We start from the raw sequence: 119,282 nt of genomic DNA, 5'->3' as shown, positions 1-119,282 counted from the left end.
TTTGTTGACAGGAAGGACTGACCTTCCAGGAGAAGATGTTACTGAGGAAAGAGAGGAAGCCAAGTGTCTTCTCTTTGGAGTACATGGATGTCCCCCTCCTGAGTGCACTTGTGACCCTCACAACTGTCTCCCCTACTGTTTGCTCTGTCTGCTTCTTTCTCTTTCTTCTTTTCCTCTCTCCCCAACCACACCCACTATTTAACCATTTAGATATAAAAATAAAAAATAAGAAAACCATCCAACCCACTAGACAGAGGGTTTGCTAAAGAAGGGTAATTTTAAAAGCAAGTCTTTGAGGTCAGTGTGTAATTGTACCATTGGGACTATGTGATCTGAGACAAAAATAATCCACTGAGTATCTGGTCAAGAAGGAGAGGATGGCAGCCTGCAGTGAGGGAAGAGTGACTTATATGCAATTGACCAGGCAGCAAAAGACCAGGCAAAACTACTTGCTGGCACCAGAATTCATATTTGTGTAGAATACTGCAAAATATTCTGTCTGTGATGGGATCATTACAGCTGTTGCTCAGGTCACAACCTCCCTTGGTATGTGCCAGGAAGCATTGGGTACTTCCTGGAAATTTAATGGTCTTCCACAGAAATAAAGATATGATGTGAAGTGTATTTATATATTAACTTGCTCATGAGGAACATTTCTGGTTTGATGTGGACTTTAGGGTGCTGAGGTTTTTTTTTAACAGTTCTCCAATTTCAAACCCCTGTTTATGAAAACCTTTATGAAGGTTTATGAAAACCTGAATTCTGCAAAGGGTTCATAGGACTGTAAGCCATGCTCTCAGAATAAAGAAAGGTGTTTTCACCCCTATAAATATCAGTTCCATTCTTTGCAGTTCCTTCTCAGTTATAAGTGACAGCAGTAAGTTATGTGGGCCATTCATATAATGTATTTTACCAGTACTTCCTTTAGTGCATTTTAAAGGAAGAAGTGAACCTGCTAAGTGCCCAAATATCTCTGCTGTCTGCTAGTCCTGAGAGCGCAATACAGGGGGTGAGAGGACCACACCACAGTGCTTTGTTTTGTTTATTGTTCTGGCAGAGACAGTGGCAGCCCCCATCACTTGGAAATAATGATGCCAATTCCCATACTGGGGCAAAACACTAACTGTTTACAGAGAATCATGATTTTCCTGGCTTCAGAGGTGGCTCGGTGACACCAAGCAGACTTTCATCTCTCTTGTTCCTGAGTTACTTTCACACTATCTCAGATAAAAGCACCATAAAAATCAGTTTTATTGTGAAAGAAGCTAAATTTGAGAGATGGGAATATTCTTGTACATTAATGCCAGTGGCTGGGGGTATAGAGCTCTACCTGAATTGATGCTACTGGTGTTTCTACTCCAAGGTGTCCAGCCATGAACTCTCCAAGATTTCACTGCAGTTCAATATTTTCCTTTCTCAAACCACTGTCTGTGCATGAAAGGATTTATTTTCAATCAGAGGCCAGTGCTGGTTGCAGGGGTCTTTACTTTGTGACCTTCAAGTCTGTTTCTAGGAGGAGACAGTGGGTTTTAGTACCTTCTTGCTGTGGCTGTTTCTGGGCAAGCCCTTCCCAGAACAGATGCCACTGATTCAGGAGGTCCTGCTGCCTCCCCTTTATTTAAGTGCTGGTTACACAGCTCCGCCAGGATCCATTGCTGCTGTAAACCACGTTCAAGGGATAAGCAATTTAGGGTTTGGAGTCATTGTAGACCAGCCCTGGAGACCTCATGCAATTGTTTTTCATCCTTCTTGCACCCACAGTTCTGCTAGATTAGAGTTACTGCACATTCCAGACACTCTCTGACTTGAATTTGAGTTGGGAAAGACACACACAAAAAAAGAAATTTGTATTGTAAATTAGATTTCTCAGATTTCAGTGATTTGTCATGGTAATGTGGCTCAATCTATGCAGTCATAGAAACATTTCACAAGTTCAAACTCTTCGATGCTATTAACTTCCCCAGTGTAGCAGGGTGCAGCGATTGTAGGAGGTAAAGGTTCATTTCAAATCAGCTGTGGTAGAAAAAAGACATGGCACCCCACATGGGAAAGCATTAAACCTACAAAATGAGGATTAAGCTAGAAAGCATTCCCCAGCCCTAGAGATCTATTTGGGAAGACTGGATTCTTGGCTCAATTGTTTTGTGCCCCTTCCTGCCCCTGTACAAGTCCAACAGGGTATATGCTGCCTCTTGGTGCAGCTCAGGTCAGTGGGACAGCACTCAAACACTTTACTGTGTGCATTGTGCTTGCCCACAAGCCAAACCAAAAACTGTAATTCAGAACTCACTCAATGGGGTGATCTAAAAATAATAGGATTAAAACCAGTAAATGATGGTTTCCTGGATTCCCTTGCCTATGTTGGAGCCAGCAGGGTGCATTTTCAGCCAGTTCCCTGCAACTGTCAGAAGTCACCTAAGAGCAGCGAAGGCAAGAAGTTTCCACGTTTCCAGGACTTCAGGTGCCCAGGCTTTGAGAAATCTGCTAAATGTTCTGAGATACTTGGAGAAAGGAAGATCTGGCAACTCCACTAGCCCTGTTTGCCACACAAACCAGAATGTCTCATTTCTCTAGTACCTCTTTTCCTAGACAAACTGGCTGCTCACGACCTGCATGGGTGGTCTCTTCAATGGGTCAAAAACTGGCTGCATGTCCAGAGCCAGAGAATTGTGGTGAATAGAGCTAAATCCATTTGGCAGCTGGTTGCTAGCGGTGCTCCCCAGGGCTCAGTTTTGGGATTGGTCCTGTTTAACATCTTTATTGATGACTTGGACATTGGGATTGATGGCACCCTCAGTAAATTTGCAGATGACACTAAGTTGTGTGGGAGTGTTGATCTGATTTGAGGGTAGGAAGTCTCTGCAGAGGGATCTGGACAGGCTCAATCAATAGACTGAGGACAACTGCATGAGGTTCAGTAAGGAAAAGTGCTGGGTCCTGCACTTGGGTCACAACAACCCCAAGCAGCACTACAGGCTCGGGGAAGAGTGGCTGTAAAAATGCCCAGCAGAAAACGACCTGGGAGTGCTGGTCAACAGAGGCTGAACATGATCCAGTGTGTGTCCAAGTGGCCAAGAATGGCATCCTTATGTGTCTAAGGATGTGCCTAATGCCAATGTGTCTATAATAGTGCAGCCAGCAGGACCAGGGCAGTGATCTCCCCTCTGTACTCAGTACTGCTGAGGCCACAGCTCAAGTGCTGCATCCAGTTTTGGGCCCCTCACTTTAAAAAGGACATTGAGGTGCTGTCCCGGTAGAGACTGATTTCTTCTACCATGCCTGCAGTGAAAGAACCAGAGGGAATGGCCTTGAGTTGATACAGGGGAAATTCAGTATTAGTATAATAAGTATTAGAAAAAGATTTTTCATTGTTAGAGTAGTCAGACATTGCAATAGATTGCCCAGGGAAGTGGTGAAATCACCATCCTTGAAGGTGTTTAAGAGGCATCTGGATCTGTTCTGGGTGATATGGTTTAGTGGTTTAAGGGTTACCCTGATACTGCTGGGTGGATGTTAGGACTTGGTTATCCTAAAGTTCTCATCCAGCTTTGATGGTTGTATAATCAGTGGATGTTAGAGATGCACAGGTGCAGAGCCACAAGCAGGGAGTTCTTGAGCACTTCAAAGAGCTTCTTTCTTAGCAATGCTGCCTTTGGCCATGTTTCACGCTTCATGTTTTAGGCTGCTGGTACACTCAAGTTCTTGATGAATCAAAAGCTGTACAGGAAATGGCAGCATCAAAGGGACCTGCTCAGTATGCCAAGGAGACACAGGTACTTGGGGAGGACCCAGGGACTCTATTGCCTTGCCTTGCCTTGCCTTGCCTTGCCTAACCTATCCACCCCACAATCAGCTGCAGAAACCACATCTCTCCCCACTTCTGTTTCTTTGCTGGGCATCTCTCTAGCAATCATGAGGGATTTGTCAGTGGATCTTAACAGAGGGCAGCTGATAATTTTTATTTCTTTATTTCAGATCTCAGTCCATGCACGAAGAGCATGCCACACTTGGCAGCAGCTGTATGAGACTTTTTGATCCAGGTAGTCCCTCCCCTCGTTTTCGCAAATTGAGAAGGTCACACTAGGGGCAACTTCATTCACCAGGGCTTCCCCCAAAGGAGTTCTTGCTGTGCAAGAGGGCAGTTGGCTGGCCCAGGTGAGCTCTCCTGAGGCTGGGAGAGCAGCAAGGCCAGTTCTCAGGAACAGCTGCATGCCCAAGTGGCATGGACAGTGCCAGCCTCACCTGGCTTTCCTGCATCCCACCCCAGCCCCATGCACTGCTTGGGCAGACAGAGGAGGGCAGGGGAGTTGGCTGCCAAGAGTGACACGTCTGTGTGTGCCTGACAGCATCTGTTGCCATGGCAATGCATATTTGAGTCTGAGCCATGTTGCATCTTCCCTGAAGTTGTGAATTGAGCTTAGGTTTATTTATTTAAAACCAACCATAACAAGTGTAAGAAAGACAAGAGATACATTACAAATCCCCTTGCACAGGACGTAGCCAAATGAGTCAGAGGCACTGCAGGCTTTAATCAGCCCACCTGACGTCAAACCTCTCCATCAGAGGAAAGTGCCGCCTGGAAATGTCAACATGCCCAAATGGAAAGGCCAGAAGGTAAATCTTTTCCTGTGCTCACTCAGTGAGTAGGAAAGAACAATTAAAATTCAGCCAGTTCCCTAGACACATCTTAATAGCAGTCTGATTGAACGTTTTTCTCCTCCTGGTCCTCTCCCATCCCTGCTGTTAGCTGCCTGGGGACAAGGCCTATTGGTTTGAAGGATCTTTCTAATGTAGCATCATACCCCGATCCTGCAAGAACAAGGTGCTACCACCAGCAACAAAAAAGGGCTCTGTAGGAAAATTTTGTCACTGAAGTGACCTCTCCCACAAACACTGAGTTTACTGTGCCATGACAGTGGTTCTCAGTTTCACACATGTGAAGGCCCAGGGGTAAAAAGAGCAACTTAGCTTGGACCTATGCCATTTGTCAACAGAAAGTTGGAATGAGGAAGAAAAGCAGCAGGAATTAGACCATTTTTTTGCCAGAGATGTCAGTTACGTGAGGGAAGCCTGACAGATGCACCACAGCAATAGGAAATGATCGTGGTCTGTAACAGATGCATGACCTACTGGGAAGAAAAACCCTCTTGCATCATTTGTCACAAAACTCAGACTTTGGGCCCCTGTAATATACACAAGGTAAGAAGGAGCCCCCAGCTTTGAGTACAAGAAGCCTGTTCTTGAGTGTATATCTTAAGCTAGGTGTACAAAAGGGAGAGGGGTCAGCCAAGGACACCTACAGCTTTATGTGCCCCTTTGACTAACATCCAGCTAGGAAGCCTAGGAAAACTATCCATTCCCAGCCCACTGGTGTTTGCCAGGGGTGACAAAGGGACACATGCAGACATCAGGGAAAACAAGCACCCAGAGAAGGAGGAAGGAAGGAAGAATGTAAATGCAAACCGCACCACTTAAAAGCAGGGCAGCATTCCAGTTCCTCCAAAGTGCTCCCCACACCCAGCACTGTACTGCAGCCAATCTGGTGGGCTTCTGATCTTCCCAAAGCACTTAACACTTCTCCCCCTTTTATTTTTGTCCTAAATGTGTTTTGCTTTGGTGGCTGATCCTGGCTATGTGCCTGAGACTTTACACTGGGGTTGCTTTTCTCTAGGAGATGTCTGTAATGAAGGTTTCTTCCACCGTGTTCTCTTCCCCTGTAGTGAAAGTCTGTAATTACCACTGAGGGGTGAGGCAGACAGCACTGAAACAATGTCATTTGAACGGGGGTGAGACATGCCTGAATTGCCGGGTTGTGCTTTTCTCCTCACAGGATTTCTTGTGGATCTGGACCTTGCTTTTAACCCTTGGCAGTACAGGGAACATCATCATCCCACTCCCCTGACCAACCTGTGTGTGCTGTATCTACTTTGTTCTGACCAGGGCAGATTCTGTTGGATGTAGCCAAGATGTGAATGTCCAACTTCTCTACCATGCTTGAGGGGTCAAGTGGCACAAATTTGCATGGATTGCCTTCTAGTCTTTCATGTGGGTAACTGGGAGTTTGGAGCTGACTCTATATGGCACATATAGTGTGTCAAAGCAGAGTTGCTGCCATCCCTTGCCCTGACTCATCCAGTCCAATTCCAGCAGCTCTTCAGCTGCCTCCTGTACCAAAGCCATTTGCTTCCCACTGCTTGATGCAAGGTAAAATTCAGAGTGTGCAGCTCGTCATCCTTCCTAGGGAAAGATTTTAGTTGTAGGAAATGGTTTGGAGAAAAAAGGTGATATATTCCCCCAAGAGTTACTCTTCAGGTTGTCTCCAGCCCTATGAAGTCTGCCTGGATCCTTTCTGCAAGCACGTCTTGCAACTATGAAGGCTAAAAATCCTAGTAAATAAAAAGTAGTGCATAGAAAGCAGAGGCGGCCACCCTCTTCTGCTGTCCTGCAGCTTCCCATTCAAATACTGTCTTCAAATGGTAACAAACTGCTGGAAGGAAATGCCCTCATATTGAAGTTACTCTGCACCCAGTCAGCCTGAAAGTTGTCTGATTCCCAGGGAGATTGCCAGCTTATGCTCTTTCTGAGGTGTAGAGCAGGAAGGGGAGACTGTGTGTGACAAGGCAAAGGAGCAGTCTTAGCTTGCCATGAAGAAATGAAGGAATTACAAAGAGATTTTTCCTCATATATCAGTTACTTCCAAAGTGGTGAGTTTTCATTTCTCATATTTTGTTACAGTACCCATTTACTATGTGGGGGCTTTGCTTTCTGTCATACTGGCAGAAAGACATGCAGCCACAGGCAGCTCAGCTACATTCCCAGGAGCATAGAGGGGTTCTGTGAAGGGATATTCCTAGGGTCTGGTGTCTTGTACTCAAAGCTTTCCTTTTCCTAGGCCTTTCCTCCTTCCTTGTCTGTCACTTGCTCCTTGTTTGCAAGGCTGACTTAAATTTATCCAAGGGCCCCAGGTGTACCCCAGAAAGAATAATAATTGTAGTGCTGAGCTCTGTGGCTTCCCTTTCATTCCCCACATAGCATTAGGGTGCTCATTGAAACCACAGCATTCATGGATCCTTGCCATATGCAAACATGCAATTAATATGCTCTTCACTTTCCCCTCTACTTCCTAAGCAATATGGGGGAGAAAAAAGCACACAAAAGTTGTGGTGCACATTTCCTTATGACACACACGTGTCTGCACTTCTCTGCAGTGCTTCAGCATGGCTCACACCTACCTGGATTTGGTGGTCATTAAAGAAGTGTGTCTGCTTGCAGGCAGACATTTAATTTGATGTCCTGTGTAGCTGCACACAAAGCAATATGCAGAACATAATTCATTCCCTCTTTCAGTTGTGTCAGCAGATCTATGAGCATTCTTTTCCAACAGGTGTTATCGTCTTCTCTGTTTCTAGCAGGGAGCTGCAGTGGGTGTGATCTCTGCACTGGCTCCCCTCCCTGTCCCACTGCTGCTTGCTGGTGGTGAGAACAGGTGTGCTGGGTACCTGGATGGGAGTGCACACAGCAGGAAGAAGGAAATGAAAAGTAGCTGATGCTGGCTGGAGAGAGGTGTGCAAGAGAGTTTAAACCAGCCGCTGGAAGGAAATCCAAAGGGAGACACATTTCCTGGATGAGGCAGGGCTGTGGATCAGAGGGCAAAGAAAGGCTCCAGTGATTGCAAGTCCTTCTTCAAAAGTTACCTTTTGCTAGAGAATGTTTTGCTGTATAACTATCCCAACTTTTTCCTGGGTTTTTAATTGCCCCCATAAAAACCTAAATGAAGCAATCACAGCCAAAGGGTTGGATATGTAAGTACTTGTGCCATCACACATGACCTGACTCCTAAGAGCTCGTCTGGGGACTGTAGTACCTCTTCTCTGAACTAGGCTGAAAGTTCCATTTCCATTCTCACCTTGTTCTCAGTGGGCCTTCAGGAGCAGAGGGGACCTATAATGTAGCAGTTGCTCCCTCTGTCTGTGGTGCACAAAACAGAGAGCAAAACCCCACCAAAGCAATGTATGGAGAAGAAATCAAATCCAGAGAAAAGACAAAGTGCAATGAAGGCAAGACTGTTGCAAAGAGCTACTGAAGAGCCAAAGTGTGGAGTCCTCATGACTCCAGAAAACCTTCATGGCTAGGAAGACAGGCTGTGGCAAAAACTGTATATTCCATCCATATGAACACTAACGCTGGAAAAATAAACGGGACAAATGGTGTCTTTCACAGACTTGAAGTAAAAGCTTTTCTTTGGTGGCAGTCCTAAAGAGCCAGCCTGACATCCAAAGCAAAGCAGTTCTAACAGCATGAATCATTTCCATACCAGCTGTCCAGGCTGCAAACACTACACAGATGACCCCTCCTGTAACAACAGAGCCTGCATGCAGCAGACCAAAAATCACCGACATTTCACCCTACATTCCTCAAGAAACACTCATCCTTGAAGAGTCTGTGAAACCTCCTGGCACAGTCCTGGGTGGGGGAACCAAAAGCTTAAGCTTGGCTTGTAGCCGCATGGCCTGGATTGCTGTCCACGTGTTCAAGCCCAGGGCTTGCTTACCTTGTCTTGTGTGTCCTGCTCACAACAATGCAGGGTGAAGGCAAAGCAAATGCAAAGTGGTACGATGAGAGACTTGCAGTTCTCACTCTATGGACATAAAGTCAAGCAGTGGAAGCAGGACCAGGCAGGATGGAGCACAGGAGAGCAGGATCCCTTTCTTCTGAGAAATTGACTGATGATTCACTTCTCAGCAGTGATAAAATTAGCTTGGTTGGTCATACACTTGTATTTGCAGTGCCAAATATTGTGAGGCCAGGAAGACTTACCTGTTGTCAGTTTGACTTGTTCAGCCTGAACATACTTGATTGCTATTTCAATCTCCTGCTATAATCAGATTGCAAGTAAGTCTAAGTATAAAATCAGAGAAAACTGGGCTGAAGGAATTTGAATAATCATGTGATTCATCCCCTGCCCCAAGGTTGCTTCCTGCTCTGCTGTATCTATGTCCCAAGAGATAGCTGCAGAACTTGGTTTTAAAGATGCTCTAGTAAGAGTGATGCACCATTCAAGTGTAGCAAGCATTGCAGTCCCCAGGCCTCTGCTTCAGCAGTGCCACTCAGCCTGTCCTTTTCCCCCTTTGCTGCAGGCACCCATGCCCAGCTGCAGCAGCACGTCTGAGTTTTTCTACCTGTCTCCAGGTCTCTTCTGGAGCACAAAACTGCTTGCCTGCAGAAATAACTCTCCTTTTTGTCTCCAGAGGGTCAGTAGCAACACCCTCTGACGACCTAGATGACATTTCCATTGCCTTTAGTGAATTGCAGTCATGCATGACGTAAGCAAAGCGTCCATTTCAAAGCTCTACACAAATGCTGGGATGGGGGCTCCCATCAGAGCTCTCCAAGATGGGACAGAGCAGCTTTCCTGTTCAACATCAAAATGGGGTATTTGTTATGATTCTTCCTTGTCTGCAAAGGTGCAACAGTGATATGCAGAGAAGCTGCATCTGGGCAGTTACACTCAGTACTAAAAGCACTGAATAGAAGTAGAGTTTCAGACCAGGCAATTTTTTTTTTTTTTTTTTTTTGAGATATTTTAATCTCCAGAATGGATTTCACAGCTCCTATCTGACTGTGCCAAAGCATTTTCCCTTCAGAGCACAGACAAACAAGTGAGGTTTACATTGCTTGACCTTTTCTGATGACACTGCCACCCATGCTGTGCAAACCAGAGCTGACACCATCTGAGCTTCCTCGGCCTGAGGATAAATACAGTGTGTGTCCTGAGAAGAGGCTTCCTTGTGTTAGCTTGGGCGAGGCACTGAACCAGAAGCTCTTGGTTTCACCAGTGAGTCTCCATAGTTAGGGAAGTGATATCCGTGTTTGGTTAGTGGCAGGAGGGGAAGCTGCCCCTGCTGTGGCTCTGTCCGTGCTCTGTGACCCTGGCTGTCACTCCATTGCTATGGCAGGATTCGGTCTGTCTATTCCTTGCAGCTGAGAACCTTGCTGACTGGGATGTTAAAGAAAAGACATCTTCCCACTTACTTGGAGACAGTTTTACTTCTTGCTGAAGGGTCTGGACATATTTCTTCTTCCCATCTTAGAGTGGCAAAGTTTTTTGTGTTTCCCCCTTTAAACCCACTGGCCATCCACATTAACAAAGAGGTTTCTTTACCATTTAGGTAGTAAGAACAGCATTATTTTCTCAGCACAACTCCATCCTGGTTGAATTTATGTATCTGACCTTTTACCCAAAGGCTCTTTACACTTGACTGAAACATAAGGTAAAAGTAAATGTAACTGAAAGAGCTCATTGTGTGTGTAAGTATAAAGGCTTTTGTGTGCAGGATGTGGCTGCTTGTGCAACCAGTAGCCAAGGAGCACCTTAGGTTGTGCTATTAGTTCTGACTGCCATGGAGAATGTGGAGCAAGAGCCTGGATGGATGGAAACCCCATGTCCAATTCAAGCACTGGCTCCAGCCACCTTCAAATCAGCACTTCTTTGCCAGAACCCTCACAGCTGGCAACTTCTGGCCAGGCTTCCCGCAGGAGAGATGCAGTGCTATCTTTGGGGTTTTTTTCTGCAGATGCCTGTGACCAAGAAAGCCCCCTCCTTGGAGCTGGGAGTCCATTCTGTTCTCTGTGGAGCCATGGAAATAGGGACAGATTAATAAAACATCAAGGCTTCTTCAACGGGATTATTATAAGTGGTTTTCTTGAGTGTTGGTTGGAGTAATGATCAGAGAGGACAGGGATCCATAATCCTATTTATCTGAAACCATATAATCTTCCTGAAGCTCTTTAATAGTGCCAGCTCTTTAATTACAGAGAAGCCACATGTGCTGCTGCAGCCAGGCCTACCTGCAAGCCCTCTGCGGGGAGCGGGGGCAAGGAGACCTCCCTGCCGGTTGCCCTTCAGGCTCCGACCCCGCGCTTTCCCGGCGCTGCTCCCCGAGGGATGCAGAGGAGCTACCAAAGCCGGCCGGCTGCTGAAAGGAGAGTTTGTTTGGTTCGTCAAACTGACACGGCTCTGCCGGGGACCAGCAGCGCCCTCGGCTCCCTGCGCAGCGCCGGCAGGAGCACGGGGGCCCCGGGCAGCCGTCGGCCTCGCCCCGCCCGGCGGTGAGGGGCTGCCCGGGAGGCGGGGGCGCTGCCTGAGGGGGTGTCTGCGCGGGAAGTCCCGCCCCGGCGGCTCCCGGAGAGCGGCGGGGGCGTGCCGCGGCCGCCCGCCGGCCCCTCGGCAGCGGGGCGCTGACAGCCGCCCTGAGCGGCACCGGCGCGGCGCTCCGCTCCCGTGCCCGCCCGGCCGTCGCTGCCGCCCCGCCGCCCATGGACCGCCGCCGCCGGGGGGCGGGCGGGAGCGCGCGGCCGCATTGAGCCCGACCGGCGAGCGCGGGGGACGGCCGAGCCCCGGCGCCGCGGGCACCATGGACAGTATCCTGGAGCCCTTCCCCGCCGAGCGGCTCTTCCCCGCCGCCGGCACCGGCTTTCTCGATTTCGGCGACTTCAGTGAGGCCGACTTTCTCAGCAATGTGGTAAGGGACCGTCGGCAGCACCCCCGCTGCCGGGGCCGGCAGCGGCGACGGGACCCGGCGGCGGGCTCTCCTCAGTCCCCGCCCTGCCCCGGGGTGCCCCGGAGATGCAGGTAGCCGGGTGCCCACTGTCGCACACGGCCAGCTCCCCGCTGGACTGGCGCGGCCGCTGTTACCCTGAGGAGACCCCGCCGGGGAATCTCAGGGCTGTTGTACACTATGGTTTTATGAGCCTGATGGCTGGGGAGAAGTGTGAGGTGCCAGGCGGGGAATGTCCGACCTGCCGTGTGTGAGCTCGGGCGGCACCGAGGCACGGCCGGTTGCCGTCAGGAGAGCTTTGGGCTCAGCGCCTCTTCTCTCCTTTGCCTGTAACTTTTCCTCAGAGTGGCATTTGGGAGATGAAGCGTCTACCGCTTGGCGCTTTGGCTGGACTGATTTACTTTGGAGAGAAGGGTGAGGGGGAAGAGTGACTAGGGAGGAAAATGTGTTGCCAGTCTCAGGGAACCAAAGGGGCATTGTTCACCTCTAGGGAAACTGCCCAGTTTCTCCCAGGAGTCAGGCGAGTTCTCAGTCCAGCAGCTCTCCCTGAGAACACGCGCAGACTCTGCTGTAGAGCCCGAGCTCTCCATGGGAGTTTCCATGGGATCCTGCAGCCCCTCTGCCCGGCAGGACTAGCCCTGAGGCAGAAATGGGAAGGTTCCCACCCCAGAGGTGCTTTGGAGAGAGGGTATCCGGCGCTGGGCAGCAGAGCACTGCCCGGACGCGAGCTCCGCCAGCCTCAGAGCGGCTGCAGCCGTGGGACAGTGTGCCTGCCCCGGCCAGAGATCTGAGCAATGGCAGCTGGCCTTTCACAGTGCTGGCACCTCCCGTGTTCCCGGTGTAGCACTGGGAGCGTCCCTGAGGGCTACCCTTGCAGTGCGAGCAGGGAACAGGGAGAGGGCGAATCCTCTGATGAATCCACTTCTGCTTTGCTACACAAAAGATATTTGAAGCCTTTTATGTTGCCCTGCTTTGTGAGAGAGACGGTAGAGATGCGGAATTTGCATAAATATTAAATGCACTGCACCAAGCAGAGGCGCACAGGGTCTGGGAAAGAGATTATGGAGGCAGCCCCATCCCTCAGAGATCTCGCCAGCTCCTAATTTCCAAGATTGCACTGTGCCTCGAGGACTGATTCCAGTGTGCTCTACCGGAGGCAGCAGAGTCCGCAGTGCTCAGGCAGACCTTCCAATGGCACATCACCCCAAGACTGAGCGCTTGCCTCCCCTGCTCATGTCTGAGAGATCTGTTGTTAGGAGTTTTCTGCTTTCCCTAATTCTGTACACATCCAGTGTGGATGAAGCTATGCTGATAGGAAGTGCTTTATGCAAAGACCATTAATTCCTTTACCAAAATGAAAATAGTATGTATTAGCACCAGCCCTTTTACCAGGTGCAACATGGGCTGTGGTCAGAAGTCAGGGAACCCCTAACTAATATAGGTGGTGTCTTTTTATAGTTAAATTCAACTTCTGCCTTCTCAAGCAGACCCTGTGAAAAAGAAGCTTTTGTAAGACTGCCATCTGGTGCCACCTGCCAGGACAGTGTGTTTAGTGTGTGTGGTGGCTGTGGGCAGGCTGGCTGTCCTGCCTCATTTAAATGGCTTTTCTGCTTGGAGAGCTGCTTCTGGAAGCAGCTTGCTGTTGTCTTCTCATTTAACTATGTTGCTGTGACTCAGGCATCGTTGTGCTCAGCTGACAGCAGAAAGGCGCTTTTTTAAAGGCTTTTTTTTCCCTATGGATTTTTTCCCAACTGCCAGCACCACAAACTTCTGCTGGAGTGAGAGAGTCAAGCTGAAACCTTCTCTTGCTGCAGATGATACATATAAGAGATTCTGTAGCCACTTCTCACCTACCAAATCTGTTGGTGATACAAGAGCCAGAACATAATACATCAGCCTCTTTGTTCTCACTCTGCACAACAATGGGAAGGATGGAAGAAATACACTTGGATTTTCTTACTAAATCCAGAAAATCTCCTGGGATCTTGCAATGTGTGGAGAAGTTCTTTTGACAAAGAACTGTGCAAAACATCACCGTGCACAATAGGCATAAAGTTGCCAGTGCCTTTGCTTCAGAGATGGGCAAACTTTTCCAGATATTGTTCAGCAGGCATTTTTCTTAAAACAGGCCAGGAATTTCAGCCATAAAATGCCAGTATGAAATTTTCATGAATATGATTTCCTTTTTTGAGAAAGGAAGCAGAAAAAAAGATGGATGAACCTTACTGCAGAGTCTGTGCTCCTTTGGGGCAAGAATTGCATGTGTCTAAACTACTCTCTTTTCCACAACCTTGGCAGTCCTAATGAGTCATATTGGTCTTGAAAAAAATGTTCAGATGAACATTTCTGTATTGTTCATCTGAAGCTGTGACCAATAATTAATTAAGGCACATCTGTAAATGCATCTTCAGAAAGATCTGTGTGCTTGCAACAGAAAAAAAAAATTGAATGTGTAGGAACTGCCTTTCAGAGACATCTGCCCAGGTTGTAGGAATAGGTTGACAGAAACCTCATTAAATTCAGCAAGAACAAATCCCAACTCCTGCCCCTGGAGTGGATGGATGGATGGATGGATGGATGGATGGATGGATGGATGGACGGACTGACCCACCAGGGGTCATGGAGCACCGGTGTGGCCCCAGTAGCAAAGGCAGCTAGGAGCAGGAGTGACCTGATAGATATACACAGAGAAGTGATTATTCCCTTTTTCTTGAAAATCATAAAACTGTGTCTCAAATACAGTGTCCAGTTTTGGGCTGCCTGATAGCAGAAAGACATGGATAAATCTGAGTGCATCAAGGGGGTTGTCACCAAGGTAACTGGGAGATGGAGAATTTCTCCTGTGAGCAGTAGCTGAGGGAGTTGGACTTCCTTAGCTGGAGAAGAGACAGCTCCAGGAGGACCTAGCAGAAGCCTACCTGCACAGCTGAGGAAGTTACTGAGAAGATGGAGCCAGGATCTTTCATACCTGCATGGGAGGAGGATGAGTGGTCATAAACTGGAACAGGGAAGGTTTAGACTGGGTTTAAGGAACTGATTTATCACTGTGAGGATTTTGGGGTTTTTTTTGAAAATCGTATGGAGAGTGGTGTCTGCTTAATTGGAGAGGAAATCTCCAAAGGACACAAAATGCCTCTCTTCACTTAACTTTTGCTAACCAGACTTACACAGGATGGCTGCTAACAGCACTGTCAGTCTCCTTTTGCTCTAGAGGCCACATACTGCTCTTGAACTTAGGCAACTTTGCTCTTCTTTTTCTCCCAGAAGGACCTATCATATATAAAGCTAATCCTTCATGCAGTGCCTGTTTATCAGTTTCACCCATTTGTGTCCTGCCCAGCCCAGCATATCTGATCATTTCTGCAAGCAACCATCTATTTGCTAAAGGTCTATTACAACTGCACTCAGAGAACTCTTACTTTCTCATCCAGCTCTTATCAGTGCTGTGAAACTCTTCAATAGACTTATATCTTGAGTCAGATTCACCACTGTGCTTCACTAGGTTTGTGACACTTGTGTCAGAAGGAAACCAGAATAAACCAACCAAACAAGAATCATGTGCTTCCTTCTAGCCCAGTGCCCTAGTGGGTTTGTTTCTTACCTCTGCTTCTGTGTTTTATAGCGCAAAAAAACACCTTCAAAGATGACTGTGGATATTTATGTAAACACAGCTTTATTTTGACTCTATGTTTTTCAAAGCATATACTTTACCTCCTTCAAGAGACATGAAGGCAAGAAAATAGCCTGCATGCTCCCTTGGGTCTCCACAGTTAGAAGCTGCAGAATGGCTGTTCAGGCTGTCTCAGGAGTGCTAACCCAGCTCCTCTGGGGAATGTACAGCAATGCACTCTTTCACTGTGTGATCCTGTATGCCCAGGCAATGTCACAAATGGCATTTTCTGGAGCCTACAATGGAACAGCAGAATGGGAGAAGAGCTGCCTGTGTGGGGTTGCTCCTTGAGTGCAAACTGGATGTTTGGCTTACTGTGTGCTCTTTCCTTTAATATTGTCCTGGCCTCCAGGAGGAGGAGAGTGGCAGGACTGTACATAGTGAGTATGCTGAGAGTGATGCTTGTGCAACTCACAGAGGAAGCTTCCCCTGAAGATGAAGGGAGGCTATTCACCATGGATGACTGTCACTCTCACAGGAAGCCTGTACCCACTTTTATTCCTCTTATGCCTACTACAGGGACATAAATAGCACTTAATTGCTGCTTAGGTGTTGGACTGACCTTTGGTCTGAGCGAGTTTCATGGTCTGTAAACTCCTTCTCACCGTCTCAGTGCACAGTGAGGATGGAGAGCACAGGCAGATTTGGTCACCCACTTTGTATCCCTTACAGTTGCTAAACAGGGGAGCTCTGCTGTAATAGGAGGCTGGGTATCCAGGAGTGATGGAGACTAATCTCTTGTGGGGACACATGCAGCAAACATTTTGGCCCTGTAGTTCTGTACCTGGTAAAATTTGGTCAGTAACACATTTATGATTAGTCTGCCAAGTACTGGATATGGAAAGGCTATTTTCTTTAAATTTTTCTTGGAACTCACCAGCCAGATTCTTGTAGGATCTGGAGCACAGATACAGAGACCTGATGGGGGCTGATGGAAATTAATCCAAAGATAATAGTTCCTATATCTTTCTATTTCATTAGTCTCTTTGGATCCATCTCATGGTTTCTACACTTCATGGCCCTGCTGCTCCTTACTATCTCATGATGAGACTTGCAAAAGTGCTAGCAGCAGGATGAAACCAGAGCTGAATATGGGTCCATGGATCTCTGAGTCTGGGTGTCTGAGCATCACCACTGTAGAGTCACCACCAGGAAAAATGTTTCCCTCTTCCCATAAAGAAGAGGGGAAGAGACTTGAACTTCATGAATTTGGAAGACTCTCGGTAAATACTTAATCCAGAGACTGGATCATTTGTGTGTCCTATCTGCCAGGAAATTGATAAACATTTGGGATACTCTTCCTAAATAAGCACATTCATTTGTTGGACAACTGCCTGCATGTTCTGGGAACCCATTGTCCTAAATTATCATCTCAGCCAAAGTGGGAGAACCCATTAACTGCTCTTGGGCCAGAACTAGGCGAGAGGCTGCAACTTAGAGCAGGAGTGAAGGAAGACATATGTCCAAAACAGGGTTAAACAGTGGAGACAGAGCCATCATTTGGTGGGGAGAAGCAGGAAGGTCTTCATGGAAGTGCTTGTAGAGTAAACAAAGGGAGGGTTTGGCAGGAGTTGGAAGTACATCTGTGCACACAGTCCACTCCCACCAAGGGATCAGCACCAGCTGGGAGATGCTGGAGTTGTGTACTGCTCAGTCCATGTCTGCCAGGTGATCCTCATCCCCTGTGCATAAGGCAGCCATTCAATGCCAGCACCACCACTTTCAGAGAGGGACAAACCTGAGGTCTCATTCAGACTGTGGAAAACCTCTAAGACTGGCCCACTGTACCTTCTCTTGGTACCAGTACAAGCGGACAAGCTTGTAATGTATGATGGCTTCAGAAGCCACCATAGTGTGTGCTAGCTTCTGAATTTAATGAAATGTGTCGTGCTCGTTGATGCTAAATGTCTTCTGCTGCTCAGCTTGTCCTATTTATGCTGCTCTGGTCTCATCCATGACTGCTGCTGTGCTGGTCCCATTCGTGCTGCACTGTTCTTGCTGAAGCCTGGAATGGAGCTGTCTCTGGTAGAGCAGGGATTAGGAAAGAAGAGCATTTTCTGAATCAACCCCTTGAAGGGGAATTTAGAACTAGGGATTTCATAGCCACAGTTGTAGCTGCACTATTTAAAATATGGCCAGGCTGACACCTCTGTGACTTACTGCTGTGTTTCCTCAGAGAAAAGTTATTCCTCTGCTTGCTCCCTTTTTTTCTTCAGCATTTCTCCATAGGTTTTAAGGTAGTATTTAATTAGCATTTAATAATTACTTATTTACTATTTAAAGAATTTTCAGTGTTAAAGGAAGCAAATGAAAATGCTTAACTCCCTGGAGTTGTCTTTGGGATGGCCTCATGGCAGATCTGCTGCACAAAACCAAAGGCAGGATTGTGTTCTTGATACAGCAATTTGATTCTCAAGACTCACTTGTTCCAGTGCATTTCAAGGAAGGGATGAGTCAACCCACTAAAGCTTATGCATCCTTGTCCTGTTGTGGACAGTCCACTGTAAGAAACCGGATGGCTCACAGAAGCCTGTTGGTGACTCTCCTTGCTGCAGAGTTACAGGAAAACAGGTAGGGCACCAGCAAAGAAGCGAACTGTTATAGCTCTCCTAAGAAATGCCCAAAACCTGTTTCTTGGCCTGATTGGCTGAGAGATTTCCCTGGGAAATTCCAGGTCTGTGCATCAAGGTACAATGCAGTCACCCATGCTTCGCAGGCAGCCTTGTGGTGAGCATTGTTCTTCTTCAGGAGACATGTCTGCTGGAGGAGCCAAGTGTGTTAGGTTCTCCATCCCAAGCCAGTCTTAGTCCTGGGATTACTATATCCTACCAATCCCAGCTTTCTGCCAGGGACTGTATTTTCACATCTGAACTGCTGGGACTTCATGTCTCCACATGGGAGATGAGAAGTAAGAACAAAGGTGGAACCAAAGCCATCTTTCTTGGCTGACTCCCCATGCTGGCACCATCTTTTTCCTGCTGCAGCAGGTGACTTCTGTGTGAGTGACCTCAGTGTAGTTTGGTATCCCTGACTGAAATCATTGATCCAGAGTTCAGCCTGGCACTAGGACAGAGTGGGTGCTTACATGGAGTTTGTCTCTTACTTTTTCCCTGTATCTGGAGCTCAACTTGTGTTGTAAGTTGTTAGGTGTTTCCTTGGGTTGGTGTCTGCATGCTTTGCAATGTTCCTCAGAGCAGAAATAGCTGAAAGGTTGTCAAGAGCCAAAGGTTTCATGGCCACAGTGGCAAGGGACTGCAAGTAGCATGCTGAAAGGCAGGCTGTGTCTTTCAACCCAGTTGTTCCCCATGTCTGCCATGCAGTGTTTACATCTATCCAACTTATTTCCAGCTGCTCAAGAAAGCAAATTTTACTTCTGCTTTCCTGTATGGTTACATCATTCAAAGTTTTCCTTTCCTGTAGTTTCCTGAACTGACCCAAACACTGCAGCCTTATCCTCTCAACCACCCCTTTCTGACTTCTTTATCCACGTTCTTTTCTTTCTTTGTATCTCTCCTTTCACTGTTATTTTCTTAAACCTTTGAAATCACATGGTGGTGCTCTGATCTGGTCTGTATCCAAGTGATAGATGCTTTACACTTACCTTGACACATTGATCAGCCAGAACAAGGTATCATGAAAGTTAGAAGTGCACATATCCACATACTCTTTCACTCCTTTCTTTCTTGTCCTGTTTTATCTTCTCACTTTCTAAGACTGGAGAAATTCCCTGTAGAGCACTGAGCAAGGCTATTCTCCCTGAAACTACTACGTAATCTAAACAAGCACTGAAGTAATTAGTACCATCTTTAGAGCTCAAAGGTGATGCCTCCTGTGAGGTAATTTATTACAATCACTGTCCAGACTGTTCCAGGGGAAACTCACCCCTGACTACCTCAGCAAAGTTGCTTTTGGCTTTTTTACACTGTGACTTTGTCTTGATTAGGAAAAATGTTCATTTAGGTCATTCTGGCTGACCCGATTAGCAAAGCCTGCTCAAAATGCAGTTAGCATTTTTCCTAGAATAGATGCAAAACATAATGCTTTCAGCTGAGCAAATTGTGCCAGGAGTTCCCCTGCAACAGGAATGTCAGGGCTCCCTTGAGAGAAACCTGGCAGCTAAGGCTGGAGGAGTACTACAACTGGGGCCTGACATCGGCTGTGTTACACAAGAGGGAACTGGATGCTACATTGGTTGTGGACATTCCTATTGGATTGTCAGCAGGTGAGCTTTGTTAGCTCAAAGCTCAAACAACATCCTCCATGCTGGCTCCCCACCACAGTGTCATGGGGTCACTGGCATCTCCTTTCGATGGCATGGCACATCCAGGGGGAGCATTGCAGCTCAAGAATAATCCATCTCTGCTGTTCAAGACTCAGGGGCTCTATCTACCACGAGAACCTGCTCTGGCTCTGCAATATTTGCAGACCTCTCACTACTTGGAGGAGAGCTTTCCCCTCTAGAAGGGGAAGAAGGTAGAGGGAGACCAGGATGAAGAGGAGGACGCAGTTCCAGAGCCTCAGAAGTTAATTGCTGCATGTCAGAGCAGCTTGATGTTAAATGAGTCTGCTAAATTCATGACAGTTGAAGGAAGGAGCTGGGCAGGTGCTTTTGGCTAAGTTCACTGCTGTCCCGGGGGGGAGGGACTGCGAGCCAGGCAGCTCAGGGAGGAGGAAACCAGCTCTGACATTTGTAAAAACTGTTGATGGAAGGTTTCTTTCAAAGACTTTTCAGTCTCTCAGTCTGAGAGCTCTTTGCCCAGGGAATTCTGGAAATGTGGCTCTTCTTTCCAAGCAAATGTGGCAGACGCTCACAGTTGATGAGGTGCTGTTGAGCCACAAATACTGAATTGCCAATTGAATGATATTGGGTTTGTTTTTGTTGTGTTTTTCTATCTTTATGGACAGCGCTGCAGTGCGTTGTTGGGAATGGGACAACTGTATGTCAGTCCTGGCTCTGCCAGTTCCTTAGTGTGTGATCTTCAGGGTGTCACTTGCAGTGAGGCAGCTTTTGATCCCTATAAAAAAAGTGGACATCCTTATTCTTACTGAAAAGGAGCACTGTCACCAATGGGTGAAGCAGATTAACAAAAATTAAGACTGGAGTGAGGTTTTGCTAGTAAGTATCTGCCAGGAAAGATCCATAGGAGCTATTACTTTGCTTCCCTAGTTGGACTCTTTTTCAATGACTTTGCAGCTACACATGATATTTGCCACATTTTCAGTTTGGCTGATCTATTCTCCACTGATATCCCAGCTATCCTTCACCCCTCTCCTGTTCCTTATCCCTGTAGATTGCACGTGTCTCTATCTGACCTCAGATACTTCAAGCTAATCCAGAGTAATCTTTCTGTGTCAGTATGAATGACTGCATTGGTCAGCATCAGGATTTAAACTAAAGTACTTTTGTCCCATGCTGTTACTGGCCTGACCATTCTGGGCCTTACTGAAAACCAAACAATTTGTGCTTTATAAATCCAGTGAACGGGCTATACTCATACCTCATCCTCCACTGTACAACCAGATTCTGGCTCAGGCACAAAACTTAGGTTCTCTCTCAGTTTGGTGCAACTTGCTGAGAGCACCCTGTTTTATTTTTGCCCCAAGCTGCTGCATGGTCAGTGCTGGGCTGAGTTCTCAGGCTCCCAAACTATTTCTCTGCTGGTTTGTAAATGAGAAGGAGGTAACAAGCTCCTTCTCATAAAATACCAGAATGTCATGGCTTTGTCAGTCCCTAGCATGATATTCAAGACCCATGTCAGTCCCTCCTGCTGCTCAGCACATGTTTTTGCACTTTCCCTTTCTTTGGAAGTGCCTTTTCTTCACAGTAACTCTGTCTGGCCTGTTGTAAAGTTAGGATCACCATCATCCATTGGGAGGAGTGATGCAGAGGTTGCTTTTCTATCCTCTGATCCTTCTCCTGCTCTTCAGGTTTTGTCAAATATAGTTGGCAGTGGTTCAGCAGCTGGATTAGCAGTAATTAATGAGCAAATGGCCTGCAGCCCTTTTTCAGACCTGGCAAAGCACATACCTTTCACTTTTTTCTTACAGAGTTTTCAGCTCTTTTTTATCATGCTGGGAGAGAGCGGAGTAGCAGCAGATGCTGCTCTGGTCAATACTGGGGAGTGAACAGAGGCTGCTGTGCTTTTCTTTGCTGCTAATCAGTACCAGGGTGATCAGTAGGGGCTGCTAGCTAGGACAGCAAAACTGTTTTCTCCCTCCCATTGTAGCTGCAGCCACAGTGAGCAGTCAGGGGCAGCTGTAAGCAGCTGGGGTGAGCTGCAGCAGAGCAGGAGTAATGCTGATTTCTTAATTTTCCTGCATGCTTCAGACTCCAGGCAAACAGCCCTTAGAACCTCCTCCTTTGTGACCTGGAGGTGAAGTCCCAGGTGAGGTGAAGGCATACATTACTGTGTCAAGTCTAGGAGCCACACAGTGTGGTGAGGTCACCCAGCACCTTTGATACCTACAAAGTGCCATGTCCAGAACAGTTGCCCACCCGCTGGTCTCAGATGCCCCCTGATATTTGATGAAATCGAATTACACAGAGTTGTCAGAGGATTTATTTACTTATTCTGGTAAAGAGTGAAGAACGCCAGAAGGGTTGGAAAACAGGGAAAGAAAGAGGGACAAAAAAGCAAAGATGAGAGAGGTAGCTATGCAGTTAGCATTCCTGAGCCATCTGGACCTGTTGGCATGGCCCCATCTGGATGGGCTCACGTGTTCATCCACAGCATGATGTAATCTCCATTGTCCAGCATTTGATTTTTCTCCTTGTGCTGGATGGCCTCATATCTAGTGCACGTCTGGAGCGGGCATTTTGATTTCCTGTTGCTATTTGTGGACTTTTCCTGGCCGATCCTCAAGCTCAGCTCAGGCGGTTTGCATTCCTCAAGCAGAGGCAGCAATGCCACCCTGCCAGCAGGAGCGGAGGCCGGCTGCAGCCAGCCTGCCAGCCCGGGAGAAGCAGCCCTGCACGTGGAACCAGCTGTGCTTTGCACCATGCTGCAGCTGGAGAGAGAGTGACACCTCTGCCTGGTGCTTGGACCACGGCGGCTGAGCTCTGGAGTTGGCTCAGCTTCAACACCAGCACAGAGAGAGACCCCTGTTCCCAGATGCTCCCGGGCTTTCCTGCCCTGCTGGATCTTGCAGCAGAACAGGAGCAAGGAGAGTTTTACTTGACTCAAGACCTATTCCTCCTCTCTTCAGTAGATGTGAGTAAAAAGCAACTGATGATCTGTCCCTCTTCTTTACAAATACCTGCACCGGGGAACACCAGGGCTTTTGACTGCCCTGTGAAGCAGGTGGGCTTCCCAGCACATAGGAAGGAAGGCTGGAAAGGGTCTGGTCTGACATTGCCAAGTACCTGCTCTTGATAGTGGAAGGCCTGTCATCCCCTTCCCTCCATCACTCAGTGCCATTTGCAGGAGGCAGTGCTGTCCACTCAGAAGGATTCACTCAGGTTGCCACCATGTTCTGTGGGAGACTGCCATGCCTCACCAAGACCAGCCATCTCTTTTTTTCTTGTATCCTTCCTAGCACAGGAAATGAAGATTTATGAAATGAAATAAGAGCACAGTTTGAAGGTCTGTAAGTCATAGAAGCCACACAGGAACAAAACAGCCTTCTTCACTGCCTAAACTGAATGTGTAGAGGGACAAACAGTCAAGCCATAGATGGTCATCCCCTCCTGCTTTTAGAATCAGAGCAATTCCCACCCTCCTGCATGGTTGGGGAATCTGAGACTCTCAGAGGAAGAAGATTGGGATTTCTCTATCATGTACCACTGCTGCAGGCAAACCTCAGACCCAGCAATACGAGGGCCTGCTTCAGATTATGCCATTCTCCACTCTGACTCAAGATGTGGGTAGTTGTGTGGTGATACATTAGGCAACAGTTTGACCTGAGCATCCAGTACTCCCTCCCTTACAATGCCTCATCCTGCCCACATGCCTCCCTTAGCTTTGTTTCCTCCAGGAGCTTGGGAATGAGAAAAATAAGTGCAGTGACCCCCAGGGAATGAAATTATTTTCAGTGGAGAATCCTACTGCCTCGTTCAGAAGTCATCCTGTTTGCATGTGAAGAGAGCAGGGCTTTGCTTTCATAATAACCCAGGGACAGCCTGTCCACCAGAGATGGACTCCCTGGAACCACAGAGCTGAGCTTTTCCACACAGCTCAGCTCTGTTGAGTGAGAGAGTAGCTCTGGAAAATGATTGCCTCTTTTTAAACCAATTGGCAAAACTCTTGCATCTCTCCTGGGAACAGGCCAGGGATTCTGAGTCACTGCTTGAGTGGGTTGTGGCCAAGGTAGTCGTACCCAAGATATTAAGTGAGAGAGGAGAGATCCACCCAGGAGTGCCAGCAGAAAGAGAAATAGTTATGACCATAATGAATAATAATATAATGATGAAAAGATTCAGAAATGCTCTGCCCACTCCAAAAATAAAGTTTGAGGACGACTCAAATGTTGTAAAGAAAAGGGAGGAAAGAGTCGAGAAAGACCGCCAAAGCCTGCATGTCAGCTGCAATGCAAGAGTCCCGTCCAGCTGGCCTGGGTTCAAAGAGCTCCTATTGTCCAACAGCATTTCCAAGACACCATTCAAAACTTTCAGAAAATAAACCCAAGATGCAGGGTGAGATTTATCACACAATAAAGGCAAGCCAGATGTGTGCACCCTTTCAGAGAGAGACAGGAGGAAGATGAAGGAGGAGTGAAGCAGGGGGGTATCGAGCAGCAGAGGCATGAGGGAAGAGGTTGGCATGAAAGGCCAGATGCTGTGAGGATCCAGGCAGGAGCAGGGGACTGGGTCTTTGCTGGGACACATATTGGGCACTTGTGAAAAGTTTCCTGTTTATTGAGACCACTATACTTGGGAAAATTCACCTAGCATCAAGGTTAAGGAACAAAGAGGGAAGACCTCACTGATGCTTTTTTTCTTTTGTTGCACATAAAACCATGATGGATACTGAAAGGTTGCTTCTTGTACTGAATTGTATATCTGCAAAATAAGGCGCTGTCTGAAAGAATATCCAGAAGCCAAATCACTGTAGCTTTTGTCTTGATTTTCTGAGGCTCACACAGTCTTCATTGTTGCTTTGCAGCACTGGCCACCATGGCAGGGATGTAACTTCTTCTGCCACAGGAATCACTCACTTCCACCTGTGATTAAATTATGTTAAAGTCTATTTAACATAATCAAATAATAATAAAAGCAATTAATTACACAGAAAGATAATTTAATCTTTGAATATGCTGGTAACATGGAGTTACATGTCTACAACTACATAACTCCTCAAGTTCTCCCTGCATCCAGAACAACCTGGCAAGGTGGCCATGCCATACCACACAGATGAAAGGTGACTTGGATTTATTTGTTCTCAGGAAAATCTATGGTGGTAAGGACTCGTTTATCTAAGAGTAAAAAGCCTGAGGAAACATTTTGGAGGCTTAAGCTAGAGAATCCCTCTTTGCAGTGACTTCTTTGTTTGGTAACTGTATTTCTTTTCTACAACAGCTGTTGTTTTTTTATGTTGTGTTTTGGGATGGAGTTTTTTTGGGCTTTTTTTGGTTTTTGGTTTTGGGTGTTTTTTTTTTTTTTTTGAAAGGTCTGGATGTATCTGGAGCCTTTAAACTGAGCTCAGTTGCAGATGATGAATTTGGAGCAGGACACACTCAGCTCTGTAAGAAGTCATATTTGATTACCAGAGTGGTTCCTCGAAGCCCTAAAACCCATGAGGTTATCCATCATTTCCCTTGTCCAGGGATGTCCAGAAAATGGATTCCAAAATCCACCAGCTTCTGCAGAGACCATTCCAATGCTGTGGTGCAGATGTCTGCTTGATCTCAGATGCAGGAGCTTTCACAGCAGGAGTTCAGGGCATAATAGGTTTCCTGGCTTTAAATGAACGTGGGATCTTTTCTTCTCAGAAGCTTCTCACATTGCTTGAGTACATGATACCATGTATCTCCATATTTCAACTTCTTTTCACCAGCTACAGGGTCCTTGGCTGCTGGGCCTTGATGTGGAGAAGTGCAGCTTGAAGAAGGGATAGCTGGAGAGCCAGGTGTTGAAAAGGGGTTTTCATTGGCTTCCTTTTATCCTTCAGCTATGATTTTCATCCCATGGTTGAAGTGAGTGCCTGATGTCTGACCAGTCAGATATCCACCCTTATCTTTGGAAATGCAGGGCTTTTACCCCTGGTTCACCAGCATCACATCTTCATTCTACCCCAGGATGGAGTTAATTCAGGTTACCCCAGTAGTGACAAATGGTCTGAGAGGCCTTACTGCTCTTTGTGGCCTAGGAAGGATTTCCCTACTCTCCAGAGACTCTGGTTTTTGCAGCTACACTGCTGAGGTGAAAATGGTACCCTCAGCATTGGAGCTGAAGATTAACTTCCTATCTGCTGCTTAGGGCACAGATTTTCCACTGAGATGTTGGCAGAAGGTCAGAAATCTGCATTCCAAGTTGAATTGCTTTGAAAACTGTCCTGGTGCAGAACCCTGTTCAGTCTGCTGCTTGCAAAACCCAACTTTTGCCCAGCCTGGCCACTGGAGAGAGTCCCAGCTCTTGCTCTCTCAAGATTTTATGTGAAAATCCTTCACATCCTTGAGTCACAAATCAGCTGGCCCAGACTTCGTTGCTCTGTTAAGTGCCCTTTACAAAGGCCCAAGGAATGAAAGCCACCAGTAATGTTTGGTATTAGCTGCATGCCTCAGCTTTTGGACATGAACAGAGTACAGCTCTTCCTCTTTCAAGGCCTGCTTTTCTTTATGGGTCTCCAGAGACCTGCCAGGGGACAAAATGTGAATTATCTCTGATTTTGGTCTCTGAGCTAAAGAGAAACAGTTTCAATGAGACAAATGAAGATGATTGTAAAGATAATTCAGACCTTTCCTTGTCCTCCTCTGGTTATCTCCCAGAGCAGATTTCCTCTATCTACCAACGTGTCTTTCTTGATGCTTTCTTGCAAGATGCAGGAAAAAAAGGCCCATAATGGCATGGGCCTTACAAGCTGTGTAAGAGCAGAGATCTGCCAACTCTGGCAGCTTCAACTCCTTACTGGCCAGGGCCAGAAGCTTCCAAAAAAGATAGAAGAAATGGTGGAGCGGCATTTATTCCAATTTGTTTTGGTTATTGAATAAACATTGCCATCCCACTGACTGGTGAATGGCTTGAGCAGCAGCACCTCTCTAATTTATTTTAATTGTATTGAACTTTCATGTCTATTGCATTTCATGTCTTTTGGTGATAATGTGAAATGGTTTCACATCAGCATGGCAGTATAGTCACACAAGTCACATAGAATAAACTATTATTTCCTTTCACTTGCCCTGCCTGCTGTCACACTGTGCATCCCTCACCATTAAGCAGAATTTTTCTCTAAATTGCCCAGGCAGACATGCTGCACACAATTAAATCCATGTAGGGTTTTCCAGCGTAGATTCACCTCTGGATTTGCAGGGCTGGGCTGGGGATGCATCCCTGGGGTGTGCAGACATGGCTATGGACACCCAGTTGTGTTCTGGCTGTGTGCCTGGGTGGGGAAGGAGAAAGGGTGGATGGGCTCTGCAAGGGCACACCTGGGTCGGGGTGGATCAGGCTAACATAGCAGATAGGGCCTTCCCAAAAATGATGGATTATATTTTCACACATAAGGACACTAAGTTCACATGAGGTCCCACTCCCAGATGCTACAGCAGCTGAAAGCCCCATCATGGTGTGGAGTTAGGGTGTCAGTGGGAGCCTGATGCAAACGCAGCTGAGGCTGCCATGTTCACACAAACAGGAAAAGCACTAATTCAGCCAAGACAGCAGAGATCTGGGGACGGAGATGACAATACAGCTTCTCTCTCTAAGGGCTACTGCTCGTGTGAAGTCTCTGCCTGGAGACTGACCTTGGCTTGGGAAGGAATGAAGAAGAGGAAGAGATCCCCGCCAGCTTGCCCAGGGATACCTGCATTCCCACGGAGAACAGCGCCTACACATCTCTGTTTGAACACAACCCAGCTGCCACCACAATGGCTTGGAAATAACGCTGGCTTTGTTTTGTAGCAAGCAAGTTTTGTCTTCAGTTCTCCAAGCTCAAAAAAAGCCTAGCAGGACAAGCTTTTTATTTACCTTTCACAAACTCCTAGATATTTGCCCCAAATCTTCTACCAAATGAGGGTTGCAGCCAATCCAAACGTTTCATCCTGAGAGAGTTGTGTCCTGTTCTGCGTATGGTTTAAGTCCTGCTCTAATTTTTTTTTTATCAGAGTCAGCTGCAAGGCAGTTGTAAGCCAAAGGAAATTTGGGACATTCATTGTATATGTAGCATACACACAGCAAAAGCATGCTGAAAAGCAGAGGCATTCCTTTTTATCTTCCAGGGTGCCACTGCTGGGAGGAGAGGTGCTCCTATCTCTCCAGATTCAGCTGCCATAGGCAGACCTGTACTGTAGCTGCTCTTCACCCTAGGCCAGCAGAGCCTGTTTTGCCCAAGGAGAGGCTGCTATTTCCCCTCTCCTCCCTAGCACATGCATACCTGCTCTGAACCTGGCACCCACCTACCAGGTGGTAGGAGAGCACACAAATGGCCACACTGCTGTGGCCACGCTGCAATGCCACTTGTCTTGTGAATCCCCTCAGCCTGGGTTCTGTACTGCCTGTGGTGCTGTGTGCCAGCTGCTAATCCCATTTAGCTGAACACACTGGTGCCAGGTATGGAGACATCAGTGTCCATGACTTTAGCAGCACTCAAACCCCTCCGTTGGGGCCACTGGGAAACCCAGTCACAGGCTAGCAGATTTCAACTTTCCACATACCTTTTACTCCCTTTTCATTCTTTCAGGGGCATAAGCTTTTAAGTTAAAGACTTAAGTCGCCGTATTCCCCCGTGCCTGGTGCCTCCCAAGATTCTCCCCAATGAACTGCGGGTGTGTGAACTCTGAGCTGGTATTACACTTCTGCAGTCTCGGCCACGAAACTTCCATGCGGTCTGTGTCGTGCACGTTTTTAACACCATCACCGGCTCCGTCAGCTTTGTCCCCCCTGCCTGGGTTGTAGGGCAGGAGGGGGTGACTCCAGGAAGCCTTCCTGCCTGCCAGGGAGGTTTCGGCGAGCCGCGGGAGCCGCGTGTGCGGCGATGTGCCGGGCGCTCCCCGTGCCTGCGTGCCGGGCTGAGCGGGGCCGGCCCGCGCCGCTCCGTCCTAACCCTGCACTCCTCCCGCGCGCCGCGCCGCGCCGCTGCCAGCCGCCTCCCATTGGCCGCCTCCCGGCGCCGCCGGCCAATGGGCGGTCGCGGCTGCGGGCCGTTGGAAGCGCGCCGCGGCGACCGTTAAACCGCCGCCGCCGTGCCCGCGCGGCCGGGCTGTCCTGAGGGGCTGCGGCTCCTCGGCCGTGGCTGCCCCGCCGCTGCTGCGCCCGGCTGGGCGCCGCGCCCGCCACCGCCCTCCCCCGGCCGTGCCTTGAGCCGCCGACGGTCCCTCCTAGCTCCTGTGGCGCCTAGCGCTGGAAATTGTAAATCCAGGCCCTTGGCACGGATGCGCGGTGCAAGGAGGTTTCCACAGCGAGTTGTGCCTGTGCCTTGCAGGGACAAGAGCAGGCTCAGGGGAGAACTTATCACTCTCTACAACTCCCTGGAAGGAGTTTGTGGCCAGGTGGAGGTCTGACTCTTCTCCCAGGCAACTAGAGACAGGATGAGAGGATGTAGTCTTAAACTGCAGGTTTAGGTTGAACATTAGCAAGAATTTATACAGAAAAAGGGTGATTAGACGTTGGAATGGACTGTCCAGAGAGGTAGTGGAGTCACCATCCCTGGAAGTGTTTAAGGAAGGACTGGCTGTGGCATTTGTTGCTATGTTCCAGTTGACATGGTGTTCAGTCATAGCTTAGATTCAGTGATTTCAGAGGTCTTTTCCCACCTAAGTGGTTCTGTGATTCTATGATTCTACAGACAGCAGCAAATTCTGGGTCTAGTTCCAGATCAGTCGAACCCTGCCACCCTGCGGTGTCTGGTATGTTTGGTCCACCATACGTGCCAAGGTTGTGGTGCTGAAAGTAGTCACAGGTGACTTGGGCATTGATGCAGTGCCTAGGAAAGACAGAGTGCTGCCGCTCAGGATGTGGTCCTGCTGCTGGAGGGGAATGACAGTGGCATTCACAGGCAGTTTGGCCTTTGGGGCTTTGGCCATGCCACACAGAGAAGCAGCAACAGCAAGGGGGTAGCAGGTCAGTGGCAAGCTGCTCAGGCACACCAGGGGCCTGGGTGGACCAGGCATGGATCAGCAGGGACCTGTGATTTGTGAGGTACAAGAGCAATATGCGTTCAGGATAGAGAAGCAGCAGAGTGGTGGCAGCCAAGGGGTGGTTGGATGATCACTTGTGCCCCTTGGGGTGCACATGCACTATCTGGCTGTGTGGAGAAGTGTGCATAGCATTTGTCTCTCCTGTCTGAATCTTATTAACGCAGTTGAGAACTTCACTTTCATAAGGTCTAAAATTCTCTGCATTTTAAAGAGAGCAGAAGGACTGTCTGGAGTGTATGGGCTCTTCTTTCCTGGAATGTAAAGAAAACCTCGGCTGTGCAGCTGGAGTGCAGGGGGCTTCATTCCTTAGTGAAAGCAGAGAAGGGAAATGCAGATGTCACAGCTGGGATGGGAGATTTATCTTGGCAAGCAAAGAGGAAAAAATTTTCAAAAGAAAAGAGAAAACTCAGAAGAATCCCCTCCCCATTTTAACTGCTTGCCAGCATGAGCAGAACCTCCAACCTGCAAAGGCCTTTCGTCTCCTGGGCCTGGGCTGCTGCCCAGCTGGATTTAGCCCCTCGGTGCTTTCTCTTTGGAGCGAGACTGTTGTGGTGGGATGAGAGAGGCTGTGAGAACCAGGCTGATCCTGAAGGAAGATTGTGTCCAAACAACTCAGCTGGAGGTGGGAAGGGGAAAGTCACAGTCAAAGAATGGAAACATGAAAGGGAAAAGAAGGGACAGATGCAGCCAGGATGAGTCCAGAGAAGTGGATCCAGGGGGAGGAAGTCATCACCTCCTCAGCCATACATGGTGCCGCTGGGCTACAAGAGTGCTACCTTAAGTCATCTCATGTGCAACTGGTCATGGGAGAAGGCTTTGTGCCTCAGTCTCTCCTTGAGGCCTCCAGAGTTCTAACACCATCTCTGGGTGGGGGTATATGTAGAGCTTGCATTTGGATGTCTGGATGCCTTGCATTAGCTCCCAAGATAACTGTTGTACAACAGGAAAGGGTGTTTGAATGAGAAGTGCACGCACGCACATACAGTGTGCTATTTAGACAACCCTAAGCATGAGGTCAGGATGAAAACATGTGGTGGAAATATGTTTGGAAGAGTCAGTGCCTGTGTCGATCACCGGGAGTGGGAGGGAGCAGAAGCCAGGAGCTGACAGATTCTCACTCTCTCCCCATGCCTGAGGTGGCCTCAGCTGAGCAGATTCTACTGTGGCACCAGGGTAAGGCACTCTGTAGGGCCTAGAGATGCAATGCTTGTTGCCTCCCCATACCTGTACGCACTGGCTCATCCTCTTTGGGCGCTGCCTCCCTGTCCTCCTAGAGTTTGAGGGGGACAGGCAGCCAGAAATTGGGCTTGGATCAGGAAATTCAGCACATCCCCGCCATTGCATTTCTGTCCCTTGGCTGCCCCCTCCCTGACCGCTCACTGGTAATACAGCTTTGGAAACACATCTCGTGCTATTTCTTGGCTTTGGAGCATACTTAGAAGAAGAAGGAAGGAGAGTGTGAAAGGGAGGGGAAGATAACAGGAGCGAATAATGCAAAATGAGACTGTGCTGTGAGCTTTGTATCCCATCTGGAAACTGTTTTCCCTCAGTACACTGCACACCCACTCCCTCTAGGCCAGGATGGTAAGGGTCAAGTTTCCCAGTTGACTGGTCCCCCTTGCTAAAGCCCGACCCATCTGCATGAAAGCTACTTGAAATGTCTGAAAGGAGACTCTCAGCAGTTGCTGAGCCCTTCATTGTCACAATTAGAAACTCTTGGCCATTCTTCTGAGGAGCAGGAGCTGGCTGATCTCAGGCTGGTTGGAAGGCACTCTCAAGGAGCTTTGGTCTTGAAGAAGCTGTGAGAGGACGAGGCTGCTATGCTTATGAATCTCTGTCTATCCCATCTTCATTCACACCCAAGTTCCATGGACTCTTTCTGGAACCTTCCCTGGTCCGCTGAGATCTTCACTGCCATTGCATTGGCAAAAGTCTCCCCAAAGCCCAGCCTAGTCTTGTCATTTCATGGCAGCACATGAAGACCTTTAGCTGTGCTGGCCCCAACCTGGGTGGGAACGGAGGGCTAGTGACCAGCCAGCGCCTTCCATTCCAGCCAGCAAGGATAAAGCTGCTATCCATTTGGTCAGGCGATAAACCTGCTTCTATTCATTGCTCAGAAGCTGGGAGCATTGACCCTGCCATGTGCTAGTGTGATGTACACAGCCCTCAGTCACCATTTCCCAGTTCCCTGAACCCTCTCTCACACATGCGAAGGAGAAGTACAGCTGAAGCTTTCTCTAAGTTTTGCCAGATAAGTGCACTTCCCAGAATTAGGCTGGGTGGGACAAAATTTGCATATTCTGCATTAACAGGCTCAAGCTAAACTAATTAGTAGTGGTTTTGATGCCATCTAGCCAAAATAAACTCTGGGTTGCTCCTCACTGTGTCCATCACAGTTGGATCTTGACAAGAGGACACTCTTTCTTCTTACCATGTGGTTGCATGCACCGCTGTCTTATACAAATTAGAAGTCTAAAATTAACAATACCTGTTGACTTCAGAAGAGAAACAGTCAACCCAAGAGCCCCAGTAGTTTTCCTGGGATGTGGTGACAGCTTCCTGCTGGTCCCATAGTTTCCATTATGGGTATAGCCAGCTACAAACCCATGTTATTATTTTTGTTTGCTTTACTCTTCCTTCTGCTGTTTTCCTCTGCCTCTTGCCACCTTCTTTGAGTAAAACAACAATCTCCAGCTCTGTGTCAGCTCTAGGTGCTCTCCCTCCTTGAGGGTTTTGGATCCTTGGTGCCCCCTTTGATAAAAACTATATTTATGGCCAATCTCATGGGCTAGCTCCCTTCTCTCCATCAACTGTGTTTGGAGATGTTGGACTGGTATATGTGTGAGTGGTGAGAGCTGAAACGGGCTGCTTTGATGAGAAGGCTTTGCCAGTATTTAGGAGGATAAGACCCAGTAGCCCAGAGTGGGGTAGATTCCACAACATTTCTGGATTCCCAGAGAGGGGTGCAAGTTTCATTCTCTGCCCATCACTCATGTTTTTCCTGTACTGTGCAGTAGGTCTCTGTCTCTTGGGAGAGAATGGTCTCTTGGGGACTTGAACTCCTGCACCTCTGGGAGAACAGTGTTGCCTTCATCCTCATTTCCAAACAGTGAGGTCTTCCACGAGCAAGTCTGCTGTGTGGTGTCTAAAATAACGAGAAACCTGAAATTACTCTTGCCAATGTTGGTGCCTGTGTTAAGGCTCTGATACTCAGTCCCTTGCACTCATTACTCATCTCTCACCCCTCAGCAGCTGCTGGGGTGATTTTTTTTTTGTTTCGGAATAGAGCCAGAGGCGCATCTCCGCCTCTTTCCTCTAGGTAGGTTTGTCCAACAATAGAGAGATTGTTGACTGACCAAGGGATCATTATTCTAAATGTGGGTGGGATGCTGCGAAAAGATAATCTGTGTAACTACTGCATAGATGCATTTTCTTGACTGTCTTCAATCCCACCTCTGCCTTTGTTAATGCACAGTTGTGAAAGAAATTGGAAGCACATGGCAGTGTCACAGACAGCTCTCCCCACAGTTGTCCATCTAGCTCTGCTTCTCTTCCATGGCTACACAGTGGTTCTAGTTTTCAGAGTTACAACATGAAATATGATTTGAGCCCAGCTCTGCTGTGTTGTGGTGCATTAGCAGCCAGCACTCTGAATCTCTTCACTTTTCTGTGGTTCTCGCCCTTACCATAAGGCTATCGTGTTCACATCCTGTGTTTGCTTGTGTTGTTTAGAGAGCACAAGACAAAGAACAGCTGTTACATGAGCAGGCGCTCTCTGGGGTTAATGCTCAGGACTCCAAACTCTATCTTTCTAAGCTGTAGGATGGGACAAAACCTGGTTTTCCAGTGCATTTTAGATAACTACCTAACCCAGTTCCATCTGCTGACTCAGCTCCCTCTGAAGTTACATTCCCCACAGATGGTAGGTGTTTTCTGTTACTTGATTCAAGTGCAAAAATGCTCCTAGGCAACTTAGAAATGGCTGGGTGGATTTTACCAAATTACCCCACCAACTCTGCTTCTGCTGTGGGAACAAGTGGAGAAAACTTTAGCCCAGACATTGCAGGGAGGGCCTCAACACTAGGATTTAGTATGAGTGTGCCTTCTCCACCCTACTTGCACATGCAGTGTCTGGTCTCCAGGGAAGCCTTGGATGGGGCTGTCACCCCAGGCAGTCAGAGGACAGGTGGGAAGGAAGTAAATGGAGAGAAACCTCATGTCAGGCAGAATGCAGGTGGCAGGGACTCCACCCCCACTTCCAGCATGCTGTGTAAGCATCTGAGGTTTTAAATGGAGCAGCTGAAGGATGATGTTGGAGGGTGAAAGACACTGACATGTTGGAGATTGCTGGCCCTTACCATTTACCTCCCCCACTTGGTGGGAAGTGTGGGTCTGTTCATCTAGAGCCTGCTTCACTCCCCAGCCTCACTCCAAAGCTCTGCCAGCCAGTGGAATGTTGACAGAGTGGTACTGTGCTGAGGTAAAACAAATATACCTTCCAGTAGGAGCAGGAACCTACAGACTCCAGCATCCGGGGTCCTCTGGCCACCTCCTGCCTCAGTCCTAGCACTGGGGAAAGAAAGGACTGCACACACCCTGTGCTCCTCTAGAAGCCAGGCTCTCTGCTGAGCTGAGCTCTCACTCTGGAATTCATTTGCATTCATGTCTCCACTCCAGGACCTACGTGGTCTCTCCCACTCTCATTCATACCCTGTGGCTCTTGGTATTTCAGTATACTGCTTTCAATGCCTTTCTGCCCACCGAGATGCTTTTCCAGGCAGGGGGTGGGGGGACAGACCCAGTCTGACTCTACTGAGCTATCTCCAGTTCATTTAAGTTACACAGTTCTGTCTGTGTAATATAGTCACTTGAATCTATCTGTCTTTTCTTTCCTCTCCCTGAGCCAGAAGCCTCAATCTGCCAACAAATAGGATAATTTTTCAGCTGGTGTTTGGCAGCCATCATTTTTCTCCCTGCCCAACCAATGCTTTGTTGTAGCAAATGGAAAAGTTAGTGATTTGACTTCTGAATAGGAGGATATGCCTCAAAGGAAGAAGGTTCCCTGTAGCATCAGGAACTCAGCTCTGCAGCAGCACTGGCCAGATTTACTGACTGTTACTGGAATGATTAGTGGAATGATTGTTTGTTGTTAACAGCCCATCTGTAGTGTTTAAACTTCATCGGGGAGCTGAATTTCACAGGCATTATCTGGCTGAAGTACAGCCTCATATGGTCTACAGAGGGGCTGTTAAATCCCAGAGGAAATTAAATACAACAGGGGGCCTTCCCTGTTATGTTGATCCAACTGATCTTTTTTCTCTGATAGAAATCAGCAGCTGGATTGATATCCTCTGGGGCATCAATGTGCCTATTGCTGTTTGCAGAGAACATGAAAAAGTGTCTGTCACTAAGGACAGGTGCTGAAGACCATGACTTTGTGCCACACTTACATTTTATCATCACAGGAATCTCTTTCTTGTATTCTATTCATTTTGTTGTCACAGTGAGATGATGTTTATAAGACACATAGAGATACTCACAAAGGAATGGGAAGATAAGATGATGTAGAAAAGTTTCATGCGTGTTTGTGGCATAGATAAACATGCAGTGATGTACAGCACAACATCCCTTTCTATCTTATTTCGAGGTGTTTAGTCAGACTGATGGAGGTGAGGAATAGGAATTGATGCTGAGGTTTGACTCTCAGTGTGGAGGAAGGCTCTCAGATCCCTCTTGGAGTTGACACTAATGCTCTTTCTCCCTTTGTCTTTCCTTAGCATTTCTCAGAGAACCTGGATCACTTCTCTGACAACATGGAGGATTTCTCCAATGACCTCTTCAGCAGTTTCTTCGATGACCCGGTACTGGCTGAGAAGAACCCTCTGCTGGACATGGACCTGGATCCACCCACTCCAGGCATCCAGGCAGAGCACAGCTATTCCCTCAGTGGAGACTCTGCTCCCCAGAGCCCCCTTGTGCCTGTCAAGACTGAAGATAATGCTAACGGTGAGCGTGAGATGTGCACACTGCTCAGCTTTGGGTGCGTCTCTTAGCAGAGGCTCTGGCTGGCTTTCATATGTAAGGACAAACTGGCTGTTCCTTGGGCTTGCACATGTCCAATACAGGGAAGAATTTGATTTGCTGTTGTCAAATACAGCCACATTTTTCCCTTCCATTTGTACTGTGATAGTCACATTACTCCTTTGCTGGGCTTACTGCTATTTACAAGGATGGTAATTGGCTGTGGCTTAGTGTGCTGCCAGCTTCTGGCAAGCAACAGGCAATGTCTTTTTAGGACCCTGCAAACTTGGGTGTGGATGCCCTAGATCCAGCTCCGTTTTGGCATCAGGAAGCAGGGTTTTGGCTTGCACATAGGAAGCATGAGTCTCTGGCTGAAACCAGCGCTGGTACATGTGGAAAGCTAAGTGCCTTCTTTACCAGCAGATCTTTTAGCAGGAGACAGAGGGGAACAGTCATTTCAAAACTTATTTTTAAAACAATTCATTTCAGGATAATTTATGATGGCTGGGTATTTTTAGAGCTGTCCTTGCAGAGAGTCCTGTAATTTGTGGGATTGTGTGGGTGTCCCAACAGCTGATGGACACCAGGCTGCCTGAAAAAGCAGTGGCACAGGCTCAGTATACACAGAAGACAGCTATTCCTTTGAGCAACAGTGAGACCTGGGACAGAGGCTTCCTCTCATGACTAGGAGTGATCCCAGCTTTCTGGTACAAACGCCAAGGCAGAAGGAGAGAAGGCTGGCCTCTGCTACATCTTTGGTCCTTGAAAAGGCACAACCATCTGCCACATTCCTTAGGGGCATCTCAGAGAGATGCTGGGAGAGAGGTTTATGGCAATCCAAGCAACTCTGCTTTAGTACCAAAAAAGCTTTCAATTTGCATTTCTTTTTCCTTAGTTTCAACCCTGGTACAGTCTTGGAGGGGGCAACTAACAAAAAAAACCCCAAACCATCATGAACAAAAAACCACAGCTTTCTTTTGCCCCTGAAAATGAATGGGAGGAGATGAGAATGAGAGAAGCCAAAAGAATGCGTTTGTAGAAAGCAGTGAGATGAAGACTGCCAGCATGAAGCTATCTCAAGAGCTCCTTTCTGAGACACTCAGCACCACTTCTCCTTCTCTCCACTGTGTCTGCACGTGCCCTTCCTTCAGCTGTTATGTCTCAAAGGCAAGATCATGACTCTCTTGAATGGAGTGTCACACTGACCCTTGAGCAGAGGCCAGCATAGGGTATCCAGTGCATAAACCAGAAGAGTTTGAGATGGGCCTGGCACTTCTCTCTGAGTGTGCAGATCAGTTTTATAAGGGAGTAAGGCCTGGCATTACAATGGCAGGCATAGGATCCATGCACCCAGTCCTGCAGCTGGATAATTCAGCTCATCTTTCCAGGGCTTTTTTGGCTCATAATTGCATGTGAGTCATATTCTAGTGAAACCCTGAGTCAGGTCCAGTATTTGCAACACTGTGCAGTCCTTTTGGCACAGCTCCATCCAGTCTCAATCCTTTTAGACATTCAGTTCCAATTAATTACCCAGAAATGTTTTTTCTTTAACATTAAGCAAGCTCTGCTCATTCTACAGAGCTCCTCAGGAATGCCCCTGCTCTGTCTAGGCTTGGAGCTGGCTGAAGCTTGCTTTTTATCAGCTTTCTCGCAGCTTTTCTGCAGATCTCCAAAACTCTTCCAAATCCTGCCCCTTCCCACATGGTTCCCACTAACACAGACTAACACAGGCCAGCTAGGGCAAGCCACTGGGTGCATTGTGGCCCTGCTTATCAGTGGAGTCTGCTTTCCAGATGGCTTGTGCATACTGATTGGCTGCTTCATCCCTCAGTACCAGCCCTGAGTTTTGCAGGGTGTGATTTGATGCCAGGAGCAGGGAGAGCCAGGGTTGTGCAGAACTGTGAGCACTGGACCAGCCTCAGGTTAGTGCCTGCCCTCCTGTACAGGTCCTGCTTTCTCACTGCTCTTTGCCTCCTGAACCCTGGGCAGCTACAGATATCTCTCAGCCACATTTCTTCCCAGTAGGTACAGAGCATCTACAGAATATCTAGAGCAGAGTATGAGTGTCTTGGCATGCCTCATCCACCAACTTAGAGTGAAATCTGCAGTGTTACAGTGTTACCTCTGAAATATCCTCACAGGCAGCGGAACCTAGATGCCTCTACAAAAGATGCCTACTCCTCAGTCCCTCATTGACCCTCTGATGGCTTATTTGTCTCTGATTCTGTAACCCAATCACTCCCCAGAAGAATCTCCGAGGGTGGGAAAGAGACCAGGGTCAGAATGTAGACAGGAAATGGGAGGACGGCACATACTTATTTGGGTGTCTGCTCCTTGGCCTGTCTGGACTGACAGCACTGGAGGCTACTCTCTCACTGAGTCAAGTCTGGTCAGGGAGAGCCCTTGGTGGTCTGCTCTCCCTTGTCTGGTAACTTGCTTCAGCAGCAGCCCTCACAGAAAGATACCCCACACATCTGAGCAAAAGAGAAATGCAGATCTTTGCAACAAAAAGGATGAGGAGGAAAAGGCTTCAAATGACAGTAAGGAACTACAGAGTAGTCAGCAGGCAAAATGTTCCCACGGTGGGCATTACAAAACCACAGAAGAGTTTAAATGGAGGATGCTGTGAACTCTTCAGCACTTTTCAAAGGGGTAGGTTCAAGTGAATCATCTATCAGGATTGACATAGGTTTAGTTGAACTTGCCTAGAGCAGTAGGATAGACTGAAAGATCTCTCAAGGTCCCTCATTTCTGTGAAAGGCAGAAGTCAGTCCAAATTTTCTGGATACAAACACTGGTGGCTGTGTGACACTTTGCCTCCTTCCATCAGAAGGGTTTGTCTGCATACCAGGGTAACTAGGACTTCACTACTTGCTTTGGGTTCAGTGTCCTTAGCAGGACACAGAAAACACAATCCACTCTGTGTCTGCTCAGTAGGCTCTGTGTTGTCTCAGCTGTACAGTGCACGCCTGCCTGAGATGCTGCCTGATGACATTAGCCCTGCTGCATTGTGGGAAGCTCTAGAAAGCAATCCAGCAGCACTGAGAGCAGCACTCACAGCTGAGACACACACGCAGCAGCCACAGGATCTGCCTCTGTGCTTGACAACGTCCAGTCACAGAGGCAGCTGGAAGGAATGAACATCTGCTAGAGAGACTTGCTGGGCAGAAATAAGAGGTGCTAGACCAAAGACAGGAAAACAACATATTCCATTGGCAAGGCCAACACTGTGTTATCATATAGAATTCTTGTCTGGGCTTTAACACCACTCTGTCCAAGCAAAGGCCAGAGGCAGGATTCTGCCCTGGCCTCTCCTGAAAACAGAGGCCGAGTAGGGCAAAGACAATGTTAACATATGTTTAAGTTAGATCAGATGGCAGCTCCCATGTCAACAGCTGCTTGTTTGTACTCTTCTTTGTGCAGGCTTTTCTGGAGCAGAGAAAGACCTTTCTCCCTCTCTCCTCTTGCCAAGACATCTTCTGGACTGAGGCCTGCACTACAGAACTGCTCTGGGCAGCAGACAGCTAGGCAACATCCCTGGGCCTGACTGAGAGTGTTGCATGCAGAGAGCAGTGCAGAGAGGTTAGAGAGTGAGTCAGACTGTGGCCTTGTGGAGGCAACTGGAGCTCTCTCTGGTGACACACTTAGCAATAGTCTGTCCTATGTCAAGCCAAATGTATTTTTACTTGTCAGATAAAAAGGGAAAGGGAATGGATGAGGATTAGGAAGGAGGGTGTAAGGCTGCAGGCCAGCTGGGAGTAGCCTTTTGGCAGGCTGAAGTATTTGAAGAGCAAAGACCGAAAGTTTAGAGCAGAGCCCAGGCAGCTCTACTGCCTAGCAGTCCTTTTCCCATCTGCATGGGAAGTAGAGATCCCAGATGGGCAAGCCAGGCTCACACCACAGATGTGCATGGGACAGAGCAGGCAGGAGGCAAGGGGAGCATGTCCCCACGGCTCCATTCATTTCTCTTTAGACATTCCCTTTCCCTCACTGGTGCTTCTTGTCCCTGCCAGCAATGGCAGCAGGGTACAGCTGTGGACAGCAGTCCCCTGAGCAGCTCAGGGTAGAGAAGAGAGTCTCAGAGGTGAGACTGAGGGGAGCAGCTGTGGAAGCAGCCTCACAAGCAGGTGCAGCAGTGGGCTTCCTTCCACAGAAATAGACCTCCTTCCTCTTCTGTCATGCAGCAAAGCCCTGGTACTTGGCACAACATCATCAGGTGGCCAAAGCAGCATTGCCAGCCTTTCACTGTCATCATGCTTGCTCTCTCACCAGCTCACCAGCACAGAGATGGTGCTATTCTTGGTAAATCACCTGGCAGATCTGTGATGCTGGCCATGCTGCCTATGGAGCAACAGCCCAGCATCCTCCTCTCACTGAACCCTAAATATAAATAAGCTCCAGAGGATGAGACCTAGACATTACTGGGGGGAGAAACCCTGCAACTGTCCTCCAGAGCTTGGGCTGTACAGTCAGAGCCCAGCAGAGACACAATTCCTCTATCTCTGTCCTGTCTGCTCCCCACACATTGGGGAGCACACACTGGGGGTTCATTCCCTTTTGTACTCTGTGTTGTGTACACAGTCACCACACATGCTTGTGTGGTGACAGTGCTGAACTTGGAGAGGCAGCCTCCTCAGTCAGAGGAAGCTGTCTGCATGGCTTCTTTTCTCCTTGCCCTCCTCTTGCTGGAGTTTGACTCTCACGTTGTGCATGTTTCAGAGCTGGAGAATGGAGTGTGGTCACTGGGGCCCAAACTATGCTCCATCATGGTGAAACAGGAACAGAACCTGCCTCTAGACCTGCCTGAGTCCCAGCTACCTGCCAGCTCCATACCAGTGCTGAACCTCAACCCTCTGCAGAGACTGCCACTCCCTGAGGAGGTGAGCCCATCTAAGATGTGTCGGGAACCTGGGCTCTCGCACAGCGGCACCCCTGGTGGTGCAGATGCAAACATGAGACTGCAGGGTCCTGCAAGGTGATTTAGCTACTGAACAGACAGAAGAAGATGTTACAAAGCCCAGACACTCTATTATTTGTCATTCTCCTCTTGAAATGGCAGCCCAGAAGGCTTTACAATCTTGGTTAAATATAAGCATGTTTCCTTGGCACAAAAGCCAAAAGCTCTAAGCTTGCACCTACTGGAGATCTGCCCCCTCCAATATGCCAGTATCTCTGTAGCCACTCTTGGCTTATTTTCATTTTTCAGAGAACACTGTCAATTAATGCGATGCCAGTGACCTCACTATTCCTCCATATAGGCCCCTGCTCTGCCACTGTCTTTTTCATGCCTTTGGACTTGTCACATGGCCTCTCACTCTTTGGAGCTGCTCACTGGAAATGTTGGTCCCACTCTAGGTCCTGCTTGCCTTTTCCTATGAAGCAGCAGGATTTATTATTTCTGTGTAACAAGGGGCCAACTCTTTTGGTCATATCTAGGTTCTTTAAGAAGTCTGTTTGTCTGAAGGAGGTTCACTTATGCCACTGGTATGTGGGTGTAAGTTGAGGGCTTAGTTCAGCTGGCCTTGACTCCAGCTGTGTTGGATGAGAAGGTCTGACCAGTCTCCCACAGACCTTGCCTATCTTGTAGCAGCTCAGTAGATAACAGTAGAACATCTCTGGGATTCAGTTCCTTTTTTCACTCATGTTGAACATCTTCCTATTTAAACAACCATCCAAAACAAATGGGTTCTTCCAGCCAAAACTGTGCACAAACTTCCTCTATTATTTATACAGCTTGAACTTGCTGTGCCCTCCAATCTCTGCTGTGTATGCTTAGCAGCCATACCATGGTGCTCTCTCAGCTGTGTTTACAGTCTGGAGGAGTTTGCAATGTGTCTGTTTAGTGTAAAAACTCCACCCTATGGTGGGCTGGGGGCTGGCAAGCCAGGAGACTGAGGGGCAGCATAACACAGATGGGAGTAAATCTACTCTTTATTCAGCTCTCAGTCCCCTCCAATTGAAAACAGTTGCCCAGTGTCCCTGGTGAAAGTCACATGAACAGGGCAGCATGGTTGTTCTGTTTCTGTACAACCTCTATACTCCCATTTATAATGAAGGCAGATCAAAGAAGGACTTCCCATGGTAATACAGGGGTTGGTTTAAATTACACTGTCTGGGTCTATCAAAGGAAGAATTGCCAAGAATAAAAGTTGTCTCCCTTTTGGAGATACTCAGCTCAGTGCATTGCTTGGCAGCACATCCATCTTCCAGTGCCACTTCCTCTGTAAATGTGTTTGCACTCTGTGTGCCCAGCAACTGAGACTTCAGGGGCTTATGTTTGAAGTCTTGGTTTCCTCCGTGGTGAGAGGCTCCTCTGGGGCAGAGCTGTGAGATGGGGCAGGACAGGCAGCAGTTGGCCAGTGGCTATGGGCAGAACTGGTGGGAGCCTTCTGGGCAGGGGATGTGGCAGTGGCCAAGAGCTCTTTGTGCTTCTCTTCCACAGGTTCCTATAGAAATGACTCCAGCACCTGTGATCAAAGCTGAACCCAAAGAGGTGAACCAGTTTCTAAATGTACCTACAGGTAAGAAGATAGAATTTCCTGGTCAACTATATTACTCAGCTATAGATTGTTATATACAGGGCAGAAAGACAACACCTAAAGGCAGAGCTGTGCATATAAGGTAGCACTGGGGCAGAGAACACCAGAAGAGTGGGCACTGTTCTAACTCAGATCAGTGTCTGCATCAGGAGCCACAAACAAAATTGTTCAGACAGGAACTCCCAGGCAAAACAGGCTACTTCAGAGTTGGAAATATGCAAGAGTGCCTTTAAAATCCTCAGAGAGACTGTAGAGCTATCCAAAAATAACCATCTGAAAGTCAGGAAATTCAGGATCTAGTTTAATTTGAAAGAAACCCAAGCATCTGAAAATCTGCCGATGCACAAATGAAAGCACTATGGGAACTCCCACTGCCGCAGAGAGACATTCCTTAGGCATATTCCCACCTCCATTAAGGCCCCTAGGGCTCTCCAGTACAAAGTGGGGACAGTTTTCAAGTGCTTGGAAACCAACTGAGTGACCGGAGCTCTGTTGGATCAAGTGTGCTGGCAAGTGTGTGAGCCCTGCAGTGCTTTTGGAAGAGCTCTGCTCTCACAGAGCTTCCTGTACTTGTGAACAGGCTATGGAGCAAAACATCACAGGCTTTTTACTTCTTTCTGGTTGACACTGGAGCACCTTATTGCTTTGTAAATACCTTCAGTTCCGTGGCAAAACCCTGCCAGCTCCTCTGCAGTTCCTAGTTTAGCACATTTGAGGTCAGTCTAACCTCTGTCTTGGGCAGTGCTCAGTCAAGCCTTTTTCTCAGGCTCACCCCATCTTCTGAAATTCATCATCCTCTCCTTTCAGCCCTGTGTTATGGCAGGGGGCATAACCCTATGCCTGTACCAACAGGCTGACATGAAAGCCATTGACTTGATCTCCTTATTCCTCAGTAGATGACCTGGTGCAGATGCCTCCAACTCCACCTAGCAGCCATGGCAGTGACAGTGACGGATCTCAGAGCCCTCGGTCCCTGCCTCCCTCCAGCCCAGCCCGGCCTGCTGCTCGCTCTTCTACTGCCATCTCCTCCTCACCTCTCCTCACAGCACCACATGTAAGGAGGCAACAGGGCTGGGACACAGGCTTCCTTGCTGCTCAGAGGGGTTTGTAGGATTTCCAGGGCTTATGTGGAGGTTCCTGCCCTTGCTAAGGTCTCCAAGCTGAAATGCTCTGTCAAGGCAATGCGATGTCTTAGCACAAGGGTAAATGCTTACAGGAGTGAGAAGATGCACAACCAATCTTGCATATCTACCAGCATCTACTTTGTTTTAGCAGGTGCTGTCTTTCATCCATACTTTGGGAAGTGGCCTATGCACTAACAGGACTTTCTGAGAAGGCTAATGAGAGAGGAATTACTGAGAATTCCAGTAACCAGACCATTTTAACTGTTGCCCAGAAGTTTGTTGGCAGGTGTGCGAGTGTGTAGCCAGCCTCTCTATGAAGGAACAGATGCCCTCCCAAGTAAAAGAGGAAAGAAGTTGCTTGCTGAGTTGTGCCCCCAGATCAGGTTGAGAGTAGGAAAGAGCACTGCCCTGCACCTGTTTGGTGTCAGTGGGCAGCAGTGTATGTGGGCACCACTCTGATGTGTACAGCCTCTGGCTGCTCTGCAAGGCCTTAAGGAGGATCACTGGGGTAGAACTCCTTGCTGACACTGATGAATGCTCTCTGTGTGTTTCAGAAGTTACAAGGAACCTCTGGCCCACTGCTCTTGACTGAAGAAGAGAAGCGTACCTTGATTGCAGAGGGTTACCCCATTCCTACCAAGCTGCCCCTCACCAAAGCAGAGGAGAAAGCACTGAAGAGGGTCAGGAGGAAAATCAAGAACAAGGTGACTGCAAAAAATGAATCATTCATTTCCCATGATTCCAGAGCATCTTAGGCTGCCCAGTGCTGTAGTTACCCTCACCTCCTCAGTGCCACTGCAGCTCAGAAAAGGTGGGATCGTGCCTTTGGTACACTAGCATGAGCCTCCCAACCCACAAAAAGGTGCCAAAGGGCATCTCTGCTTGCATGCTTTGCATACAGCCAGACCTTGGAAGTGTGGCTTCCAGTACAGCTCCTGGGAGGATGTGGTGTGGGATAGGGTCCACAGATCAGACAAACTGGTCAGGTCAGGCCTTGTTGCTAGGACAGGGAAACCAAAGCCATTGCATGGTGCGGGATAGGTGATGCAGAGTGTTCACTAACCAGGCAGAGGCTGTGATACTTTAGACTGGGATTAGAAAGCATCCTGTGGGAGAAATGGTGAGACTGAACTAATCACCCAGTGACTCAGAAGTGGCCTGGAGCAGAATCAGCCCAAATGGCCACAGCACATACCCATGTGAGTCAGTGGAGTGGAATGCAACCCTGAAGATGCTTTTGGCAGGGCAGCGAAGGGCATAATGCAACAAATGGTTGCAGGTTACAAGCCAAGAAGAGCTGCATACCTACAGCATCAATCCCCCCCAGTTTTGGCCTAGAGATCAGCAGGAAGGCAACTCCCCATTTGCCTTTAGGATGCTGTGTGCGCAGGAGACAGACAAGATGCATGAGCCACAAAAAAACATCCAGAGACTTATGATACTGACTCCCCTCTGCCCCCCTCACAGATCTCTGCTCAGGAGAGCCGCAGAAAGAAGAAAGAGTATGTGGAATGTCTAGAGAAAAAGTAAGTTTCTTCTTCTCAGTCTTACTTTGAAAAAAGGAATCCTGACCACGCACAGACCGCCTTTCTAGTATTTTGTCTCTGAATTGCTCAAAAAATACAATTCCTTGCAAGGCTGGCTGCCCAGGAGTTTGGTTTGGGATCTTGCCCCTACTCTCCTCCCTCCTAGAAATCCTCTTGCGGGATAAAGATTGGGCAAGAAAATTTGTGTTTCCATTTGGCTGGTCCCCTGCAAAAGACAGACTGTTTTGGCTGCCAACAAGGTGGGATTTTGGGTTTCCCCATGAGAGGTTGCCTCTATTTTGTCTGTCCCATAAGTGGCAAGCTGTTGGAGGGCACTGATCATGGCTTTTTCCCCCTCTGTTCCCATGAAGTCAGACACATAAACACTTGACAGCAAGAAAAACCTTGCATTGCAGTTGTTCCCCACTCTCCCCCACTTCCACTCTCTGCATTAGGTTTGTTTTTCTCCTTGCAACCTTGTTTTTCTCCTATGTATGGCGGGCCTAACCCAGTCACATGACACTGACTGGGTAGAAAACTCCTATGCTAGCAACCCCTAATGCACATTCCCAGGCAAAGAAGAATGCTGCAATCCAGGCACAAATTCATGTTTCTGTATAATTACTATCTTCTTCCCAGTTACTAACACCATCTGAGATCAGCAAATGGAAAAAAACAGCCCCCAAACCCAACTTCAATTAACTCTTCTCCCGGATGTATTTATCTTCTCTAGTTGCACAGAAATGCTCAATTAAAGCAGATGATTCAAGGGGCCTCAGTGTGCATGGATATGTCCAGGCACCAGAGCACATCACCTCCAGCTAGTGTCCCATATGTCCCTTCAAGTCAGGGCTGGGGAGCTGGCTGACCTCGCTCAAAGGGCAGGTCCAGGGCGTTTGGTGCTGGGGCCTCCTCCCCAGATGTGGCTGTGGTGCCTCTATGTACTAAGCAGTTTGTTACGCTAGAGCATTGCTATGACAGATGGCTTTCAAACAATGCCAGGTTTAAATGTGAACCAAAAGCAGCATTCAGTGATTTTTTTTTTTTTTAATAGAACATGTCTTTGGTCAGCTTGGCTTACTAAAAAGTGGTTTGTCAAAGCCTGTACTTGGGCCCTTCCCCATTCAATTTGACACTTCTGCTGGAAGCCCAGTTTTTGCACGGAACGCCTGGTTCAAAGGCTGTGCTGCAAACCTCCAGCAGGATCAGGCTGCGTCTCTATCTGGCTTGCTTTTCTCCCGACCTGGAGGCACTCCCCTTCCCTTTTCCCAGCTGCAGCCCAACCACTTTCCCGTCGGAAGCCGTGAGAAGGAGCCTGCAGGTTCTCTGCTGCCCTCAAGTGCCTGCAGTCGGAGCTGGCCAAGCGTTTGCACAGAGCGGCCTGGATTTCACAGCCAGGGCGCAGAGCCCAGGGCAGTTTCTCAGGGAGGGGTTTGACTTTGTTCCCCTCCTCCTTTTTCATGCTTCTTAGAGGGGTTTGGAAGTGATGGAAATGCCTGCATAACTTTGAGTCTGTCCTGACTTGACCTGCCTGTAACCAGGTGCTACTGTCTCTCCCAACCCTCAGAAGATGCTGAACTGGGAACTGTCACATGTAACTGTCAACCTGCAGTCTCATCCCTGCTCCATTGGGGCTGGCAGCAGCAAGGTGGGCCAAGTAACATTTGATTTCAGGGTCATATCTGCAGGTGACAGATTAAGCCACTGAGCCTCCATACCCCATGAAAAGCAAGGACTGCATTGTCTAAATCTCTCTGGCCTTTGTGACTAACTGGCTGTGGGTTTTATTCCCATAGGGTAGAGACATACACAACAGAAAACAATGAACTCTGGAAAAAAGTGGAGACCTTAGAAAATGCAAACAGGTAAGAGGAGCTAGACTTGGCCCCCTGTGGGTAGGGCAGGGTGGGTAGGAATGGAAGTCAGGAGTGCTGGAGCGGGGGCACAAGGAGAGAAAAGCAGGCTGCTCCAGCTCCTGCACGGTGCTGCTTGGCCAGGCGCTGCTTTTGAGCCCAGGACGGCGAGGAGGCAGCTGGGTTTGGTTAGCGAGCTGGAATGTTTGTGTTGGGATGCCAGGACACTCCACAGCAAGGGGGGGGAGGGAAGGCGTTTCCCATGTCACTTTGTCCTTCTCCCTGCAATCCTTTGGGCTCATGCTGCCTTCTCTATTCCCCTCCAGGGCTCCGTCTGTGTCCAGGGCAGATGCATTAAGGGAGGCCCCAGCAGCCTCTCAGACCCACTGTTTCTGCTTTTGGGCCCTTCAGAGAAATAAAATGCCCTGGGCATAGTGTGGCTGTTTCAGGTTTCTCTTGAGAAAGCTGAACAGGCTCGGTGAATACAGGGAAAGCCCATTCTTCTAATAAAAGCAGAGATCCCAACTCCCACCAAATTCAGGGCAATTTGTTGTGCATGTGGTATTCCAGCCCTTTCTCAGCCTCTTTTGGGCAAAGCAAGACCAAAGAATCTCTGTCTCGTCTGCTGCTACTGCTCACCTGAAAGGAGCAAGCTGGCTCCCACAGCCCCAAAGTTCTCTCACCCAAGGCTCTGGGTTTCCTCACTCAAAGCTCTGGTGAGCACTTGTGCTTTTTATATGCAGAGCTGGCCCATCAATTACCAGGGGAATTTGCTTCCTTAGAAGCAAATAATGAAGATTTCCACCCTGCAGTGGGGAAGGGCAGCCAGAGCTAGAGGAGAGCCCAGCTCTGCTCCCTCTTACTGGGCACAACAGGTGTGAGCAAGGGCAGGGTAAACTGCAGAGGATGCTTGTCTCTATAGCTCCATTTTTTATCAGCTCAGTTTGCAGGGGAGAGCCACAGCCAGAGAGCCAGTTCCTCACCCACTCCTCAGCTGCCATGTCAGCTCATGGAGGACTCCTAGGGGCTTCACTGCACACCTTTTTCCCATCCACCACACGAGTGCAGTGGCCTTGGCTTCCAGGCCTGACACTGGAGCTGGGACTGGGGCTTGCCAGGCATGGTCTGGCTGAGGTGTGTGAGAGCCAGAGGTTTCCTGTCTGCCAGAGATACAGCTGCTTAGCTGCTCTCATGCATGGGGCACATCTTACCCCCTGGCCTCTCTGGGAGTGTGGGCAGTTCTCCTGCTGAAAAAGTGTGAGCCCCACCCTGAAAAATGAGGAAACTGTCCTAAAAGCCAAGAGATTTTAATTTTTCCCCTAAAATACACATTGTGTTCCTTCTAATTTGGTTTGGTTTTTGAGCACTGCCAGTGGGACACTCTGTGCTTCTCTCCCTCCACATGTACAGGGAGCAAAACAGGATTTGGAAAGGGATAAAGCTGGGAATCTCCTGCAATCTCCTGGTTCCAGGACCTGGCATTTTATGAAAGCTCAAACATATTTGTGTAAAACAGTCAGTGCTCCCAGAGGGAAAGTCAGCAATAGCCTCCATTTCAATAGTATGCAACTCTTGGGAACTGTGCACTCTGTAATCTCCCTCATCCCAGATTCCTTTACCAGCTCAGTGAAGGGCTCTTGGTAACACCTACCACTGTTTTGTATTATGTGTGCAGATGCCCATGAACAGTTAAATGGGGCAGAGAGACCTTAGCATGTGTTCCAGCCAGAGCAGTCAGAGAATTAATTAATTGCTAAACTCAAGATTTGGCTTTGCCTACATTCCTCTGCAGAATTTGCCAAGACTGAAGAAGCTCAAGGGGATCACAACTGTTTCTTACTTCTCTCTCCACCACAGTTTGGGGCACAAGTCGAGCTTCAGAGTACGTGTCTCTGAATGAAGTGGGAGCAGGCAAGCCTGTGCTAAAGGTCTGACCTGTCTACAAAGTTCAGCCTCCATGCCAGAGCTTGGTTTTCATGGTATGCTGGCTCTCCACTGCTCTGGGAATTCACTGGCTGGGCTTTCAGGCACCCAGGAGCCCTAAATAATAGTCATTCATAATAGTGGGTAGGTGCAGTGAAGGTGGTGGTGGATCCACTGATAAGACCCTTTTTTGTTTCTTGTTTCCCAAGCCTGTTTGTCAGAGAACTTAAGCAATATACAGCAAACGGGAGATACTTGTTTTCACAAGAAGGGAAAATCAAGGTACAATGTGAAGCAGGTAGTGGTATTCTTGGCTCACTTACTGGCTTCTACCTCCTTATTAAGTTTTGATATGCATTGTTTCCTCTCACAGGACTCTGCTCCAGCAGTTACAGAAGCTTCAGGCTCTGGTAGCTGGGAAAGTCTCCAGACCTTATAAAATGGCTTCCACGCAGACTGGGACCTGTCTAATGGTATAAGCTTCATTTCCATCTTCCTTATTGGCCATGCTTCTCCAGACAGCTTTGTTGATTGCCTGTCTCTGCCCTCTTTCCTGTCCAGCTCTGTTGTCAGTTACATCTGCTCTTTCCTTTTGTGTTATATTTACCAGAGCTGGGCCCTGTGTCATACATACATCAGTTGTTTATGCAACAACATTAGAATAATTCCTGCATTTTCACTGCCTTCTTCTTTGGGCAAAAAAGCACTTTGTTTGCTTTTCATTAGCTATTAGCCATTCAGCAAAAATCTTCAATGAGTTTCCATTGTAATGGGCAGAGTTTTCTTTTGCTGAGCTGGTAATGCTTAATGTTCAACTCAGCAGGGCAGATGAACACTCCAAGTATTCATCCCAGTGGGCATTACCTTGTGTTTATCAGCAAGAAATGGCATCTGTTCTTGCTATGCCTCCACATAGGCTTTGTTAAATCCAGCTGGAATTCTCTTTGTCCTTTTGACTAACCATAATCATTCGGGGTTGTCTGTTGTTTTGGTAATCCCTGTTTGCCTCATAGTGGAGGATCATGGTTAATAAATATTGGCATCATTGAGGAGTTTCAGAGCAGGCCAGCGTGTAGCCGTAAATAGAACAAATTGCTTAATCTTCATCTCTCTTTTTTTTCTGGGGGAAATTTATGATCCATAGTAAAATATAATCTTCACCCCTGTGATGTCTTTGCAGGATTGTCATAGTAGCTGCTCGTGACAAATTTGTCAGTTAGTTATCTATATCTGGTTATCACTTCTGTACTGTTAGCAGTCACAAAATGCAAACAGATGGTGAGGTACTTGCCCCACTTTCTCAGCACCCTCAGTGTCCTGAGGGATTGCTTTTTGGTCCTGGTTCAATGAGTTTTCTTGGTTCCAGAGCCCCGCTCTGTAATTTCAAGCACTTTCTCCTTTCAAAGTCTGCTCAACCTTTTGCTGCTCTTTGCTGCCCCCATGTCAGACCAGATTTTAATGACTGTCTTTTCTTGTCCCTGCTCTCTGTCTTCATTCCCAAGTTCTTTTCACATTTTTGGGTGTGACCCAGCTGAGCCCAGTGACTCATTGCTCCTTAATGCAGCAGCTCATCAGAGCACACCTGGCTCCAACAATTCTTCAATGCTACAACCTGGAATAAGCAATTTTAGAAGAGGTACCTTGCAGACAACCCCTGTGCTAAAGGCTGATATAATATCTAATTTAGCTTCCCAACAATGTCCTATGTCTCCTTGCTGTTCCCTTTGTTGCAGGCATCCCAGCCCACACACCCACTCTCTGACTTCCTAGCTTTGAAGCATTCCAAGAATTTGTAATTTGCTTTTCTATCTTTGACTAGTTCCTTTCATAAGCCTCTGAGTTCTCATTTTCCATTTTCAAATACAGCATTCCTTATCATGACAGATATATAGAATCATTGTGTCTTGCAGCATGGGTGTGGAGCAGGCTACCCTTCTTCTTTAGCTCCTGAATGTTTGTACTGCCACTTCTTGAAGGCTCCAGTGGTGAGCAGTCCTCAGCCTCCTCAAGCAAACCATTCCAGTGCTATGTTATCTTTCCCAGATAAAGCTTTCTTGCTATCCCATCTCAATCTCCCTTGCAGCAGCTTAAGCCTATTAGAACTTCTTCTGCCCATTGTAAGCAAGATCTGTTTATCCTCCCTTTGGGCAGCTGCATTTTACATATTTGAAAATTCTTGGTTTTGAGCAACTCCCTTTAACAGTCTGGTCTGTTAAATCACCATGATTTCTTCAGTTTTCCCTCAAAGGCTGAGTTACTGAATCACTGATTGTTCCCAGAGCTGCATTCCAGATTTTCTCCAATGGCCCTGCATCTTCTTGGAAGTATAGGGTCCAAAGCTGGGCATAGTGTTCCACCTGAAGGCCAGTACAAATCCAGCCAGAAAGCCTGTTCATAATGCTTGGGCTGAGATTTGCCCTTTGCAAAGTAACACTGACCTTAACTCCCAGAGCGTCTTCTGTAGGACAGCTGAAACACATGGCTACTGATGTATTTCCTCTGTTAATCACTCCTGCCACCTCAGAGCTCTCAGCAGGTCCCCACATTTGTCTGTATATATCTTCCCAGTGTTCTCTTGGACCATTTCTTCCCATGGTCAAGATCATTCTAAATTTGAATACTGACCAAAAGCCAGTCTGCTTGTAGTCTCTGCCATCTGCAGATTTGATACAGTCCATCATTTAAGTCAAGCTTAAAAACACTGAATCTTGCCAGATCTGTAACAGATCTCTCTGCTACTCCATCTGCTACTTCCTCACAGTTTGACAGTGAACCTTTGATAAATACACTCTCAGTATGTCTTTTATTTTATTATTAATTTTGCCTCCACCTTTCCAAATGGTTTTGCAGTAGTCTTCTCTAGGTTAATTTTCCTCAATTTTAAGAGGTCAAATAATAAGATGGTCAAAAGCTGTGACATAAATGTTACTCCGAATCAATCCAAGAGTTACTGTTATGAAGTGTTGTAGAGTTTGAACTAGAGTTTGAATCAAAGCATCAGAGTTAACCTGAAACAAAACAGTAAAAACAGTGCTGTTTTGCAAAACCCCAGCTGAAAGCTATGTTAAAGCAAGATGTTAAGTATACTGCTCTTTCTCAGCCCAAAAAGCCTGGTTTTCTTTAGAAGGAAAGAACAGACTTTACAGGGCTGGCTCCCTTTTCTCCAAGTTGTGTGTTTGGCTGTGATAATTCCAAGCAACATCCATTTAGAATTTATTTTTTCCTCTGTTTTTGTTGAATAAGGATTCTAAATTCTTCATGTGCCTGATATGACACATTTCCACAGCATCTATGCTGCCTTCATTTAACGTCCTTACTTTAAAACCAGACATGAAGAGTCTGGATAATTAAAATTCTTCTTTATATAACACAGTATCCCCATGTTACTATTTCATCTTCCACATCTCCTGAAATCCACTGGTGGTCAAAATTAACTTGATGTACCAGCTTCTGTGCATTACTTAGGCACAGGTATTCTAAAATAGGTGACTTCTGAAAATCAGTCAAGCAATTGCTGGCTGTCCCCACAGGCATCCACCAAGATCAAATTTGCTAGTTTATACATAGGTAGTAGAAATCACCAACAGATGCATTGCCTCTTTGGCTGCTCAGTTTGAGCACTGAGCTGGCAGCAGGTAGTTACAGACCATGCATGGTGCATGAGTGTTCAGTAATTTGGCTTTGTACCATTTCCCATGTGTGCCTTCTTGCTCTGTACTGGCAGTTCCCTAAGCTCTGTAGAGTCCCTTATGATCAGCACTGGCATTTCACTCTGAAGCTTTACTGTTATGGCAGAATTTCCAGATAGCTCCAAACCTACCTGAGGGATTTCAGGGGAGATTTCATGTACCTTTCTCCTGTTGTCACTGCCTAGTAGCTCTGACTGCTCTGCTTGATAGCAGAAGGCACTGACACATGGTCCTGCATACCTACCCATCAAGCATAAATTTAACCTTTCCTAAAATTCTGCATCTTTACTATCAGGTATTAGGCAACAGCAGTTTTCCTGTCATTTCTGTCCTTGCATGGATAGTAGATTCACTTTGCTCTGTGTGTAGTACCTCACAGATTTCTCCCAGTGGACTTGTTTTCTTTACAGCCCACAACAGCTCCTGCGAAGCCAATGGTCAGGTTCCATTTGGTCCAGGCAGAGTTTGTCCCTTCTGTTGAGTCTCCCTTTTTTCAGCTTGTTTCTCAGCTATGCCTTCCACTATCTCTCCTCAATAGGACATGCACGTTCTCACAATTGAACCAGAAATACTCCAAATAAAGCAACAAGAGGAAGTTTCTGGCTTCCCTTCTTGAATTTGCAGCAGAGATTAGCACAGCAAGCCCCTTCCCTGTCTGGGGAACCACAGGTACCCAGTTGTCAGTCTGACCAGATCTTCATGTGGTTGTGCTGTGGGGGAGTTTTCTTCATGGCTAGTGGCACTGACTCTGTGCTGATCTCCTTTCTAGGTGCTGGCACTCTGCTTCGTTCTGATCCTGGGATCCCTGATGCCCTGTCTCCCTGAATTCTCTTCAGCATCACAGACAGTGAAAGCAACACCAGCACCAGATATTTACACAACTAGTAAGAGTGAGTCTAATGTGTTCCTCCATTTCAACTTGTCAAACCATTTCCAGGTCTTCTCTCAACACTCCCTGATCAGGTATAGCATCCACACCTCTGTGCCTTCCCCATATGCTGGGACTGTGGCAAGGGAATTCTCCTAATCTGTTTGTGGTACAAACTCCATAACAGCTCCTTGTGGGGCCTGTTGTCATTTTATGCTAACCATTGTCCCAAAACATGGCAAGTGTCAAAGGAAGGAACATGAGGCAAAAGTCCCAGGGCAGACTGGTTGTCTTCTGAAGAGGCTGTGTGTCCAGGGGGGCATTTGCTTCATGAAGCCAGGGGGAGGAGGGTATCTTGCACAGCTCCACATGGATAAGACTGGGTGAGCATGTGCTGAAACCACCATCATGACCCACACCCATTGCAAGAGATCTTGCCCTCATTGTTAACCAATGCTCTCATTTTTTTCCAGTTCAGTCACGGAGCCTCCTTTTCTATGATGAGGGTGCTGGCTCCTTAGAAGAGAGCTATAGCTCCTTCCTAACCATGGACCATCCTGAGGGGTGGGAAGCCAAAAAAAGTCAGTCTGAAGAAGGAAGGCCTCATCTGGCCAGGACACATGAGACAGCTAAATATCTGAGCAAAACCCAGGGGGGTCCTGACCAGAACCAAACTGACCCAACTCTCAGCCACCTCAAAGAGCAGTTCCGTGAGAGGTAAGCTGGTGGGGCCACCTTCTGAGACCAAAGCACAGCACAGTGTCTGGGGGGAAGCAGCAGGCACGTCTGTCCCTTCTGCTGCAAGCCAAGGACAGCTGAGCCACCCAGGACAGGCAGTCAGCTAATAGCCATGGCTGGAGGAGGCCAGTGCTGGCAGGGAGCATAAGAACAAGTTCAACAAGTTCATTTTCTAGAGCAAAAGTTTGTCCATTAAGCAGTGTCCCACTTGCATAAAGATGTGGAGGGCTGGATGACTCATATGGTCCCAGGTTTGTGTTCCATTTAGTGCCCTGGAGAAGGAGTTCATCCTGGTCAGAGCAAACTAGCTGGGCACACAGAGAGGTGGATTTGCATAGGAGGCTGCAATGAACCTTGACTGATGTCTTGTCTTTTCTTTTCCTCAGGGAGACAAGTTCCAGTGAGACAACTGAATTCTTGTAGCAGCTGCTGGACCTCAAGGCCTCATCTGTCTGATTGCAGGATTCCCTCCTCACCAAGCAACTGAGGGGACTTGGCAGGAGAGGACACTGCATTTAGACACTCCTAAACTGGCCTTGGGTTCAGCTCCTCCCCTTCCCCATCATCTCCATTAGTGCTGATCTCTCTGAGGGGAGTCACAGGACTGCCAGAACCAGCAATAACTGTCTGGAGAAGCCCTGAGACTCCCTTTTCTCTGGCCTTACCTCCTGCTTAAATGAGCACTACCCTATGGATGTGGGCTCACCTTGGAGAGGAGGGAGATCAGGGGAAGCCCATAAACTATTCAGCTCGCTCCCCAAAGCCTCCAGACCAAGGGGGCTGTCCCCACATGTGTGGCTCTTGGCTACATCAGATGCACCTGAAGGAGAGAGAAAGTGCTTCTGCCCGAGGGTTTTAGGAGTGGGTGATGCTGGTGCTGGAGAGATGGCTCTGGAGAGTTTGAGCTCATTCCTTGCCCTCCATATGTTAGTATATTTCTGCTTCCATTGAGAGAAAACCTAGTTCTTCCTTGCTCTAGTTTTCTTTTGATGGACATGCCTACATAACTTCAACACCAACTATCTGCAAAGATCTGCACAAAAACGGAGTAGGGGAGAGAGATCCCAGACAGATAAATCGCCATAAAAATTAGCCAGCAGCTTCTGGGTAACCAGAGCTCTGAAAGAGAGAACAATTTTCCCTCATAATCCACTTCTCCCCACCCTTAGCACCCCTGTTTTGGCAGGGGTGGTATTTTTCTTTCTGTTCCCAGCTTGGGCCTCACAGTGCAGTGCTAGCCAGGTCAGTGGTCTTCTCACTTTCCATTCTGCAAGCCTTCCCCTTTGAGAGTGAGTGAGAAAAACACATTCCCATAACCCAATCCCTATCCCAGCTCTCCATCCCTGAATCTGCTTCATGCCTAATTGGGGTCTTCTTAGGAACCACCAAGGAGAGCTCTACAACCCATTGGAGGGCTGTCAGATTAGCCATCATTCCCCTCACATCCTCTGTGTGCACAATAGTGTTGTGAAAGCCACTGAGGACATACTGGCATTTCTGGAGACAGGTACATCTGTCAGGAAAGAGGTGGTATGTTGGAATTGGCCAGGGTCACCAAAGACATTTTTAGACCTCTTCTTTTTAAATGCTGACAGCAAAGATAGCAAACTCTTGCCATACCACCTCTCAGGCCAGCCTTGCCAAGTTTGGTGTTGAAGTGACATCATCTCAAGCCTATGCCATTCTCTTTAGCACCCAGGCACCCATTTCTGACCCTTCTTCCTCTCCAGCAGAAGTCCTGCAAAAAGGCAGAAGTGTCTCCTCGCTCCATTTCCTCAGCTGCCATTTGATGGAAGGACAATGTGGGACATGAGTGTCGGAGATCTGGGATGTGGCAGGTTGCCCCATGTGCACTCTGCCAGGTCTCACAGCAGGCTCCTCTTCTGCTTGTTTCTCATCAAGCACCCTCCACTCACTCTGCACTGCCCCAGCCTCTCCTCTTCCCCCCAGACTGGGAGTGGAGAAGGCTTCCTTTAGAGGAAGGATGGGATGGCTCTTGTTCAAGGACTTAGAGGTGAGGGAAGAGCCCTCACATCCTTCTTTTCTCCCTATTGAAAATTGGTTTTGCCCCTCCAAGTCATTTAGGAAAATTTGGACACAGCTGGCTGCAATTGTGCATGCGTGGCCAGTGGGGTGAGGAAGAGGAAGGCTTTCAGCATTGCTCTGCTCTCCCCACAGGACCCACTGGTCATCAGATACCACTGCATTCCCCATTCTGCACCTCCACCCCAGCACAAAGAACCACTGCCGGGTCCAAGCATACCCTCCCCACCCTAACACTTCCACTGAGCATGTCCCCATGCCTCCCACTCCCACTGTTGTACAGAGATCAAGAGCAGAACTCGTTTGTACATAATGAAACTTATTTTGTATTATTGCCGATCCCTTAAGATATTGTATTTTGGAGACTCTGAGATCCTATTTTCAGTATTGTATTTTATTAAGAATTAGTGCGGGCTTGGCATCTATGAACTTCTTTCTTGTAGCAGCTCACTTTCCACTTATACTCCAGCAGCTGCTTCTTCCCTCTTAGTTTTTTTGTGGTTTTTGTTTTGTTTTGTTTTCAAGCCACCCTTTTTCCTCCTTCTATCACTTGCTCTGCATTTGCTTTATGAAGCAAAATAAAAATAAAATAAAAAGATGCAGCATCAGCCCTGGGTTGACAGGTGCTTTCATTAAAGCATGGTTGTCACACCAGCCCACATCACAGCTCTTCACCTCCTGCTCCCTCTCCTGTTCCCTAGCCATGTGCAAAATTGGTTCAGTACTGGAACTTCATGCTCCATGTCAGGGGCTAGAAACAAACTTGCATGTTTTATTTCCAGCAGCACTGTCATTGTCATTTCTTCTGCAGTTCTGAACAAGTCAGAACTCTTCTGCCTCAGTTTCTTTCCCCTCCTTGAAATACCACTATCATCTTCTTGGAAGGAGAAAGATCATGGAAGAAAGTACATGAGAAGCAAAGAGCTACTTCAATGAAGAGGCTGTGCAGGGGCCTGTACAACAAAGACATAGCTCATAGCATGATGTCCTATCCTGTCTGAAAAAATACCTAAATCTTTTCATTAACTGTAAAAGCAGAGCAACTGCACTCAAATGGGAAATTACCTGGGTCCTGGCTGTCAGCCTGTACCTCTGACAGTCCATTTATACTTGCAAAAATTGATAGATTTTGTCCTGATTTTGTGTGAAACACAAAGTAACTGAGGGTCTAGAAAACAAATTTTTATTTTCTAGCAAGCTTCAAGTGGGTTCATTAGAATTTGGTCATTGAAGCAACTCCTTGGATTCAGCCCTCCATGTCTGGAAGGCAGCCTAAGCAGGAGTGACTTTGAAAGATGCTATAAGGTGTCTTTATCTCCCACCTCTGGCTGGGCAGGTACAGCAGGACTGTGCCACAGAAGAATGTAGGGCTTGGGGCTTACATAGGTCTCTTTCTGCAGATTATAATTTCTTTGTGGAGAGGAGTAAAGCTATTGCCTTGCTGTTTTGACCAAGCTGGCCATTGAACAGCGTCTGGGAGAGATAGGAGCTCTCTTTTCTGAGCCAGGTCTGTACTGCCAAGAGGGAGTTTGATGTGTGATCCATGGCAAGTTAGTTTGACATGGGTTTGCAGACCCATGCAGAGCTCCCTTCCCTCTGCCCACCCACCAATGCAGGGAAATGCCTGATCTTGCCCTGCAGTTTCTTCCTGGGCCAGAACTAGTTGTGAGTTGAGAATCTGATGTTTTCCCTGCAGCACCTCATCCAAAAGCAGCCTCCTAACCCTGTGTCAGTATGATGCACCTTCCCCCACCATGGGGTGGGGCTGCTCCCTGCACTCATCAGATTTCATCCAGAGGAAGGGCTCAGCCCTGTGAAACTTCACACAGCTCTTTGGGAATTGCCTTCCAGGGAGATTTTGGCCAGCACCCTTCATAGACACTCCAAAACAGGTGCAAGAGGGAAGCTCTTAAAAGGATGAGTTCTCAGGCTTTGGCTCCTTTAACACAGCCAGACCAATCAGAACCCTTCCATCAGGAGAAAATTTCCCTTCATTTTGACAAATCCTCCTAATTCTGCAGTCTACCAGAAATCTCTGAGCTGCTCAAAGCAGACACATTAGGATCTTTTGATCCCTGCTATGCCTCCCAAAATGCACCAGTCAATCACACCTACCAATTTGACTACAGCAACTAATTAGAGCAGATTGAGAGAATTAGCAGAGCAAGAGTCACCTTCTTTACAAGTCACCTTCAGCCTCACTCAGTTGTGTTTGGTCTGCTCCAAGTGCCCCAGCTGAGCTCTGCCACAGCAAGCTGGGCTTCTGCCCACTCAGGGTCACATTTCTCAGAAGCCTCTGCACTGTCAATTCATACAAGCCCTGAACAAAAAAATGCTAACAGAACATGGACTTTGTTTTTCAGAGACAAATTATTCCCAATTGTTCTGTTACCAGGACAATTAAAAACAACAAAAAAAAGATAAAATACTAAGGTTTTTTTGCTTGCTGCTGCCAAAAGGGTTACTGGCAGTGCATGGCAGCAGCCTGGTGGTATATTTTGTTTGTTTCAGAAGACACGGGCATTTAGGGCTCTCAGGAGAGTATCCATGCTCTCTAAGCCTGGCATGATCCCTCTTGCTGTTCCCTCTTGGGAGTTGTGCTAGCAGTTCTCATATATCCATCAAGGGATAAACATGCTTTGGTCCTGCTACCAGGCAAGAAGCCCGGGCTTTTGGACACCTTCTGGGGAAAATGGGGCAGTTGCACCCCCTCACATCCCCCAGGTGCTTATGGGCTTGTTAACAGTGATAGCACTTGGATGGACACTGACCTGGCCTGCCTCAACAAATCTGTGTTGATTTTCTGATCTGGTGGGTGAAATGGGGCTTTAGAGGTGAGCAGGGTAGAGGTTTTTCTTGTGCCCAGGGAAGGTGACTGTACCTTCACAGAGCTTTACTCACTAGAAATGCTGCTTCCTAGAAAGCTCACGTTCTGCCTATGCCTGCAAAAACAAGGATGGGGTCTGTATGGTAAATACCAATACGCCTTTGCACTGTCCCACATGCCCACGCAGAAGAGACACACTCCTGTGTGTCCCCCAGGTATGTGGGTAAGCACCAGGTAAGCAGGTGACTTGGCTCAGCTGAAGGATGCCAGGAGGACAGGACTGACCCAATCCTACTGTCCAGTCCCATCGTCCTCAGGCAGCATCTGCCTGCTCTTCCCAAGTCTTCAGGGAGCTCCAAGTGAAGGGTGACCCCATTCATGAGAGAAGCAGAGTCAGGTGGGCAGAGAGAGATGCAGATGCCTGTGCAATCCATTACGTCACCTCATGCAGGCATATCCTGGGATGTCTCCTCCAGACAAACACAATCTGTCCTGCCCTGCCTGTGTGACAGCTATATAACCTGGCATGTGGGTAGAAAGTTAGAAATCCCCTGTTGGCAGCTTCTCCCCACAGAGAGGGTTTCTGTGGAGCAAGATCAGGCCCCTTGGGAATGCAAGAAGCACTTACTGTCCAGGCCTTTACTCGGACTTGACCAAAGGTGCTGTTAGTTCAGGGCTCTGCTCTGCCTGGCTCAGGGGTCTCCTGTTCCTGCAATAAGGGCCTCTGCTTCCCACCCTAAGCTCCTTTCCTATGGCATTGACACAAACACCAGTGAGAAATGCTCTGCCTTCCTTCCTACCTGGAAGTGTCGACCCTGCTCTCACCCAACTTCCTATTTGTCTCCATCCCTGACTGGTCATCCACTTCCTCAGCCTGGTGGCCACAAACTTCTTTAACCATAAAGGACAAGACAGATGTTTCCCAAAATTCCCTGGGAGCAAGAGGGAACCGGCATTTTGCATCCCCTGTATCTCGTCTGGGTAGCCCATCTTTGTCCTGGCCTGACAGCTCAGCTGGCACAGATGAAGGTGGCTTCCATAGTCCATGGCAACAGAGGCTCCCTAGGCCAGGAAGAGCCCAGGGCAGAAGAGAAACATCTCACTGTGGGTGGTGAGAAGAACAGGTGTCACTGGGCACCTGCTGCTTCTCCCTTTCCACAGCCTGCTCCCAGCCTCTGTGGGCAACAGGAGGACATGGAGCAGGGCCATGCATCCATGCAGGGAGTGCTGGCAAGCTCCCAAGTAGGTCTGTGTCCCCACAAGGGAGGATGAAGCTGCTTCCCCAGGGCCAGCTGTGCTGCTTGTGCAGTGCTGCTGGGGGAGGGCTCACCCCGCAGCGCTTCAGCTTTCAAGGAGAACAAAACCCCTGTGGGGGCTGGAGGGGCTGAGTCACACAGTGAGGAGGGTGGGGGCTCCCTGCCAGTCACGATTCCGTGGAGGAGTGGGTTTGGGGGCTGTTGTGCCCCTGAGAGAAACAAATCCCCCAGGAGTGCAGCCAGAGAGAGATGTCATTGTGACTTTTAGGGCCAGAAAAAGGTTCAGTAACTTGAACTGGAGGTGCCAGTGGGCTGTGGTTACCAGGAAAAGACACAGCTCTTCCTCAGCCCCTGCTGCTTCCCAGGTTGGGGTGAAAAGTGGCGTGGGAACATGCTGTTCCACAGTACGCTGCAGCAGAGGTGCCACAAGGCCATATGGAGGTAATGAAGAGTGCTGGCACGAGGGATGAGATGCTCCTGATGACTTCCATGGTGATACAACAGAGCAGGTTGAGGACAGGTTCCTGCTCCCATCATGCCAGACTTTCATGGGAAAACACTGGGATTAGAGGTGACTGCAATGTGCTCTTTGTGTGATACATGATTGTAGGACCTTGCCATGAGGCAGGGGATGGCTCTTATAGACAGGAACTTTGAATTTTGCAGGGCCTAGCAGGTAAAGGCACAGCATGTGAATCTGGGACAGAACAAACCAGGCACATATGGGAGCTTTGTAGGAATCTCTTATCCCAGCTGACAGGTGGGCTTGGACTCGGGCACAAAGTCCAGCCACAGCCCAGGACAAATAAATGATGCAACTTTTCTGATGTATGTGGGCAGAGAATAGAAGGTCGTTTCTACCTCTGGATGCCAAGATTGGAGAAAAATTGACTTGAATAAGGAAAAACCAGGAATAAAGTAGCCTTCTAAGTGGCAAGGACCTGAGTGAGCCAACTGGAAAGACAGAGGCCATGCTACAGCATTACCTCTGCTCAGATGGGTACCACTGTCCACAGCTGGGGACCCTGTCCCTGAACAGATGTCATCCATGGTGGATGATTGGATACAACAGCAGGTACTTTGCTCTGCTGGGGGTGCTGCTGTCATGTAGTTTTCCAGGCTACCTGACTTCACCTGACATCAGGTCTGGTTAAGACAAGTGACTGAGACCCAGCTCCCTGAGCAGCCCTTGCAGGCAGGCAGGTACCAGGTGGACTGCGGGCAGAGAGGGGCAGCTGAGTTGCCACCCTCCTGTGCCTTCCCAGACTCTGAAGAGTTAAATTCCAGTTTCAAGTGTCTCTAAGGTGACACCAGGCTGCCTGATGGATGCAGCTCCCCACAGCCCCCTCCCCACACACACAGCACACACTCATGCTCACTTTCTGCTTTGTCTTTTGAGAGCTGCTCCAGGCTTTGTACACAGCACTTTCCTCACTGCCTACCTTTCCCTGCTGCTCCCGCTCAGCTGCTGCCGCCGGGGACAGCAACGGATGTGCGTGTCCCTCCAGAGGGACCTTGCAGAAGGCAATCCAAGCTCTTTTTCACTCATTTGCAAGCATTGCTATCCCTGGACTGTGCTTCTTCAGTGAACGCTGTGTTCCCCACTGCTCTCACAGTGGCAGCACCTCCGAGGAGCAGCACCAACATCTCCGGGTGTGTGTCAGATATTCCTCCGCTTCAGAGTGGCAGGGCAGTAGAGACAGCAAGAGGCTGAGCTGCTGCGTCTGAGCTATTCGAGCTGCTATCAAGAGGCCAGTAAATACCACTGCAAAAAGCTGGACACTGCTTTTTTCTCGTGCTTGTGCTCCCTCAGGGAGCTAAGCCTTGCTGGGATTGTCCCACGGCTCTGGAGAGGCGAAGCAGAGCAGCATTGTGGGACCCCGTGGGACAAGACCAGTCTGCCCAAGAAGTTCTGAGGGCAAACTGGGACTCCTTGCCTAGAGAGACATCTCACTCCAGCATGGCTGAAGGTCCCAGGAGCTGGAGAGACTTCTCCCCTGCCAGGAATGATGCTGAGCTGGCCAGGGGAGCCACAGGAAACTTCCAGGGAGCAGCAGATACAGAGAGCACTGGACGACAACAACACTTGGGCCTCCGCAGCATGGATCCAGCTTGGGAGGAGATGAGAGGGGCAGTGGCCATGGCAGAGGTGGAGGAGCAGTTCCTGCACTTGGCCATCAGAAAGCAGGTCTCCTACAGGTAGGAAAAGCCTGGGTCTCCAAGTCAGGGATGCACTTGGGCACTGGGGTGGCCTGTCACTGAGGCATCTCCCTCCCATGGGGTCAGAGTTGGCTCTTTTCACCAACTACCAGCACATTCCAGAAATTGCCTCAGCACAGAGACAAGCCAACCAGTTAGTCCAGTCCCTCCCATTGCATGCAACAGCTCCCTCTGCAGTGGCAGTCTCATTATCACCTTTGCAGATCCTCTTATTTTCCTTCTATCCAACTCCCCCGTCCCATCCTGGGGCTGTGATGCCTCCTAGGCAGTGGTCTGGGCTTTTTGAGAGTACCTTGCAGCAAGGGGAGATCTGTCCTGGCTTTTGGTGTGACTCTTCTGTTGCAACTCCTGTGCTTTCCCACCCCTGCTATCACCAAGCAAAGCTGACAGAGGTAAAGAGTGGTTCTCATAGCTCTCACGGGGCTTATGGGAGCCACTGCCTGGTGATACCCAAGTTAGCTCCTGTTCCCAACTCCAGCCATAGTGCCTGAAATGCTGCTTGGGTCAGTATCTCCAGGACTTCAGCTCCATTCTTCTGTCACAACAAATAAGGTCTGGTGTACTACCCCGTCCTTTCTTTTGCTAGAAGGGTGTTTGAGACCTTCTATGATTTACTACTCCCCATCTTTGCAGAATGGCTCTCAGGTGTAAGTGAGGAGAAATCCTTTGACCCTGCACATGCCCAGACTAGACATGAGCATTGCAGGACTGATCCTGGACTGCTGTGAGAGTCTGGGACTGAGAGGAGGAGCTGCCTTCTTACCACTCTCCAGATTTGGCTTGGCACAGAGTTGTCTGTGTCCTTCTAAGCTCCATGTTACCATCTCATGCCACGCTCAGCAAGTGCCACATAATTTACAAGCAGGTGGAAATCTGACATGGAGGTCCACTGCCATGGCAGACAGAGCCTGGATGAGCTGTCCTGCCTCTGGTCTGGGCCTTGGGGACCTGGGGGTGCAGAGCTCTGCCAGGGGGAAGATTTTGGGTAGGAGCTGTTGGTCACCCCCCTGCCTGCACTCCCACATATCCAGCAGCCTTTTTTTCCCCCTTGCAAGGGCTTCAGTGCAAGCTGTGAGCAAATTGCTCTCTAATACTGCAGCAATGGGAACTAATGGGAAAACTTATTAGTGCCTGCAGAGCAGGAGGGGCCTCGAAGCTGACTCATTCCCAGCACTTGTTATTCGTGTGGTGGGTGGCAAGCAGAAGCCAGGGTGGCAGAGACCTCCCCAGGTACCCAGTGTCCCTAAGCCTTGACACGAGCTGGGACAACACGAGTCCTCCTGGTTCTCATTCTGTACCCAGGGCTGCTCACTGGGGCACCAGACAGAGCTGGGAGGGTCTCTGCCCTGATGGCACAGAGGATGAAGAATTACTGTGCCAAGCAGAGCAGGATTTTCTCCTCTTAGCTGTCTTCTCCAGATGCGCACAGTGCATTTTGTGAACAGATTAGCCAGCTGCAATTTTCCAGTCTCCCCAGGGCAGGAAGGGACATATTGCAACCTAAATTATCAGCCTGAATTTGTTCTAGAGTTATCCAAGGTTGCTAGGAATTTTATACACCCTGCCCATCCCACCCCAGCCACCCCAAGCAAGTGGCTCAGTTGACATGCTCCAGCCTGTGCTGCCCTTACACAAAGCCCCTCTGTTCTACACAACCCTCACAAGGGGTCTCTTTGCAAGGGACTTTGCCCTATCCAATGCAGGCTTTGCAGAAGGGAGGATTCTGAGAAGTGGGAGGGAATGCTGCAGCAACCTGCACACCAGGAGCAAAGGAAGAAATGGTGCTTGGGACGAGCTGCTTCCTCCACCCTGTGTTTTTGATGGCCAAGCAAAGGGAGGGAGAAATGGGAGAGGAAGTGTCTGGGGGTGGACATCTGCTTCTTCTCTCCTGTGACACCCATGTAGTTTTGGGTCTGGCTGCTTCCTCAGGCAGGTCAGGTGGTGATGGAACTGTTACCCAGAGGTGGGCTAACCTTCCATCATGTGCCCCTCCTGCAGCATGGAAAGTCGTAGGGGACCGACAGAAATCCCCTTGCTGTGCTGTCTAGCTCTGGAGACACTGAACCCTGCTACAGAGTTTGGAGGACCTTCTCCATAGGCTGTGGGCATCACAATTATCCTCAATGTCAGCTGAAGGTTGGAGGTCCCAGTCCCCTTGCTTCCAACCTACCTGCTCCTGCTGGGAACCATTAGTCATCACGAGGGGCAGGTGGCATAAGCTGCTATATAAAGCTTTTGAAATGAGCAGAAATGATATTAATCCCATGGAAATAAAGTTTCTTCCATAAATAGCTGCCACGGTGTATGGAGGCGCCTTGAGCGGGTGGAAGAGAGCTCAGCACTCAGGTTATATTTAGGGCTTTGAGTAACATTTTCGTGCCAAACTTATTAATTATGCTGGCTTGTGTACCAGATTTCCACATTCTGGGACAATTTGCCCAGCAGGGAGGTCCTCTGCAATGCCAGAAGGACCCAATGCCCTCTGTCACCACAGCAAACCCAGAGCAAACACAAGGGTTGTGTGTCTAAATCCCCAGTCACTTTGGCCAAAGGGAGTCCAAAGTCAGCTCCTGCTTGCCTTGAGTGTCTCCACTAAGGTTTTGTGGTGGGGCAGGATCATCTCTTGCTCCCAGAGTGGGATAGCTCCAGTGGCAAACTTTGCTGTAGGGAAAGCTGACCTGGAGCCAGAGAGGCCTGGGACACGTGGTGGCAGGTCACAGCAGCACCCTGCAACCCCTCTTGAGCACTTGTGGGCTCCCTCTCCATTTCATCATTGCTTTCAGGGTAATGCTTGCAGCAGTAGCCTTTGTCACTGTCACTGCACCCAGCAACCCAGCCCCGAGGGGTGTTTACCCAGAAAGGAAACCACAAGCACACAAAAGCTCCTGTACGAGCTCTCTGCAGGCTCTGCCAGGTCGTGCTCTTCGGCTCTCAGTCACGTTCAGAGGTAGCGCCCAGACCAGCCCACGCACCAGAGGGCTCCACACAGTCATCTCTGGCAGCGGGAAGACGGGGTCCTGTGTCCCTCCGTGCCCCCCAGCCAGCTCCCGTCCCTGCTAGGGAGATGTGAGACACCTCGGTTGTTCAGTGTGGTCCCCGGCTGGCAGATAGGACGCAGCTAATGCAACTCACAGGCTGTTCTGTGCCAGGGAGCTAAATATAACCCGCAGAGTGGAGCAGAGGGGGCTGCTTTGTAATGTAAATAGCAAGGGAGCTTGGTCATAGAGCACGCAGGCCAGAGGGGAGAGCTGGCAGGAGCTGCTGGGGAGAGGGAGGTAGGAGCCCTGAGCAGCCCAGGGGAAGATGGTTGGAACTGTCTACTGTCTTCCCTTCCTTTTGTCTTCAGATCTGGACTCTGGATGTTTGTGAAGTCTCAGAACAGCCTGGGCAGTCCAGGGGCTGAGGAAGAAGGAAAGGAGAGCCTCCACTGTCAGCACAGAGAGAGAGACAGAGAGGCGATCTCCTTCCTCCAAGTCCTGCCTGCTGGCCTTTTAATCGTGTTAGCCCTGCTCTGCAGAGCAGCATAATCAAATTCCCATTCGTTTCCAGCAAGCCAAGCCTGCTCAACTCTGACAGAAGCATCTGTCTCCACATGCCTCTGTGCAGCAGGAGAGAGGAGATGGGGGGCAGAGCCAGAGGGAAGAGCTAGAAATGAGCAGGTGGCTCCTCACAGACTTTGGTCAGGGGTGACATGTGTCTCACTCTCCCCTGCCCTGACTCTTTCCAGAACCAGGGACAAGCTCTGCTGGGCCCCACTGTCAGACACAGGCTGTAGTGCATGGCGCAGGGGTGGGATGGGGTTGGAGCTGGCATCACCCTGTGCTTGGAGCACAGTGCTGGTGTGTGTTCACTCTCATTCTGGCTCTCATTCTGGATGTTCCTATGTGCAAGGCAATGGTGAACTGGATATGGGACTGTGTGTAACAAGAGAGAAAAACATCCAAAGAAGCAATTTTGGAGAAACATTGAGTTTGTGGGTACAGCCTGACTGTGGAGGGACATACCTGTAGCATGACAGAGAGGGGTGGCATAATGCAGCTCCAAGCCCTTTCTTAAACCAGGCATACTCCCTGCTTTAAACTGACCCAAGACCCTGCTGCTGCCAGAGGGGATGATCCTGCCCTTCCTCCTGCTGTGGTTTTTCCACATCAGGCAAGCCTGGTCAGCTCTCTGAGGCAGCAGGACACAGCTTCTCTCCCCTGTTTGTCCCCACAACCACAGTTTCAGCCTTGCATGTGGTGTAGGTGCACTGGGGGACCATGGGGTGGGACTCCCTGATTAGGCCAGCAGGGAGGTTTTTAGGGGCACTAACCAGGATTAGGGGCAATTCCAACCTTGATCCAAACACTGGTGTGTGGGGAGAGCTGGGATCCCTGAACCAAGAGCCATCTCTTCCCCTGGACCACTCCCTCCCTTATCTGATCCCTGTTCACAATGAATCCCACAGGCAGGTATCCTGCTGAGTTTGGCTGAAGCAGCCAGCTTAATCCTTTCAGTACCAGGGTGCTGCACAAACTAGCATGAAGACAAGGGTGCCAGTTCACAGTAACACCCAGCACAGTGATCCCCATCCCTCTCCTGTGCTGCCTACAGAGAGGCATGTGCAGCAGGGTCTGTCTCCTCTGGTCTCCTGACCAAGAACAGCCAGGAATGGGATTTCTAGGGGCTCCTCCACAGTTTTGAACCAAGCCCAAGGGACAGAACTGTGAAAAGACACATGGACACAGCACACAGAAGATGGTGAAGGACTCAGGGCAGGGTATGTTTCTTCTCCAACAGCCCCACCAAGCCCCAATACTCCTGATGCTCCTGGGTAAGACTAGACACCAACACCACGAGACAGTGCATGAAACATGAAAGGGAGATGTCTGCAGGCAAGGGGAAAATGCAACTAACCCATCATGGCATGCAAAGCAGCAGGGATGATGAAACCTTTCCACAACAACAAAACTTTCCCCTCCCTGATCTGTGAGCTGGAGTTAGGCATCCACGTCCTGCCTTTTCCTCTCTCTGCACAGTAATTAATGCAGTGGGTTGTGTTCAGTTTCAGAGCTTGCCTGGTGAGATCAAGGTCTGTCAATGTTTGGTTTTTTTTTCCTTTTGATGATGGAGTTTAAAGCAAGACCATGTGCCCCTTTAGAAATGCCATCTGTGCAGGCTGCCAGGACCAGCTTTGCTTGCTTGCTTTTCTCTGGCCCATAGAAGCTGACCACAGATCATCTTGGTGATCTGAAGCTTTCTTGGAGCCAGAGCACACCAAGCAGCATCTGGTTGTGAAGAGTTGGGGTTTTTGGAAGTGGGGACAGGCCAGGCCTGCAGGCTTAGGCTGTGCCACCCCAGACTGGGGGATGGACGATGAATGCCAGGCTGTTTCTCCATTTTTGGAGGCTGGCCAGGAGCCTCCTACATGCTTCTACTTTTCACACTGCCCATTCCTGATTTACCAAAGCATTTTTTCAATGAACTCCAGTGCAGATTGAGCAGATGCTGGAGGTTGTTTTCAGGCCTGCCACACAGGGAGGACATATACAGCCAGTAGCTGTGAGTGCTGTGGTACCCTGCAGGGTAAGGACGTGCATGGCCCAGGGTGGGTGGCAGGAAGACAGCCCCACTGCTACGGCCTTGGTGTGCATGGCGGTGCTGGGGCAGCTTTGGAGAGGGGGCTGTCTCAGGTCTGGGGGCATTCAAAGAACCACCCAGCAGGGGAGGCGCGGCTCCCCGGCGCGCAGCCCAGCGTGCCAGGACGTGCTCCCGCTAGCTGAGGGTGCGCACGAGGCTTCCCTGGAGACGACCCAGCAGAGGACGTGGCCAGCGCCGTGGGAAGAAGGCCGCGCAGCCGGCTGCAATGACAGCCGCCCTCACACTTCCAGGAAGTGCAGAGAGGAACCAGGTGGAGGTTGCAAACAAAGCCGGGCCCCGGCCGGCGGCGGAGCACTGCCAGGGACCTGCCCTCGGGATGACTCCGGAAAGCGGCTGCTGGGGGAGGAAGAGCGAGAGTGAACCCCGGGCTGGCTAAGCACATCAGCTCATGCTGCGGCAGATGTGGCGGCATCGCTCCTGGGACGTTCCCCAGAGCCCTCCGGGGGACGTCGACATAAGGTACCCACCGAGCTGGGCTCTGCTCCCTTCCTCTTATTGTGGGGGGGTTAAGGTGCTGTGGCGAGTGCTGACAGCCCGTGATTTGGGGGCTGGGGGAAAGGCTTCCTGTGCTTGCCCAGCGCCTTGCCCGCAATCTCCTCCTCTTCTCTTAGTGCCTGGGCTTGCGCACACAACCTCCCAGCCAGGATGTCAGAGGGCCGCGCGAGCGGTTTTGACGCCAAGCCCGTGAGCACAGCGGGTCAGCCCGGCTTTGCCTGAGCTGTCGGTTTCAGGGAAACTGGCAAGTGTGTCCCCATTCCCACCAGCCCTCCTGGAAACAGCTGGTGTTTGAGTCTACCAGTGGGACCTCACCCAGGGCGCTAAGGGTCGGCAGGAGCAGCGGGCAGTGAGCAGCCAGGCCCCCACAGCCCCGGCTTTCAGCCTGGCTCCACACCCTTGGGAAGCGGGGAAGCTGTCATTGCGGCCGGCACATTTTCCATGCAAAGGAGGGCTGGAAGAGCTGCTCTTTGCCTGGACTGGCAGCCATGGCCAGCAGGCCAGCCTCTGCCCCTGTCGCTGCCCGCTGAGCCAGCGGCGTTGCTGGCCTCAGGGAGAAGCGGGGCAGGCGCTCGCGGGGCTGGGTAAGAGCCTCGGTGCTGGCCTCGGCGACAAGGCCGGCGGTGGCTCCCGGTCCCTGGAGAGGGCGGTGGCGGCGGCGGCAGGACTGTTGGCTCCGTCCCCTCCGTCCGGCGGTGAACAATGGGAGGCGGAGGCAGGGGGAGGCTCTGCTTCTGCCGCCGAACCTCTTCCGAGCGCGAGGCGGCGGCGGGGCTGACACGCGGCTTCCTGAGGCGGCGGCGCCGGGCGCGGGGCCACGGGACGGGCTCCCCCGATCCCCGCGCTCGGCAGGCGGCGCTGGCGGTGCGGCCGCCGGTGCCACCGGTGAGCGCCGCACTTCCTGCCCGCCTGCCCGTGGCCCCGGTGGGGCGGGAGCCTGAGCCGGCCGCGCCCCACCGCCCGCCCCCGGTGCCCTCCTCTGGCTCGGAACCACGGTGGCGGCGGCGCCGAGCCCTGAGCTCGGCCATGCAGGCGGCTCGGCCCCCGCCGTCCGGCGGTTCGCCCTCCGCCGCCTCCTCCGACACAGCCGCTGCCACAGCCGACTCCTCCGGGGCGTCAGGCAGCGCCGAGCCCGAGTGGGGGCCGCCGCCGCCGCCTCCGCTGGGCCGCCGCCACAGCAACAAGCGCTTCACTGGCCTCAAGCTCTTCGGGCGCAGGTGAGCACCGGGCGGGGCGGGCAGCGGGACGGCGGGTCCCGCCGGGCGGGCGAGCTCGGGGTGGTGTCTGCGCCGCCGCCCCAGCACCTGGCGGCGGAGCGGGGCCGGAGGGAGCTAGGCTCCCGGGCAAGGGCTGGCTGTAGGCGGCTGGAGCATCCGGAACGGAGGCGGCGGAGCATCGGCTCCCAAAGAGCCTCCTCCCGCTGAGCCGTCAGCAGCCGCCTCACCAGGCCCGGTCGGGGGGTTCGCCCTGGCTGAGCGCAGCCGCAGGGGGATACGAGACAGGGTGTGAGGATAGAACGGGGCGAGTTTGCTTTTCCCTCCTTTCAAGCTCTTGGCACGAGTGATGGGAAGTTGGGGAGCATTGCCCAAGTGCGTGCGCTGTCGTCCCCGTGGAATCGGAGCCTCGTCTCTTGGGCATTCGGTTCCACCCGCCCTGAACTGCCTGTCTCCATCCCCGCATGCCTGTCCCGTGCTTCGCCTGCGACACTGGCAGTCCTGCCGCGCCGGCGGCTGGCTGTGCTTGTCCCGTGCTGCCGGCTGGAATCCCGTCTTCTCATGCGTCTGTCCCAGAGCCAGCTGGGCTCCTTGTGCCTCCCTTAGCCTCTCTGTTGGCCTCGTGGGGATTTGGACCGTGTAAGCAAAGTATCTCGAAGCGAAGCCTGGTACCTCTGCTATCTGGAGGTCTTTGAAAACACTGAATAACTGAGGTCTGAAGGAACCACTGGAGATTGCCTGGTCCACACTGCTGTCTTAAAGCAGGGTCGAGTTTGATCAAGCTATTGATGATGTTGAGTTTTGAGTGTTGCCAGGGTGTAGAGAACACAACTTGCATGGACACCCACTCCCGTGCTTCAGCTACTCAGGAATTTTTTTCCTCTAATAACAATTAAGTTTCCATTGTTGCAGCCTGTGCCTGGTCTCTTTCAGTTGTCACTGTGCACGTGTGGGGTGCATCTGACCCAATCTTCTCTGTACTTTCCCATCAGGTTGCTGGACATAGTAATAATGTTCCCCCTCAAACCTGTCTGCAGGTCTGCAGGCCAAACTCCCCCCCCTTATCTCATATTCTCCTTGTACTTGATAATTCTTACCCCCAGCCGTGTTGGTGGCCCTGTGACAAACTTTCTACGTCTCACAGGTATTTTTGGTATATGGGAGCAGTTGAAGCAGGATGCAGTGCCACCAGAGTGGTATCACACGTGCTGAATGGAGGGGAAAGGCTCCAATTACAACCTCCACATCCAAGCCAGACCTGGGAGTGGATGGCTTGCAAGGTCACTCCACCACAGAGCGGTGTTCTCTGCTCTGGTTTCAGAGCTGTTAGCAGTGGCTGCCTTGAGCTCCTGGCAGTCTCTGGCCTGTTCCAAATACTGTGTCGCATCTCTCTCTGAGTCCCAGGGCTTCAGGCTGCTGTTACTGCAATGTAGATCAGAGCCAAGGGGAAGTTCTCCACATGTGAACAACCTTTGGCAGTGTGGACACATGGGGAGAAGCAAAGTGGAATGGCAGGAGGAGCTGAAGGAGGCCAGTAGGCCTGCCGAGACTGGAAATGGCCATGGGGTTGTTTAGTGCATTCTTGCCCTTCTGCTGCTGATGGAGGGACCCAGTTCCCCCTGGCTCAGGGTGATGAATGCAGCACCCAGAGCTGCAGGGTAGTGAGGAGAGATTCCCATGGACCTCTGAGACTGAAGGGGCTCCCACACACACCAGTGGGAGGTAAACTTGATGGGCAGTCATGCAGGATAATTGGCTGCATGCCACTGAATTCATGCCCACCTGAGCGTTGGAGCAGAGGATGGCATGAAGTTTCTTCCCCTCCTCTGAGGGGATTAAGAGGGAAGGTTGTGCTACGCTTCCTTTTGTCAATAAGTACAGCCAGCCCCTACCCACCAAATGCTTTCCAACAGTGAGGAAATTTGTACCCCCTTCTATTCTGAGCTTTACCCAGAGCCATATGTGGCTGGGAAACAGGTCTAGAGGAAGTTTAGGTAATTGGGAGGAATTTGCTCACTGGCACAAGTGGAGAGCCTGGCTTCAAGGAGAGAATTTTCCTGAGGTGGACACCCTGTGCTGGACTCTGCCTGTAGCAACACTGGGAGATATGGCCAAGGGAGGCAAGGATCTGCAAAATGGCAAGAGAGCCTGTCCTGTCTCCAGGGCACGTGAGCCCTCAGGGGGTTTGAAGCAACAGAAAGGTGAGCCCCCAAGCTCTGGCCTCCGGTGGTATGGTACATTAGTCCCGTGTTTTGCAAGCAGGCTTATTTCTGTACCTTGTAATTGCCTTACAGGAGGGTGGAGTAATTGGCTCTAGAGCTGACAGAGACAAGTGCACAATACATGCATCCGGCCCGTGGATGGGTAATTCTTTTAATTGGGCTGATAAAGAGATTGGGGCTGATCAGATAAGAGGTGGTTAGGATTAAATTGCCTTTCTAGGTGCCCTGTTTCTGGTGCTATGAGTGAACTGCAGTTTACCCTTTCCAGGGAGGAATTGGGGAAGGAGTGGAATGTAAATAGCAAGGGAGCTTGGTCATAGAGCAGGCGGGCCAGAGGGGAGAGCTGGCAGGAGCTGGGGATGCTGGGGATGATGCCTGTTTCTTGCTCATCCCTGTGCCAGTGAAGTGGGATGCCAGTGAAATGGATCTCCCCTGTAGGCTTCAGAGCTTCTGTAACAAATCCCACTTCAAAGGAACTATGTGTAATGGCTGGTGCGATAGCATAAGCAGGGCTGTAGCCACCAGTGAGACAGCTGGCAGATGGTAGTCCAGCAGAGCACGAGACCAAGTTTTTGGCTGTGACCCTTTGGCAGATCTTGTGCTGGAGCCTACAGGTGAGCCTGGGGGTGCCTGCCGCTGCCCCAGGAAAGGTTTGTGGGTGGCACAGCCTGTGGGTAAACGGCACTCAAGAAACTGAGCCGAGCACCCGCCTACATCTTTCTGGGACGTCACTTGTCACTTCTTTCTTGCAGCTTGATGCTTACACCAATGTGAAAGCTGAGAATGATGTACCAGTGGGACAGCAGCCCAGCCATCTCCATGCTGTGTGGGGGTGCCCTATGTGCTGTCCCTTGCACCCACTTTCCCAGGTGCAGGTGCAGTAGAGAGGCTGTGCAGTGGGGTAAGCCCCAGGTGCCCTGCAGGAAGACCAGATGGTAGTGAGGAGCCTGAAGTTTGTGCTCTGCAGGCTGGCAGGCTGAGAGCAGTGTTTCCCTTGGGACAAGGTTTTTCACAAAGCACCTTGCTGCCGGCTAGCTGTTGAGCAATCATCTTCCTACTTCTCCTCCATGCATGCAGATTTTGTATGCCTCAAGCTCTGAAACCCTCCATCCTCTGCTCCCCGTTATGCTCAGAGGTGATGGCTGGGTAGCTTTGGCTGGGCCTGGGCCAGTGTTACTTGTGAGAATCCCCAACTGTCCTCTGCAGTGACACTTGGGCTTGTTTTCAGGGCAGATGGGATGTGCCGAGAGTTGTTTCTGCTGCTGAGTTTGCTCTGTGATCTCTGCTCAGGGACTTTTTTTTTCTCAGCGGGGGAAAAATAAAGCACTGGGTACACTGAGCAGCCATACCTGTTGGCAGCCAATGCAGCCTTGCAGCAGAGCCAGGCTGGGACAGCTGCCAGCTCACAGTGGGGCTGCAAGATAGGTCAGGGAAGGATCAGCATAGGGGGTCTGACTGCTTCCAGAGGCTGAGGTCCTCCGTGGTGTGGACCTGCCACTTGCCTTGTATCTCCAGCCTCAAGCACCCACTGGCAGCTCCCCAGGATCATAGCAGGGACTGCTACAGTGACATGTGCCTGCTCAGAGAAGGTGTCAAGACCTTTAATTATGGCATCTTAGAACGGTTTAGGTTGGAAGGGACTTTAAAGATCATCCAGTTCCAACCCCCCCACTATGGGCAGGGACGCCTTCCACTAATCTTCTTAGGAGTTGGAGCATCCTTTCCAGGAAACACTGTAATCTCCTCAAGGGGCTGAAAGGAGGGAGGATGAGGGACTGCTTTCCTCCTTTGAACCAAAACAATAGGAAGAGAGTCAGGCCCTGGGATTGGAGCTGGGTCTTTGCAAGGATACAGTGTTGACAGGGGAGAGGCAGAGCTGTGGGTGGCATGAGCAGGGGGAGTTCGAGAGCTCTTTGATTTTGTGAGTTCTCCTGGGGACTAAGGAGGTGCTGGTAAAGGGAGGCCAGCCCTCTGCAATGTGGGCGATTCTCCAACATAGCAACCTGAGCTCTTGCAGGTGATGGGAGACATAGTGTAGGATTTCCTTCACTCATCATCATGCAGTGCCTGGGGAGCAGACAATCTCCCCAGAGACTGGGCAAAGCCTCTAAATTTAATTTGCAGGTCTGCTATTAGTGGAGCTCTACTTTCTTTTCCCCAGGTGACTCTGTGAGCTGAAGCTCCAGAGTTATCTCTTAGCCATGCATTCGCTTGTTTGCTGGTTCTTTTAAACCAGTGCTGACTTTGAGATGCTGAGTTCAAGAGTAGAGCAAGGACTGCAGGCTAAGACTCCTTGACTCTTGGGCCCACGAACAATCTGTTTTTGGAAGAGATGGAGTACTGGCAGGAGATGAATGGCTTCTGCTGGAGAATTTTGGAGGAAGAGACTCTGGTGCAGATCTGGCTTGGCAACGCAGGCTGGACATGGAAATAGGGGAAACCTGTCCTGCTGGTTCTTGAGTTGGCACCAGACTCTGGGGATAATAAGTGGCTCTGTCTTTGCAATTCTGAGTTCAAGAGCTTTCTCTATGACAGCTCTCCAGTAATACAAAAGTATACTCTGTGCTTCTGTTGCAACCTGCAGATCCAGCAGCAGCTGCAGTCTGTGTTTGGGAGCTGGGAGGCTTTCTTCTTCTCCCCATCAGGACGCCGGGTGGAGGGTGAAGCTCTGCCAAGGCAAGCAGTGAGGCTGCGCTGGCCAGCCGGAGCCCAGCAGGGATGGAGTCCTGTTCACACCAGACCTATGTGTTAGACCCAGTGCTGCTCTCCTCCTGCCTGCAGTTTAGGGGTTGACGCCTTAGGGTGCTAATTCTGTACTTAACTGTGAGCTCTGCCCCCAGGGGAAGCTCTTCCTCATTGCGCCAGGATGAGGAGCTGAGAGGATCTCTTCCCACTCCATGCTGTCCCAGACAGTAGGAGTTAATGGGCCTCCTGTCTCAGCCCCGCCTGCTGGGCAGGTTGTGCTGTATGGATTAGGCTGTCAGTTCCAGTTTCTACCTGTGACCATTGCTCCCATGCCTGGAAATAGCCTGGTTGAGCTTTGCCCAGCTGACGGCTGTCAGCCCTTCCCAGTGAAGGGAAGGGAACCACTGAGGAAATGAGCTGAACATGCCCCATCTCAGAGAAGCCCTGCCCAGCTGTGAGAATTGGAGACCTGTCTCTGGGGGGACTGCAGGATGCTGCTCAAGCTGTGTGTGCAGGGTGGCAGGTACATGGCACTGGTGGGAAAGCCCCACTCTGGGAGCAGAAGGAGGTCTGGCTGGAGGTAGTCCCATCCTTGGGCTGCTGCCCTGTCCACTATGTGCCCCGTGTTAGTGGGAGATTCCTTTGGTGTGTCTCACGGGCTGCTGCTGGCTCCCTGACATTATTGCAAGATGCCAGCTTGTGGCAGGCTCTAGTCCCAGCCACACATGGGGACACCCATCCAGGGTGTGAAAATCCCACCCAGCACCAATGGGCAAGAGCTTAGTGTTTGCCTTTTTCCCAGCTCCACTTAGCCAGTCTTCCTTTCCCTGCTTCCCAGCAGCATCTCATCTCTTTGCAGGGCTGGAGCAGCCCTGGCTCCAGCACATGCTGTGGCTTTGAAGGAAGTGATGTGTCCCAGCTGGCTGGCCCAGGAATTCAGGACAACCAACATAGAGCCTTCTTGCAGGTTTTCCCCTCGTTTTGGTGCAGCTTGGCTTCCACAGGAAATGTGTGTGCCAAACAGCCTGTCCCTCGCTTGCCATTGTCAGCCCAGGTGTGGATCCAGCGCCAGAGAGCAGGAGGACTCCTTGCTGCCTACTCCCCACTGGCTGTGGAGGGCCCCACCTCCAGTGTAGGGCAGGACTCCCCAACGGGATGAGGATAGAGAATCGCGGGGTAGAAGTACATAAGATGGCTTGCAGCCTCCTCCTGAGCTCCCACCTCTGTCTGTGGCCTGTAGCCATCCAAGAGAGGGAGCAGGAGGCAATGCAGATGGCCATGTGCCACCCCTCTGTGTGAAAGTTCCCACTTGGTCTGATTATCTGTACATTGTCCTGCCTCGCTACCCTGGCTCTGGCCAGGAACCTCGCAGATCCAGGGCTAAGCCTCTTACTGCCCAAGCTTGAGGTCACCACAGAAGAGGACATCGCGTGGGGCACTCTGGCAGCTAGCACATGGCAGCTGCCACTGCTGAGGTGTGGCAGGGGGTGGAGTGGGTGTTCTCTGCAGAGATTTTGCTCCAGTGTAAGGCTGGCAGTTGGCAGGATGATGAAGGTACAGGGCTGCTGTCCTGTGAGAGCTGCCAGGATGCATGGAAGGAGGTATCCTGCTCCCCAGTTCAGCTCCTGGCAGGGTTGCAGGTCGGCATGGGGCCGGGAGATTCTCCAGCAGAGGCTGAGGATTCCCCACCTGGGCTCAAACAATGTTACCCACCCACAAGTTTTCTTGTCTGAATGAGTGAAGAAGCAGATGTGGTGGAGGTGAGTGTCAGAGGGATCCCAAGAATGACACTTCCCATCTGCACTGGGTCACCAAGAGCTTTGCTACCCAGCCCCTGGCTGGTGGTAGTCGGGGCTCCTAAGGATTGGTACCCGTGCACGAGGGCTGGAGAGTTGGGAACAGGTGAACTGCTCTGCCCTGCCCAACCAATGCTTCTCTGTGCAAGGCATGGAGAGTGCCTTCATGATTTATTTTAAATTCAAATCCATGCATGGACCCAGCAGTCGAGGTGAAAGAAGGCAGCCAGGAACCAGGCCAGCACAGGGAAGGATGAAGGGAAGCAGGGCTCTCTCTCTGTGCCAGCCTGGCGCTGGTCCCTGAGTTGTGCTCTCTCTTGCAGCTGCCTGGACTGGAGTTGGGCAGTTGGCAGGGTCTGAACTGGGCTGGGTTAGCATCCCAGACGCAGGAGTGTGGTGCTTCATGTTTGCTGACTGGCTCTTTAGGGAAAAATGGTGTTGCTGACTCCACCTTCATGGGCATGTTGCCTGCATTGACCTCCATGGCGGACAGCATGGGTGGTGGCACAGGTGCCATTGGAGCCCTTGGTATCTGCATGTGCCAAGGCAAGTGGAGAGCAAGTGGTGGAGAGATGGCACTGGGGCGGGGGAGGATAGTGCTGTGTGCTGAGCAGCCAGGTGTGTTCATGGCTTGCTGACCACTCTCTTTGTGTCCCTAGACTCCACCTGCCCCACAAAGGTGTCTTCCCTTGTCTCCAGGGCAGCCAGCCCAGCCGATGGGGATCCAGGAGGATAAAGCACCGGCCAGCGGTGTATAAGTATGTGGTATTTTTATTGGCTTGCACAGGCTGTGCAGTCCCAGCAGCTGCTGCAACATTTCTTTTGAAAAGCTCTCCTCCCTCCCACCCACATCTCACCCCACTTCACCCTCTTGTGTCAGTACTAACCAAGGCCACTGAAAGCTGGGCTGCTTGCCTTATGCCTGTGTCACTTTGTTCTAGAGGGCAGTTTGCTACTGGACTTTGATCGACTAACATGGCAGCTTCTGTTTTGCTGGAGTTTGGATTGAAGGTCAGTTGAGCTCTTCCTCCTCTATGTCCTAGCCAGTGTGGGCATGAGCATCTAGACCCAGTGCATGCTGAATGCTTGGAAGACCTAAGGTGACAGCACTGAGGGTGGTTTAGCTAAATTACTAAATTAAATAATAATAAATAATAAAATTTAACAGAAACAGTCTGAAGTTCATTAAGGCCATGACTGCCAGAAATGGTGGAAAAACAGGGCCTGGGAGACAATCACCATGGCTGGGATGTAGTTGCTGTGTGAGAACCGGTTCCTAGGTTAGCCATGGTGTTGGGACTAGCCATTACCTCCCTCACAAGTGCTCCTTAGGAGATGTGGAGGTAGGGACAAGTCCTGGGTTCCATTCCTGGGAATGGAAGGCTCCCTATGCCTTGGTCTTTGTAGAGCAGCACATCAGCCTGGTCAGGATTTGGCTACACGTGTGTGAGTGCCGCAGTGGAAGACCCTTACTGCTCCTCCTGGCTTCTGCTACACGGTTTCTCTGCACGGCATCCTGGGCTTTACTGAATTTGCCACTCAGTCTCTTGTTTGTCTGATGTTGTAGACACAAAAATCTTGTCCCAGGGCTGCTTGGGAGTCCTGTGGTTGGAGGTGTTGGGAACAAGAGGCCGTGTGGCCAGTTAGTGCTCTTCAGAGGGGGGCGAATGGGTTTTGGAGAGGTCCAGACAGCCGTGGGTTGAACACCAGAGGGCACGGTCGCTCTTCAGAGCTCTGGTGCTCTACTGTGCAACTCCAGCCCTTTCCTTGCAGCTGACTTCAGCTGGGTGTTGTGACATGTCCCTTCTGCAGGGTTGCTGGCCTTGACTCATCGCTCCTGGTTTTGCTTTCCTCCCTTCTGCAAGAAAGGGATTGGCAAAGCATCTGCATAGAGCTTTTTTTGTGCTGCTGTGGCTGAAGTGGCTGGTGAGCTTGATGGTTTAAACTGGTCAGCTGCTGCCATGGGCTGGCTGATGCTCAGAGGCAAGCGTCCAGGCAAGGCAGCTGTCAGCCAACTCCCCACTGCACAGGCTTGCGTGTCCTGGTACCACAAGAGCTCATAATGGCAGCCACCCAACTTCTGCACCTGGGGTCTGGGTCACTCCTCCCACACAGCAAGTCTCTGGAGCACCCAGTGTCTCTGTGGGCATAAGAGGAGGAGCCGAGAAACTCAGGAAGCAGAGCAAGGCAGCCCTGTGTTACTGGTATGTACTAAAATGCTGGTCCATTCCAGGAAGGGGGACAGTGGTCTGCTCTCTGCATGGGCATTGCTTCTTCCCCTCTCTGAAGGATGATGGGAGAAAAAAGCCCATCAGTGATTCTGGCAGATGTGGGGATGTTAAGATGAAAGAAGAAAAGGAAGCACATAAGACCAGATATGCTGAGGGCATTTGGAACAAAAAGGGTGGAGGAGAAAAAACCTCAACTTTTCCTCCTGCCCTCCCATTTGTTGCAGTAGGACAAGCTGACATTCAGCAAAGCCAATAGTAGATTTAACATTGTTAAAAGGAGTTACTTCAATTTTGATGTGAGGTGTGGGAGAAAAAGACTTAGTCGCTTGCTGCCATGAGGTGAAAAAGTGAAACCAAAGGTTAGACATGATATCACTACCAGGGGGACAGTTAACAAATGCCACTTGTGTGGCATGTCAGCATGTGCTTTGCTTAGTCACAGGGTCATTATGAAGGCTTGGGAGGTGTCTTTCCTGTCTCAGGCTTTGTGGTGTAGAGACATCTCTGGGGACTGGGTTTCTCAGGGATGCTGAGCAGTTCTCCCCCTTGCAGACAACTGCAGGGGCTGCCACTTGTGATGTGGTTTCAGGTGCGTGGGACCAGGGTCTTCTCACATGGAAAGTCTTGCTCAGGGCTGCGTGGGCCTGGGGAGCCTCTTGGCCTGGGGCAGTGGTTTCTGCTTGAACACAGCAGACTGAAACCTGTGACAGCAGCATCCATCACAACCCATTCAGCTGTCTGCATGTTAACAGGCTGAGGGCTTACGAAGTCACGGGAGTAGGAAGAGAATGGCAGCAAGGTTTGCATGACTGAACTTGAGGAGAGGGCTCTTAGGCTTCCTGCTCCTGCTGCCTCCAAGGACTTGAGGAATTAATGCCCTGATCTCTTGGTGGTCACATTTACTTGAAAGGGATTTTGGGGCCACCTGGAATCCACTGTGGTCACCCTTCCATGGTGTTTCCATGGGAAAAAATGGCTGTTTCCATGTGTCAGTCTAGGCCCTGCCAGCCCAGGAAGGAGATAGGATTGTGGTGACTGTGAGGAGCAGCAAGTGGTATCATCAGGAGTCTCTGCTATGCATAGACCACAGGGGACAGGAAGAGCAGGGTGGGCATGGGGCAGTTGGAGACAAGCTGGAAGCTTGAACCCTCCCTGGAAGTGTTCAAGGCCAGGTTGGATGGACTCTGACAAACCTGGTCAAGTGGAAGGTGTTCCTGACTATGATATTGGGGGTGCAATGAGATGCCCTTTAAAGTCTCTTCCAATCCAAATCATTCTGTGATTCTGTGCTAAGCTTCCTTGGCTGGAGGTGGGTCCGCACATATCTCTTATCAGGCTACTTTGCTCTGAATGATTAACTACTTGCAGCACATTTTTAATTTTCTCTTTGATAAAACATCCTGCCAGTCCCAATAAGTGAGTCTTAACAATGATGGACTGGGGCCTGTTCCTGAAGCCCCTTCTTCAACTGGCTGCTGCCCTGGGGCTGTGACGGTGCTGGGACCTGCTTGACCGCTAGAGGCAGCTGGCTCTTTCCAGCAGTGGGAAGGGAATTCTGCAGGATGTGTAGATACCCTTTGTAGGGAAGGAAGCAGAACTTTCCATCCTTCATCAGCTAACAGTTTTGAGGGCAGAGAGAACTGACCAAGGTGAACACCTCCTGCCTGCCCTGGGTATCTCCAGCTCCCTTTCCTCTCTGGTGGTGTGAGGGCTGAATGAAATCCTCAGCAGCTTTGGCAATGGACGGATTCGTTCATGTGTCCTCCCCACCCCTCTCTCTCACTGATTCACAAGGGCCACTCGCTCTTTCTTCCATGATGGATGATGACGACAGCAATGGTGGTAGCTCAGCCTTTGGGCCTGGCTACCCTCTATGAACAGCTTTCCAGACACCCATCGGGGAAGGCAGCTGGCTGCCTTTGCCACACTGGCTGCAGCCTCTGTGACATTTTGTTATGATTGTATTACTGTAGTCCCGCTCCAGGCCCCAAGGAGCACTGGGCACCATCCAAACGCACACACATTCCTACACACAGAGGAGAAGAGCTGTCTAATTTTAGCCATAACATGTAGGCGAGGGGAAGGGGCAGGCAGGAGGGGGCAGGGTGTGAGAGACAAAATCTCAGCTGCAGTCACCCACACTGACTCACTCACTAAGGCCTGTGTGTGGCTATTGGCTCTCGTTGCCCGGGTAAATGACTGAGAAAACAACAGCTGGTGACGACATCGTAGAGTGAGCTGGCCTTTGGCATGACCTTCCCTTCATCTTTGCAAAGACAAAGGAGGAGATGGGTTTTGTGACCCCAAAAGTGAGATGGGTTGTATTTGGCTGGGAGCAGATCCCTAGAGGCAGGTGGGGAATCCGGATAGTGGTGAAGCATGACGGGGAAGTCCCCAGCCTGGCTATGAGAGGTCCCATGGAGGGTTTTCACGATCAGGGAAGACACAAAGCTCCTGAGACATCTGTGGAGCCTGTGTGAACCAAAGACTAACTCAGAAGCAAGTTACCTCCTGTGCATGTAGACAGGCTCTCCGTGGCAGGCGGCTTGACTCTCATCAGCCATGCAAACCCCTTTATCTAAGTTCCAAGGGGGCAGGAGAGAATCGCCACCTTGGCGCGTTCTCCCCATGTCCTCCTGCTGCCGCTGCCAGGGAAGCTGCGCCGTCCCTGAGCTGCAGTTGAGTGTTTGGAGAGCAGCTGGCGCCGTGGGGACCCCTCTCTTTCCGGGCCCACTGTGGTGCATGCGCCTGCGGCTGGGGGCGAGCCGGCCTCAGGGCTGCTCGGAGAGGAAGTGCAGTTGGCTATTTTAACGAGAGCAGCGCGGGGAGGAGCGGAGGGAGAAGCCAAGCACTCTCTCCAAACTAGGACTTAGTAGGGGAGGGCTGGCCCGCTGCTGCGGTGCGGCCACTGCCGCCCACTTGGCACCTGCAGGACCCCTGCGTCGCTTCGGATCAGGTCACAGGGGCTTTTTCCCTCTATCTCCCCTTTCCTTCTCCCGCTTGTCCCTCTCCCTCACGCTTGCTGCTTTTGTTTGTGCTGGGTGGGGGATGGGTGGGGACCTGGGGGGAGAGACAGCCCTTGGTTTGTAGGTATGGCATTTAGTTCCAGACCACTGTGAAGGGCAGGGGGAGCAGACCCCAGAGTCATCCCCAAGACCCTCAACTTTGCTTCTGTCGAGGACTGTTTGCTGCTAGAGCCTGGAGCAAAGCTGATCCACTGCAGTCCCCAGGGCTCAGGCGAGGGGTCTGCAAAACACAGGCACCATGGCACTCAGTGGTGCCTGGCTGCTGTTTCTGTAGGGTTGCCCTGCCAGTGGTGTATTTCCAGCCACCCGTTCTGCTGCTTTCGTCCTGCCAGTCCATGTGGCATGGGGGTGGCAGCAGGAAATCTGCAGGTAGCAGAGTACAGGGAGCTAGCCTGTGCCTTTACAGGACCCTCAGTCCTCAGTCGCTTTGCTTTGGAATAGTTTAGGAAAGCAGGACAGATTTGTGTACTCTTGGCATATTCTCTGGTGCTGGTGGCACTGTGATTCCCTTCTTAAGCCAGGAGCAGTGGAATGCCCTTCCTGATCCCTGCTGTGGGCTTGAGGGAGGCATGTGAGTCCTATCTTTCTGATCAGTGATCAGTGCATGTTGCGGAGTGCCTGAGGTTTTCTTGACTTTGCTTTGGGAGGTGCAGAGACTCACTAGCCCTGGGAATCACTGCCTGTGTTCTGTATCTGCCACACTGCAGCTTTGTTGTCACACAAGGTTCATTGCCTCCTCCCTAGGGCTGCTGCCCTGGGCAGACACTGTGTACTGCCCTGCCTGGGGCAGCATTGTGGCCAGTAGGAATTTCTGTGCCAGGATTTTGTCATTGTGTGCTGGGGAAAAACTCTGGGGCTGCTCTGGGAGTTTGGATCCAACAGCTGGGCTGTGGGACTGGCCACCCTTTAAATAGTGCATCCCTCCTTGTGAGGAGCAGAGCTGAGTGTACTGAGTGAGGGGAGCACCACTGGGGGTGATAATGGGAATCTGCAAAAGAAACCATGGTCATAGCTAAACCACCAGGACACCCTGGCTGAGGCCCCTGCTGCCCGGCTTCATGTGTGTCAGTCTGGAAAGGAGACTCAGAGAGAGAGAGAGAAGAAACTCTCCAACTCCTTCCCAGCCTGCATCGCTGGTCCTGCTGATGGGACCAAAATAGAAACTGTGTGGCCAGCCTCTCCCCCGACCCCTGCTCAGCCTCAGCCCCAGCACCATGGGTGATGTCCATGAGTCCAGGGCTCACCCTCTTCGTTTCAGCCCTGGTTAATTCATGGCTCAAGGCTGTCAGTCTTTCTGTTCAGCTCCTCAGCCAAATGCAGCAACAGATTGTTTACATCAGTGCTGTCAGGTTTCTTGATTGCCAGGAGGCAGATTATTTACTGTACTGGCATATAAACTTCATAACATTATGATGGTGGAAAGTTGTCAAGGGATATAAATGCCCAGAGTCAGCCCAGGAGGCTCCAAGGAGATGGTTTTGGTTTAAATTAAGATAAAACACTGTCTTCCATGGATTTTGGGAAGGAAATCACATTGTTGTAATGGGAACATTACTCTGAATATTAGGGCTGGCAAACTCTTCACTTTATGAAGTCTCTGTGGAGGATCTGAGCTACTCTGGCAGATGTGCTTTAAAACAGATCTCATGTTTACCCTGAGAAGGTGGTGCAAAAGGAGATGGCACCATGGCATCATACAGAGCTTGGGGTGAAGTGGGATGGAGCTGCCAGGAGAAGGGTGTTGGGAAAATGCTAGGAACTGTATTAGTCTCAGTCCCTTCTGCTCCCAGCCCCCATTCTTCTCAGAAAACCAAATGTGAGCATTGTCTTGTGGAGGGCCAGGCATGAAGGTGGGATGGCTTTTGCCTTGCTTTGTTTGAGGCATGGCTAGGCAGTGTCCTTTCACCTGGCTCTGCCTGCCATGACAAACTGTCAGACTGTGGTGTTTCATTTCTTTGCCCTTCTACAATCGTCCCCCGAGGCAGCTGCCGGTCCTTGGTGTTGCATCTGTCACCCTGACTTGCTCATTTGAAGAAAGCATCTTAGAAGTTGTATCTCCTCCCTGTGGTGTTCCCAGCTCCTGACTGGCTGTGAGTTGTGCTCTTGCTCAGCCAGGTACAAGATGAATACAGAGAGTCTACACTGATATAGCTGCCTGTCCCTTGTGAAGCAGTGCTGTCCTGGGACCTCCAGGTTGACCACCCAGAGTGCCCAGTGACACTGACAGTCTTCTGAGCAAGTTGGCAAACATGATTAGATATTGCTCTCATGCCCATGCTCAGTAGCCCTGACAGGGACCTCTATGCATCACGTGCAGGGACCTCAGGGACCACAGGGCTGGGAGGAGGTCCTTTACAGCTGCATGCATCTGACCACCAGCTGGTTTCTAAGCACTTACCTTGCTTTCTTACTAGCAGAGAAGTATGAATTTATCTCGATCAGGCCCAGGACTCACTGAAAGATAAGATGTGTTGCCCTCTGAGTACCCTGCTAGGATCAGAAACTGGCTTCTGCAGCTTGGAGGGGCAACCTTACAGTTGCAGCAGTAATCCCCTCCTCTGCAGAGTGACAGTGCAACTGAGGATGTCTTTGTCCTTGTTCTGGGAATACCATGCTCCTGCGGCTCAGAAGCCTGGAAGTGGCCCATATAGGTGGTGGCACTTGTTGCAGTAGGTCAAATGTATGAATCCTAAAATAGATGAGCATAGCCCATAGCTCACCTCTCATGGTGCTTTGAAAGGCTCATGTCTTGGATGGAGCCTCTCCATCCCTGTTCTGGGGGGAGCCCCATCTCCTTGCTTATACTGGACCCAATGTGGGGAAGCTCCTGACTCAGTTTTATTTGTATGATGGTAGGAGAGATGACAGCTGGAATGGAAATTCTGAGTAGAAACAAAGTGCACAGTATGGGAACTTGCTGATTACTGCACACCTCACTGCAGCTAACGCCTGAGGGCTGCATCACATCTTGACCAGCATTTTCCCTTCCCCATCTGGCACGAGGGCACCTTCCTCAGCAGACCTCTTCTGTGCAGGTTGCTCTTGTAAGGTCAGAGAAGCCTGGCTGGGGAGCCCCAGGGAGAGGAGAGGTCGGTGGTGATGTGTGGGAAGCAGGACAGGAGAGGGGGGACAGGATCTCAGCAGGGGTGGTGTAAGGACAGTACATGGGAAGATTGAATATCAGAGCACTGAAAGGGCATTGCGGGTTGTGCAAGCTTGTGATGGAAACAGAGGCTGAAGGCAACCAGTGGTGTGCCAGCGGGGTGGGAATGAGCAGCAGCTCTCTGGATGGGCTCCTGGGTCCCTCAGTCCCTCCAGTGCCCTGGCAGGGAGGAAGCCCAGGAGATCTTGCTGTCACACAGGAGTGCCTATTAATAACACACTTTCCTTGTGGCTGATCTGTATGAGTCAAGTGTCTTTGCCACGAGAAGACAGATTGTAAACTGAAGTGGGCTCCTGCTCACACTTTGCCAGCTCTAGTGCCACAGCAGCTCCCCAGCACCCACAGCTAGCCAGGATGCAGGAATGCAGCCAGCTGCCATCAGGACAGGTGCTCGTCATGGAACAGGGCGAAGCTCTCGGACTTGTTTCCCTGGTAGTCCCGTGGATGGAAAAAATGCTTTCCAGTTGACTAATTGGAGGTTTGCTGAAAGGTCAGAAGGAGCTGATCGTATTATTATGTCCAGACTTCTCTGTGGCTCAAGACTTGTGCATTTATCAGCAACAACCTGCAGTATGGTTCTCTTGCCTCCTTTGGTGCCAGGAGGGGGGTGCCAGATTTGTCACTGTATGAAGGTAACCTGAGATCTCTCTTGCTTCTGGGCACTGGCAGGAATGGACCAGGCTGCTGGAGGGACAAAGAGAATAATAATGCAGAGGAAGGGCCAAGAGGGTGTGTGGCACAGGATCCCTCTGCCTACCACAGAGAGCCTGTTAAGTATGGTACATGGGAGTTTGCTCTAGGTTAGTGAAACAAAGCAAAATAGTGGAGCTGAATATCCAGGTTCTCTTCATGATGTGGGCAAAGATTATGTCATGGGGAACACTGCATGTTTAGCCCTAAGGGTCAGCCTGTCTGGTTTTGGAATCACCATCACCAAATGAGAGCTAGCTGCTGGATATCTGGAGAGATGTCTCCATAACAGCTGATTCAAAAGCTCTATGTCCACTGCAGTTACAAGATGCAAGTTTTTCCTCTTAGATCCCTGCTGTTCTTTCCAAAGGTGTTTAGATCTTGATGGGACATGTTCCTGCTTCAGCAGCATCTCTGTACTGAGGCCAGGCAGGGTGTGTAGGATGCTTTGAGGAGTCTGGTAGTAAAAAGTACCCCACCTTTCAAGAGCTCTGATTGCAGATCATGAGCAGACCAGAGCTGCTATCTCCTTCCTTATTCACAGAAGGAGATTGAAAAGACAGTGTGCATCTGCTCATAAGTAGAGTTGGTATCTCAGAACATGCAGCAGTACTTCCTTACTTTGCACCCTACAAATGCCAGGCTGCCTCGATCCAGCCTCCTTATCTAACTGAGCCGAGTAATGTGCTCTACAAAGAAGCCACAGGTGCTGGCTCCTCTCCATCTTTTCTCCGTGACAAACAATGGAGATGCCAGAAATATGCTGGTGTTAAGTCTGGGCCTTCCAAGGCTTAGCTGTTTTCGGGCTCCTCTCTGCCTATTGCATGGTTCCCCAGCTGCTCTGCATGCAGCTCTGCTAATCCATATCAACCATGGGCAGCCCCAGCAGTTTATCCATCTGCTCCACCAGCAGCAGCTCTCACACCTGCAATCCACCATTTGGAGCTCAGGTTGGAGGTGAGATGCAAGAGGTGGGGATATGTTCACCCAGCATATCTGAGCTGCCACATGCTGCTGTCATGGGCTGTCAAATGGCAATCTTGTAATAACCTTCACCACTGGTGGTCAGAGCTTGATTCCACGTGCCATTTACAGACAGCCCTGAAGATAAAAAGGTCCGCAGTCAGCTAGTGCTCAAACATAAATGTCAAACCAAGGTTGTTGTATCAGATTTCCTCACGAGACTGGTGCAAAAAGGAAGGAAGCTGTGTTAAGAGATCTTCCTGCCCACAGCAGCAACACAGTAAGCAGTGGAGCAGCTTTGTGCCGGTGGAATATCTGGGGTGGGAGGGAACAGCCTTTCAGCTCATTTGAGGTGCCTTTGGTCAGTATGTCTCCCCCAGGAGCTAAAGCAGACCAAAAAAGGTCTGTTGCAATGTGCCACATCCTGTATTCTTGCTTATGTTTTTTAATGTGTTTTATTTGTTCTGAAAGGTTTTAATACCTGTTGGTGAAGCTGCTCATTGGCAGCCATCTGAACATGATCCAGCATGTGCCAAGTGGCCATGAAGGCCAACAGTATCCTGGCCCGTGTCAGTAAGTGTGGCCAACAGGACTGGAAAGTGACTGTTTTTCTGTACTCAACATTGGTGAGGCCATACTTTGAGTGTTGTGTCCAGTTTTGGGCCCTCCTCCTGCCACTGAGGTGCTGGAGCACATCCAGAGGATGTACAGCTGGTGAAGGGTCTATGGAACAAGTCTTAGGAGAAATGGCTGAGGAAGCAGGAGTCTTATGGGAGACCTTATTGAGCTCTATAACTACCTGAGAGGAGATTGTAGCAAGGTGTGGGGTCAGTCTTTTCTCCCAGGTAACAAGTGATAGAACAAGAGGAAATGGCCTCCAAATGTACAGGGAAAGTTTAGATTCTCTGATTCTATGCTGTTTACTGTGCATCATCTTGCAGATAATATGGAGAGGGTACATAAATGGAGCACTGCAGTGTGGGGAACAGACTGGAAGCAGAGTCATCAGCAAAATGCTGATGCCCTCTGCGAAGCTGCGTGGGCCTTGGGTGGATTGAACCTTCTGGTGACCAAGTACCTGCCTGCCTTGCTTGCAGTGGTAGGACTTGAGAAATACTTCTGAAGAGGTGACGCTTTGGCTTTGCTTTCAGTTCAGCCAGGCTTTAGCTGCCCTGATGCTGCTCTCTGGAGCCCATTGCCTTCCTTCCTGCCTCCTTCCCTCCCTTCCTCACTCATCCCTCCTTCCCCTACATAACTGAGTACAGGCATGGTGATAAGCCTATGGAAACTGAAGAGCTGGCTTCCTTGTCTGCAAGGGTGGAGGAGACCAAACCAAGCCTTGTCTTTTCCAAGAATACAAACTCACCTTTGTATTCATCTATAAAAAAGAGGTACAGCCCAATGTGCTGCTTGTGCTACAAGCACTATCAAAATCTCCATTTTGTCCAGAAGACAAAACCTGTGTCCCATCTTACATGCATTTCCCAAATAAAAAGAGAGGAAGCTTCTGATAAGTGCACCTGTTTTTGTGGGCCTTAGGTCATTGGAAGTTTGGGCCAGAGTGATGTCCTGAAGGTTCTCTGATATTACTGATCCATAAGAATGTAAAAGGGCATGGTTAGAGAGGAAGATAGAAGAAGGGGAGGAGATGTCAGTCTGCGTGGTGAGCAGCATGCCCATGCTCTCGTGGTGGGTAGAGGAGATGCCTTGCACAGCATGGAAATCCTTGAGAGTGGTGGTGATGATGGCTTTTGTGTGCTTGCAGGCTACTATGATTGAGTCCCCTGCCTTGGGAGCAATTGAGAGAAGTTTGCTTCTACCAAGCTGTGGGTTTTGGTGGGTTTTTTAAAGTTGGCCTTGAATAAATCCTCTAGGAGCTGAAGAGAGGTGGCAGCTGGAGGGTGGGAAATGAAGCACTGTCTCTGGAGGAGGGGAGCACTGGAGCTAGCCAGACTCAGCTCCTTCCACTCAGGCCTTTATGTGCTGAGCTACTGCCACTGAAAGTGTTGCAGCGCCTTCCACCCATGGCTTTTAACAGACTGCTGCAATGTCCAGGCAGACTGTCAAGCTTTGAGAGCTGGGCAGGGAAAGCATGAGCTTTCCATAAAGCTCTTTCTCCCATGAGAAGGAAGTTCTGCTTAGGACAGATGGGATGATCTTCCTAACTCTCCTCTGCCCTGCTCCAGCCTCTCCCAGCTTCCAGCTCTCCCAGACCTCTTGTACCAAATTCTCCTGCCCTGGTTTTACTGGCCTGGTCGATTTTCCTCTGTAGGACTCACAAGGGCTTTATTTCAATTTGCTACAAATTTGGTGGGACTGATACCTAACTAGAGTGGTTCCTGTGTGGAAACCAGGTGGATCAGCATCAGGAGAGTGGTAGGGGTAATGGAGGTGCCAGGGCTGATTGGCACCTCGGAGTGCACAGGCGTTCTGCTTAGTAGAGTGCAGGGAATGCAGAGGGTCCTGGCTAGGCAGTGACACCTTCCCTGCCATTGCAGCCCTCTGGGCTAAGCTGTGAAACTCGTGGAGCAGTAAAGCTATGGGGAGCAACACTACCACACGCCTCTGGTAGCATTGCCATGTCTCCCACTCCCTGCTTCAGCCCTCTATCCCTTGTTTCCCGCTGTCCCCTTGCCCTGACAGCCACAGCGTGGCCTGGGACTCATAGGGGAGTTTACTTAATCCCTGGTCTCTGTGTTAACAGCCACCATCCGGATGCAATGGAAACCTTTTTCAGGCGGCACTTTGGGCGGAAGGGGCTGCGGCGCAGCAGCGTGGTGGCTGTGCCCACGGGCAAGGCCAGGCGGCGCTCCCAGGTGGGGCTGCCCTCCGCCTCGCTGGCCCAGTGCCGCCGCGGCTCAGGCACCGCAGCGGCGTCCCTCTCCTGCCTGGGGCTGGTCCGGCGTCCCGGCACGCGTCGCCGCTCCAGCACCACGCCGCCCTGCCTCAGCCCCAGGTTTGCCGTGCAGAAGAAGCGCGGAGGCCAGGCACAAGCCATTGATGCCCAGCTGCTGGGTCCCACTGTCCTCCTGGCCAGCCTCCTTCCCACGGGGGAGGAGGGGGACGGGGCTCACTGCACTGACAGCTCCACATCTGAGTCTCCAGAGGACGGTGGTGCAGCAGCAGGAGCTGAGCAGGGCCAGCACGAGCATAGCGCTGAGGAGACGTGGTTGGCCATGCTGCCCCAGCTGCGGCCGCTGCAGGCAGGGCTGCTGTCGCGGGGCCCCCGCTGCCTGCGGCGCGCCTCCTCCCACCGCCTGCCCACCGAAGCCCTGCACGGCCGGGCTGCCTACGGCCTGCCAGGCCGCTACCGCCGCCTCAGCCAGCGCCGGCGCTCCAGCGATGCCCCTCAGCCTGGGCCGCTCCCCTCTGGCCACCCACGGCTGCTGGCCCAGCGCTGTGCAGGAGTGGCTGGAACCAAGTGCCCCTCTGCCATCCTCAAGGGTTTGGGACCGGAGCCCACCGGCCACACCACCCCGGACGGCTGGAGCCCCCGGCTGCTGTATGTATGGTGGCAGCATGTAAGCAGGCAATGCCTTGGGGAGGGGACAGGGGGAGTGTACACCCAGGTTTGGTGGGGAAGGAGGGAAGAGACTCAGCGCCATTGGCCCTGGCTGCCATTGGTGTCTTGCAGTGCTGCTGGTGTACCATAATGATCTTCCACCTGGAGCTTGTGGGTGTCCTCTCCTGCCAGGCTGGGACCAGGGGAATGTGGTAGGCCTGGTCACTGGCTGGAGATGTACACTTTCTCCTGTTGGCTGGATTTCCTGCTCCTTTCCTCCACCCTAGCATATCTGGGAGAAGCTCACTAGTCCCAAACAAACAGTTCCTTTTATTCTGGGCAGTTGTACTGGTCCATGGAAACACCCCAGGCTCTGAGAGATGCAGGGAGAGTGTTGGACAGGTGCTCTAGATTGTCCCTGCAAAGGCAGTCCCACCACTGCAGCTCCATGGACACTCCCAGGGTGTTTTACAATGGAGCTCTTATCCCTGAGGGCATTAACCCAGCAGGCCCATGGTGTGCCTTTTGTTGGGTACAAGCTGGCTGAGCTGTCAGCAACGTGGCCAGTACTTCTTCATCCCACAGGACTATCTCACAGAAACAGGTACTTCTCAGCCACCTGGGATGGAAATTCACCTAATTTCCAGCCACTTGTTCCTGAGCAGCCTTTTCTACTGTAGCCTCACGTGTCATCTTAGAAGCAGGTTGTGCTTTGCATATATATTTAATAGCCAGCCCTCCTTTGTCTTCCAGGAAAGCTATTGCTAAATCCAGTCTCCAACACATGGTAGCCCAGCCAAACCCAGCACTAGCCATGAGGAGCGATTCGGAGAGGCAGATATGCAGCACTGTGGATTGGAGCGTAAGTTGTACTGTGTTTTGCTGAGCATTGCATGGAATGGGCTCTTGGCCAAGAAGCAGCAGGCTCTTCCCAGGGTTGAGGCTTCCCAGGTGACTGACTTTGACACATTTATGGCCTCTCCCATTGCCACCAGCTGGTGCCAGCATCTGTGCTTCTGGCAGCACTACTTGATGCTGCGAAAGAGAGGCTGTGGAGGCACAGGTGGTTCCTGGAGGGATGGCATAACTACTCCTCTCCCAGCTTTTCTGCTTCTGACAGCCAAGATCTGTTGCCTGGGGCCAAGCAACAGGAGTAAGCCCCTGCTCCTTAACAGCCAATGCCCCACAGGTTTTAAGCTGCCCGTTCAGATTGTAGAACAGAAGCTGGTTCAGGAGTGTCCCCTGCACTGAGTTTGCCCTGATGCCTCCTCTCGTGCTGATTAAAGCAGCTCCCCTGTGCAGGACACTCCAAGTGGTTTGTAGATCTTGGAATTGGTTTCCTGGGGACCTCTTGTTTACAACAGGTGGGACATGGCAGCAGCTTTCTGAGGCTTCCTCTCTCCAGGTGTCCCTGGCTGTTGCATGCATCTTGTCTCCTGGCCTCCACCTCCCAGCATTGTCCGGTATCTTGTCCCTTGCACAAAGTATTTTAGGGGCTCAGTTGCCTCTCTGGGGGTTCTCTCAGAGGTTGTGTCGTCTTATGTGTTTCAGGAGGCTGCAGTCTATGGGGAGCACATCTGGTTTGAGACCAATGTCTCTGGGGACTTTTGCTACGTTGGGGAACAGAACTGCATGGCAAAGCTTCTGGTGAGTCACCTGGGGCCACAAACGCGGCTGTGCTGTCACCGTATGGGGAGACCGCAGAGGCCGAGCTGCTGCTGCTGCTGCTGCTGGGGGCCATGCAGGGGTCTGGGGAGCTGCCAAGGCAGGGACTGTGTCCCTTCTGCCTCTGCATACCGGAGGGCCTAGTCCCCAGTTTCTGCCAATGCTGGTTCTCATTTTGCAATGGGAACCTGATGCAGGGCTGCCCCTTGCCTGGAGGGTTCCAGGGAGAGGCTGTTGGTATTCCACACCCTTGGAAGGACAATCTGAATCCAAGACCCTTCAACAGAGGAGAAAAGTGAGCTCTGGAGGCACAGGCCTGTTGCCTCCTGCCCCTGCAGTCCTCCCTCCCAGTTTGTAGGCTCATTCCTGCTCGTGGTGTAGGATATGGAGCGCTGATGCTCCATATGCCATCCTGCAGGTGCCTGCCACTGATACCACCCTGCAGATACCTCCCAGACCAGCTTCCATGGTGCTCTCAGGCAGTGTCAGAAAAAGACAAGTACTGCAGGACAGGACAGTAGGAAAAGTGCCTCCCTGCTCTGTCCCAGGCTTGAGAACAACTGCTATAGGCACATGCTTAGACCCCTTCACTAGATAAGAAGTCTAGGTTGTATTTAACCTTACAGTAGAGCTTGTACTGTATCCCAGTACATAAGAAGGAGGTATGATGGGAGGCTGAGCTTGCCAGACTCTGAACACTGCATATTTTCATTCACATGTATATTTTTTCTCCTCTTTTCTTACCCTTCAGCAAAAACCTCTCTCCAGGCGCAAGTGTGCAGCCTGCAAGATCGTAGTGCATACACCCTGCATCGAACAGCTGGAGAAAGTGAGTAGAGCCCTCCCTGCAGCTTGCAAAACTGTAGCAGCCTTGTCTTGGGCAGTGAAACACAAGAAGATGGAGGAACTGCAATGTGTAATTGCAGAGACTGGTCTTCTGAGGAGACAGTACCAAAATGAGGATCTAGTGATATGATTGGGACCCTAGGCCCCATTTTGTTCAGTAACCAAGACATGTTTTGTGGCAAGTACCAAACAACTCCAGAGGTTCTGAATCTTACTGTAGTGCAGTCAATTCCAGTAGATTTCCTTCAGGTACGATGGTTTTACTGGTTCCTCTCCTGTGTTCTTCCTACAGATAAATTTCCGCTGCAAGCCTTCCTTCAGGGAGTCAGGATCTCGGAACATACGGGAGGTGAGACATGTGCCTTAGACTGTGCCCACATCTGCATCTCCCATTTCCAGTTTGGTGGTAAAGACACCAGATGCTGCCAGCGTGTTGCCCATCCAAGTGGAGGCATCATGTTCCTTCCTGCTCCAAGGGAGTGGTGCCATAAAAGGGAGTTTCTTTGCAAGGCAGCAGCACAGACTGGGTTTGAAGAGTGAGAAGTTTGCAGGCAGCAGATGCAGAGCATCCGATGGTTTGCATGTCCTGAATCTGCATGGGAGGAACCTACAGACAGTGGTTTTTGGGAGAAATTTTGACCCTTGTGTTGGGTCCTCAGGCACATAGATGAGGCTGTGGCAAACAGCAGGTCCCCAAGTCTCCTGCAGTTTGGAAGGAAGCATAATGGGCTCCTTTCTGGCTTTATCACTCAGCTCTGACCTAGGTGCCACAGGTGGCAGTGGAAGTTGCCCACAGTAGTGGTATCAGATCCCTTCAGCCCATGTTGTAATGTACTGGGCATAAGCAGTGGCCTGGAACCTGTCTGCTGACCTGCAGTGGTGGAAGCCGCTGTCAGCCTTCATGCTTCACCCTCCAGCCTGTGGAGCCAATGTAGCCTGTGCAGTGCTCTGGAGTGGGTGTGGGTGGCTCAGTCATGGGCCATTTTGGTAACAGAGCTGCCCCCAGCACACTGTGTTTGTGCTGGCACAGCAGACCTAGCTGGGGAAGGATGTTCAAACATAGGGCTGCCTGCTTTGAAATGCCGGCATGACGTTATAAAGGGAAGCTTTCAGCATCACTTTAAACCTTCCTTTCTTGCTTTGTTTTTCTTTCTGTGCCTTCTTCCCATATTGCTCTTAGTCTAGCTCCCTTATTTGTGCTTCATTTACCTTTTGGGCTCTGCTAACAGCTTGCTGTCTCTGCTTAATTGTCTGTCTCTATTTTTCTTCTCTCCAGCCTCTACAAATCTTTTGTCCCTCCCCTTTCTTCCTTTTTCTTTTCTCTCACAAACTCTGCTTCTCCATCCTGTCTTTCTAATGCTTCTCAGTTCCTCCAAGGCCTCTTCCTTCCTGTTTCCCTAAAAAGGTGTTCTTCTGGCCTTTGTGGTGCCAGGGATCTCCTTCAGGGTCAGCCCTTTTGCTAATGTGCCTGCTTGGACCCAGAGCTGAGCTCAAGGCATAGCCCTCCTTCTGCTCCTGCTGGATTAATATCCACTAAAGCCAACAAGACTGTTCACCCCCCTCCCGTGTGCTGCACTCAAAGGAGGCAACACTGGAACTGACCCCAACCTCCTGCCAGTTTCTGTCTCTCATCATCATGATCCCAAAAGCTGTCAGGAGCAGGATGTTGGGCCCTGTCATGCCAGCCTGTGAACTCGTACTCCCTTTCTCTTTTTTCTTCTCTCTCTGCAGTTTTCCAGCCCGTTCCCAGTCCAGGGCTGGAAAAACAGGATAGGATTTAGGACAAGTGGTACTTCATTACAAAACTTCTGAAACCCTCACAATCACTTCTGCAAGTCCCAGCCCTGAACCCACTGTGAGCCTGCAAGCAGAGCAGAGGTGCTGCCGAGCAGCCTTGCTGCCCACGCTGGCACTGAAGCAAGCTCAGGATTGGCCTGGGGAAAGAGCAGGGGGAAGTGGGTGTGGAGGGCTTTGAGGCTGCCACTCTTCTCGAGGAATGTGGAGTGAGGAGGTTCACTACTTAGCTGCAAGCACTTCCATCTTCTTCCTGTGGGCACAAACTGTGTCTCTCCAGGGATTTTCACGCCATCCACCAGCACATTTTTCACCTGGCACTAGGGGCATCTGGGCAGAGATGTTAGGGGACAGAGATGTGCTGCTGCTTACCCACTCGCCATTGGATCTGGTTTGTGTGATTCTCAGTCTTTAGTTTCCCCATCCTCCTTCCTATTTCTTCTGGTTTTAATTCCCTTTTCTTGGAGCATCTTAATTTGGCCTCTTGTCCCCTGAGTCTTTGGCTTTGCCTTCTCAGCAGGTGGGGGGCTGGTCCCTATGAGCAGTGGTTTTGCTGCGAGAGCAGAGGTTGGCTGGCCTGTGTCCATTCCTTCTGCCTGTTCCTGTGTTCCCTCCTGCACTGGGCCCTTCACTTCTTTTTTTTTTTTCAATTTTCCTTTTTTCTTTTCCGTTTAGCCCATTGTTGTCCGACATCACTGGGTGCACCGGAGGCGGCAGGAAGGGAAGTGCCGGCAGTGTGGCAAGGTGAGAGGGCATCTTGGGCATTTTTCTCAGCCTGAAAGAAACCTAAGGTCAAGCCAGAGACATGCACAGGGCTTGGAACCAGGGACATCCCACCATTCCTGTTTGACAGCAAAACCAAGACACGTGCCCTGCTTTACTCAGTGAAGTACTGTGTGACTGCTTCCCACATAGAGTAGTTCTTGCCCTGAAAGAGACTGTCTTCCTGACGTGCTTTCCTTGAGCAATAAGGACACCCCTACAGAGCACAGTGGCCTCTCTCGTGCTGTTGTGATTGGGACTGTGTGACAGGATCTGGAGGGCTCCAGCTGCAGTCATGCTCTCTTTGTTAATGTCTCTTACTGTTGGATGATAGGAAACTGCAGGGAATTCCCTAAGCCTCTTGTCCTTTCTTCCTTAGGGTTTTCAGCAGAAGTTTGCCTTCCACAGCAAAGAGATTGTGGCCATCAGCTGTTCCTGGTGCAAACAAGCGGTGAGCAGAGCCCCCCTGAATGCCTTTCCAGTCGGTTCTGCGCGAATGACCTCTGCTTTCTGCCAGGGCTCCCCGAGCTGCTGCTCGGCAGCCTGCCCTCAACAGCTCTCCCTGCTGGCAGAGGCTGTACTATGATATTTGCAAGCTCCTTTGAGAAACTTTCTCTTCATTGCCTTCCCGTTACAAAATTCCTGCATGGTTTCATCCAGCACTCCCTGCATTGGCATGGGGAACCTGAGAGGAGGAGATTGTGGCTGTGCCCAGCAAACTGAGCAGCTGAGTTTTCTCTCTGTCTTCTCCTTGGCCAGTATCACAGCAAAGTATCGTGTTTCATGCTGCAACACATTGAAGAGCCCTGCTCACTGGGGGCTCACGCTGCTGTCGTCGTTCCTCCCACCTGGATTCTGCGGGTCCGGCGGCCCCAGGTGAGTCACTTCAGCTCTTGGGGCTCTTTCAAAGTTACCACTTGCCCAGTGGCTCCTCACAGAGTTTTTGTGTTTGTTCCTTTTCTCTATAGAATCCGCTGAAATCTAGTAAAAAAAAGAAGAGGACATCATTCAAGCGGAAATCCAGCAAAAAGGGGGCCGAGGTAAGATATGAGGGGACTGGGAATGACCTTGTCTTGGAAGGGCAGAGGGACTGAACAGTGAGGAGCAAGGCTGAGAATAAAAATGGGCTTTTCTAGATCTGTACTGACATTAAGGAGGTTGAGCTGGAGGGAGCATACCTGCTGGCAGGGTATATCCCAGAAACAAAGCTTATGGGGTGGCTGGGATGTTTTCTTCCTCCTGCTTCTGACCTGCATGATGTTAGGGCTCAGCTGGAGGTGGCAGTTTGCATTTCCCCAGCTTTGTTGAAGGATCTATGGTATCTCTTGCAGGAAGGGAGGTGGAAACCCTTTGTCATCAAGCCCATGCCAGCTCCTCTCATGAAGCCCTTGCTGGTGTTTGTGAACCCCAAGAGCGGTGGGAATCAGGTATGGCCTTGGCTGGTGTGTCTAAGAAGACATCTCTGTAAGGGCATTGCCATTTGAGTGCTGAGCTGTCATCACAGTTTTGGTGATGCTTCAGCTGCACAAGAGGCCACAATGCCAGTTTGCTGCATAGCAGTTCCTACCTCGGCCAAGCTTTGCCTGTGTCCCCTTCAGAATGGTGTTGTCTTAGCCTATCCCCAGGCAGGACCAAATGCCTCCTTCTGCTGTCCACTGGGAACTCAGTATTACCTGAAGTCTTTCTTCTCCCCATAGGGAGCCAAGATCATCCAGTCCTTCATGTGGTATCTCAACCCACGGCAGGTTTTCGACCTCAGCCAGGGTGGACCCAAGGAGGCGTGAGTACTGATGGGGGCAGCACCTTTCTCTCCCCCATCCATGTCCCAGGATTCCTCCTAAGAGCTCTTCCCCCAGCTCATAGAGGGAGACATGGATGTGGCTTTGTGAATGCCAAGGGCTCTGAGAGGCAGCTGCTGTGTAACACCTTCAGTAACTCTCCCCTCCTCAACCTCCCTGTTGCCCACAGGTTGGAGCTGTACCGCAAAGTCCACAACCTCCGGATCCTGGCGTGCGGGGGAGATGGCACAGTGAGTCCTCAGCCCCTCCATCCCCTGGTGCCCCTTCCCCCAGGCCTTTCCAGTGCAGACAGCAGCCCTCCTTGTTGTAATCCAGAACAGGACAAACTGGGCACACTGCATCCATGGTACAGCTGGTAGCAGAGATGCTGTGGGTCCCCTTGTGCACTGTTCCAGGGAGTGCTAGTCTAACATGTCTGGATTTGTAGCCCTTTTGAGGGCCAGTGTCCTCACTGGGGTTACTGGTACATCTGCAGCACCCGATTAGAGTGTTAAAGACTGTGAATAGCCTCAGTTGTGGCTAAGGAGACCCCATCTCTGCCCCTCTGCCATCGCTAGTGCTCCAAGTCACCTCTGCCTGCCTGCTGGTCTCTGAGATAACCAATGGTTTCTTTGTACTCTCTTGCTTGAGCAGGTGGGCTGGATACTCTCCATTCTGGACCAGTTACGCATCAACCCACCTCCTCCTGTGGCCATCCTACCTTTGGGGACAGGGAACGACTTGGCCAGAACACTGAACTGGGGTGGGGTAAGTGATGGACACAAGAGCCCACTGCTGAGAGAGCAGGGCTGAGTGCTTCAATCCTTGTTTCAGACACGTGGTTGGAGATTTGCATGGGCTCATGTTTCAATTTCTTGTAAATACAGAGCAACAAATAAGTGCAATTTGGATGTTGCTGTTCTTCTGATATTTGAATGGTACTGCATTAGATTCTACAAAAGCAATTGGCTTTTCAAACTTTGGAAAATTTTTAGAAGGAAGATGTATTGTTTTAAATTTCAAGTCCCATTTTGTTGTGCATTCAAGTAGAGTTGATCTCTTCTACATCTTTTATTCTGAGATGCCTTACCAAAGCCTGCTGTCTGGGGTATCTCTCTGGGAGGCAGGCATGAGGCCCCCAAGTCCTTCTCTTCACCAGGGTTACACAGATGAGCCTCTGTCCAAGATCCTATCACACGTTGAAGATGGGAACATAGTACAGCTTGATCGCTGGAACCTCCATGTGGAGCCAAACCCTGACACAAACCCTGAGGAAAAGGATGAGGCAGCTGCTGACAAGGTAGGACACCTCTCCATGTCTATTTCCTGTGCTAGAGTCTGCATTCTCTCTTCTGTCACTGGCTTGGGCAGTCCCAGTACTTGTGGCTATGTTCTTGGGTTGGTGTTTCCCTCTCACTCCTCCAATTCCACCATTCTGTTCATGGCTCTGAGCCACAGCATTCATAGCAAGAGTGTATGTAGAGTTCATAAATAAATGCCTAACAAAGGTTTTTAACAACAACTTACAACAGGTATAAGTCTTCTGTGAGACTGTTTTCTTTAACAGAAACATGGGTGACCGCAGAAACCTCAGAGAGCAGAGTGTGTCCCCTTGGACCGTTTCCCTTGCCCCTAGGAGCCAGGAAATAATCCATCATCTCAGGCTGGTGACCTCTCTATTTTCCTAGGGAAAAGACAAGCAGGATCTTTCAGCCTCATGAGCGCTGTAATGGCTCTGCTGTAACCTGACCTCATCTGTGCCACGGGCACATGCTGGCGGCCTCATCCTTATTTCTCCTTTCCCTTTCAGCTCCCTTTGGATGTCTTTAATAATTACTTCAGCCTTGGCTTTGACGCACGGGTGACGCTGGAGTTCCACGAATCTCGAGGTACAGGGCAGTGGCAGGACTTGGTCGGGGTCTGTGGGATGGGCCTGTTCTCATTTGTGGGTTCCTCAGGAAAGGGAACAAGAGAATTGCTTCAGGGACAGAGCTGGAGGTGAAACATGAGGAGCAAGTCCAAGCTGCAAAGGGGGAAAAGGGGTGCCTGCACAGGAAAGAAGGTGGGGGCAGACCCCTGGCTGAGGCTGGCTGGAGAGCTGTGTCTGAGGAGAGCTGGCAAGTAAAATGTTTCCATGTGTAGGCCAGTGACCTGGACTTTTTTCTCCTTTTCCCTAGAGGCCAACCCAGAGAAGTTCAACAGCCGGTTTCGGAATAAAATGTTCTATGCTGGGGTGAGTGTGTGGGGGTGTCTGAGCCTGCCATTATAGCAGCCTTAACGTCAGCTGCAGCACAGGCCTGGACCCGCCTCCTGCCTGCATCCTAAACTCGCCCATAAGCTACATAGACCTTCACATGCACCCAAGTTAAGCCCCCCAGCCCAAAGCTGGAAAGTTGCTGGAGGAATACTGCAGTGCTGGGAGTCACAGCTCCCCTCTGGCTGTGAGTGCTGCTGGCAGTACAACTTGCTCCGTGGCCTGCAGTACAGTTGCTGTATTGATCTCCTGCCACTATTGTTCTTGATCTCAAGCTTAGGGGTGGTCACCGAGGCAGGACCGCCCTGGAGCTGTGGGAAGGCAGACTGTCCCCCCTGCAGAGGAAAAGGAAGCCTTTCCATCGTCTGCACACTACTTTGGTCTTTTATTACCAGTTAGGACCAGTTTTTTTAGGACCAGTTACAGCTTCCTGGCTAATTACATCACCCTCCTGTGTCTCACCTGAGAGCTTTGCATCTCAGTATCAACTTTGTTCCTCTGTCTTCCCATCCTCAATATACTTTCTAGCCATGTGTCTGGTGACTGGTATTCGAGCAGTACTAAAGGCCGAGTGCTGCTCTGTGCCATCTCACACCTGTCTCGCTTGTGTCTCTTTTGCTGTCTGCACAGTTAAGCCCAAAGGGGACCCATGCTGTCCCTCCTGGAATCTCTAGATAGGGTCACTTCAGCTCTGTTTGGTGGTACTTAATATCAGCTTGAGACTGAATTTGTCTCTTGTTACTTGATTCTCACTGTAGGAGACTCATCTTGTCAGCTCTTCCCTAAAGTCAGGACTGGGCTGGCAAGGGAATACTAGAGCATGTTACTTACAGTGCCTCAAGGTTTTTGGTAGGCAAAATAGCAAGAGGAATGGATCAGGTTGTTTTGGAGGAGAAGAGGACTTCTGAGAGTGGATGAAAAGGGGGTTTGCAGGTTTGATCAGCTGAGGTCTGTGTCAGGTCAGAGGCAGGCTGAGTTGCAGGTCAGAGGCAGGCTTCCTGGCTTCCCATTCTGGTGAACACCTGGGCACTAACTCTGTCTCTTACCTTGGCAGACGGCCTTCTCCGACTTCCTCACTGGGAGCTCCAAAGACTTGGCGAAACATGTCAGGCTGGTTGTGAGTGTGCTGGGGTGCTCTGGTCCAGGGAGGGGGTGAGCTGTGGAGGTGTGAATAATATCCCTTGGCACACTGAGTATGTCAGGGTTGGGGAACAAATGGGGAACTTCCTGGGAGCATCAGCTTCCCCTTACTTGGAGAACATTCACTGTAGGGAGCAGAGGAGGGAGGTCATTTCTTCCTAAGTGAGTAGGATGGACCAGGCTCCCCCTTACAGCAGCCTGAGCACCCCTGTGTTGTCTCTAGTGTGATGGGATAGACCTGACCTCCAAGATTCAGGACCTGAAGCCCCAGTGCCTGGTCTTCCTTAACATTCCAAGGTGAGCACCCTCAGGACCTGTCTTCATATGCTGGGCTTTTCACACCTGTGCTGTAGATCTCTGCCTGGGTTTGGGGTGCCAGTCCACGTATTTCTTCTTGTCCTTTCACAGGTACTGTGCAGGCACCATGCCATGGGGCAACCCTGGGGAGCACCATGACTTCGAGCCCCAGCGCCATGATGATGGCTGCATTGAAGTTATCGGCTTCACCATGACATCACTGGTGAGTTAGTGCTGTTGCCAGTTGTAGGTAGCAATCAGGGGAGTGAATGGTCCCATTGACCGTGTGTCGGCCAGCCCACAGCTCCACAGATCCTCTCTGGAGGAGTTGTGGTTCTGGCCTATATGACAGTGTCTGCTCTCTAAGATTTAGGTGAGGTGCTGTCATGCCCTGGTCTCTGTGAGTCCCTTCTCACTGAAATCATACCTGAGACCCTCAGAACTTGGTTCACTTGTTACATTCAGATGACAATGGATGTTCCCCTCATCCACATCTCAGTCCATGTTCTGCTCTCACTCTGGACCCTTTCACAGGCTGCCTTGCAAGTTGGTGGCCATGGGGAGCGGCTCTGTCAGTGCCGGCAGGTGGTTCTCACCACATCCAAGGCCATCCCCATGCAGGTAGATGGAGAGCCCTGCAAGCTGGCAGCTTCCTGCATCCACATCTCTCTGCGCAACCAAGCCAACATGCTGCAGAAGACCAAGCGGCGCAACTCCATGCCTCTGCTCAATGAGTAAGTTCCTCAGATTGATCTGCCACCTCCTCTCCAAGGAAGGATGGTTGGCAGGGAAAAGGATGGGACTGATCTGTGACTGGCAGAGGCATTTCAGTCCTTTCTTGGATAGGGTCTGGGAAGGGATTGGGTCACAGAAGTAAGACCAGACCCTGATGCTGAGGAAGCTGCTGGTGCCAAGCTCCCCACCCCAGTCTATACAATACTCTTGCCTATTTTGGAGGGATTGGGGCAATAAGGAGAAAGCAGGGTGTCACTTTCTGAAATCTTCCTTTTTCCTTGCCCCCTGCACACAGCCAGCAGCCAGTGCCCGAGCGGCTGCGGATCCGGGTGAGCCGCATCAGCATGCGCGACTATGAGGCACTGAACTATGACAAGGAAAAGCTCAAGGAAGCCTGTGAGTGACCAGCTGAGTGACCAGGGGGTGGGAACTGCAGTCCCCAAGTATGGCAAAGCCTGTAGCTAAACTGTGAGGTGTTGGAAATGGGGCATGGGCTGCTCCCTGAGTTAAGTCTGTGCCCTGTCCTTCAGCTGTGCCACTGGGGATCATCGTGGTTCCAGGAGACAGTGACCTGGAGTTGTGCCGGACTCAGATTGAGAAGCTACAGGAGGTGAGTCTGCATGAAAAGTGGTCATAGCTTAATACTGAGAAAGAAGGGACTCAGGGAAAGGATTTTGAAGCCACCTTGACCTGCACACACCACCATACATACTCTTGCTTTGGGTCACGCTTAGAGGTCACGGTTTGCCTTCACCATGTGGTGAAGGCAGGGTCCCAAGCTGTATGCCTTGTTGCTCCCTGCTGTCTGACAGCTTCTTTTTCAGCATTCCTCTTCTGACTGTTCTCCAAGCACAGAAAGTAACTCTGAAAAGCTACAGGGTAGTATAAAAAGCCAGCACACATCCTGTGGGGGCCTATAACCATTCAACCCTTCACAGGCTCTGTGTTTCCTGTCACAGCTCCGCCTTCTCCAGGTGCCTGAATTAGGTTTATAACCCCTCCCACTCTTCTCATTTACAAGCACTAATTTTTGTGTCCTTGCCAATGTACTAGCACGTCTGTGACCTGTACATAGACTGTGTTACTGTTGATCCTGGTGAGCAATGCCTTCTAAGCCCATAGTGTGGCTTCTGGTGCTGCACTGCTCAATCTGATTGTTGCAGAGAAGATTGAAGGGACCTTTCTTAGTCTGCTGTTAGCTGGCCCTTGTGCCTGTGGGAATCCCATGCATTGTATGTGTAGAGTCCCTCAGAGCTGAGTTGCAGAGCTGCTTGCCTGGGCTGGCACACTGGCATCTGCCTGTTGCTGTGCCTGCTCTGTATGCGTGTCCCCTGCCCACTTTGTGCCCAGGCACTGGTGGGCATAGACAGGCAGGCACATGGCTAGCAGCTCCTGGGTTCACAGAGTAATACTCTCCTGCTGTGTCAGTGTGATAGACAGATGCCCCTGCAATCTCCCACACCTTTAAAACTGTGCAGTGTGGCCGGTGTTCCTTGGTCACCTCATGGTTTACCTCTTGTCACTCCTTGGGTAAGCTCTGTGCTCTGATATTAAAGCCAGGCAAGGACCAGGTACCTTGGCCAGACAGTCTGTAAAGCCAAACATGGCAGCACATCAAGCAACTCCAGTGGGATGAGAGAGGGACTGGGGGGCTGCCCAGATGCAGGCTGTAACAGGACACCTTGCTTTTCTGCAGGATTTCCCTGCACAGCCCTCTGCTTTAGAACGCCTGCTCTTCCAGGTGTGTATGGCCTCTCTCTGTCCTCTGGGCCCATCTGCCATGTCCACTGTGCCAGTCTCAGGGGCTCATCTTGTGACCCTGCTCTACAGTCAGCTCCAGTCTGTCCCATGGTGCTCCCTGTTGCAGTGTGCTGTGCCTGTGTTCAATTTCATCCAAGTGCCTGTGGTCCTCTATGTCTGCAGGGACCTCCCAAAGCAGGAGAAATGCTCTGAAGAGAGATGCAGGGGCCATAAGCTATGTCTTTATCTTCTCTTTTATTATGCAGGAGGGAGATGGAGCCAAGCCGAAGACAGTGTCGTTCCAGAGGCTGTCACCCAAGTGGTGCTTCCTGGACTGTGAGTATCCCCCTCCACTCGGAGCTGGGTCTGATGATGTGCTGGCAAGGTCCTTTGGTCTGCCAGCTCAATGGAGGTAGGGGATGGAGATCCACATGGCTGCAAAGATCCAAGGGTTATTGATGCCTTAGAAACTACAGAAGCACCTGAGAATTAGGGCATAGGAATTACATCTCCTATGCCCAGAAAAGTGGAGGAATCAGTAGCTCAACTGAAGTGTGTCAACACCAATGTGTACAACATGGGCTACAAACAGGAGGAGCAAAAAGATATGGCAGAGCAAGAAAACTATGACATAGTTGCCATCACAGAAACATGGCAGGACAAGTCACACAGCTGGGGTGTTGCAGTGGATGGCTATAAACTCTTCAGAGGGGACAGGCAAGGAAGGAGACCAAGCTGATCTCTTCCTGTGTTGAGATGACTTGCTCAGTAAAAACTGTGGATGTTGTCCACCTTGAACTTCAGTAAAACATTTGACACTGTTTCCCACAGCATTCTCCCAGGGAAACTGGCTGCTCGTGGCTCACATGAGTTCACTGTTCACTGGTTAGAAAACCAGCTGGATGGCCGGGCCCAGAGAGTGGTGGTGCCTGGAGTTACACCCAGCTGGCAGCCGGTCACCGGTGATGATCCCCAGGGCTCAGTATCGGCCTGGTCCCATTTATTGTCTTTACCAGTCTGGATGGGGAGATCAGGCACAGCTCAGGCACTTGCAGATAAGTTGGGTGGGAGTGTTGGGAGGGCAGGAAGGCACTGCAGAGGGATCTGGGCAGGCTGGATCATGGGCCAAGGCTGATTGCATGAGGTTCAAAAAAGTAAATGTCCTGACCTTGGGTCACAACTACCCCGTGCAGTGCTGCAGGCTGGAGGAATGCGAGCTGGAAAGCTGCTCAGCAGAAAAACACCTGGAGGTGCTTGTCAATGGCAGCTGAACATGATTCAGTGTGTGTGTCTGTTAGGATCTGATTACTAAGGTTCTTAGGAATGCCCCTGCCCAAATTAAGGTGAAAACGAGACCATATGTCAGTGACAATAGTATGGGTTTTTGACTGTAAATGTGAGAGAGAGAGAAATAGAAAATAGGTGTGGGGACAGAAAGAGAGTAACAGGGACAGAATAAAGAAAGTATCACCACTCCATGGATCCCAGTGATGTTCTATTGATCCTCTCCAGATGGTCTTTTTGGTGGTGAAGGTCCCCTCAAAAAGAATAGAATCTGATGGGTTAATACACACTCAGGCCATGTATAAAAATCCCTACCTCCCTGGAGTAGGGGGACAGTTTGCCGCTGTCTCTTCCACATTTGTTGCATTACGTGCAGTCCTGTGGTGCAAAGCCTCAGGAATTACTGTGGAGGCACTTTGGGGGGACTTTGATGGATTAGTGCACCCCCTCAGCTGCCCCTCACGTGAATGTCCCATGGATGTCGCCTTTCCAGGGCTGGGGGTTCCACAGCCAGTTTGTACAAGGGAGGATGGGTTCACAGCCCCTGAGCAGAGGTTACAATGCACCAGAACTTCCTCCCCCCTCTCAGATGGGGGGTGAAATCTGTGCAAACCTGCTCCAAGCAAATGGGTCTGTGGGCTACAGCCTCCCCCACCCCAAAGCAAGCCAGAGATGATTCTTAGCATGACTGCTGGGTTGGGCTCACATTCTTGCCCTTGTTTACTTGTTTGTTTCAGGTGATTGAAGAATTCCCTTTACTTAATCTTAGCAGTTTAACTTTCAGTCTAAGGTATCTTCATGGAAGCTTCTTTGGTTGTAGCTTCTTTATACAGTTTTTATACAGTTATAATGAGTAAAACTTTATAGCAGGGTTTGAGGCATGAATTATTTCAGTCCCTGACAGTGTCCAGGTGGCCTAGAAGGCCAATGGCCTTCTGGCCTAGATCAAGAAAATTGCAGCCAGCAGGACCAGGGTAGTGATTGTTTCCCTGTTCTCAGCCCTGGTGAGGCCACACCAGGAATCCTGCATCCAGCTTTGGGCCTCTCACTGCAAGAAAGACACTGAGGTGGTGGAGCATGTGCAGAGAAGGACAATGGAGCTGGTGAAGGCTCTGGAGCACAAATTTTAGGAGGTGTAGCTGAAAAAGCTGGGGTTGGTTAGCCTAGAGAAAAGGAGGCTAAGGGGAGACCTTGCCACTCTCTACAACTACTTGGAAAGAGATTGTGTGAAATTGTGTTGGTCTCTTCTCCCACGTAACAAGCAAGAGGATAAAGGGAAATGAATGACCTCAAGTTGCATCAGGGAGGCTTTTTTCCCCACTGAAAGGGGGATCAAGCATTGGAACAGGCTGCCCAGGGAAGTGGATGAGTCCTTATCCCTAAAGATACTTAAAAGATGTGTAGATGTGGCACTTAGGGATGTGGCTTAGTGGTGGACTTGGCAGTGTTGGTTTAACGGTTGGACTCGATCTTAAGGGCCTTTTCCAACCTAAGCAACTTTTGTGATCATTCTGTGGTTCTGTGAATTTGGGGGGTGAGAGAATAGGCGTTCAGTGACAAACGACAGGGAACCATTGAGGCTTGGGACTCATGGATGTTGGGGTCTTTGGGGCTGAGCACAGCAATGCTTTCCCCCAGGCTGCATGTCTGGCTGCTGACGTGGAATGGAGCATGGGGAGTCTGTGGTTCTCTTGCCGCTGGAGCTGAAGGCAGCTTGGTGGCATGTGTTTGTCACTGCGGGACTGCTGGGGATGCTCTCCTGAGTTGTGCAGGCAGGGGGCCCCCCTGCTCCAGCATGCCCGGAGCCGGGCTCACCATGAGCATAGCAGTGTTACGGGAGAGCGGCCTCCCTGTTGGGCTGCAGCTGCTGCTTCTCTCCTGCCTGAAAGTGCCTTTCTCTTCTCCCTTTGCCTTCTCCGACCAAGAACCTCCCTCTGTACCTGGAAGCTGGCTGAGTGAAATGCCGATTTGTAGCATTTAATCTCTCTGATACCCCAGCAAGCAGCATGTAGACCACAGCAGAGCACAGCCATGGGTTGCAAAGTGGGCCTGGGAAGGCTCGTGCTAGGCAGAGAGGGTGCAACTTCTCCCTTCAAGGTTCTAGCCCTGTGTATGGTGTCACTACTAGGACTGCTGTACCAGGGCCACTTTCCCTTCCGCCAGTCTCCCAGCAGCAGGTTCTGGGCTCAGGAAAATGTGTCAGGAAAGAGACTAGAGTCTCATTCAACACAGCACAGGTTTGTTCAAGTAGCTGAATTATAGGCCTTGAACAGTAGCTCCCTGGATGCAAATATCCAGGATAAACATGGCTCTTTCACTCCTCTCACCTGCTCTAGTACATCCCCACTCTCTTTGCAGAGAGACTTCCTTGGGTCTGCAAGAATCCCACTGCAGCAACCTCTCCTGGACTGGCACCAGCAGCCTGTCAGGATATTGGGGAAATGTTGCTCTGCATAGGAATCCAGCTGTCCTGGCGCTGTGCTTTTACTTTTCCTGGTCTCCCTTGGTGATGCCCTTAATCCATAACCTCTCCCTGCTCCCCTGGGGGTGGTGGCCATGTGTGTCTGGCTCCAGCATAACCACTTGCTCTGTTGGAGCTTCTCTCTCTCTGTGGTGATCTCTTCTCTAAGGAAGAGGGATGCACTCAGGTTGGAGGCTGATTCGGAGCTCTCCTGCCATCCTAGGAGACAGGGACATGGATCTACAGCTGGTGGTGGCATGCTCTGTTGTGCCACACATGCTCTGAGTGGCCTCATGAAGGTCCTTAGTCAAGTCAGCAGGAGGCTGAGCCCTCTCTTTTCCCAGCCTCCTGTAGTGCCCCCATTTCTGAGCACTGTTCAACAAGGTGCACCATGTTAATCACAGCAGTTCCTCACCTGGTATAAGAGAGTGCTGAGATGTGCACTGCATAGCCCTGAGCTTCATCTGCTCGGAATAATGCTGGAGCACCTGAAAGCCCCCAGAAAGGCCATGGCATCAGCTAGTTGTGTTCCTACCTTACCTGTGGCTCCCTGCCAGGAGTCATTGAGGAGAAGGTAGCAAGCAAAGGCGTGTTTCACGGGGACATGGTGGTCTCTTGGCCTAAGGGGCTGCCTCTAGGGTGAAGACACCAGCAGATTCATGAAGGAAAGTGGTTTGCTCCTGGTCAGGGGCTGCTGTTTGCTCTGCTGTACCCTCTGTGCAAGGCATGAAGTGGCTGGATAGCTCACTGTCACTGGTGGTGGGAAGAGGCTCTGTCTCGCACCAAGGATCAGCCTGTCTCATTCTGTTCCTGTCTTACAGCAACCACGGCCGATCGGTTCTACAGGATAGACCGCGCGCAGGTGAGTGCAGCCTCCCCCTGCACCGTCATCCCCTGGGAAGGTGCTTGCATGTCCCACCTGCACACAGGCCAACAGGCAGGCTTAGCCTTAGGGCCACACAGGTCTCACACCACTGACCTGGCCTTTGGCATCCCCCAAAGGGATGGCATGATGAGCCTGGCCCAGGACCAGGCTCAGCACCTCCAGGTCTCTAGAGAAAAGGGAAGAAGCCTGGGTGGTAGCACAGAACCTTGGGTTAAAAGCTGCCTGCAGGGCCCTCCAGTGCAGCAGGTAAGGAATAGCAAACATAGCAAGACTGCCAGCTGGGATCGTCTTCACCAGTATTAGATACTTTCCCTAATGATCTGGGGAGGAGGGTGTGGAGATAAGGTTTACAAGGTCGCTAAGGCAGCAGGAGACAGGAAGCCTGAAAAGAACAAGGAGATGCAAAGGCTCCCGGGCACAAGACTGTTCAAGCCACCATTGCTGTGCAAATAGGTAGGCCACAAACTCACCCAATGGGATATGAGGGGATGTAGTTTTGCAGAAGTAGGTCTTGCTTCTGAGGAAGCACGTCCTGACTTGTGTCTTTCAGGAACACCTAAACTATGTGACAGAGATCTCTCAGGATGAGCTCTATGTCTTGGACCCAGAGCTAGTGGTCACTCAGACTGTGAGCACTTCTCCTGCCATGCCTGACCTCGTGGACTCATCTGCCACACCCCCTGGGCACCATTTTGCATTTCCTTCCTGTTCCTCCTCTCCATCCTCCTCTCCTGCCCCCAGGTGAGTCTGAAATGGGGGTGCTGGGTCTCAGGAAGAATGGGCAGTAATGGGAGAGCTAGGGTTGGCTTCACAGCATTGATCCCTGGGCCAGATTACAGGGGAGCTCCCTGGAAGTAAGCAGGAATTCACTGTTGAATAAGGCCAAGGGATGAGATGCAGTCCTGTTTTCCTTGTTCCTCTGCCAGTGCTGCCCTAAGTAGCCACCATCACCAGGTGGCTCAGCCATGGGGTCAAGCTCCAGCACCTGGGCCATGGGGCAGAGGACAAGGGTGTCTCTCAGCCAAACCAAGGCCAGTGATGAGTATGGAGGAGCAATGGCATCAAGAGCAGGAGTGGGAATGGGAATAGGGATGGGGATGGGGAAGAACCCAGATCAGGGAAGGAGTGCTACAGGCAGGTTTCTCCATCCCTCTAATGGTGGCATGCCCATTAGGGCCATCTGCTGCCAGGACTGGCAGGGTTAGTTACACTTTCTCTTCTTCCCTTCCAGTGCTGAGCCTGAGCACTGCCTTCCACATAAAGGTGAGTGGAGTCCTACCCCTGGTCATACCCCCTCTTGTGTTGCACTTTTGTTTTCCTGCCATGGGTTTTTTTGGCCTATCCTTTCCCTGGTGAGCAGGGAGGAGCCCTGTTGTTCCATGTGTTCTGAAACATGGAGCCCTGCAGGCAGGTGACCCAGAGGTGAGCACAAGAGACTTGACAGTGATTTGTGGAGTGGCCCAGCCAGGGGCCTTCCCAGCTCCAACTTGCGGGAAATTATGTGGCACGGGGTTAATCCCCCACCTGCAGGGCTGAGCGTTGTGGACTGGGTTGGAAGGCTGTCTCTGCCTCTCCCTGGGGAGGTGGGAGCACTAGATCAGGGGCCTCACCAAGCTGAACAAATGGAAAGAGTTTCCTGAAACTTGATTGGAGCCTGGAGGTGTGAGTGAGTCATTGGTGAGAAGCATCTTGGCTGCTGGCTGATGCCCAGGAGACCTGCTCCCGGTTTTCATCACCAGTTATCCTGCCCAAGGGCAGAGACTACTCCCACTGCATCTCCCTGGGGCTGAGATGTGGCTGCACCCCTAGCTACATGGTGTCTCTTTCCTTTCCCTGGCTTGTTCCTTACATTCCTGAAGGTGGGGAAGCCATGTAAGTGCAGTCTGACCAAAGGGTTAATCCCTGGAGGAGCTTGTGCTCCTGCTCCACACCTCTGGTGCCCAGCTCTTGTCTCCAAGATTAGATAAGCAGTGTTCCAGATTAACTTTTCTGACCCTGACACATCTCTCTTTGCAGATGACCTTCTGATAGAAGCTGCCAAGAGTGGCAACTTCAGCAAGGTAGGTCCTCCAGCAGCCTGGTGCAATGAGCAGCCAAGGCTGGCTCCTGGGCTGGTGTTCCCCTTGGACTAAGAGAAGCCCTGCCAGCTGTGCTCCCCAGTTGCCCTGGAGCAGTGTCTGTCAAAGGCCTTCCTTCAGGAGTGGTAGCTAGAAACCAGGCAGGCTTCTGGCAAGGAGCTCTGGTTCATCTCCTGGGAGACACAAAGGGAAGGGAGGAGAAGGGAAGGGACTTGGTAACATGGCTGAGCTGGCCAAAGCTTCCCACCAGCAGCAAGTATCCACACAACCTGTCAGACACTCCAGGCACATAATGCTGGGGCTTGGAGCTGGGAAATGCAACTCATCCTGAGCAATCTGACAATCCTGTAGTTCCAAGAGCTGCACCAAGCTGGAAGAGACCTGATGGTGCGAGATTCCTTGGGCCAGACTGTCCTCCACCATGCTGTCAAATCAGGAAGCAAGGACATCGTCAAATACATCATCGAGAATGGTGAGCTGGAGTCAGAGTGCCATTCTTAGCAAAGGTGCCTGGCAGCAAAAAAAATCAACCCTCTGCTCAGAGGGAGTGCTCCTGGACTTAGATCCCTTCCCTCTGGGTTTGCTACGTCATCCTTCTGGTGTATGGGCTTTTCCTGGCTTCTGTCTGCCAGTACTGGGGTGTCCTTATGGCTGTTGCTGCATCCTGGCAGGGATCAGCATGTCTCTGGGAAACATTTCTCAGTGTCTTGCTTCTGCCTTCAGGGCAGCTGACCAGTTGTTTTTGGTAGTTCCCACTGAAATACAGGCAGCTTTACTTTTATTTAGATATTTCTCTGTAGTGAGTCCACAACCACTTCTTCTTTCCTGGGATCAGCTGGGCTCAGATGCCATTGCTGACCTGAGTTCTTTGAAGCTAGGACTTTTGCAGGCAGCATGAAAATAGCAACCCCTATGGAATGATGCAGACTGTGACCAGGGAGTAGGCAGGTCTGTCTCTGCCAGGTCTGTCTCTGCCCCGGAGCCAGGTCTCACTCACCTGCACTCTTTCTTTCCACAGCTCCTTCAGAGATCCTTGATGCCACAGAGGAGGAGAAGTAAGTCGCTGCCTGACTTGCATTACTTGTTGGCCAGACCCTCTGTGAAGTGACCGGTTATAGGGGCGCTTCAGCTGCCCTTGTTCTAATTGCCAGCCATGATTCCCAGTCTATTTTGGACAGACTGCCCCTGAGTAGCACCCCCTCCTCTGCCTGGACAAACACACAACTTACCATCAGCTGCTGCTGCCACTGAATTGCTCTGTCCCTTGCTGCCACCTGCATGTGCTGATTGTCCCTGTTCAGGGGGACATCTCACATCTCCTGCTTTCTCCTCCTCAGTGGTGAAACCAGCTTGCACCAGGCTGCAGCCTTACGCCAGCGCACTATCTGCCACTACATCGTGGAGGCTGGGGCCTCGCTCATGAAGACAGACCTGCAGGTGACAGTGGGAACAGTGGCAGTGGGGCTTTCTAGGGTGACCAGAGGGCTGGCAAGGAGCAGAACCAGCAGGGGAGCAGAGCAGGGGTGATTTGGGTGAGGTGTTTGCCAATCAGAGAGGAGCTCACATGGAGTACCTATGCTTGTCCAGTGGAGCCCAGCTACAGAGGGGTTAAATTCCTCTTCTCCTAGTGCTTCTCTCCCTGTTTTTTTAAATTAGCATCAAGGGGCTGGAATGTCTCATCCCCGTCTCCCCCTTCCCACCATCAGGGGTTTGAGCAAGGACATTCTCCCTCCCAGCTGCAGGACTCCAATGCTCTCCCCCACCGGCAGTCATAATGGGGGATCTGGGAGCTCCTCTTGGTGGGTGAAGCCAGCCTGTGGGGAGCAGAAGCAAGCAGTTGCAGCACTTTCCCTCACATGCTGAGTTAATTGAGCTGTGCCTTAGTGTCAGGGAATTGTGCCAGCCCTGGCAGAAGAGATGCAAAAGGGGAGGGCTTGGGGCCATATTTTGGTACAGGAGGTTCCTAGGGCTGGCATATGGCAGATCTCTCTGGTGGAGGCTTGTAGTGATGGGCTGTAGCAGAAGTGATGTAGAACAAGCCAAGAAGGTACAATCTGTGGGTCTGGGACACCCATTAGGAGCCCAGTTGAGGGGTGCTGGTGGTGGTGAAGCTTGGGGTTTGATTTAGACAATGCACGTTCCTGTTTGCCAGTTGCCAGGGGAATGCAGTACAGATAATCTCTGGCTCCCCGTCTCTCTTCCTTGGTCCTGTCTAAGGCTTAGGCCTTGCACAGTGCCCAGAGTGGGACTGGCCTAAATGGAGACTCAGCTGGCAGAGACAAGAGGAGAGGGCAGTTTGGGGTGCATGGCCCCTCTCTGTTCCCAGCCCCATCATTTTCCTGAAGGAGAGGAACAGCCCTCAGCCTGCCAGCTCAAAAGGGAGCCTTGCTCAGGCATGCGGCTGCCCCAGGGAATGGGTTTGCACGTGCCTGTGCAAAAGCATGTCGCATGTCGGGTTTGTGGCTGCCTGGGGACCCCGCTGTGCTGCTGCACTGACCTCTCAGGGGCTCAGGGTCACAGCCTGCCTGCACAGGCAGGATCCACCTCATTAGAAACCCTAGCAGCAGACCTGTAGCAGGGCTTTGGAGCAGACTGATCCGGCTCTGCAGTGGTGAGGGAGGCTGAGCCTTATCAGTTGGAGTGCCTCAGCCCAGCCGGGCAGGGAGGCCCTGGCAGCTCCGGTTTCAGGCTGCAGGCAGGCAGTGATGCAGAGGGGCTTCTGCAGGGGAACAGGAAAGAAGCTTAATTCCTCCTCTTTTAAATGAGTGATTGCATTCAGGGGATGTGGGGAGGGGGCCATCAAGGAGAGCCAGCACCCAAGCACAGAGTGATCTCCATCCCCTGATGGTGTGGCTGCTGGAGGTTGTGTGCAGGACCATGGGGTGTGCCCAGTCTTGGGGTGCACATCCCAAGAATATTTCTTGCTGCATGATACTTCTCTGCAGCCACACATGGACGGGCTTTTGTGCACAGCCACATCCAGGCCAGCGGAGAACTCTGCATGTCTGACCATTGTTCCTGATGGAGAAATATAACTGGGGGCTGCTCAGAGGCCACAGCACACTGCTGCAGCTGCTTGTGCCCTGCTGTGCACCAGGGGATGAGCTGGGCAGGATGGGTATCCCTTCCAGGGCTGGTTTTCAATGGCAGTGGCAGAGCGCCAGGTTTCTGTGGCCTTTCTCAGTGGCACATCAGAGCTTGGGCACTTGGAGAGGTGGAGCAAGGAGTAGGGGGAGGGAAGGGGGAGAGAAGACAGAGCTGGGAGTTGTTAACAGATTTGCTTTTTATGGAGTGCGGGAGTTCATTAGTGGACACAATCCAGATGGCTGCAATAAGCGGGTGAAATGTGATCCTCCTTCGGGAGCTGGAGCACGCTAGCCAGGCTGTGAGAGGGAAGGGGGGTTGGTATGCTTGGGCATTCCCCAGACATACCCCTCATTCCTCACCCTTTCCCGCCTGCCTCCCCAGCACAGGGGAAGAGCCGGTCAGGGGGACTAGCCTTTATCTCTTCTTGGGTGACTTGTGTTGCCCGGGGTCTGTCATGTCCTAGCCCAGGCCTGGAGCTGATGGCCCTTCAGGGGACAGCTCCCAGGCCTGCAGTAGTCATGCTCCTCCGGAGCACACTTTGATCCCATGGTGAGCACATGGACATTTGGCTGCCACCTGACTTGGGGTTTGGCTGCAGGCTCTGTGGACCCAGCCACACGGGGGAGTGGGGACGCCCTTGGGTGCCACAGCAGCCTTTAGGCAGCGTTCGGCGCTCTTGACTTGTCGCCTCCCCTGCGCAGGGAGACACCCCGAAGCACCGTGCTGAGAAGGCCAATGACCCCGACTTAGCTGCCTACCTCGAGAACCGACAGCACTACCAGATGATCCAGCGGGAGGACCAGGAGACAGCTGTGTAGTGCTTGGCGTGCCTTAGCCCGAGCCAGCTCTTTCAGGATGAGAAGAGTACAATGCCAACTGCAGAGCTGTATCTGGCCCAACCCTCCCCAGATGCCAGCCTGCTCCCTGGAGATGGACACAGAAGAGCTCTGCCCCAGGCGGGCTGGAACTCTGTTTATGAGGACAATGGATATTTCAGACTTGAAGCCTGATTCTTTGTGTGTGCCCTTCACCTCTCATTCACCACATTCCCTGCCCTAGGTGGGCTCTATCCTCCAGCCATGTTGGAGCAGGCCAGGCTGAAGCCTCCAGTCACCCTTGTTCATGGGAGTAATTCCAGTGCCCCCTCCACAGGCTCCTACCTATAATCCTTATGGGATATCATTGCTCAGTCCTTCTCTCTGCTGGCAGTGCCCTTCTTTTAGGTGCTTGGCTAGGTTTGTGTCCTGTTCCTCCTCTCCTGTCTGGCACAGCTGTGGGAGGCACAGGCTGCATGGACAGACTGCAGAGGCTGTGAGCCACAGACTGCCCCAAAGGAAGCACCACAACTTACTGGCCCTGCTTTCTTCTCCCTCCTGGGGCTGCACCAGGTCTCTGTGTTGCCCTACCCAGAGCCTTCTGCAGCAGGAGGGAAGTCACTTGTGCATCCAGACTTTCCTCAGAGCATCTGGGTCTGGTGCAGCTGGAAGTAGAGCAGCAGGTGCTCTCCTGATGGGCCTTTAGTGCTCAGTCAGCAGTCTGACTCAGGGCTGGGATGGCATGGAGGAGGCTACCAAACCCTCCCACCACCCTTCTCTCCATGGGGCTGGGTGGAACAGTTTGCACACCCACTCTGCTGAGCATCTCTTTGTGAGCCAGCTGCAGGATGGTGGAGAGCTGCACTCAGCTGGTGCAGTGGCAGCAGTGATTTCTGTTGTATTTCCCAAGTGCTGAGTTAGATTCAGTTGCCCTCCTTGCTTCAGTTTCCCCCTCAATGCTAGACTTTGCACAAGGCTGGATGGGCAGTGCTGGGGTCAGTGCTGCTCTCAGGGATCCCCTCCTGCCCCCCAACCCGGCAACATGCATCCTCTTAGGCTGACTCCTGCTATTCCCCAGACTGGGCACAGGGCTTTGCAGGGAGCTGACCAACCCACCTGGGTAGACCATGAACTCGCCCTCTCCAGTTTTAGTAGAAAGAAGGATTTGGATTCCCAGGAACCATCAGGGCTCCTAGCCCTGAGTCATGCCTACAGTGGGATGAAGTTTCACAAATCACCTGCCATGGGGCATGAGGCACCACAATCCATCTCCCCCGTTGATTCTGTGAGCACTTGATGCCAAGACATCAAGCCAGGCCTTAAGCAAGGCTTTTGCAGAACTGAGTCTCTGAGACCAGGAGGTGCCCACAGAGGAGGAAAGCTGATGGCTCTGAGCCTAGCAGACCTGCTTGGAACTTTTGGGTGGGCAGTGGTTTTGAAGGGGGTTGCTGTTCACATCTTTGCTCTAGGAGAGGATACTGCTGCTGCCGTGCGTGGTCTGTGCAGTCCCTCTGCACTGACATGCAGCTGTGCCCACTGGGTCATGCTGGGTGGCACTGTTTGAATCCCTCCTAGTACCAAGAAAAGGGTATGAGGACACTGTAGGGAACCAGAATACCCTTCAGACTTTTTGTCCAGGGGCAGGGTTTCCTTGAAGGATGGGGATGCTGTACTGGGGAGCAGAGGCGCAGGGCAGTGCAGGGTGCCCAGGGGCCAGTGTCAGTATTGGCAAATAATAATGATAGTGTGCTAATGCATTGACAGCTGGGACACCCCAGAAGTGCCTGGAGTTCTCAGCAGCGCTGCTGGCAGGCCACTAATAGACAAGGCACTGTCACTTCTCAGAGGTCCACACCACAGGATGCCCAACTTGGCCCAGAGGCATTTAAGCCTCAGCTTTTACCTTTCTCCCTTATAGTTTTTTGTACAGGTAGTTGAGAGACACACTGTCCCCCTCCCTGCCTAGCCCCTCCATGCACCTGTGAGCTGAGTTGCTGTGCAATTCCAAGCCTGCTTATATTTTGGTGAAGAAGGAGGGGGTGTTGGTTTCCCTGCTCCCTGAGGGCAGGGGTTCTGTGCAATACCTGGGTCTGTGTTTCTTAGACACTGTTGTAGGATTGTATTTTTGTAATTATGTGAGGGTGCTGGCTCCAGCTGGCCCAGGGCCTGGCATGAGCCTGTATTCCCATTGCTTTTCAACTTTGACTGTTTGGATGTTGTTGTTTCTTGCCATTGTAATAAAGAGATTGATGTTTTAGTTCCTGTCTCCTTGCTGCATCTGCAAGATTGCAGCAGGCACTGCACAACGGATGCCCTGCATGGCACAAACAAGGTTGGATTCCAAGGCCTCTTCCCCTGTCCAAACTTGGGGATACTTTTGGGAGTTCCCTGCTGGCCCATGTCCTTGTTCACTTCCTAGCACAGCATCCTTCTGGGACTGTTGCTAGACACAGGCTCTTTGTCGTGAGGGACCTTCTCCTCCATTCTGCATCATACATCAACGCTCAGTATAATGTGGGAAAAGGAGAAAGTGCGCTGCCTTCCCAAGTGATCCAGACGGCCTTGGAAGTGTGAGTCAGCAGCCTGCTATTGCTCCTTGGGGCAAAGGCAGCAGCCCCAGCAGCTGCCACAGCTGTCAGTGGATACTGCAGCACCATCCAGCCTCCAGTTTCAAAATGTTTGCTGGCCTTTTTTTGTGGTGAGCTGTCCCCAGCCACGCTGTTCTGCAGGAGATGAGCCTGCCGGGGGCTCTTCCTATTCATTTCCAGCTCCAGCAGGGAGTCTTGCGCTTCTGCCTCCAGTGCTGAGCAGTGAGAGCAGGGATTATCTCTGCCACTCTGGTGGAAGGACTGCTCTCTGGTTACAAAAGCAGAGGATTAGGGACACTTCTGCTTCCAGCCTCAGACTCATAAGGATGACTGTGGCCGACACACTTCTATCCTGTGGAGTTTCCTTTGAAAAAGGAGGTAATTGCAGTGGCTGATGGTGTGCTGGTGATGGAGCCAGTGGGTGATGAGGAGCTATACTCATACCTCAGACTTGTATTTCTCGGGGCAGTTTGGCAGCCTGCCTAGTGCTCCTGCCAGCCCCTCTCTGCCCGGAGAAGCAGCCGCCTTCCCTGCCTGCGTTGTCCCTTCCACCCCCACTGTGCCTCTCTTTCATGGTCTTCAAACTTCAACTCCTGCCCAGAGCTAATAGTGAGGATCGGTAGCAGGTGTAAGGCACACCAAATTGTCCTGGCTTCCCCAGGGACCAGGTGTACGTGCAACTGGGAGGAGTGGGCCCGCTCTGCTTCAGTGCCCAGACCCCAGCATGCTGGCAATTGGCCCACATCTCAGCAGGGAGGCTGTCAGTAACCATGGTGATTGGAGTCTTCCAGCTGCCCCAGTGTCAAATATACCGTGGGGAAGAAAAGCAGTCCTGCTATGTGATCAGTCTGATGAGGAGTGTTGGAAGAGGGGCAGTGTACCTTTGGGGCAGAGTCCTGCCCTTCTCTCCAAAGGGTGTCAACATCTCCTCTTTCTCCTTTTCAGTCAGGCGCTGGGGCTTCAGAGGTCTGTTTGCCCTCCTGTGGGATGAAGCACACCTGGGGTTGTAGGCATGTGTGCAGGCTGGAGAAAGCAATGCAAGCCCAGCCCCAGCTAAGCAGAGCTGGGGTGACAGCAGTGGGCCCTGTTAATGATTACCTAGCATACACCTCAACAAGGAAAAGATCGTTCCTCTCCCATGCATGGCTGCATCCCTGCACTGACACTGCAGCAACATCCACTACCAGTTCCCGAAGGACCAGGCTTTGACTAGAGATGGAAAATGCAGAGCTGATATGCAATGAATTAGACTGTGACATTTTAAGAGCTCAAGTTAAAAAGCTCAAGTTAACCAATTGCAGGGAAATGCACCTGGGTTGGTCACACTCCCTCTTTTTTCCTCCTTTCCTCAGTCTCTTTTCTGCAGTCAAGGCCTTTTGCTGCTAATTTGAGCTGGGGAAGGAGTCCAAAGGGACCAAGAACAGCCACTGCTGAGTGATGTGCACCAATGCATCTCTGCTCTCACATAGCTAGCACTTGTCTCCTGGTCCCCTGGAACGAGTGAAAATCCACACAGGGCTTCACTGTACCTTATGCTGCTGTGCCCTGGGGACTCCAGCGAGATCTTCAGCTCCTGGCCAGAAACAACTGAAGAGAAGCAGCAGTGCTTGCACCACACCTAGTTCTTTAACATTTACATTTCTATAGGCCTTGCTTTGCTCATCACAGTCTCCTGGTTCAGACGTGCAAACCTGATGTACACCTAGGTCCTTCTTTTGTTCATTGAAGTTTGTCTCAGCAGTTTTCTTCAGATTGAGTTTAAAGGCCTAGCAATGGTGGGAGGTTACTGGCTTTGCTACCTGCCCAGCTATCAGGATCCATTTCTGCATCCTGGGCTCAAACCTACAGCTTGGCATCTCCCGATCCCTCACTACACAGAGCAGTACCTGTTGCTGTGTGTGCAGCAGGAAGGGGAGATTACATGTTACCACATTTACCAGCTCTCCTCAAAACCTCTGCAGATGTTTAGGAAACTGCTGGCAGTCTAGCAATTAAATGTGGCACTCTCTTGGAAAGTGATTCCTGGTTTCGAAGCAGCTCATAAAAAACAGCCCCACCCTGCAACCCCACCTGTGGCCGCCCTGTTCTCAGCAGACTTCTTCCAGGATAAGAGGTGGAGAAATTACTCCATTCCCTACCAGAGCCCCATTTTTCTTGCATGACACTCTCCTTTCTGGCTGCTAACTCCAAGAAGGAATTGGCTTTGCTGCTGCCTTGCTCACCTCCCAAGAAAAGGTGGTGGATGGGGAAAGGAGCGGTCACATCTGCATGGTCCTTTTCATCCCCCACCAGCAGTCAGATACCACTGCTTGGTCCAAGGGCTGCAGCACGTCTGAGCTGGGGACAGGCAGGGGGGTCACAAGGGACGGAACTGGGGAGATGCTTGGGACAGTATGTAAGTGATGTACCCTTTTTCTGGCAGCTTCCCACGAGGGGCAGAGCAACCAGAGAAGGGTGAAAAGGGCAGAGATTACAAAAGGTCTGTCCGTTGATGCCAGTGGCCTTGATGGAGGAGGCATCCACGGCGCTGGTAGAGACACAGGGTGGTTCCCTTTACTCCACCGAGGTGCGGGGATGTCCCCGGGGCCAGCTTCCATCGGAACTCAGAGGAGCAGCCCCCAGGGGAGACGCTCCTCGGCTGTTCAGCTGTGCACCCTTGGCCACTCGTTGATGTTGGGGTGCATGGTCACCTGAACCCGCACAGGTTCCCTGGTACCGCACCGCGGGTACGGGTTGGAGAGCACAGCAGGAAGATGAGAGGGGACAAGGGACAGGAGCCGTGCCCCGCGGGACCTGATGCTGCCCGGGCCCAGCTCACCCCCGCCCAAGGGGCCCTGGCTGCCCCCGCCCCAGCGGCCGAGGGGCCAGCCTACCCCCGAGCCGCCCCTCCGCCGCCTGCCTTTGTGCCTGTCGGGGGGCAGAGGAGGAGCTTGCAAAAGTTTTGGGCTAAAACCCACCTTTTTGCTGCCAGCCGAGCCCGACGTCAGGGGCCGCTGTGCGCCGCGCGGGGCTCCGCACGCGGCCGCCACACAAAGGCAGCAGCTCCGCGCCCTCCGCTCCGCTCCGCAGGTGAGTGCGGCCCCGCACACACACACAGCTCTCGGGGTCGGGCCCCACCGAGATGGGCGCCCGGGGCGAGGCGAGCGGCGACCGCCCGTCACCTCCCCAGGGAGGCGGCAGTCATCCAGGCTGAGGGCTCTCCGGAGCGAGAAGGGGCTTTGCCGGGGTGGGGGATAGGCTCCGGCTGGGGAGGACCTGCAGAAAAGGGCAATTGGGACCGAAGGACGGGGGGCGGTGCCCC

At 50.9% G+C, this 119,282-nt stretch overlaps 2 protein-coding genes across 4 annotated transcripts; both read left to right on the top strand.

Annotated features, from left to right (window-relative positions):
• Window positions 1-11,397: 11,397 nt before the first annotated feature.
• CREB3L1 (cAMP responsive element binding protein 3 like 1) lies at window positions 11,398-56,359 on the top strand. 3 transcript variants are annotated; one of them, XM_058807358.1, is made up of 12 exons: window positions 11,398-11,522; window positions 35,295-35,523; window positions 40,258-40,418; window positions 41,981-42,059; window positions 42,974-43,131; window positions 43,756-43,905; window positions 44,669-44,727; window positions 46,524-46,592; window positions 48,877-48,976; window positions 52,962-53,082; window positions 53,534-53,777; window positions 54,185-56,359. In XM_058807358.1, exons 1-12 carry the CDS (start codon window positions 11,415-11,417, stop codon window positions 54,219-54,221), a joined length of 1,515 nt encoding a protein of 504 aa, XP_058663341.1. In that variant the 5' UTR covers window positions 11,398-11,414; the 3' UTR covers window positions 54,222-56,359. The 3 variants fall into 3 exon arrangements, with proteins under 3 accessions (XP_058663341.1, XP_058663340.1, XP_058663342.1); XM_058807357.1 differs by having other exon boundaries at window positions 42,971-43,131; XM_058807359.1 differs by lacking the exon at window positions 40,258-40,418 and having other exon boundaries at window positions 42,971-43,131.
• A 12,946-nt stretch (window positions 56,360-69,305) lies between these two features.
• Window positions 69,306-115,630, top strand: DGKZ (diacylglycerol kinase zeta). Its single transcript, XM_058806370.1, has 31 exons — window positions 69,306-69,496; window positions 90,525-90,633; window positions 91,323-91,418; window positions 92,188-92,265; window positions 92,575-92,631; window positions 94,752-94,820; window positions 95,218-95,289; window positions 95,598-95,714; window positions 95,807-95,878; window positions 96,170-96,265; window positions 96,536-96,618; window positions 96,807-96,867; window positions 97,271-97,384; window positions 97,776-97,916; window positions 98,427-98,505; window positions 98,794-98,849; window positions 99,925-99,987; window positions 100,234-100,307; window positions 100,419-100,530; window positions 100,842-101,041; window positions 101,338-101,438; window positions 101,573-101,652; window positions 103,049-103,118; window positions 107,349-107,389; window positions 107,964-108,154; window positions 108,645-108,676; window positions 109,430-109,473; window positions 109,843-109,963; window positions 110,510-110,546; window positions 110,829-110,928; window positions 113,280-115,630. Exons 1-31 carry the CDS (start codon window positions 69,306-69,308, stop codon window positions 113,394-113,396), a joined length of 2,874 nt encoding a protein of 957 aa, XP_058662353.1. The 3' UTR covers window positions 113,397-115,630.
• The last annotated feature ends 3,652 nt before the right edge of the window (window positions 115,631-119,282 follow it).

The sequence above is a fragment of the Ammospiza caudacuta genome, chromosome 6 (assembly GCF_027887145.1).
Source record: "Ammospiza caudacuta isolate bAmmCau1 chromosome 6, bAmmCau1.pri, whole genome shotgun sequence".
Lineage (NCBI taxonomy): Eukaryota > Metazoa > Chordata > Aves > Passeriformes > Passerellidae > Ammospiza > Ammospiza caudacuta.
Note: the sequence above shows the minus strand (reverse complement) of the source record. Positions and strands in the feature narration are given on the sequence as shown.

Bases quoted from the DNA above. Each gene is read 5' to 3' on its own strand.
- CREB3L1 (XM_058807357.1), top strand. From the start codon at position 11,415: ATGGACAGTATCCTGGAGCCCTTCCCCGCCGAGCGGCTCTTCCCCGCC. The intron at 44,728-46,523 runs GTAAGTTTCTTC...TTATTCCCATAG, and splicing joins GTGGAATGTCTAGAGAAAAA to GGTAGAGACATACACAACAG. The intron at 53,778-54,184 runs GTAAGCTGGTGG...TCTTTTCCTCAG, and splicing joins AAAGAGCAGTTCCGTGAGAG to GGAGACAAGTTCCAGTGAGA.
- DGKZ (XM_058806370.1), top strand. From the start codon at position 69,306: ATGCAGGCGGCTCGGCCCCCGCCGTCCGGCGGTTCGCCCTCCGCCGCC. The intron at 107,390-107,963 runs GTGAGTGCAGCC...TGTGTCTTTCAG, and splicing joins ACAGGATAGACCGCGCGCAG to GAACACCTAAACTATGTGAC. The intron at 108,155-108,644 runs GTGAGTCTGAAA...CTTCCCTTCCAG, and splicing joins TCCTCCTCTCCTGCCCCCAG to TGCTGAGCCTGAGCACTGCC.